Raw genomic sequence first — 144,179 nt, 5'->3', positions numbered from 1 at the left:
TATTCTGGCTTATCTTGGTTTTACTCTTGATATTGTAGATGTCGACGCCTCTCCAAACATACATTGGATTTGCTGATGGTGCTTGTCGTAGTACACGGAATATCTCTTCCGCAGCTTGGGTTATCTATTCACCCTCTGACGAGTTAGTTTCTATGCATGGGGTAAGCCTCGGTCAAACAACGAATAACATTGCAGAATACAGTGCAGTGGTTGAATTATTATCCGAATCTATTTCATTTGGAATTCGACGTTTGATAGTGAGGTTAGATTCTGAACTTGTTGTATTACAGCTTAATAGAGTTTATGCCATTAGAAATCCTGTGTTATTAAGGTTGTTTTTGAGAGTGCGTCTCTTGGAACGTGAATTTGATTACATTGAATATCAGCATATTCCAAGGTCTTTAAATACATTAGCAGATGCAATTGCTTCTCGAGTGTTGGACAGACATTTACGATAATCATGCAAGTAAATTTAAAAACATTTCATCATACATGTTAAACAAGATAAGCCGGTAATAGTGATATATATATAGATAGGAGTGTGTCAAAAAATATACATCGTCTTCGATCATAGGTTGAAAAACACCTTATGATCGGCAAAATGATAAGTACAAAAAGTCAAAAATGTCACATGTGTCTACAAAGTGACTAGCCAATCACTGGTGGTGCTCCCTGTACGACACCACTGCACGGGCTACCTTACGCAAAAATCTCCTAAACGGTCCAGGGACCGCGACTACATAGCGCTGAAGTCTGATAGGAATATCATCCATAGTAGTCTCAGGTATATCTGCCGTCAGACGCTCTAGATCATGCTCCAACTCAGCTAGTACCTCTGCAGCCGCCGCGTCCTGTGGGGCCGGTACCGGTGCAACTGGATGTCTCCTCTCAAAAGGCCGGAGGTTGGCTGGACGCTGTGGACCAACATCTGCATTTTGAAAATTTTACTGTCAGTTTTGAGACGATATATATAAAAAACAAAAAAAAATACATAATTTGAAAACTTGTGAAAAATAAAGTACCTCTGTCATCCCATTGTTCTCCCTGTGGAAGAACCATGTCCGGATCACCTCGAAAATCTATTCCGGCATACGGAAAGTCCTGGATCGCAAAAACCTGGTCCTCTAACCAGTGAAAATAACTATCAGAGAATCGAACAACTGCCGCACCCTCGTCAGGATGCCGGGCCATCACCGCAACCCATCGTACCAGCTTTGGCTCCTGAGGACCCAAATATCAACAGTGAGTTGCTGAGGGATCAGCATTGGAATCTCTCTAAGGCAAAGCTCACGACTATAGGCCCATATCCAAAGGTCTTTAGTCGTCCGTTCTTTGCCTTGGTCAGTTGGCTTTCAATTAGCCGACACAGCATCACACCAGTTGAAAATGGTGCCTTGGAACAGTCAATTGCCATCCGCATTTGGGACCCAGTAGCAATATGTAAAGCGGCTGCGCCACAAATTCTGGTAACCGTGAAAGCTAAGACCATGAGTTCACGCAGAGAGATGTGTTTGATCTCTATGCCTTTCTTGTGGTGTCGATCAGGTGGCACCAATCTGCTCGGAGACTATCAAGGGATTGGCCACCCGGCCTAGTCCCAGCCAGATTGAGTTGCTCACCTCTGTTCGGCAAGCCAGTGAGAAAGTAAATGTCAGAGGCTCTATCTCGAGCTGGTGCCCTCCGATGTAAAAGCATTGTTCTTGAACGTTCCATCTCTCAACCAGCCATTCCAAGAATCTTACCTGAGCCCTCATGCCGGTATGGCCCAGTATTTGTATAATCCACATGCTCTTAGGGCATCGAGGGAAGGTTGATGATTGATTGCAGCTTCATCAACCTCCTCATGCTCTCTTTCTCTCCAATCCAACATGATAAGTGCCCTACACATGAAAAACAGGCATTAAAATTAATTTTGGGAAATTTCAATGGTTTTTTGGGAGTTTGGGGTTTCAAAATCCGCGTTTTGCGGAGGACGCACCCCGCGTTTGGCACACAGTGCGCCGGGACGCAGCTGGCCTGAAGGTGGGCTGCGTCCCCCGACCTTTTCCCTGTGTAGGAAAAAGTCGGGGGACGCAGGTCACCTTTAGGGCACCTGCGTCCCCCGCAGGGCGGTTTCCAAAACCCAAAACCCCCCAAAAATCAAAAATGAAACCTAAAACAAAATTCTAAACGGATGAAATTGACAAGGAGGATGTTGTGAAATACCTGGAAGAGACGGCGTTCGATTCTAACGGTCGGATTTTCCGCAGCGACCACGGGAAGTTTCTTGTCAAAAGCTCCTTTTTCAACCTCAACAGTCAAACGGTAAAAATGACATGGTAAAAAGTCTTTTTATAGGTTTTTTGGATGAATTTGTTCATTTTTCACCATGGAAAGATGTTTTTCGATGTATTTTTGCCTATCTTAAACAGGTATGAGTAATGTGTCGCTTTTGTGCAGGACAAAGGGACTTAGAGGGAAAATTGTCATTTTTCACAAACAAAATATCAGAGTCATCTTTTAAGCCCTTTTCTGACTCCTAAAACATGAAAAGATTGCCGAGCGTTTCTTTTACACTCGTTAAAACGGAATTAAAAGACGGTCCCCTTATAGCTCTTTTCTGACCGTAAAATCAGGAAAAGATTGCCGGGTTTTTGTCGTTTCAAACTCGATACGGAAATAAAACGACGTGTCCTTGATCGCTTTTTACTTTTCAGGTCAGTGACACTAATTATGAAAGTACTCCTTGGTCGCAAGATCAAGCGGTTCCCCCAGGTATTATTTTATACTTTTTCGGGCTTGAGGGACACAAATTTACGAAAAAGTTCAACTTGGAGTTTCCTTAAGTTTTTCAGACTCTCTAAAATTGAAAAACGCCGAGTTTCTCCTATACTGGGCTCGTTAAACATTTCACAGTAAAGGACCTGTTCAATTACAAACAGGAACGAACCACTCCTTCCTAGGGTTCGAATCAAAACTAGGTTGGACTCATCCGAAGGATGAGCTTATAATCAAGCATATGTTATCCTCCTCAAGCTTGTTAAAAATAAAGAGGTACTTGCCAGAAATGGTGGGGGAAAAGAGAGAAGAATGAGCCTATTTGTTACCTTTTGTCTCAAAAGAAACTTTATTACCACTCTTGAACACGACACTTTTCATTCACCTGGGTTGGGAAATCTTTTACCTCACAGTTGATCAAACCACTTTGAAAGTCTTTAACCGGGTTCCGGGGATTAACTTTGAGTTATTTAGCACCAAACCATCTGTCGTGTCGTTATGTGTTCAAGAGGTCTGCAAACAAAACTTTCATCTGCAAAATACTTGTCATCCATTTGACCATCCCTGAGTCAGTCCTTACAGCAACATTTCTTCAACTTGAACAATGATTTCGTGTTGTGGGCTTGCCTGCAACGGGTCGCTTTCTATCGACATCAGCACATTATCTAGAGAGATGACTTAGAAATCGTCAGTACCTTGAAGTCTGCATGCATCAATGGCAGGTTTCTCGCCTTTGACGTCAGTTTACATCATTGACTTTCGATCGAAGGATTCCGTGAAATGTTCGACATCAACTCATTCATTCACATCTCATGGATTGTACTGGGTACTTTGAGAACCATTGACATTACTGGTGGTCTCTCTCACGCTTGTTAACAGTTTACATCATCGACTGGTAATCAAGTGGTTTCTACCATGTTCGACATCGACTCATTTATTCGCATGGCTAGAATCGTACCAATTCGAGAAGTAGGAATGAAGACCCTGGATCTAGTCTTTACCATCCAGGCTGCGAGGAGTTTTGTATTCATTATCTAAGTAGACTAATCATAAACAGATGGCTGCGCCCATACTGTGTCTACAAAAGTCTATGATTATGATGTACTGCAAGATCATTCCTGTATCAGAGTAGTTAGTCTGTTAGTTAAAGTTTTTATCTGAGTATGGGAATGCCTACCTCAGTGATGATATAATCTTATACATGTATTTTGTGTTGAAAATTGCAGGTTCCAACCAGGTTCTCCACGAGATAATCCTTGAAATGATAAAGCGCTTCACCCTTCCTAGATAATACAAAACCCTAATCTATTCCAGGCTTCGCACTTTAGGGGGCAATCTGTTACACTAAAAAATGTCACCATGGCTATTTACAGTTAGTATGGCTCAATCAACAGTCATACTACCCTCTTGAGCAAGTCTTATGCCTCTGCTATTCATGTCAAACTCCAAGAAAGAGAGAAAGTCTTTAAAAAATATGTTTATCTCTGGGTACGCAGGTTCTCTCAAGCCTTGCCTGCGGGTACGCACCTTTTGTTCACAAGGTCTGCGTCCAAGGACGCTCTGTATCTAAAGGGGCAGGTGCGTCCCTCTGAAAAGGTTAAAATGCGCAAGTTTTATCTTCAAAAACTTACTTGTGGTCATTTCTAGAGCATTCTAGAAGGTTGTTTGATGTGTATTGAGCGCCTCCAGATGGTTCATGCACTCCTATCAAAGAGGAACTTATCCCATCAATAAGGGAGTGATCCCATCCAAAGAGGGGACTATCCCATTGATGGTGGACCTGATTAACTTCCTCTTGAGCACTATAAAAAGAGGCATTGGGCCAGAAGGAAGAAGGTTGAAAGCTATAGATTTCTAAGGGTAAATGCTGCAGGAATTAGGACTCCCATTTAGAAGCTTGTGAGGAGAGATTGTCATCTTTACTTGTTCTATTTGGAAGTGGGTGAGCTTTGTCAAAGTAGAGGAAGACTCTTGTGGACCCTGGAAGGAGCTTGCACAACACCAAGGCTCAGGTTGTAATGGTTCCTTTTGATTACCTTTAATGCAAATTGGTCCATTCTTCTCAATAACTTGTTGTTAATGGGTTATTTCATGTACTCCTTGGTCTATGTGTTGAATATGCTTTGTTTTATGTTATAATCAGGTGCTATTTAATTGTTTGACTGTTGGTGATTGCAGGTTTTGGAGAAAAGGAGGAGCTCATCCAGATCAACAAAGCTTGGACTTCTACAACAGCGTTTGGACAAAGGTAAGAACGAAACACTTGATTTCTCATATCATAATGTATGTTTAGAGAAGGATAGCTCCAGTTTGTTTTGTTTGTCATTAGAATGTCTGAGACTTCTAGGAAGGTCAGCTGTGTCTGCACCCTTGACTGATTCCGTGTGACACATGTTAGTAATCATATAGATAAGCATTTTTTCTTTTTCTTTTTCTTTTATATAGCACTTTTCCTATTTATACACAGAGGGTGGCTCAACACTCCTTAAGAGTAGGGATGGTGGAAGAAGTATGAACATCTCAATAGAGAAAATATGCCCTTATTCTTATTCAATAATAATGATCAAAGAGAATTATGGGGATTTATAAAGAACCATCATGATAAAAATAATCAATCATATTGGTATTCGTAAAATAATGACAGCAAGGTGATAAATAGTTGTGCCCTTTCCTCTTTTCTCTTATCAATTCAAAGCAATTTCTTCTAAAGATGATGATTTTTCTTTGATTTTCTGATTTTAGTATCCTCTAGTTTTTGTATTCTAAATGTATAGTTGTGCCTTAAATGACCATCGCTCACAAAAATCCTCTAAATGGTAAAACACACATACACAAAAGAGAATAAAAATGCACTCGAAAAGTGTTGTTCTCAAGATGGAACAGCTACTGTTTCTTTAAAGGGATGGCAAAAGAATATTTGCACACAAAAAACGCAAGCAAAAAAAAGGAAAAAAAACAAGCTCGAAGCTGCTGTTCTTTGAGAGGAACAACAGTTGTTCGTTAATCAGAACAACAAATAAAGAAAGTGCAAACAAAAGATGAGAAAATGTTGTTCCTTCGGAAAGGAACAACAGAAAAATGAAAGTGTTGTTCCTTCGGAAAGGAACAACAGAAAAACAAAAGTGTTGTTCCTTCGGAAAGGAACAATAGAAAATTCAAGTGTTGTTCCTTCGGAAAGGAACAGCAGAAAATGAAAGTGCTATTCCTTCGGAAATGAACAACAGAAAATGAAAGTGTTGTTCCTTCGGAAAGGAACAACAGAAAATGCAAGTGCTGTTCCTTTGGAAAGGAACAACACTAAAACGAAAAGGAACAGTAGAAAATGAAAGTGTTGTTCCTTTGAAAAGGGACAGCAGAAAACACAAGTGTTGTTCCTTCGGAAAGGGACAACAGAAAAACGAAAGTGTTGTTCCTTTGGAAAGGAACAAAAAGAAAACGAAAGTGTTGTTCCTTCGAAAAGGAACAACGAAAATGCGGATGTGCTGTTCCTTCGGAAAGGAACAGCAAACGTAAAAAATGCTATTCCTTCAAAAAGGAACAACAAAGTGCAGAAGTGTTGTTCCTTCGAAAAGGAATAGCAAAGCGGTGAGAATGTTGTTCCTTTGAAAAGGAATAGCAATATGCAGAAATTGCAGAAATGCAGAAATCTATACAGAAAGTCATTTACACAATCAAAACAAAAAGAATTATGTACAAAAATTTAAAAGCAATCAAATCAATTAATGAACCAAATGTGAGGAAGAGTTCTCTTCCTCAACCAAAATCTGCATGTCGGAGTCTTCCGGAGTTGCTGCTAGAAGGATTCTCAAGTAAGTGGTTTGCGATACAATCAAACTCGGTGGCCATTTGCTTTGAAGGTGTGTTCAGATCTGTCAATGGTAGTTAAAGTAATGGTTCCATTATCATGCACCTTCTGGATTTCATATGGTCCCAGCCAACGAGTTTGAAGTTTCCCCGAAAAATCTTGAAACTCGAATCATATAGGAGTAGCCAATCTCCTTTGTGGAAGATTTTCTTTTTGATGAGGGTGTTGTGCCATTTTTCTCTCTGTTGTTGGATTAATGTGGTATGTTGAAGAGCGGAGAGCCTGATTTCATCCATCTCGTTAATTTGTTATAGTCTATTAATCTGGGACTCGTTTAAATCTAGACCGACTTCTTGTGCTGTTCTCAAGGTTTGTATTTCGAATTGTATTAGAAGGATCGGTTCCTTTCCAAATACTAGCTGATATGGTGAATAACCGATGGTGTTTCTCCATGTTGTTCTGCATGCCCACAAGCCTTCCGGCAATCTTGTAGCCCAATCGTGTCTATGTGATGCAATGGTTTTTGCTAGTATTGCTTCTATTACTTTATTCATGCTCTCTACTTGGACATTTACCTATGGGTGATATGGAGCAGTAATTTTACGTTGAATATGATAGTTTTTTAATGTTGCAGCAATTTTATTACCAACAAATTGTGGTCCCCCACTCATGATTATGTCTCTTGGGAGGCCATATCGCACAAATATCTGGAATAGGAAATGAGTGATGGAATCCTTTGTAGCTCTTGGCAGTGCCTCTGCTTCAACCCATTTGGTGACATGTTTCGTTGCCACCAAAATATATGTTTTCTAGTTTGATAATGGGTTAATCGGGCCAACAAAATCGAGCACCCAATGCTCAAACGGTTCAGTGAGTAGCTGTGGGTTCAAAGGCATTTCGTCGGACTATCCAAGGCATCCTGCACTTTGGCAACTTTCACAAGCTTGAACAAATTTCTTTGCATCTTTGAAGATTGTGGGCCAGTAATACCCTGTTTGTAGAACTTTGTGACCAGTTCTTCGATCTGCGAAATGTACGCCACATGGTCCATCGTGACAGGCTTTCAGAATGTCAAATATTTCATCTTCACGGACGCATCTTCTGATGTGCATATCCACCCCTGTATGGAATAGGTAGCCCCCAATCCAAGAAAATTAGGTACTACGCTGCACAATCTGTTTTTGTTCATTCGGGGTCAGATGTTTTGGTAATTTGCCTATTGCTAAATAATTCACAGCATCAGCTTATTAGGGTGTTTTAACAGTAACAGTGAATAAATGTTCATCTGGAAATTGATCTTCAACTGCTGTTGCATCCACTGGCTTCGACATTCGTGAGAGAAAGTCAGCTACAGGATTTTCTTTCCCAGGTTGATCTTTTATTGTGATGTCGAATTCCTGCAATAAAATCAACCATCTTGTTACTCTATTGTTTGCAATTGGTTTATTTGCTAAATATTTTATGGCAGAGTGATATGTATATAAGACAACAAGATATCCAGTAATATAATGCCTAAATTTATTTATAGCATGTATTACAGCTAAAAATTATTTTTCCGTAACAGTATAGTTTAGCTCAACAGGAGACAAATTCTTGCTAATATAATAGATTGCATATGGCTTTTTGTCTTCTTCCTACCCAAAGACTGCTCCAATAGCTATGTCTGAAGCATCTGATGAAATTTGAAATGGCAGGTCCCAATTTGGACCTCTGAGCACTGGGGTTGTTGACACAAGCTTTTTCAGGTCCTCAAAAGCATGGTCACATCTATCTGTCCAAACAAAATCAACATTTCTTGTTAGTGCGTATAGAGGTGCAGCTATTTGAGAAAAATGTTCTATAAATCTCCTATAATAACCAGAAAATCAAAGAAAACTTTGTACCTCTGTCTGTGTAGTAGGAGTAGGTATTAACAAAATTATTTGAATTTTGGCTAGGTCTACCTCTATTCTAGCTGCCGAGATATAATGACCTAGGATGAGCCCTTTGGTCATCATCATATAGCACTTTTCATGGCTCAAGCAGAGCCTAGTGGCGATACATCGTTGAAGCACCTTTTCCAATGTGTCTAATGCTGGGTCGAAATCATCTCTGTATGGCGTGAAATCATCCATGTATACTTCAAGCCCTTCATTTATTAAATCTGAAAAGATGTTGAGGATAGCCCTTTGAAATGTGGTAGGGGCATTGCATAGGCCAAAGGGTAGGAGTCTGTAGGCAAATGTTCCCTAAGGACAGGTAAAAGTGGTTTTGTCTTGGTCTTCAGGGGCAATCTGAATCTGATTGTATCCACTGAAGCCATCCAAGAAAGAAAAGAATTTCTTTCCTGCTAATGTGTCTAATACCTGATCAATGAATGGAAGGGGAAAGTGGTCTCTCTGGGTGGCTTTGTTTAATTCCCTATAATCTACACAAATCCTCCACTTTCCATTCTTCTTTGGCACCACAACTAGTGGAGAGACCCACTTGCTATCAGAGATCGGATAAATAAAGTTTACATCCAAAACTTTTTGTAATTCAGTTTTCACAATGTCTTTCAGGTGAGGGTTGAGTCTCCATTGGGGTTGGCGAATAGGGCTCGCATCCTTTTCTGTACAAATGTGGTGTGTACATAGCTGGTGATTGATTCCCTTCATGTCCGGATAATCCCATGCAAAAGCTTCCTTATATTTTCTCAGTAGTTGGACCAGCTTCTCTTCTTGTTCACGAGTCAGGTTATTATTGATTTTCAAGGTTTTTCCTGGCTCAATCACTATAGTTTTGCTATTTGAAACATAGGTAGTGGGTATTGTTTGATCATGAGTGTCTTTGAGAGGATCTTCTTTTATTTCATTGTCAAATGCTGCCTCTATCATGTCACATTGTACACGGGATCTAGTTTCAGCTTGGTTAATGAAATTGTTAATGACATCATCCTCTGTTTGATATTTAAAATTGAGGGCATCTTTTATGGTTAATGGGGATCTAATTTTTTCGGTGACGTATGATACAGGATGTTTGTTAGTTTTTATTATTGTTACACTTGGCTGGGCTAGAGGGTATAGGGCTAGATTTTTGATGTTACTCCCTCTAGTTATGGTCATACTGCCTTGTCGGCAGCCAATGTAAGCATCAGCGGTCGCAAGCCAAGGTCTGCCTAAAATCAACGGGTGTCCATAAAGTCGGTTTTTGGGGTTTATTATCAGAAATTCGGCAGGATATTCCCAAGAATCAACAGATACCATGACATCATGTAGTGTACCTTCTGGCCTAACCACTGATCGGTCAGCTAGTTCTAATAAGGTGGAGGTTGGTTCTACTGATGTAATGCCCAGTTTTTGACAAGTGGTGGTTGTTAAAATATTAATTGTAGCCCCTAAATCAACTAAGGCATTTGAAAAGGTTTGTCCATTGATTTGCACTGTCACTATTGGATTTCTTGGGTCTTCATATTTGACAGGTGCTTCTCTCCCTGATAATAGATCAGATAGGGTGCCGACTACTTGGAATGTTGGGTTATTTGTTATTCTCCTCCTTGGTTTCTTTATACAAAGTTCTTTAATGGCTTTTGCATATATTGGGATATCTTGGATAGCTTGGAGGAGTGGGATTTTTACGTACAAATTTTTTAGTTCTCCCAGAATATCAAAGTTAGGATGTTCTATAGGGCACGGTATGATTAATCGTTCTGGGAATGGGGGAGAGGATGTCGTTGCTTGGTCATGGGTCTGTTGACTGACCACATCTTCTTCCTGTAATGGTTGTTCTATAGGTAACTGAGTTTCAACTTGGGCCTATTTGTTTCCCTCGGTTTCTACAATACGCCCAGACCTTAATTGAAGGTCATTGCACTCCCTTAGATCGGTTTCTAGTTCTGGTGTTTCAATTATTTGAATAGATTGAACCGATCTATTATTTGGGTTCGGGTTGGGTTGGGCTGGGAGTTGCGGTCTTAAGTTGGACTGGGGGTTTTGTTGTAGTGCTGGCAGTGTAGGTTGAGGGAGTGGAATGGTTCCTACTAGCTGATTCATCGGTCTTTGCTAGTTTGTCTGCTAGGCTTGACTCTGCAAAGTGGGAGGGGACCATTGTGTCGGATACGCATTGTTTTGCCAATATGGTGGAGCGTAGGGAAAGTTAGCCAATTAGATTGGCTTGTTTGATTTGGCCATGGAGATGATGAAGGAAATGGTTGTTGTGACCAATTTGAGAAGGGAGGTTGATTTTGCCACATTGTATTATATTGTTGAGCATGATATTGCGGAGGCTGGAAAGAAGAAGATGGATCGGGGAACATACCTGATTGTCGCGGCTACCATTGACGGCGCCGATTAAGTAGGTACACTGGTTTTGGTTCTTCTTCTATTCCTTTGTATACTACTTTTAGACCAAGAAGTGAGGGACAGCTCTCTGTAGCGTGGTCTTTTGTACAAATAGCGCAGACTTGAACTGCATCTAGTGGGCACTCCTTGTGGTTGTGTTTCTTTCTGCATCTAGGACAGAATATTGCCAGATGTTGCTTTGCCTCTGCTTCTTTCTATTTCGCTTGCATAATATCGAGCTGCGTTGTCAGAGTCCCCAATATATTAGTTTTGAAATTCTCCAATAAATTTCCAATTTCTGCACAAGTTACTCCTTCTGCAGAGATCTTGTTGTCCCTTGTGAACCTGTCATGTTTCGCTAGTTTTAGCCTTGTGCTGCCTTGTGAGCTCCTAATACATAAATCAATAATGTCAGCAAAATTTTCTTGATAAATATCTCCTTTTCCCATAATATTTAGTGTTTCAACCCATTGTTCCTTCATGCCTTTAATTAATGTTGTTTTTAATACATTGTCAGGTAAGGGTAATGATGCATAAGGAGATATTTGAAGATTATACTGAAAACGTTCAACATATTCTTCTAATGTCTCATTAGGTCTAGCTATCATATGAAATATTTCATCTTTTAACTCTCTAGACCTATAATAATCTTGATATTTTTTTAAGAATTCACCTTTCATCTGATCCCAGTCATTTATGACACCTCCACCTAATCCCATAAACCATCATAAAGCAGCTCCTTTCAATGTAGAGGGAAATAATTTCATCTTTTGGGGATCAGTGGTATAGTCGTATCCTTTGCACAACACATTGAATTCGAACAAAAATGCATTTGGATCTTCCGATGTTAGGCCATGAAATGTAGGGATATGCTGGAGAGGAATTGCCTTCATAGGTGCATTGACTACAGTATCTACAATGGGATATTGCAGTGTGGAGGTTTGGGGGATTTTTTGGTTCTGGGCCATTTGGTCAAATATGTGCCAATAACCTTCCGAGATTTCTAGGAGGGTATTCCTAGGTTGGTTAGACGGAGCAGGAATGGTCTTAACAGGAATGGCCTTAACAACACTTCCTTTGTCTGGGATGATGAGAGTTCCTAATGTCTGGGGGGATTTTATCTCTTCAGGTTCTTCAGCTCCGTTTTCAATGATCTTTAAAGAACTTCCCTTACCTGGGCTACTTAATGGCTGAACTATTCCAAAAGGAGATTTTGGTTCTTCAGTTTCCCCTGTTTCTCCCCTTCCCTCGCAGAGATTACTAAGGTTCCCTTCTTGCAATGATTTTGTGCTAGAATTCTCAATTTCTTGAAAATCTTGCTCGTTTGCTTGGCTGTGCACCTCAGCGAAGGCTACAGATGGTGATCCTGTGGCCTGAAGGGAACTAGTAGGCTGTCTAGAAGCAACTTTTCTAGGTCCTACTAAGGGCTGAGATTCTGCTTTTTTAAGGATTTCGTCTATAAAGGTCGATCGGCCAAGGGTCACCAGCCCCTTAGCTTTATCAGGCTTGGGTAATGGTTTAGGATTCTTTTCAGGTTTTTTCTACTTAGTCATGCACACAAATCAAATGTTGATTTCTACCCAAAACAACAACAAATCTATAGGAACGCGGGCAGGGGAGCAAGGTTGTTACATGCTCCGTACACAGGTTCTTACCTTCCATTTTTAGAACCCAACTCTCTCCTAGCAGGTACTTACACTACTCTCAAAAGAAACAAATGGCTACAATCTTCCCCGGCAACGGCGCCAAAATGTTGAGTAGTAAAAAGGGTCTTTTAAACCTCTATTTACCCTACATTAATTATCAATCCAGGTATGATTTGTTATCTCAAAGAGTGTACTCAGTCTGAGGCAGTCACTTGTCAAGAGCAATGCTAGTAGTATAGTGCTTTTGCAAAAGTAAATAAATGCTGGAAACAAACTCTAAATGTAATCACAAGAAATGGAAATGCTTTGTAACCAAATCATTCATTTAAGAGACTACAACACTGATTAGTCAAGGGTGCAGTAATGATAACTCTTCCCTTTGTAAACTAATGCAAATGAAAAGCAATCAAAGAGAAGATCTCCAATCTGGGAACCAGACAACAATAGTCAATGTTCACTACAGTTACGGACCATTCTGTTCACACCAGAGCAATTACTTGAAATGATAATTCAATTAACAGAAACAACAACTAATTTGTTTGAAAATATTGAACAACAAGCTTTAATTTATGGAAATGAATTAAACAGCAATCGTAATCTAAAGGAATTAAGCAGCAATTTTTAACTCAGAAATGAATTGAATAGAAAACCAACAATGAAGCAACAAACTAAAGTAAGTCTATTGAACAGCAACTGAATCAAATGTAAGCGCACAAAAAACTAAATCGAATATTAACACACAATGAATCTACAATGATGAAATCAGTAATCTGAGTTGTATCATAATAAATATTAACCATTGTGATAAAGAAACAACAATTGCGGTTACAATGGAATGCCAGTCCAAATGAACAACAATCACACTTAGAGGTAAATGGTAGTTAAATAGACAATAATACCAATCTGTAAATGCACAACACCGTTACTCTGTAAACGAATAGTAGTGTTAATCTGTAAAGGAACAGCGATGTTACATAGTAATGCCAATTTGTAAGGGAAAAACATTGCAATACATTTTCAGAATGGACAACATAACATTTCAGTTGTAGAAGATAACCTTACCATTCAAATACGAATGACATATGATGGAGCCAGTACATGAAATGATAACAAACAACAGATTACTGAATGAAGCAAGTAAAAGAAATCAAACCACACACGACTTGGAATTGGAAAATAATAGTACAAGAAGCGAGTGATCCACTAGGGTCGGGCCCTTAACCTCTAGTGACACACTGTTGGTATTACTCCAGAATCAACAATGGAATAGCAATAAAGTTTATGTATTAATCATGGAACAGAGTTACAGTAATCGCTCTTTAAAGAGAGTCGATGATCAAAGTTTAAGTTTCAACAATGAATTTCATAAAACAACAATAATCCACCCTTTGGGCTAGCAACACTGTCCCTTTTTATAGCAGTCGAGTGGAAATACCAAAGATACAGATATTCTTTAAGGTAGCGATCCTTCAGGATCAAAGGATCCTAAGGGATTCGCCATATCGTTATTTCGCAGTTATCTCTTCATTCTCTTGTGCCGATTTGGTATATCCTCTTCCTTTTCCTAGCCTATGTGCTCTAATCTGGATTGCCTCGTTTGGATGCAGTTCCCTATCAAAGGGACAATAGTTGATTTCATTTTGTCTTTTCCTTTGGAATGGCGATTTTCCAATTTCTTCCTTTTCTGCATAGGAAAAGGTAATAATTAGTCATTTTACGTTACTCACAAATCTTCTAAATTTTATCATAATCTTTCGCCACATGCCCATTTCGTAATGTAAAGAAGTTATGAATTAAAGGAAAAGATAACAAAATAAGTGGCAATTACATATCTTTTCTAATGCTCAACAGTAGCACTATTGTTGATGGGTGCAATAGTTCTGTGGTTCCTGAAAGTGGAGCAGAAAATCTAGTGGTCTTTGGAGAGAAGACTTTGTTGTGGCATCAAAGGCTTGGACATATTGGAGATAAGGGCCTTCGAATACTTCATGGTAAAGGTATGGTAGAAGGTATGAGTAATAGCTCTTTGGATTTTGATTTCTGTGAAAATTATGTATATGGGAAGCAGAATTGGGTGAGTTTTCCCTGTGTTGGTAAGAGGGTGAAACATATATTAGAGATTGTGCATAGTGATGTGTTTGGACCTATGAAGGTTCCATCACTGGGTAAGTTTGTGTACTATGTATCATTTATAGATGACTTGTCAAGGAATACATGGATATATTTCCTTAAGAAGAAATCTGAAGTCTTTGACAGGTTTAAAGAATTCAAGGCTCTGGTTGAAAACCAGACAGAGAAGAAGATAAAGGTGTTGAGGACAGATAACAGTGGAGAGTTTTGCAGTAAGGAATTTGAAGAATTCTGTAAGAATTGTGGTATAGCACGTCAGAAGACTACTCCATATACACCTCAGCAAAATGGAGTTGCAGAAACAATGAACAAGATGTTGATGGAAAGGGAAAAAAGCATGCTCAGTGGTGATGGGTTAGGATAGGAATTCTGGGTAGAGGTGGTGGAGACAGCACGTTACCTGGTCAAGAGATCACCTTCATCAGCGTTGGAAGATAAAACTCCACAAGAGGTATGGACTAGTAAGAAACCCTCTCTTTCACATTTGAGGGTATTTGGATGTGATGCATATGTACATGTTCCAAAGGAAAAATGAACCAAGTTGGATAGTAAATCTGAAAAGTGAATCATTATTAGGTATAAGGATGGTTTAAAGGGTTATAAACTTTGGAACCCAGTAACAAGGAAGGTTGTGTACAGCCGAGATGTGGTGTTCAGAGAGGTAAAAGATGTTATTAAACATGAAATCCAACCAAAGGAACTTGAGAAGATAGAGTTTGAGCTAAAGTAGGAAGAATTGGACTCTACAGCAGAGGAGGAATCAAAAGATGAAGAGCCACAAACTCTGGGTGTGGGAAGATCAGTTCGAGAAAGAAGGCAGCCAGAAAGGTATAGTCCATTTGCTTTATGTTTAAATTTTTATTTATCTATTACTGATGATGATCCTAGAACTGTGAAGGAAGCAGTAGATTTAGAGGATGGAAAACTCTGGAAAGAGGCCATGGTTGATGAAATGACATCTTTGCACAAAAATGAGGCTTGGGATCTGGTGGAGTTGCCAGCTGGAAGGAAACCCATTGGTAGCAAATGGGTGTTCAAGAAGAAGACAAATGCATAAGGTAAGGTGGAGAAATATAAAGCTCGGTTGGTAGCAAAAGGTTATTCCCAGGTGCCAGGAATTGATTTTGTTGATATTTTTTCTCCTGTTGCCAAGGTAACTTCTATTAGATTATTTTTATATGTTGTTGCTGCTTTTGATTTTGAGGTAGATCAGATGGATGTGAAGACAAAATTTCTTCGCGGGGATCTAGAAGAGGATATCTACATGAAGCAACCTGAAGGCTTTGTGGTGAAGGGTAAGAAAGAATTGGTATGCAAGTTAAAGAAGTCTCTGTATGGGTTAAAATAGTCACCAAGGATGTGGTATCAGAAATTTGATACATTTATACGGGGACTTGGCTTCACCAGAAGCAAAGCAAATCACTGTGTTTATTTTAAATTAATTGGTGACCATGTTATTTATTTGGTCTTGAATGTGGATGATATGTTGTTGGTTGGAAATGAAAAAGAAATTATCCAGGATTTGAAGACCCAATTGTCCTCCAAATTCGACATGAAAGATCTTGGTGCTATAAACTATATTTTGGGAATGGAAATTAAAAGAGATCGGGCAAAGAGAAAGCTCTGATTAAACCAGAGGAAGTATGTCGAGACAATATTGCAGAGATTTAATATGCAGGATAGTAAATCGGTGAAGGTTCCTATTCTTATAAATGTAAAGTTATCTGTTGAACAGTGTCCCAAGACATAAGAAGAGGAAGAGGACATGTCCTGTGTTCCATATGCAATTGCAGTTGGTAGCCTGATGTATGCAATGGTCTGTACTATACCAGACATTGCACATGCAGTGGGAGTATTGAGTAGGTTTATGTCAAAACTAGGAAAGGGGCATTAGACAGCAGTGAAGCGGGTTTCCACGTATTTGTGTGGCACTAGTGATTATGGTTTATGCTACCAAGGAAGACCAGTATTGGATAGAGTTTTGGATATTCATGGCTTTGTTGATGCAGACTGGGCTGGAGATTTGGGTTAGAGAAGATCTACAAGTGGGTATGTGTTTAACCTATTTGCAGGTGAATTCAGTTGGATGAGTAAGAAACAATCTGTAATGGCACTATCAACTACGGAGGCAGAATACATGGCAGCCACTCATGCAAGAAAGGAAGCAATTTGGTTGTAGAGATTGTGTTCAAGTATGGGGTTAGTATAGGGAGCTATAAGGATAGACTGTGACAGCAAAAGTGAAATTTTCTTGGCAAAGAACCCTACATATCATTCAAAGACGAATCACATTGATGTTCAGTATCAGTTTGTGAGGGATATGATAGAAGACAAAAGGGTGCTATTGGTAAAGGTGGACACTTTGAAGAATAATACAAATGCATTGACAAAATCTATGAGCTCTGAGAAGTTCTCTTGATGTAGAGAAAGAATGGGTGTTGCAGGGTTGGATAAATGACTAAGCTTTCTTGTGGCCCCCTGTGGAAAGAAAAAAAACAAGTGGGAGAATGTTGGGTTGTGTTATATTCTTTCCATGACTAGACCACATAGTTAACCGGGGGGTTAGAGTGGGGGCAGAGCCCCCCCTTCATTGCACCGATTACATAGTGGGGGGGTCACAGAGGGTTTGAGGGGTGCAGGTAACCCCACTCTATGGGGTCCGGGGCAGCACCCTGGAAAATTTTGGTTTTGGAACGTATGTTAGGTTGGGCGGACCCACCTATGATTTTGTGCATGATTTTCACACATGTTTTTGGATGCGATGGTTTTCGGTCCATGGTTTTGGATGTGATGGTTTTCGGTCCATGGTTTTGGATGCTTCGGCATGTATAAATATGTATTATAACATTGAAAGGAACATAATGAAAAAATCAAGTTGGTAGTCCCAGTTTTGGGATCCAGGGAAAAATCTCTGTGTATATGTGTTTTATGTGTTATGCTCTCGCATTGTTTATTTTTTGTGTTTTAGAATTCGTATGCAGGTAATTTTTGTATGGGGTTAAAATCTACAATCATCGAAGGTTACATCCATGGGGAATTTTTTTAGACTGTGGGTAACACATTGATTGAAATCTTTCACCTTCTCCTCCTTATGGCATTTTAGCTTGTTGAGCTCGGTGAGGAGCATGGAAGGTGTCTTATCTTCTGATAATTTGTCCAGAAACGATTTCTGGAACCCATCCCACGTTCGGATGGAGGCGACAGGCAGTGCCCAATACCAAGTGGTCGCTTTATTTTCAAGGGTGTGTGGGAATAAGAGACATGCTACATCGTCAAATTGGACCTTCATCATTTGCAAAGCCAAGTAGAAATTGCTAATGTGATCATCTGGTAAGGTCCCTTTCTCTGGATTGAACTTCGGGAGGAGCTTCTCAGAATGGCGAGGCATATCATGAAGTAGGCCTCTAAGGTTTAACGGGGATTGAGCCATCCAAGCTAGTGGCAAGGGATGACTATTTTCTCTAGGGTTGAAAAGGAGGCATCAATCATTATCTTTTGATTCACTATCTGTGCCTGACCCCCCGCTGGTGCGAGGGGGGCGCCTGCCTTTTCTTCGAGGCACTCTGAGGTGTCCTAGATCTCTAGTGTTTCTCACATGCTGGGTGTCTCTCACATTTCTCAGGAAACGTTTATTGTTATAGAATTTTATACGGTCTCTAAGGTAGTGCTCGGCTCCTTGTCCCAAGATCCCATGAGTGCCCCAAGTGAGAGGTTGATTTTTAACGAAGGTTTACACAGTGATTCATAGATTGTTCCTGTGCATTTCCTCTCAATGTATTTGATTATTTTTGCTAGTAAAGGTATTCTTACGCTCACCTTCTTCATCTTTGCGTTGGCTTTCCAATCCTTCGATAGATAGTCTCTCAACAGTGTCCTTGTAGTCATACAAGGCTAGGCTGGTTAACTGCGATATAGGGTTAACCAGGATGCCTTGACACATATGTTGAAGGTTGGAGGTGAGAGAATTGTCGGGTGATAGGGCGCAGAGCCCTGACTTGTTAATTAGTGACTTCATACTAGGGAGTTCCTCTCCTCTAGGGGCTTTGTCACATGGAATAAGTCGATCTTGCGGACAAGATAGACCTTCCTAGAATCTAAAGAAGACCTAATGACAAGCAAACCAATCACAAACTATCTTTCTCTAAATATGCATTTATAAACAAAGGCAAACAGGTGTTTTTAGGCCTACCTTAGGTCCAACGCAAGTTTGTGGAAGCCTTCGCTCCTTCGATCCAATTGAGCTCCCTTGTTGTGAATCTGCAAACACAAACAAGAAAACAAAGTAAATAGCACCTAAAAAGCCAATATCATAAAACATATTTAACATGAAAGTCAAGGAATTCATGAAACAAATGACATGAGACAATTTGTTGAGAAGAATGAATCTGATTGTATTAATTCAAATCAAAGAAGAACTTTACAACCTGTGCCTTGACGTTGTACAAGCTCCTCCCAGGGTCCAGCAAGAAGTCTCCTCTACTTTGACAAGTTTCACTCTCTTCCCAATGAAGCCAAAAAGGTATGTGATCTCTCCTCTCAAGCTCAACTAGGAAGTATTAATTTCACCAGCATTTACCCTCAAAAATGTTCAACCTCTAACCTCCCTAGCAACCAACCCAATGCCTGAATTTATAGTGCAATGGAGGGAAGTTACTAGGTCCTCCTTCAAAGGGATAAAGCCCTCCTTCAAAGGGATAGCTCCTCTCATCAAGGGATTAGCTCCTTCTCTTTTGGGATGCATGAACCACCTAAGAGCGGCCAATCCACGTCAAAATTCCTTCTAGAATCATCTAGAATTAACCCAAAGTGAGTTTTTTAGAATAAACTTGCACCTTTTTTACTTTCACAGGGGTCCGCACCCACACCTTTAGGGACAGAGTGGGCAGGTCCGCATTTTTTGTAAATAGAAGGTGCGAGACCGCAGGCAATAGTGAGAGAAAGTGCGGAACCAAAGCTTTATTGATTTTCAATGTCTTTCTCTCATTTTCAAAGCTTGACTTGAAGAGCTAAGGTCTGAGACTCGCTTAGGAGGACAGTACAAGTGGTGATAGACCCATACTGACTACAAATAATCATGGTGACGATATTTTTGTGTAACAGATTGCCCCCTAAAGTTCGAAGTCTATAGTAGATGAGGATTTCATTTACCATTTAGGAAGAGTGAAGTACTTTATCATTTCGAGGACCATCTTGTGGAGAGCCTGGTTGGAACCTGTAAAAACATTCAATGCAAGATATATATATGAGATCATATCATCGCTGAGGTAGGCATTCCCATACTCAGATCAAAACTGACTTAGACAACTAACTACTGCTCTGATGCAGGAATGATCTTGTAATACATCACAAGTATAGACTCATGTGGACACAGTATGGACGCAGCCATCTGTTTATGAATAGTCCATTATATAATGAATACAAAATTCCTCGAATCTTGGATTGTGGAAACTAGATCCAGGGTCTTCATTTCTACTTCCCAAAACAGTACGATTCTATCCATGTGAATGAATGTGTTGATGTCGAACATGGTAGAAACCACTTGATTACCAGTCAATGATGTAAACTGTTAACAAGTGTGAGAGAAACCACCAGTGATGTCAATGGCTCTCAAAGTACCCAGTACAATCCATGAGATGTGAATAAATGTGTTGATGTCGAACATGTCACGGAATCCTTTGATCGAAGTTCAATGGTGCAACCTGTCGTCAAAGGCGAGAAACCTGCCATTGAGGCATGCAGATCCCAAGGTACTGACGATTTCTAGATCATCTTTCTAGATAATGAGCTGAAGTCGATAGAAAGTGATCTGTCACAGGCAAGCCCACAATACGAAATCATAGATCAAGTTGAAGAGATTTAGTTGCAAGGATTGACTCAGGGATGGTCAAGATGGATGACAGATATTTTGCAGATGAATGGCTTATTGGCAGTGACCTCTTGAACACATAACGACACGACAGATGGCTTGGTGACAATTGACCCAAAGTTAATACCCAGAAACCGGCTGAAGACTTGTGGTTTGATCAACTGTTAGGCAAAGGATTTCCCAACCCAGGTGAATAAAAGTGTCATGTTCAAGAGTGGTTACAAAGTATGATAAACAGGCTCATTTTTCTCTCTTTTCCCCCACCATTTCTGGCAAGTACCTCTTTATTTTTGACAAGCTTGAGGAGGATATCATTTGCTTGATTATAAGCTCATCCTTCGGATGAGTCCAACTTAGTTTAAATTTGAACCCTAAGAAGGAGTGGTTCGTTCCTGTTTGTAATTGAACAGGTCCTTTATTGTGAAATTTTAACGAGTCCAGTATAGGAGAAACTCGATGTTTTTCAATTTTAGAGAGTCTGAAAAAACTTAAGAAGACTCTAGGGTTGACTTTTTTCGTAAATTTGTGTCTCCCAAGCCCGAAGAAGTATAAAATAATACTTGAGAGAACCGCTTGATCTTTACGACCAAGGAGTACTTTTCGTAATTAGTGCCCTTGATCCGAAAAAGTAAAAAAGCGATCAATGACACGTCGTTTTATAACCAATATCGAATTTGAAATGACAAAAGTCCGGCAATCTTTTTATGTTTTTACGGTCAGAAAAGAGCTGTAAGTGGACCGTCTTTTAGTTCTGTTTTAATGAGTTTAAAAGAAAAACTCGGCAATCTTTTCATGTTTCGGGAGTCAGAAAAGAGCTTAAAGGTGACTCTAAATGTCTTTTCGTCGAAAATGATAGATTTCGCCTGAATAATCCGTTATCCTGAACAAAACGCAAACATTACTCATACCTATTTGAAATGGATAAAAATGTTGCAAAAATACCTTTTCAAAGTGAAACATAAACAAATTTGCAATTTATTTACTCAAAAAACTTATAAAAAGGGCTTTCGTCAATTCATTTTTACCGTTTGAGTTTTGGGTGAGAAAATAGTGTTTTTGTTTAGAAAACTTCCTGTGAAGATTGCGGAAAATCCAACCGTCGGAATCGAACGCCGTCTTCTCCAGGTAATCCACATCATCCCACTCTTCATTTTTAACCATTTCATCTTTTGTTTTAGGCTTTTATTTCAATTTTTGGAGGGTTTTTAGGCTTAAAACCCGCGCGCGGGGGCCCGTAGGCGTAACATTGACAGCCCGCGGACCCCAACTTTTTCTCAATGGGGAAGAAGTCAAGGGTCCGCACCTTCCATGTATGCAAGGTGTAGACCCACGCACTGTGTCTAACCCAGAGGGTGCGGTCCTCGCCGCAAGGGTTTTTAACCCAAAAATTCTCAAATTTGGCCCAAACAAATTAATTTCTAGCATTCTAATTTATCTTTTTACTTGATGCAGAGAATACATAATGCTAGATTGGCATGAACGAGAGCATGAGGACGTGGATCTAGCCACGTTGAATCACCAACCTTCAATCGATGCATTGGAGGCCTGCGGCTTGTACAAATTCTGGGCCATACCTGGCATGAGGGCCCAGGTGGATTTCTTACAGTGGCTGGTTGACAGATGGAGCATACAGGACCAGTGCTTCTTCAATGGTGGCCACCAGCTCGAAATCAAGCCGGGAGACATATATTTCCTGATCGGTTTGCCTAAGAGAGGCGAAGACTTGACTCTATTTGGGGCTAGGCCAGGTGGCCAGTCTGTCGATAGCCTCTAGCTAGAGTTCTGCAACAGCCAGGCTAGAGACAAAGGGATAGACATAAAAACCATATCCCTTCCTGAACTCATGGTGATCACATTTACTGTCACCAGACTTTGCGGGAGTGCTGCATTACATATTGCCACCGGATTCCAGATGCGTATGGCAGTTGACTGCTTTCGAGGCACCATTTTCAACTGGTGCGATGCTGTGTTGGCCAATGTGAAAGGCCAACTGACCAGAGCCAAGAACGGACAACTAAAGACCTTTGGTTATGGGGCTTTGGTTGTGAGTTTTGGTCTGGAGAGGGTTCCCACGTTGATCCCGCAGCACCTTACTGTTGGAGCTGGGCTTCCTCAAGAGCCCAAACTGATGCAATGGGTCACAGTTATGGCCCGTCATCCGGACGAGGGGACAGCGGTTGTTCGATTCAAACCTGAGTATTTCCAATGGTTGGAAAACCAGGTTTTTTCTATTTAGGACTTCCCTTATGCTGGAGTAGATTTTCATGGTGACCCAGACATGGCTCTTCCACCAGGAGAGCAATGGGATGACTCAGGTAAAATCATTTTCAACATTTTTCCTATTTTAAATTTTTATTATTTTTCTATCGTCCCAAAACTAATAGTAAAAGTTTCAAATGCAGATGTGGGTCCACAGCGACCAGCCGCTCTCCGGCCTTACGAGAGGAAACAACCAGTTGCAGCCGCGCCAGCCCCACAGGATGAATCAGCAGAGGTTTTGGCTGAGTTGGAGGGTCATCTAGAGCACTTGACAAGAGATATTCCGGAGACCACCGTAGATGACATTCCTCGTCGACTTCAGCGCTATGTGATTGGGGTCCCAGGACCTTTTAGGAGGTTCCTTTGCAAGGTGGCCCGTGCAGTGGTTTCGTATCGAGATCATCACCAGTGATAGGATGATTTCCTATTGTGGGCACATATGACATTTTTATTTTCTGTACTTATCATTTTTGCCGATCATAAGGTGTTTTTCAACCTATGATCAAGGACGATGTATTTTTTGACACACTCCTATATATATATATCACTATTACTGGCTTATCTTGTAAATCATGTTATGGAATGCTTTTAAATTTACATGTATGATTATTGCAAATGTCTACTTAACATTCGAGAATCAATTGCATCTGCTAATGTATTTAAAGATCTTGGAATATGTTGATATTCAATATAATCAAATTCACGTTCCAAGAGATGCACTCTCAAAAATAATCTCAATAACACTGGATTTCTAATGGCATACACTCTATTAAGCTGTAATACAACGAGTTCAGAATCTAACCTCACTATCAAACTCCGAATCCCAAATGAAATAGATTCAGATAATAACTCAATCACTGCACTATACTCGGCAATGTTGTTCGTTGTTTGACCGAGGCTTACCCCATGCATAGATACCAACTCGTCAGAGGGTGAATAGATAACCCAAGCTGCGGAAGAAATGTTCCGTGTATTACGACAAGCACCATCAGCGAAACCAATGTATGTTTGGAGAGGCATCAACATCTGCAATATCAAGAGTAAAACCAAGATAAGCAGGAATAATGACGAAAAACACTCTCTAAGCTAAGCACACTTTTTAAACTAAAACACACCAGCTAGAAAGAAAAAACTATCCTAAATAAAAATCTTGATACCCATTCTTTAAGCATAATACCTCTTCAAGTAAAGACCATTTCTGGGTTTACCTAAAGAGTCCCCGTCAAAGTCTACCAATTCATAGGCCCCTTTTGCTAGCTTTCGCTTGACAACATAGGGACCATTCCACATAGGAATGAACTTTCCAGCGCCTAATTTATCATTAGCTTGATTGTACACTAAGACTAGATCTCCTTCCAAAAAATTTCGAGGGGTCACATTTCGATCATACTGAGCTTTCATACGTTTTGTGTGAGTCTCGATCGCCAATGCAGCATCACGTCGATTCTCATCTAATTGAGCCAAGTATAACAAAAAAATTTCCTCTTCAGAAGTAGCTGGAAGTAACTCGATGGCCATTTGCAATGATGAGATTTCACATTCAATGGGTAACACAGCTTCCAGACCATAAACTAGTTTGAAAGGAGTGAACCCTGCTGATGTTTTTATTGAGGTTCGATACGCCCAAAGCGCTAAAAATAGCATGTTATGCCAATTCGACCAATGAATCCCAATGATTCGTCGGATCATGATGACTAAAACTTTGTTGATGGATTCAACCAGACCATTAGCTTGTGGATAATGTGGATAATAAGGAGTTGAACTATCGTGACGCAAACCAAGCTGGCCTGTAAGTTCGGTCATCATAACGTTTCAAAAATGACGCCCATGATCAGTGATAATCGCTTGTGGGACACCAAACCTAGCAATTATATGATTGAACATGAAAATTGCAGCTGTCTTGCCGTCTGCCTCAAATGTAGGCATCGCCTCGGCCCACTTGGTAAAATAATCTACCACAAGGATGATATACACATGCCCCCCGGCCGAGTGAGGGTTACATGTAATAAAATCGATACCCCATTTGGCAAAAGGACCAACGGAAATTATAGGGTGGAGAGGAGCAGGTGGAGCGTGCATCTTTCGATAAAAAATTTGGCAGTTGTGGCATTTTCGGACTGCGTTAATACAATCTTTAAACAAAGACGGCCAGAAGTAGCCAGCGCGCAATATCTTTTGGGTTGTGGCATACCCAGACATATGACCGCCACACGCTCCAGAGTGACAGTCATTTAGAACCCTTTCAGCTTCCTCGTGAGTTAAACAACGTCGAAAAACAGAGTCTGCCCCACGGCAATAAAGAGTATCTCCAATAATCCTGAATTGTTGGGACTGGAATCGTATTTTCCGACGTTCTGACCTTGAAATTTCTAGCCGAAAGGATTGGGTCTGGAGATAAACGATGATATCCCCATACCATGGATCTAAAGTGCTGATTAGAAACAAGGATTCGTCCGCAATGGACTCCTCCGCCACAGTCTCCGTGTCAGCACGCGGGAAGTCACACATTAACTCCGTAAAAACTAAAGATTTCTTAGACTTAGATTTTTCAAATTCTAAGTCGAACTCGCAGGATAACAATCCATTTAGAGTACTTTCCCCCTAGCAATTTCTTGGTCAAAATGTAGATCATAGGGTTGCAATCCGAAATTACTGTAGTTTTACGTAGTAAAATGTAGTGACGAAAACGTTGGACAACTTGAACAGCTGCCAATGCCAATTTCTCCACATGTGAGTATTTTAGCTCAGTTGGATTTAAAGTTCGACTAAGGTAATATATCACATGTTCAGTTCCGAATTCATCTTCCTGAACTAAGACCATTCCAATGGTGGAATGAGAGGCGGCGAGATACAAGAAGTAATCCTTGTTGTAGTTGGGAGGATGCAATAACGGTGCATGGGTCAACGCGTGTTTTAGTGCATCAAAAGATTTCTGAGCTATCTCATCCCAATAGAATGGAGTATTCTGTTTCAACAACCGGGTAAAACCCTTTGTAACCTCGGTGTAGTTAGGAATGAATCGTCGTAAAAAGTTTGCTTTCCCTTGCAAACTTTGGAGTTGGCGAAGACTTGAAGGAGGAGGCAATTTGACAATAGCTTCGACCTTCGAGGGATCGACGCGAATGTCGGCTTTCGAAACAACAAACCCCAGCAATCGACCCATTTCTATACAGAAAACACATTTGTGTGGATTCAACCAAATCCAATAATGCCTACACCTCATAAAGATTGCTCGTAAATGGACGAGGTGATCAGCTCGATGTAATGAATGAGCAGGCAAATCATCGAGACAGGGTTGCACAATGTGCTTGATGTCATGAAACGCATAAGACATGGCCCTCTGAAAATTTGCTCCGGCATTCTTGAGCCCAAAAGGTAATTTGCAATAAGCAAATGTCCCCCATGGACAAATGAAAGCCATTTTTGGTTGATCGGCAGGTAGAATATTGATTTGATTATATCCGGAAAAACCATCCATGAAGGAGAATATTTCGCTGTCGGCACAATCATCAATGATTTGATTGATATAGGGAGTTGGGTAATTGTCCTTTGGACAGGCTCGATTAATGTCCCTATAATCGATGCATATTCTTATTTTTCCTTGCTTTTTGTTAACCAGAACAATATTCGATACCCAATCCGTTAACGGGATCGGATAAATGAAACCTGCTTTGAGTAATTTTTCAACTTCTGCTTTAATTGCAACAGCTTTTCTTGGGTGAATCTGACGCAAACGTTGCCGGACGGGTTTAGCATCCGGGTAAGTCTTTATTTCATGAACAACAATCGCGGGATCAATTCCTGGCATTTCCTCATAGGACCAGGCAAACACGTCGCGGAATTCTTGAAATAGGGCCTTATATATTTGAATTTCGTTTTCTGTACATGAGGCACCTATATGAATGTTCTCAACAATTCCAGGCTTAACCGAAATGTCAATAGGAATAGTTCGAGAGATGTTTCCCAAATTTAACTCTGAATCAGGATGTTTCATTGGATTCTGAGGTTCCTTGACATATTCAGTCGTAAAAATTGATGAAAAATCATTTTCAAAACGATCATTCTCGGGTAAAAACAAAGATCTGTGATGGAGATATTCCCAAGGTAAATCATCTACACATAGGATTTCACAAATTTGCTCATCAGAGTGAACAAGTTCAGAAAACGTGATTGAATCCGAGCTTGATGTGAAAAGTGATTCTTCATGGACCACATTCATTAAGTCAATTTCGGTTGAAGATGGGTCGGTAAACGATTGCACGACCTCATACGCAATTTCATATGGACTCAAAGGCATGACATCACCAAATGAGTCTATCTCAGATTCGGAAGGAACGATCCAAGGATCATCATAAACAATGGTGTCTGACGTAATCATATGAATGGTTGCAAATGAAGACGATGCGTTGATCGGAGGAAAAGGAAAAGTTCCCAGTAAACCGGCATCTTTAACTAGTCCTACTCCAACATCCTTATACGGGATAGTCGTTTTACCGACATGCTGAATACTTTCAGAAGAGGCTGGGTCGGATGAAAAGTAAGCCAGCTGGTCTATTGTTACGATCTTTCCATTATGTGGAAACTTTATAACCCGAAAGATCGATGAACCGACAGCTGTCATAGCGTAAGACCAACTTCGACCCAAAAGAAGGTTGTAATCTAGAGGGGCATCAACCACCTCCACATCTAGATTAACGGTTTTTCCTTCAACCCCTATAGGCAAATCCTGTAGAATGCCAAAAGGATGAAACCCACGGCCATCAAGGGCCTTTAGAATCATCGGATATTGATTTAGCGAAGGAGAACCAAGCGATCTCCAACACTGTATCGACATAATACACGTTGAGGCTCCCTCATCAATCACGGTCCGATGAATAGGCCTGTTTTCGACTATCACTGGAATCTGGAAAGCCATTTGATGAGGTAAGCGCAGTGTACTATTTTCTAGATCGAAAATTATCAGGTTCGAGTCCTGAACATCAACAGCTCCTATAGCTGACAAAAGTAATTTACGTTGTGCTGGACATGATTTCAGCACTTCCAAAGCCGACATTGCTGAGGGTGAAATAGCTAAATCCTCAACAATGTTATAGTTCTTAGCCGCTCTCGCATGTGGATTGAAAGCTGAATTTCGAAGTATACCCTTGGTGGGCGGTTTGATTACCAAGTCTGGATTAGGTTTCTCGATCTGTAGTGGATCGGAACCGGGAGCTGAGGTTGATGGGTTAGAATGAGAAGATTCTACTTCTTTACCATCAATAGGACTTTTACTACCATAATCATGCGATCGAGTCGCAATCCTAACATGGGACATCATCAATATGGGTTCTTCATTGGCACTCGAGGAAGAACCTATCATTTTACTGTCTTGACTTGGAAAAGGATCCTTCAAAACAACAGGAGTTTGGGAACCTTTGACAATCTTCACAACCTCTGCACGATGAGGGCAGTCTCTTGTAAAATGTTCATCGTCACAAATGAGACAAGGATAACGAGGTTTGCGTTTTTCATCATTGGATTCCAATTTTTCAGGTTTCTCCTTTGAATTTTTGTCCGTTTTATTCTTCTTCTTCCCTTTCTTCTTCCCACCGGATTTTGATTTGGCTGTAGATGAATCTACAACGTGAATATCGGCGGAAATCTCGGCTGAAGACACTCCTGTTGGGGAATCAGACAAAGTTATGATAGGAGAAGAATTCTTGGAAGACTTCTTCCTACTTTTAGTATTAACCGTACCAATCATACCATTAGTGGCATGAGATCCCGAAGGAGCTGCAGCGATTTGATTTTGCTTGGGAAGATCGGGGATTTTCTCGTGTAACGTACCTGACTGAGTATAAACCAAGTCAAGGTACTGTGCTTGAGAAATTACTTGCTCCTCAGTAACAACTCCGGCTTTAGCTACATCTTCAGTGATCTTTGGCAACAAAGACTTTACAAACCATTCAGCCAAGATCTGATCCGGAATAAAAACCTTCACTAAGCACCGTCGACGTCTCCATTCATGAATATGATCTAAAATGTAAGTGGACGTCGATTGCTTTAATGAAGTTAGTAATTCTGTGCCATTGTCATATCTGACTGGCAACTGAAAATGAGTTAAAAACGAGGTAGCTAACTGACTAAAATTATAAAAAGTGCCTCACGGTAACTCAATGTACCACTTGGCCACAAGACCAATTAGAGTGCGCTGGAAAAGTCTTAGATGGATTGAATCATCTGAAATGGAGTTAGACGCACACCAGAGGTGATAAGTCATCACATGGTTCGACGGGTCATCTCCTGATTTTCCTTCGAACTTAAGAATATCACTAGGCAACTTATTCGGCATTGGCGGCCAAAATAGAAGATAATTAATGGGATCGTTCGTTAGGCGCGACAAGTCAGGCAAGTCCAAAGTTGTGATAAACGGTAATTAACGATTAGGGTCCCTAAAACTCTCGGTCATGAGACCAGCCCCAGGAGGAGGATATCCAGGATAACTAGGAATAGGAATTGCATTTGGGATATTGTATCCTCCTGTAAAACCAGGATTAACCGAACCGTACTGGGGTTGTTGAGGTTGTTGATATGTGTACCCAGGGTACGGTTGATACTGATAGACTGGCTGCTGCACAGCAAGACCGAATTGGTACTGTCCCTGGTACAGTTGATAAGTAAATTGTGGTTGACTTGTGACAACCGTACTTGAACCAGGTTGTCCTACAGGCATCTGAACCGAAGTTTGAATCGTAGATCCAGACGGAGGTAAAGATGTCTGAGGAGTAGATACAGGAACAGTAGAAACCGGAGCTGTCGATACTCTGGAAGTAGGTGGGGTAGATTGAACAGATGTTGCGGCAGTTGCAGCAGTCGTTTGAGGCGGAGTACGAGGCGTACTAGGCCCAGGCTGAGAAACTACCGAAGGTACAGAAGTTTGAATATTAGACTGGACAGGTTGCTGGGGTGTACCAGAAACTAAGGGTTGTCCAGTTTGAGATGACAACTGTACATTTGGCTGCAACATCTGTTGAGTTTGCAATGGATCCCACACTAAATTCATTCCGGGGTACGGACCCATAACAGGTTGAGAATATTGAGGACCATAACCAGGTTGAGGGTAGGATTGATAATTCAAAGGTACATTTCCTGTTCCTTGAACATATGATTGACCGGAGGGTGGTTGGAAACCTTGGTTTGAGTACTGACCTTGGGGTTGATACCCTTGAGGCACGTACTGATACTGGGGTTGACCTTGAGGTATAAATTGATACTGGGGTTGACCTTGGGGTACATATTGAGTCTGGGGTTGACCTTGAGGAACGTACTGTCCCGTAGGTATGTACTGTCCTTGAGGTTGCCCCCCAGGCACAAATTGGGTACCTTGAGGTTGTCCCCCAGGCGATAATTGAGAATTTTGAGGCTGCCCCCCAGGCGGTAACTGGCCACCTTGAGGTTGAGGATTGGGAATAGAACCCCACATCATGAGAATATCTTCTACACTCAATGACTTAGTACCATTGCTTTCAGTTAATAACCCTTGTTCAATGGGTTGAGGAGATGCTCCCGAAAAAGTACCAGAAAGTGACTGATACCCAGAGGGAATAGAAGGACCGCCGTACAAAAAGGATTCGGGCGATTGAGTAAACATGGACGACTGTCTTGACATTTTTAACAGAGGATAATAACCTCTAGGTGTTGGGTGATAAGGAACACGAGGTGGTGAAAAACTTAACCCTGGGTTTTCTAAGAAATTAGTCAAAGAAAGATACCAAGCACTGCTCCTAGGTGGACTGTAAAAAATTGATTCACGCTCCCTTAGCTCAATAACAGGTTGATTTTCAGGGATAGGGATGCCTACTTCTTCTTCCGGAGTAGCAAGTTCTTCGATAGCTATAAGTCCAGAAGGAAGATCTTGGGTGATTACTCTTTCTACCCTAGGTGAACCATGACCACTAGAAGCTGGAGAAGCAAACCCCGATGTCGAAGTAGCAGCAAATTCACTTTCAGGTTTGGATATTTCAGGTTCCTCACCTATATCACTAGTAGACGAAAAGCTACCAGTAACTTCGGAAACAGACACTGACTGTGGATTATAATCTACTACTAAAGCTTGAAAATCAGGATGTACCACCAAAGAAGACTCTCCTTCTTCAGGCGACCCAACTCTACTATCTCTAGGAGTTACGAGGACTTTCAACCCTTCAGGCTTGCTCGGTGAAAACTCAGGAGGTTGGCCCCGAAGTCTATGGGACTTCCTCAGTAATTCAGCCACGGTTAAAAACTTTTAACTACTTCACATGCAAACAAAGTAAAATCTCAATGAAAACCACCTAAAGTCTCTAAAGAACCAAACAAATTTGAATCACATGCCTAAAGAATCTAGGAGATCAAACACACACAAACAGTAACTTTCTGTACTGAAAAAACTAGTTGGTGATGAAATCCAACGTCGCAGAGTTCAATACAGAAATGGAGGTTGTAACAGTTACCCTAGCAACCTGCTTAATGAATAGACTGGCACAAGTTCCTCCACTTAACCGTCTTGAGTGAAGAGAACCCCCCAGAAAATCCAAGTGAGTCTAGCCGACGTCTGCTCCAGGTATAGTGGGATCTTCCCACCACTGTCACCTTAGGAAGAATCCTAAAGGATATGGCCACTAAGGTTACCAACTGAAACAAATATACCTGGGGGAACATTCTACGATCCGATACGCATGCAAGGGTAGAGTAGCAAGCTCAATCCCCTTGAAGGCTCCTTGACATAATCCAAGGTTTACCAACAAGTGACCCCAGGCTCCTCGACAATGGTTAATTCGAGGTTTACTGTTTTTAATATGTGAATATCTAGCGTCGTTCCCAATGAGGAAGGATTGATTCCCACACTGGTTCGGACACGATCTCGTGCTTCTCCTTTAAGAGGAGCTTTCCCAGAGCATAAATGCAACAATTGGATTTCTTCCCTACCATAAGATACAGCTACTTGTTTGTTTTTACTGTCTTGGAGAGTTAATTACTCTCCTACTCCAAGACACTAACCTAAGCTAAGTTGGTGTATCAGAGCCCTAGAAATAAAATGTTACTAGATGAATTTTACTTTAAGTTTTATTTTTATTGGTTTTTGTTTAAGTCAAAAGGTGCGGAGATGAAACTTGTGGTATGAAGACTCGACTCAAAATCACAAAAAATTCACTTAAGATGATTTAAACAATCTTTTCCCTTCGATGAACTTCTAGCTAAGAAAGAGTTCGAGAATGCAAATACTTTGTAAACACAAATCTTTCTTAACAAACAAATTAAAAGAAGAGCTTTTGTCCTTTCCAATGCACTCAAAATGAGACAACTAGTTATTTTCACAAAAATTTCCCTTTTCTTTTTCAAAGCACTCAACCACTACAAAAACAAACTTTTTCCAAAAGAGATTTTTTATTTTTTATAAAACACTCAAAACTATGGAAATGACTAACTTTGAGATCTATAAATTATAAAAACCTATTTGAAGTCAAAGCCTACAAGATGTCTTTTTTAAGGATGTTTTACTTAGCTAGATGTAAACTAAGGACCAATTTATGCAGAATCACAAATCAGTCAAAAACAACCAATTTTGTTTTCTTTTTAAAAATGAAAATCCAAACTTTTAAACACAAGCTTTTCGAAGTTTTGTAAAGAGAAAACACAAAGCGGATTCCTCAACAAGGGTAGATTTCATAAATGGTCAGACTCATAAGAAGGCTGGCAGAAACCAAGGTGATCTAAGGTCCCTACAGCTTCTAAGCTCAGAGCTACTACAAGACCAAAATGAAAAACAAACCCAACAAGCAAAACTCCTAGGAATTTCACCTAAAACCCTAACACCAATGAAATCAACCTAAGGAAAGCTTCTGACAGGTTATATGCAGGTCTGGGCAGTGGATAATAACTTCTAAACAAAAACTAAGCTGACTAACAGAGAAAATCTTAGTTTTTCAAAATTTTGACAGGGTCCGCAGGCCCACAGTTAACACAGGTGCGGTATCGCTCTGTGCTAAAAGCAAAAGTGCAGATAAGTATGCACTGTGTCAAAAGGCTAGGGTGCGGTCCTCTCCTAAAACTATGAAAAATGAAAAATAACCCTGGATCTACAAACTCTACCCAATTCCACACACAACAAGCCAAAAATAGAAACAAAAACACAGTTTCTCAGGTCAAAGTGAAAACAAGGAAAAAATCAAGTCCCCAGTATGGTCGCCATTTTGTCACACGAAATGAGTCGATCTTGCGGACAAGATAGACCTTCCTAGAATCTAAAGAAGACCTAATGACAAGCAAACCAATCGCAAACTATCTTTCTCTAAATATGCATTTATAAACAAAGGAAAATAGGTGTTTTTAGGCCTACCTTAGGTCCAACGCAACTTTGTGGAAGCCTTCGCTCCTTCGATCCAATTGAGCTCCCTTGTTGCGAATCTGCAAACGCAAACAAGCAAACAAAATAAATAGCACCTGAAAAGCCAATATCATAAAACATATTTAACATGAAAGTCAAGGAATTCATGAAACAAATGACATGAGACAATTTGTTGAGAAAAATGAATCTGATTGTATTAATTCAAATCAAAGAAGAACTTTACAACCTGTGCCTTGACGTTGTACAAGCTCCTCCCAGGGTCTAGCAAGAAGTCTCCTCTACTTTGACAAGTTTCACTCTCTTCCCAATGAAGCCAAAAATGTATGTGATCTCTCCTCTCAAGCTCAACTAGGAAGTATTAATTTCACCAGCATTTACCCTCAAAAATGTTCAGCTTCTAACCTCCCTAGCAACCAGCCCAATGCCTGAATTTATAGTGCAATGGAGGGAAGTTACTAGGTCCTCCTTCAAAGGGATAAATCCCTCCTTCAAAGGGATAGCTCCTCTCATCAAGGGATTAGCTCCTTCTCTTTTGGGATGCATGAACCACCGAAGAGCGGCCAATCCACGTCAAAATTCCTTCTAGAATCATCTAGAATTAACCCAAAGTGAGTTTTTTAGAATAAACTTGCGCCTTTTTGACTTTCACAGGGGTCCGCACCCACACCTTTAGGGACAGAGCGGGTAGGTCTGTAGTTTTTGTAAATAGAAGGTGAGGGACCGCAAGCAATAGTGAGAGAAAGTGCGGAACCAGAGCTTTATTGATTTTCAATGTCTTTCTCTCATTTTCAAAGCTTGACTTGAAGAGCTGAGGTCTGAGACTCACTTAGGAGGATAGTACAAGTGGTGATAGATCCATACTGACTATAAATAATCATGGTGACGATATTTTTGTGTAACAGGCGTCTTCAAGGAGGGGAATATGGGATTCTTCCCAGAGTGGTTTTGTGAAGGGTGGTCTGAAAAGAGGATTGTATGGTATCTCTAGAGGCATGGGAGGCTGAGGTTTGTTACTTCCTTGATGGGAAGTCTCAGTGTGAGGAGGGGTTTTAGTGCTTTCCATGGCCCTCCTTCTAGTGCCAAAGTTGTTCATGGGCTGGAATCTTACACCAACAATCAAGGGGATCTCCCCGGTGCAAGTTCCCAACTAGAGCCTGCACCGTGTGTGCTAGGGATCCCTTCCGGTATGTAGGCCCAACTGCCATTTAGTTTTGTAGAGCTAGCTTCGGACGGAGGTGGGATATGACCTTAATCGAATGAATGAACTTTATTAAACACAAGAGAATAATTGACAAATATCCTGTACCATATATACCATGAATAGCCAAAATGTAAACAATGCAACCTTATATAAAGTTACTGTTAGTAGGAAATTAGGTAAGACTTATGTATACTAGATAAATAATGATTAACGATTGCAAATCAGTTCACAACAATCAACCATTTATAAGCGTACATAACTGTGAAGTCAAGACATATTATACTAATACCAAAAGATATAGTTCTCCAGCATGAGTATAGAGTTAGTAAGCCAAATACCATTCATACATAGCAAAAATAGATTTGAAGTATGAAATAGCATGTGAGGAGACCGCACATCAAATAAATTTAAGGAACATTTGATCCATTAAGTGAAGAAAATACTCATGGCATAAGCATATAGAAATTTGAAGAATCCAATAGTGAAGACGTACAATTAACCCTTGTATTAATTAGAAGGACATCAATTCTCTCAAGTTATATATATATATGTGTGTGTGTGTGTGTGTGTGTGTGTGTGTCCAAAATAGTCCTCCACAAAAAAATCCCTTACAAATAAGGCACGAGGTTATATTTATAGGATTAAAGTGACCCTTGGTTTACCCTTGACTCTTGGACTACCTAATGACCTCTTATCTACTAGATGACTCTTGGCATTCTACATGACCTTCCACATTCACAGGGAATACAGTCCTACTGTAATGCATAATGTCACAAAAATGGCTATCAATCTAATTGACTAATATATTGATGGAAAGTTCTGGCATGTTGAGCCGAGCTGTTTTGTTAGATAAGTGCACCATAGGCTGTATTTTGCCGCAATAGGAGATATATGTGGTTGGTCTTCATCATGTCGGTGTAAGCACTCAAGTGCATTTGGGATGAGGATGTTCTGTTTAGCATGCACATGATTATTCAAGGTCCCCAACATGTTGTAGAGCCTCACTGGTTCTACTACATAACGCTTGATATTTTCTCTAGTGATCGACATATCTCCTGTATGGGATACTTTTCTATATGTCTCTATATATGCCTGTACTTCATTATTGATCTCCTCATGATTTTGTACCTGACCAACCTCCCCTATAGAGGGGACCCCATGTAGTTGGATCAGTGATTCCAAGCTGCTGAACAACTATCCATAGGAGGCCAGTACCCTCTCTAGATCTTTGGCTAATTTATCTTTGGACTGAACTTTGATACGAAGTTGGACCCTAGTATTTTGGATAGTGACCCAATATTTCCTAGGGACCACTGCCGGGGGGCTTCTTGGTACTTTTCAAGCCATTCATGTATTCTATCCAAAGCGATCATAGCGTCTTTGAGCATGGCGACCCTCTCTTTTGTGTGAGTTTGAATGGCCACGATGGGTTCTATAGTGTGGTGAAGTTTTTCAATTTCCCCATAAATGACTGCCATGGTCTCCCTGAGGGTCTCTGTTTCTGATGCGATTACCGATTGGAATTCTCTTGAGCTTGTGTGTAATAAGAGGAGTATCACATTCTCTTCCTCCATCCTTTTCTTCTCCTATTCCGCCACAGTGGCCCTTTGCTCGGATGCGTACAACCTGCTTTGCAAGTCTACAATTTGTTTACTCATTCGGGCTACATTGTGTTCTATGGCAGCCATGAAAATTGTTCTGGCAGAGGCGATCATTTGAGGATTTATCATGATATTGGGCATGATCTCTGTTGCTATAATTACTGACAATGAGTCGGTTGGGTTCCTTCTTCAATAGTGCTTCCTCTCCTGTATAATTTTGAGGTTTATTTCATCAAATGTGATTTTAGTAAGATCTAAGACCTCCTCATTTTGATCTTTTGAGATGCCCAACTCTTGGAGGGGAAGGTGGACACTAATGAGGGGAGTAGTGGGAGGTACATCTAAGGGAGGAAGCTCACCTTGTCCTAAGCTGGAGTCGACTACTTTGCTTTTCTCCCCTTGTTCACTTTTCTCTACTTCCTTTTCCTTTTCCATCCTATGCTCTTCTTCCTGCTGCCTCTTTTCTCCCTCTACTGGCGCTCGTTGCCTCTCTAGTTCCTCCTCCATGTTCTTCAGGTCTTGTTCTAATCTTTTTTTCTCTTATTATTTTCTCCTTTCAGCTTCCTCTATTTTTTTTTATTATTTTCAGCTTCTTCTTACTTTTTTCTCTCTATCTCGTCTTGTCCTTTCTTTTCCTCCTCCTATCGCCTTTTCTCCTCTTCTTGTTTTCTCCTTTTCTCATTCTGGCTCTAGTCACTAGAGTCCTGAGATTGTTTGCTTTATAGTTCTCTTTGCCTCTTGATCTCTCGCTTCTTCCTTTCCAATTTGGAATTTCTTTGTACGAGCGTAACTTCTTCTTCCTCACTATCACTTATGGGGTCTTCAACCTCTTTTCCTTTACGTTTCCTTGATTCCTCGATTCCCTTCAGTGTTTCGTGTCATTGTTTCTTCATGGTTGAAACTCTTTATCTAAGGCTTACACCCTTCTGGGAATTATCGAGGATCTCGTCCTCTATGGCCCATTGTTCACTTGGGTTGATTTCCCTTGTGGAGTTATACCAATTCCTAATCCCATCCTCGAGGTCCTTCTTGGGGTGGGCATAAGACCAATTGAATTTTTCCTTCTTGCAATGGGCTGCCATGACTTTCTCGGGGTCATATGTTTGGTAATTTAAGGCCATGAAATGGCTCCCATTCAAAGGTTCGGCTTATGCTTCTACCTATTTGAAGTTTTCTACCATGTATGCCCCAATAGTGAGAGGAAAAGGTGGCCATGGTTTCTTCTTGCCTTTGTTCAATATCTTCGAGAAATCCTATGTCATTTGGTAATAGACCTCTTGCAGAAGCATCTTATCCATGACGAACTTCGGAAGAGCGTGAGGAGATTTATGAGTATCGAACACTCTAACGACTGTTCCTTCATCAATGGGGAACCAATGAGCTACTTTGACCATGGTCTTCATGGCCCTTTGTCACATGCAAGGTGATTCTTCCCCGAACAATGGTTGGTATAATGGGTTAATATATGTTTCGGATATTACATCTAACATGCCTTTGTAAGTTGTGTGCTAGAAGACTTTGTAGTGGCAGTGGACAGGTTGGGCCATTGATGAGTCCCAATTATAGCTCCAGTGCTCGAATTAGTACCTCGAACAGACAACGTCAAGGAGGTATGATGACATATGAAATTCTAGAGGCTGCTTGGGGGTGTGATTTTTGCAGCAATTATGTTTGTCTTCAAAGATGATGAGAGGATGCTTGCCCAGTTACAAATAGTTCCTCGAGTGCTGATAGCATACATGGGAGGGACCCATGTGTTGAAAAAGACATCACAATATGCCTTGCCATATAACCAGCACATCATCGCAATGATTAACTGATATACTTTGTGTAACCCCTCTGTCTTGTACGCCTAGTATATCTTAGCTGGGAATTTGGTCGAGTCTTGCCACCATTCCCTTAAGATGTCATTCATTTGGGTTGTGAACCCAGCGAACCACTTGGTGTTAAAAGTCTATTGCCTCTTAGGCAATCTGTAGTAGGTGCTGATATTTGTTGGAGATATGGTGGCTATGGGTGACCCGTCATGACCCCTGATCATCCAGCCATCTGTATCTATACACTGCAAGATCCATTCAGTGGTTTTCGTGCGTGGGAACATTGGGGGATGTGTCGCTACTTTATGTAAAGTTAACTTCTTGACATTGATATATACCTAGAAGTCTACCTATGTTTTTGGAATATCTTTTTTAGCAAATTCCTCGTAGATAGTATACCAGGAGAGCTTGGTGGTTTTACTTATGTTACAAACAGTGTCTCTAAAGATAGGTGGCTCTTCTTCTAGATCGACCTCCCATGCCCCACTTCCTGAGGTACCTTGAGCAGCTTTAGTAGTCAGGTGACCCATTTCATCTTCGAATGAAGAAATGCATATGCACTCGAGATCGATGTCACCTGGCATGTCAAAATCACACTCCCACGATGAGAGAGATGGCATAAAAAATCAATTGAGACCGCAAAATAGAGAAGAGTCTTAGCCGGTGATAGGAAGGTCACAGGGAAGGCAAGTCACACGATCGCAGATTTCAAGAATGTGACTGAGTGACTACGATCATAGGTCATGGTGTAAATGAGGTCACAAGGTTGCGGTTTACGAAATCTTGTTGCAAGTCGCACAACAGGATGGTGGTCGCAAGTCGCAACCAGATGGAGGTCATGAAATCGCGTGGGGAATGGTATCACGACCATGAGATGCACGACTAAGGCTCAAAGAAGCTCAGAGAAGGCAATAAATGACCTTGGGAGGCCATTGTCACCCTTAGAGGAGAGGATTTTAGGCTTACTGATAAAAGTGAGGGGATCAAGGTTAAGACAAAACACACTTTCTGGGTGCAAGCACGGGGTGAAGAGGCTAGGGAAAACTGTCAAGCACGAAATGAAAGAAACGCTAAGTAAAAAGGATAAACCCTAGTGCAAGGGTAAGACAGAGGTCGGGAGAGGCATACAGTGACACTTGGAAGGAAATAATGATTGCAGGAGGGAGGACCATTACTTACCAGAGCTGGATGCACGCGCGAACTTGAGTCGAGGGGACTTTTAGCTTCCCGTGCGACCAATAGAGCCTTAACAAATGCGACTTGGTGACTTATTATTTATAATAAAGTTGCATGTGTGGGGTCACGAGGGTCGGGAGTGTGTCTATTCTGACCAATGTGACCATGCGACATAGGAGGTCGCATAGTTGCATGGGTCGCGTGGTCGCGTTGGAGGATGGAAGGATGCAGAGCGACCTTGCGATCTTGTGACCTTGCGAGTCACAGAGTTGCATAGTCGCACAGTCACACGTATGACTAATAGGGAAGCGAGGTGTATTGCAACCTTGCGACTTATGTGACTCGGAAGGTCGCGAAGTCACAAGGACTTTATGAGGGTGGAGGCGTGACTACGCGACTTTGCGACCTACGAGTCATCATGGTACAAATAGTTGCCATGGTCGCAGTTATTAGCTATTGTCGCATTTTGACCCTGCGACCGACCTACCAAGGCAGGAACTGGTGACTTGGTTTAACTTAGCCAAAACTTAGATTCCTCCATAGGCTTGTTGAGAATGATGCACTTTTCAGGCAGAACCTGGTGGGGCCAAAGGCTTGACCTGGTGTACGGGCTCCAAAAATTTAAGGGTCCCTGATTTTTGGAGGGGTTGTTGCAGCAGCTACAACAAGTTCCATGATCACAAATGAGTTTATCTTTCACCAAACCCTATAAGGATATCAAATGGTAACTTCAATAATTTCTTACTAATACCATACATGACACTAATGGTCTTCCAATCAGAGATTGACATATATAGTTGAACAATTTCACCAATCGTTGTCATTCCACAACCCCTCTAGAAGGTCAATCATACAAATATGCATCTCAACTATAGACGCGTGATTACAAGCCACATACATAGTAATATGAGAATGTCCTTAATTTAATGTCAACATGCCATAGATATGGATATATTCCATATATCTTATGAACCAGATGGTACTATCCATTTTCCTTCACACTTTGAGATTTTGAATGTACTAACATCATTTTCAATCCACACCATTTGTATGTGTAAAATCTATTTCAATATAGAGAGAAATGACAAATAAATTACAATGAACATTTTGAGGACTTAAACCCTAGTACTGAGAATAAGACAAAAGGACTAAAAATCGATACAAACTATCTGATAAAAAGACCAAAAACTAATCATTTGAACCAACCCTGTCATGATGTAGGGAAGGCATGTAAGTGATTGATGGATCCATCCCAATATAATGATTCTTAAAAAAATTTAGCAAAGAAATGTTCCACTTAGGTTGCATACCACATAGATATAATTAAAGTTAATATAACAAGAAGTTTTGTTGCAAAAGATGTTCATCCTAAGAGCAGTATAATTTCAATAAATACATAAAATATGATATTTGGCTCAACAAAAAATACATGGTAAATATATTTATATCTCTTATAATTGGCCACACATATGAGAGGGCGTGAATGTTTTTGACATTAGAGGTATCCATAGTCCATAATTCCAACTCTAGAATTAATTCACCAATGATGTAAATATTGAAAATTTTGAAAAATTCATACAACTTTCCTTACACAATGGGAAATTACTTTTTCTAAGGGACTCCCCAACAATGTAATTCTAACAAATATGACATATATACATCTATATACTACCTTTGATGCAGATAACATACCAAAATAACACATGTATTTATAGACTAAGAATACAATAGGGCAGAGAATAAGACATATAAGTGAAAACAATATGAAAACAATAAGTCATTGCTTTGGCTGCATAAGTAGTTCATAATTAACAAACCTTCCTTAGAAATCCTACACCAAATGCACGAGGGACTTTCAAGAAGCCTTTGACTTGGTCATTCAAAATAGATTGGTTTTCATCATGATGTTCTGCTTTAATTCTCATCACTTCCTGTAAAAACCAAATACAAAATACACAATTCAAATCCAACGATAATCACCTATTCCTAAATTTAATTAGAAGCAATTTATTAGAATTACAAGTGGATATTTCTCATAAGGGATGTATACCCATTTATTCTCTCTATGCTATAACAGGAACAAGCAATTCAAATTTACCAAAACACTCTCACCCTCTCAAACACCCATAACTATGACATCCAACAAAAATAATAACATGTCAATGAAATTTACTTCAATGAGGTGAACCCTCCTAATATCAACGTAATTTTAATTTTTTTGTTTTACTAAATCCAAGAACCAATATAAAAGTAATGATCATCAACTATTACTAAATTAAATCTATTGATTCAAATCTCACTAGAAATCACTTAACACATCCACCTAGAAGAAAGATAACAATAAAAGGAAACTCTTCAAATAGAGAAAGCCCATTAAAAAACTAAATATTACAAAAAATTTAGTAGACAATCAGAAACATTTTACTAGATATCAAGATACTCACAAGGTGATTAGCAAGAATAAATTGGTACCAAGGTGACTAGTACAAATAACTTTAGCTCGATTTCCAAAAAAATACTTCATGGTAGGAATGACAACCCTAATATGCATTTCATTGATGATGTTCTTATTTTCGTCGAGGTGACATTAAAGTTAGCTCGAATTCCTTCAAATTCGATACACTCTTATTAGACATTAAGACAACTACATGGAAACCCTTGCCATGGTTAGTGTCAACAAGCTATGATGTAGCAACAGAGGCAATATCACTCTTAGAGGCCAACATGTTGGAATTAGAGTTGACTCATCTAGTACTAATAGTGGAGGACCCTCATCTAGCTATTTGGTCCTCATTACTAACTTCATAAGAAAATAAAAATACTATACAACAGAGAGAGGTTATTTGGTCATCTTGTGCCTTGCAACAGAGAGGGGCATCTGAAGCTTTATGTTGATATCTTTAGCAAAACAAATCTGCACCAGATTCTTATAGATCACTCCATATCTCAAACTAACCAACAATGGACTTGTGCGATCTTCATCAAGGGTGGTGATGGTGTATATTTTCCCTCCTTTTCCTCCATAGGTAGCGCTTCCAAAACCCACAACAAAATCTACCAACTTCATTCGATTATGTGCCCAATTTGCATCTCTTATCTAGTAGTTTCCCATGGTGTTGCAACTACTTCTTATAGAAGAAGACAAGGAGGCCAATAACAAAAACAAATCCAAAGATGCATGGTTTTGCACATGGTTTAATCCTATAAAGACCAATCTAAAGCATCTTCCAGTTGTAAACCCTAAGAGATATACCCAAAATAAACCTTAGTAGAACCCTTACCATCTATCCACGTCGAGAATAAATTCAATGCTTGGAGGCTAGATAAATGTTTCTGCACAAAATTTGAGCATTGACCTCATTGGCTTTCCAAATTATCTCTTGCAAAACTATATTCTTAACATCCTTTTCAGCCTCAACATTTCTATATTCCTCAAGGCATTGGAAATTTCCATATATGTACTCTAGACAAAAACATTGTTTTTCACCATGAAGCATCATATGGCCATGTCATTTCCATATGTAGTAGTTGGATTCCAGCTTCTCCATAGCAGAAACATAGATGTGATGGCCCCCAACCTCAACTAAATTGTAGGAATTGTGTTAGGTCCCTATAATACTATTAATTCCCCCATTACTATTGTCATTGTAGCCCTAATTGTTATTGTTGTGCACCTATTGTCCCCATATTGTTATTATTGTGCCCCATAGAAACCCACTATTGTTATTGTTGTGCCCTTATATTATTATTGTTATGTTGACTTTGATTATATTGTGACCCATTAGACTCCTATATATATAAAGGATGTTTTTCATTTGTATCATCCAAGAATTGTTCATTTGTGTAATGTAAATGAGGTTTCCCCCTCGAAGAGGCTGATTTTCAAGGTGTTGATCTATCTTTTCTTCTATTTTGTGAGCTGGTTGTAGAATATTTGTTATGAGAGCTTTGGATTCTAGGGTTTTGCTGCTCCAAATAGGTCATCGTGGAATTTTTCTTATAAGTTTTTTTTCTGTGATGTTTCAGAAGCTAAACAAAAAACCCATTTGATCCGAAATCACTCTGAAGCTTGGATCCGAATTTAAGATCTTTTCTCACTATATTTCCGAATATATGATCCAATGAAATTAGGGTTTTTGCAAGATGCTGAATTATATCTCAAACAGTTGACCTGGGGAAAATCGTCATAACTTTTTGCTAAGTATTAGATTGAAATTTTGTTAGAATTTATAGAAATATCACAATCTTTAGCTTTCTGTGTATCGGTTTCAGGTCCTAAGGTCGAATCAGTGACACGTGGCACTTCGTACAAGTTAGCTCTACTGAACCAACCTATAATTAGGTCATCGTGGGAGATTGGGCATAACTATTTCTTAGAGAATCCAATCTTGTTTTGACTTGTTGAGTTATAAAGAGGACTCAGAGGGCTACTGCAAGACACTATTTCCAACCTTGGAGATCCGAAATTATAGAGATACAACAGATTCAATATTGAGCTCCTACAAAGTGAAAAAAATGTGTGTAGTTTCTTTTAAATTTTGCATAAGTTTGGTTTGAAAAATTATTTTGAAGGAATTCAAAGGGAATAATGAATCATTGTTATCATTAATTGATTCCCCGAAGAAATAAAATAGAAACACCTAGTAAGAAACATGAAGGCTCTAGCATGACTCATGAAGAAGAGGAAGAAATGCAACATGATATATCTAAATTACGAGACCAAGTGCAACAAATTTCATTCTCACAAAAAGTAACAGAAGCAAAGATGGATGGTTTAAAGAAACACATGGAAGATAATATGAATGGAATGGAAGCTAAGATGGATGGTATGAAAGACAACATTCAAGATTGGAAGAAAGACATGGAAGGTTGGAAGGAAGGTTTGACAAAGTTGGTACCAGAAAGGCTGCCTAATGGAAAAAGGGAAGTAGAGGAAATTCATAATGAGGACAAAATAAATGTTAATCATGATTCTAAGAATGAAGCCATTGAATATTTGAAGAAATACATGGAAGGTTTGAAAGAACGTTTGACAAAGTTTCCACAAGAAAGGCTTATTAATGGCGAAAAGATAGTAGAGGAAACTCATGATGAGAACAAAATAAATGTTAATCATGGTTTCGTTGGCTGTAACATTGGAATAAAGACCCACCACATTCCAAATATCGATATGAGGAATTTTTATGGCAAGGATCCCATAACATGGATGTTACAGATGGAACAATATTTCGATCTCCATAATGTGCAAAACAGACAAAAGGTATGCATTGCAACTTTATATTTGGAACCAAATCAGTTTGTTTGGTATTGATGGCTTTTCTCTCATAAACAAATTGTCACTAGGGAAATTTTTAAGGAAGAAATGATAGCACATTATGAGGATACAAAAAGCAACACCTTTTTTAGCCAATTGATAAATCTCAAACAAAAGGGTTCAATGATGGAGCACATTGAGGACTTCCAAAAATTGAATATAAGGGTAAAAGATATTCTAGATGAGCATAGGATTGATGTGTTCATAGGGCCTTTAAAGGATAACATCCAACATGATGTTTGCCTTTGGGAACTTGATTCATTGGAGAAGGCATTTAGGTTGGCAAGAAAAATGGAAAGAAAAATTATGGCAACAAGGAAGCCTACCATTCACAACTATAAAGATGGAAGTGTTGTTTCTCCTAGCCTTCCACAACCTACAAGGATGACACCACAACAATTGGAAACAAAAGAGAAAAAGGGCTTTGTTACAGTTGCAATAGCGAATACACTAAAGGTCATAAGTGTGTTGAGAAGAAACTATTTTACATAGAATGTGAACAGGAGGAAGAAAAGGATTAGGAAACATCAAAAGAAGAGGATATACACAAGGAGAAAACCCTAGAGAAAGAAGAAATGAATCCGACCATATCTTGCAATGCATTGGCCGGAATTACCACTCCTCAAACTATCAATATAGAAGGACATGTCAAGAAGAAAAAACTAATAGTGTTGATTTTTTATTCGGGCAGTACCCATAATTTCGTTCATTGTAAGATAGCCAAGGAATTGAATTTTTTCCTATATCCAACACCAGAGTGTCAACTAACGGTTGGAAGTGAAGGAACCATAAATTTCTCTAGAAAGTGCCATAATAGTTATAAGTAGAACTTCGACGTAAATCACATAAAGAGAGACATTTGTCGACGTGTTTCGAACCAACCAGTGTGGCTCATCGTCAGGACAAGTTGAAGAAACAGATCCAGCTTTGCATGCTAAATAGTCCGAGCAGAGCCTCCAACGGCTACCTTGATCAACAGCTAATTTTGACTTAGGGACAGTAGTCAAAAAGTCAAAATGATAATTTAATGGGAGTTAGTTATCATACCATAGATTATATAAAAGAAATAATTATAGAAGTTGATTACGTTAATAGTTTATTAAAAAACGTGACTTATATGGGAATTAGTTAGATCAAGGACCTGACATCTATATATATATATATATATATATATATATATATATATATATAAATGTAAGGCAATTTCATTATGATAGTTAGTTATAATAATTATATATTACTAGAAAGTTAAAATTAAATATATATATATATATATATATATATATATATATATATATATATATATATATATATATATATATATATATATATATATATATATAAGTTAGTGGAAAGGTATAATTTAAAAATTCAATTAAGTGGGAATTAGTTATATTAAGGACCAATAAATATATATAAAATATATAAAGTAGGTTAGTTAGTTATAATTCCTAGAAACTTAAAAATGAACTAATTTTATATGGTGATTACTTATAAAATTATAAATTCAAAGGACATTAGTTATATAAAAGATAAATATATTTATGTATATAAGGTAGCTTTAGGGTTATAGTAATTAAATATTACTAATCTGTTAGAATAAGATGGATAGATAGCTTAAAAAATAATAATAATAATAATAATAATAATAATAGTTACGATTATATTCATTAATAACCATGAGGAAGAAATAAATGGAAAGAACGCCTAACAAAAAAGAAGGAGAAGGACCGGAAAGAGGGAGGAAGAGAAAGACTAAGATGAAAGGGCAGGGATCCAACATCTACTGATCTTCCAACCATCATCTCTATTGAGATTGTTTGGCCTTCTTTCAATATCAATAGCTTCCTTGAATTTACGATGATGGAACTGAGCAACTTTGGCGACAACCTTAGCCTCCTCTATACACACCTGATGCTTGGTCTTTTCTACATGCTCCGCCAATGTTGAAGACTTGGATCTCCCATGTCTTAGGTCAGCTGCATGTTCACTGATCCTCTGATGGATGGAGCGCCATGTTTCCCCAATATAGGGGGTCCCACAAGAAGAAGGGATCAAGTAGACACCCTTCATGTCCTTAGGGTTAATGGGATCTTTCACCGATCGGAGGGAATTGCGAATGGTGTTGAGGGGCCTAAAGTTTGACGGAATCTCATACCTCTTAAGGATCCGAGCAATCTTGTCCGTGGTTCCTTGGACATAGGGAAGATGGACTCCTAGACGACGCTCTTTAGGCTCTTTCTTAATTAACGCATTTTTAGAGGCTTTATGGAAAGCTTTCTGACCAAGGCACCTACTATATCCATTTTCCACAAAGACATCAAGGAGATGGGATCTCTCCTTATCAAAGCTCTCACTATCAGAAATCCTAAGGGCATGAGTAGCGAGGGTGTTAAGAACACCCATCTTCTGAGCAGGGAAATCATGGGAATCAGCATGAAGATACTGCTTAGTGTGCATTTTCTTTCGGAACACAGAGCAGTATATTCATGCTGATTCCCATCATTTCCCTACTTAGAAGATGGGTGTTCTTAACACCCTCGCTACTCGTGCCCTTAGGATTTCTGATAGTGAGAGCTTTGATAAGGAGAGATCCCATCTCCTTGATGTCTTTGTGGAAAATGGATATAGTAGGCGCCTAGGTCAGAAGGCTTTCCATAAATCCTCTAAAAATGCGTTAATTAAGAAAGAGCCTAAAGAGCACCATCTAGGAGTCCATCTTCCCTATGTCCAAGGAACCATGAACAAGATTGCTCGGATCCTTAAGAGGTATGGATTCCCTCAACCTTTAGGCCCCTCAACGCCATTCACAATTTCCTCCGATCGGTGAAAGATCCCATTAACCCTAAGGACATGAAGGGTGTCTACTTGATCCCTTGTTCTTGTGGGACCCCCTATATTGGGGAAACAGGGCGCTCCATCCACCAGAGGATCAGCGAACATGCAGTCGACCTAAGGCATGGGAGATCCAAGTCTTCAGCATTGGCGGAGCATGGAGAAAAGACCAAGAATCAGGTGTGTATAGAGGAGGCCAAGGTTGTCGCCAAAGTTACTCAGTTCCATCATCGTAAATTCAGGGAAACTATTGAGATTGAAAGAAGGCCAAACAATCTCAATAGAGATGACGGCTGGAAGATTAGTAGATGTTGGATCCCTGCCCTTTCATCTTAGTCTTTCTCTTCCTCCCTCTTTCCAGTCCTTCTCCTTCTTTTTTGTTAGGCGTTCTTTCCATTTATTTCTTCCTGATGGTTATTAATGAATATAATTGTAACTATTATTATTATTATTATTCTTATTATTCTTATTATTATTATTATTATTATTATTATTATTATTATTATTATTATGATTATTTTTATTTTTATTTTTATTTTATTTATTTATTTATTTATTTATTATTATTATTATTATTTTTTATTTTTTTTTAAGCTATCTATCCATCTTATTCTAACAGATTAGTAATATTTAATTACTATAACCCTAAAGCTACCTTATATACATAAATATATTTATATATGTAAGTAAGGTCTTTTATATAACTAATGTCCTTTGAATTTAAGTAATCACCATATAAAATTAGTTCATTTTTAAGTTTCTAGGAATTATAACTAACTAACCTATTTTATATATTTTTTATATATTTATTGGTCCTTAATATAACTAATTCCCACTTAATTGAATTTTTAAATTATACCTTTCCACTAACTTTTATTTTATATATATATATATATATATATATATATATATATATATATATATATATATATATATAAATGTAAGGCAATTTCAGGATGATAGTTAGTTATAATAACTATATATTACTAGAAAGTTAAAATTAAATATATATATATATATATATATATATATATATATATATATATATATATATATATATATATATATATATCAGGTCCTTGATCTAACTAATTCCCATATAAGTCACGTTTTTTAATAAACTATTAACGTAATCAACTTCTATAATTATTTCTTTTATATAATCTATGGTATGATAACTAACTCCCATTAAATTATCTTTTTGACTTTTTGACTACTATCCCTAAGTCAAAATTAGCCGTTGATAAAGATAGCCGTTGGAGGCTCTGCTTGGACTATTTAGCATGCAACGCTGGATCTGTTTCTTCAACTTGTCTTGACGATGAGCCACACTGGTTGGTTCGAAATGCGTCGACAAATGTCTCTCTTTATGTGATTTACATCGAAGTTCTACTTATAACTATTATGGATCACAGAAGCCTCAATTCAACAAGTGCCATAATATCAAGCTATCCATGGGAGAACATGTATTGAATATCCCAATGATTTCCATTCCAATGGGTGTTGCTGATCTTGTATGAGGAGTCCAATGGCTATAATCATTAGGTACTATAGCTTTTAATTTTCAAGAACTTTTCATGAAATTTTCTTCTGAAGGAAACTAATTTCAATTAAGTGGTATCGCAGGGAAGCCAGGAAATATAATCAGCTCTAATGGAATGACAAAGATTCTAAAAAAGAAACAATGAGGCGTAATTGCACAATTATATTTGCTAGAGGTTCCCACATTGAAATCATATATTTCTCTAGATCTCCAAAAAGTCTTGGACAATCATTCCAAGGTATTTGAGACTCCTAAAGAGCTCTCACCTATTCTTGATCATGGTCATGCTATTCATTTGATTCCAATAAGTGTTCCTCCAAACATCAGGCCTTAGAGATATCCCTATGCCCAAAAGGGTGAAATTGAACGTATGGTTGCAGAAATGCTAGAGGCTCATATAATTCAACCTAATCAAAGTTCTTTCTCTACTCCAATAGTATTGGTGCACAAGAAGGATGGGTCATGGCACATGTGTCCGGATTATAAGGAGCTCAAAAAGCTCACTATTAAAGATAAATTTACCATTCCTGTCATTGATGAATTATTGGATGAATTGCATGGATCAATTTACTTCACCAAGATGGATCTTCATTGAGGATATCATCAAATAAGAATGAAAACTGAAGACATTCCGAAAACAACATTTAGAACTCATGAGGGTCATTATGATTTTTTGGTCATGCCTTTTAGCCTTGCCAATGCACCTTCTACATTTCAAAGTTTTATGAATTCCATTTTCAAACCCTTCCTTAGAAAATTTGTGTTAGTATTTTTTGATGATATACTAATCTACAACAAGTCTTGGAAGGATCATGTTGAACATGTTTAGAGGGTTTTCAAACTATTGGAGGAGAAACAATTATATGAAAAAATATCCAATTTTTTATTTAGAGTACAAGAGGTGGAATATCTGGGTCATATTGTATCTCATGAAGGTGTTAACGTAGACCCTAGAAAATTTAAAGCCATTAAAGAATGGAAAATCCCCACATCCATAAAGCATCTACTAGGATTCTCGGGTTGACAGGGTATTATCGCAAGTTTGTTAAGAATTATGGGAGAATAGCAGCACCTCTAACAATATTATTGAAGAAAGATGCATTTTCATGGACTCCAGAAGCAACGAAAGCCTTTTAACATCTTAAAGAGGAAATGTGCCAAGCATCGGTCTTAGCTACACCGTACTTCACAAAAACATTTATTGTGGAATTTGATGCCTCAGGAAATGGAATTAGTTTTGTTTTAATGCAAGAAGAAAGACCCATTTCTTTTGAAATTCATCCAATCAAAGGAAAGTATTTACACAAAGCTATTTATAAGAAGGAAATGTTGGCAATATTACATGCACTTAAGAAATGGTGACCCTACCTAATGGGAAGACACTTCAAGGTAAAAATGGGTCATGATAGTCTTAAATACTTTTTAGAACAAATATTATCTTCAGAAGAGCAACGAAAATGGGTCACAAAGATGTTGGGTTATGACTTTGAAATCATCTACAAAAAGGGGAAGAAAAATTTTGTGGTAGATGCACTCTCAAGAAAGGATGAGGATGTGGAAGCATTGCTTTGCATCATTTCTATTATCCAATCGGATTAGATAAGTGAAGCAAGGGATGAATGGAAGAATGACGAAGAAGTGTGGGCACTGATTCAAAAGTTACAACAAGATCCCAGTACATATTATACATTTAGCTGGAAAAATGATTCATTATGGTACAAAGTTTGCTTATACCTATGTAAGAATTCTCAACTCAAACAAAAGATTCTTATGGAAATGCACACCTCTCCCTTAGGAGGGCACTAAGGATTTTTAAAAACTTACCACAGGGTTAAGAAGGATTTTTTTTGGGATGGAATCAACTCATATATTCAAAAGTTTGTGGCGGAATGTTTCGTTTTCCAACAAAATAATGTTGAAACAATTAAGACCCCATGTCTATTACAACCTTTATTCATTCCAAGACAACGTTGGGAGGAGGTTTCAATAGATTTTATCATAGGTTTACCCAAATCTGAAGGAAAGAGTGTCCTCATGGTGGTAGTTGACAGAGTTACCAAGTATGCACACTTTTGTTCATTATCGCATCCATTTAAAGCAAGTACATTTTCTACTGCATTTATGGAAACAATTCAAAAGCTACATGGAAACCCAAAGATTATTGTAAGCAACAGAGATCCCATTTTCACTGGATATTTTTTAACAGAATTATTTTCTTGTCTTGGTACTCAGTTATCTCATAGCTCATCATATCATCCTCAATCTTATGGCCAAACTGAGATACTAAACAAATGTTTGGAAGGATATCTTTGTTGCTTTGTATCTAATAAATAGACACAGTGGGTCAAATGGTTACCTCTGGCTGAATGGTGGTATAACACTTCCTTCCATATTGCAACAAAAATGACCCCATTTATCGCACTTTATGGACATCATCCACCGTCCATCACATCATATTTAAGAGAAAATTCTAAAGTTCAAGCAGTGGAATATCACATCGAGCATCAACAAGAGGTTCTCAAACTCTTAGAGGATAACTTAACTTTGGCGCAGAATAGAATGAAACAACAGGCAGATCAACATTACAGTGAAAGAAGTTTTGATGTAGGTGACTGGGTATTGCTACAGCTACAACCATATAAACAAATGTCCTTCAAGAAAGCTAAGAAGGATAATAAATTATCACCAAAGTATTATGGTATGTATAAATTGTTGCAAAAGATTGGTACTATGGCATACAAATTGGAGCTTCCTACAGCTTCCCTAGTGCACCCAATTTTCCATGTTTCATGCTTAAAGAAGGTTATAGGTGACAAAATCCCAGTTCAAAAAATATTCCCAGAACTTGACGAGGAAGGAAAATTCATATTGGAACCTGAAGCAGTCACAGAAACAAGAAATCAACGAAATGAAATCAATCAATTTCAGAGTATCTCATCAAGTGGAAGAACTTACCTGCTGAAGATTCCACATGGGAGGGTGATAATTTTATACATAAGCATCCAGAACTACTCAAGCACTGAGTACATCACTTTTTTGAAGGAGAGGAGCATGATAGGTCCCTATAACAATAGTGATTCCCCCATTACTAATGTCATTGTCGCCCTTATTATTATTTTTGTGCCCCTATTGTCCCCATATTGTTATTATTGCACCCCATAGAAGCCCACTATTGTTATTGTTGTGTCATTATATTATTATTGTTATGTAAAATTTGATTATATTGTGACCCATTAGATTCCTATATATATAAAGGAGGTTTTTTCATTTGTATCTTCCAATAATTATTCATTTGTGTAATTTAAAGGAGCTTTCCCCCTCGAAGAAGCTGATTTTGAAGGTGATGATCTATCTTTTCTTCTATTTTTTGAGTTGGTTGCATTAAAAATTGGGCTTCAATTCATCCCCTTTGTTGCGATATAGAGGGAAGATCCCCATTCTCTTCGTCATGTTTCTCATCTCGATCCCCAAAATTGAGTGTGGATCCCTAATCTCTCCATCGTGATTCTCAGCTGAATCCCTAAAATCGAAGGTGGATCCTTAATCTCTTCATCATGCTGCTTACTTGGGTCCCTAAAATCTCCATCATGTTGCTCAGCCAAATCCCCAAACTCTCCATCATGTTGCTAAAACTACCTACCTAATTGAGATACCTTGCAATATATTTACCACCTCATATGGATACTTTGTTACAGCCAACCAGTAAGTCTCCCATGGAAATCAAGAGGAGACCTGCAACAATTCACCTTCACTTTAGGAAATCTAGAGTTTAGGAAGGTCAATAGTCACCAGTTCCTCACCCATTACTGGAACATTAGTGGTTCGATCGACTGATTCTTGGAAAAACATGTATGTGAATTGACGATCTTACTAGAAACCACGGATCTGAAAGCAACTAGGTCTCATCTTCTCATCGAGTGACTCAACAAAGGAATTTGAGGGGAAGAAATCATTAATAACTTCAGTGTTGGGTTAAAGTGAAAATGTTGAAGCTAACATGAATGGTTTTACTTCTATCATTAATATGGTGTTGAATGGCTTACATGGATGCTATAGATAACTAGGAAGATGTCTAGTAGTAGGCGTAATAGGATGTTCAATTAACTCCCACCCCTAGCAAGGGTAGGTGCAATCTTAGTTACCGACATGATAACAGATCTATCATATCGATGGGGGAGTCTAGCCCATTCTATGTACCCTCGAATCTTGAGTTACTATTCACCCAACTTTCTCATTCTTTCCATCTTGTAGACAACATCAAAAGGCTATATGGATCAACAAGCGACCAATAGAAGATCATTGGATTTAAAGCATTGGGAATTACAAAACCTTGTTAACGAGTGAAGAGGAGGAGAATCAGGACTCAATTCCAACATATTTTCTTTTGCAAATGCAAAATCCACTCAAAACCCTTGTAGAAGAAAAAGAATAATAAACAAAAAGCCTACAAGCTACATCAAAGTTTTTCTGAGCACCAAAAATTTTAACACCATTTATTGAGGGTTTATTTAAGCGTCAACATTTTTTTTAAATATAGATAGTGTAGATGAAATCCTTAAGAAAAAATGGAAATATTAAGAGGAAATTATCATTTCATCTTAAATTAATGTCTTAAAATGTCCTTTCATGCAGTAGTGAGAGAGAGGGTAGGATATAGTGATAGAGTTTAAGGTAGAGAGAGATGGAGTTTGAGGGGGAGAGAGAGGGAGAAAAGAACAAATTCATAGAGAGATAGATGTGGAGAGAGAGGGAGACACAGAGAGATAGGGAGAGTGGGGCATAAATAAGGAGAGAGGGAGGGAGATAGTGATAAATATGGAGAGAGAGAGAGAGAGAGAGAGAGAGAGAGAGGAAGAGACAGAGAGAAGAAGGAAGAGAGAGAGGAGTGGAGAAATAGAAGGAGAGAGGAAGGGAAGAAAAAAAACATAGAAATATAGAGGTGGAGAGAGAGATTTTGAGTGATAAGGAAGAGATGGAGAGAGAGAGTAAGGGAGAGAGGAGAGAAGGAGTGAATAGAGAGAGAATGAGAGGAGAGAGAGAGAGGAAGAGAAGGGGAAGAGAGAGAGAGAGGGAGGAACAAATACGGAAGGGGGGGGAGAGAGATAAAGAGAGAGGGAGGAATATAGTGATAGTGTTGAGAGAGAGAGAGAGATGAGGGGAGAGACCAATGGGATTGGGAGAGAAAGGGAGAGAGAATACTTGAGAGAGAGAGAAGGAGAGAGAGAAAGGGAGAGAGATGTGGGGAGAGACTAATGGAGTTTGGAGAGAAAGGGAGAGAGAAGACTTCAGAGAGAGAAAGAGGGAGGGAGGGAAGGAGAGATGGAATTGGAGGGGGAGAGAGAGTGAGTGAAAAGGGAGAGAGAGAGAGAGGAAGGAAGAGAGAGAGGAGTGGAGAAATGGAAGGAGAGAGGGAGAGAGAGAGATGGATTTAGAGGGGGGGAGAGGAAGGGAGGAAAAAAGACATAGAAAGATAGAGGTGGAGAGAGGGAGTTTGAGTGATAAGGAAGAGATGGAGAGAGAGAGAGAGTGAGCGAGAGAGGAGAGAAGGAGTGAAGAGAGAGATAATGAGAGGAGAGAGAGAGCAAGAGAAGGGGAAGAGAGAGAGAAGGAGGAACAAATATGGAAGGGGGAGAGAGAGAGAGGGAGGAACAAATATGGAAGCAGGAGAGAGGGGGAGATAGGTAAAGAGAGAGGGAGGGATATGGTGATAGCGTGGAGAGAGAGAGAGAGAGAGAGATGGGGGGAGAGACCGATGGGATTGGGAGAGAAAGGGAGAGAGAATACTTGAGAGAGAGAGAGAAGGAGAGAGAGAAAGGGAGAGATATGTGGGGAGAGACTAATGGAGTTGGGAGAGAAAGGGAGAGAGAAGAATTTAGAGATAGAAAGGTGGATATAGAGAGAGGCGAGTGAAAAGGGGGAGAGAGAGAGAGAGAGAGAGAGAGAGAGAGAGAGAGAGGAGTGGAGAAATAGAAGGAGAGAGGGGGAGAGAGAGAGAGAGAGGAGTGGAGAAATAGAAGGAGAGAGGGAGAGAGAGAGAGAGATGGATTTAGAGGGGGAGAGAGGAAGGGAAGAAAAAATACATAGAAAGATAGAGGTGGAGAGAGAGAGTTTGAGTGATAAGGAAGAGAAGGGGAGAGAGAGAGTGAGGGAGAGAGGAGAGAAGGCGTTAATAGAGAGAGAATGAGAGGAGAGAGAGAGGAAGAGAAGGGGAAGAGAGAGAGGGGGAGGAACAAATATGGAAGGGGGAGAGAGGGGGAGAGAGATAAAGAGAGACGGAGGGATATACTGACAATGTTGAGAGAGAGAGAGACGAGGGGAGAGACTGATGGGATTGGGAGAAAAAGGGAGAGAGAGAAAGGGAGAGAGATGGTGGGAGAGACTAATGGAGTTGGGAGAGAAAGGGAGAGAGAAGACTTGAGAGAGAGAGAGATATGGAATTGGAGGGGGAGAGAGGGAGGTTAGAATAAATACATGGAGAGAGAAAGGTGGATATAGAGAGAGAGTGAGTGAAAAGAGAGAGAGAGAGAGAGAGAGAGAGAGAGAGAGAGAGGAAGGAAGAGAGAGAGGAGTGGAGAAATAGAAGGAGAGAGGGAGAGAGAGAGAGAGATGGATTTAGAGGGGGGGAGAGGAAGGGAAGAAAAAAGACATATAAATATAGAGGTGGAGAGAGAGAGTTAAAGTGATAAGGAAGAGATGGAGAGAGAGAGAGTGAGGGAGAGAGGAGAGGAGTGAAAAAAGAGAGAATGAGAGGAGAGAGAGAGGAAGAGAAGGGGAAGAGAGAGAGAGGGAGGAAAAAATATGTAAGGGGTGTTTTTGGAGAATTTAGCATCTACGAATAAATACTAATTCACTAGACAAGTAGTTGTGCCTAGAACAACAATTTAAAGTGTTTTAAACTTTTCCTATAAACAATAGATAAGAAGAGAGGATAGAATGCGTACCTGTAGTTCCACTTTCCTCTTGTCTCCCTTGCATCGATTTCATCGCTTCTTCCTGTACTTAATCCACTAGAGAAGTACCATGTAAACAAAACAGAAGACAAAAACCAATCAAAACATACGATCCATTGAATATAAATGAAAGAAATCATAAGAAATTAATACATATAAGCATTACGAAAGAACACAACATATTGAAAAAGGTTCAAACACTTTATTAGATAGAAGATTTACAACCATCAGTGTCTGATTCAAAGTCATTCCTCCAGCTTGGATCCCATCCACATCACATCAAAAGAAATACAAGCTTGTGGCATCACATCATGTTGGGTAGCAGAGGACCCGCGTAATGGTTTTGTGTCTCAAATCCCACAATTTTGGGTAAAGGTATGGTAAAGGCTCCACGAGATGTGTGGAGTGCGAAGTGTAATGAGTCAAGTCAGAGGGTTGTCCACCTAAAAATAATGTAAATTGAGTCAGCCGTGGACCATGGAAATGTATAAATAGAGCAAGGTTCTAGAGATAGGAGTTAGTTTTTGATATGCATTGTTGATCTGAGATGTAATGGGTTTATGAGGCTAGAAGTTTTGGAGCATCTGTAAGTTCAAGTCAAGGGTGTTGGTGGGTAGATAGAGGCTCTGTAGCTATGTGTGCAGAGGCCTGGTAGAGTCTGCAGCTATGTGCACAGACCCCTGTAGCTGAGTGCACAGGGCAGATCTGGATGTATTGGCAAAAGAGTTGAATAAAGATAAGTTGGTTCTGAAATACTGGGTTGAATCTAAAATATTGTGGATCTGGTTAATTTATGGTTGATATATCTATTTGATCTATACGCTTATGCTTATGTTATGAGTTTATGCAAATCTATAGCTTTTTTGGATACGCGCACTGGTTATCTCTATTAAATGTTTTCTTAAAGATCGTAAAAAGTAGATCTGATCTATAACAACTCATTAATAATAAGTATTAAGGAAGTGCCTTGTTTCGAATCTATGTGGAAGTAGAGTGGTGTGAGGCCACAGAATGGCACGCGTACCCTCCAGACCACATCAAGACATCCCAAGGGTGCAGAAACTTGGTTCCAGCACCCTCCCCTGCTACCTCGGGTGAGACCTCAATCCGCGATCTGTGGGCTGTTGCTGAAAGGTCCGGTAGTTGCGGGATTTTTTTGGCTAAATAACTCTTCTGAACTTGGGTCAGGCACCTATAAGCCAACAAATGGTTCTGTTGCTGGGACCAGGATCTGCCTAAGGGATGTTTGATGTCAGAACACTGGAACCCTACAAAGAAAGAGCTTGAAGATTGGTTGGATCAGAAGCTTCACGAGTTCATGGTTCAGGAAAATAGAAACCCGTGGATATTGGAGGAAGAGTGGTTGGATCATTACATATACACAGATATCCACGAGATCTTCTTCGTGACATTCTCGATAGAGTTGTATGAGTGGATCGTGAGGTTAGCTAATAACGTGGGGAGGTGCAGACTAGATCAACCTATTGTGTGGACTCCAGAATTGGTGCACAGGCTAGAAGCATCGGAAGATAAAATTGCACGCACCGTAGATCACTAGTTGGATCAGATAATATGAGAGTTTATCATTGAGTTCGCGATAGACACAACTGTGAGTTATAGTGAAGCAAAAAGGCGCTTTCTCCAAGGACCGCGGGGTAAGTATATCAAATCATTGAATACTTGGATTAAAATGTTGTTGTGTGAAAAATAGATTATGCACATTTATTAATGTCTGGCATAACGTGGAGCAGAAGAGGTTACCGAGGAACCGAAGGATTAGGGAATAGTCCTCTAATTTCTATTTCACGAGAAAGCGAGGAGGAGCTCGTGGGGTTCTCTCCAAGAAGTGCAGTTTGGTTGATTAAGGGGTGCTTTCCACTGATACCACCTCCGTCCACGCCATCACCTACTTCACCTACATCAAACCCATCTTCACCGACCCCACCTTCGCCACTATTGAATGTAGGGATGGCGAGCACAGTCAAGTTGCCGGTATTTAGGGGCATAGGAAATGAGGAACTAGGTCAGTTCTGGTTTGTGGTAAGGGTTTTATGGGAAGCCCAAGGCATAACGGATGATAACATAAAAAAGGCTACTCTAGTTAGCACGCTGCAGGACCGTGTATTGATGTGGTATATAAAGTACTCAAGCGATCATCTGAATGCGGGAATAGCGACGATCCAGGACGCATTGAACAAAGAATTTGGTCAGCCAAAATCAGAGACACAGTTGATCATTGCGTTCAAGGAGATTGTGATGTTACCTGGAGAAACCCCATGGGACTGGATTAGAGATTGAAAAGCACAATCCACGAGGCTAACATGACACTGACGGATGCACAGCACTGCACGTTGTTTTTGGCGTCTTTGACACCACATCTGAGGATGGCACTATCACAGCAAAAGATCTCAACCCAAGCCGAAGCATTAGAAATGGCAATGAGGTTGCACGAAACCCCAATACTAAATCTGGGGTTGGGAGTCCAGCAAATCCATGTGCAGCTACAAAACTTGAGCTTAGAAATGCAAAGCTTGAAGCAAGAAAGGGCGACTCAACCTGAGGTGCATACAGAGGTAGGATGCATTAAATGCAAAAGTCAAGGACATGACAAGCACCACTGCCCTATCTTCACGAACTATCTGGCGGGGGGTACCCGATGCCATTAAAGATGGAGGTACAATCAGTGCCAAGTGTGGCACCCCCGCTCTGGTGCGCGATTTTTCAAGTGGGTGGAAAGCACATAATGGACAACTACCACCTGTTGCAGAAGTATACCCAGATGTTGTAGCAGCTGTATTGCAACTTTTGTAGATTAGTGGGTCACGATGAGAGAACTTGTCAAAGTTACAACTTAATGATGGAAAGGACCCTAGCCTACCACGTATAGATTGAAGCATGAGGTTTCGACCCAACCGTAGGGCCACGCAGGGGATTCGAAGTACGTGGCCGAGGAAGAGGAATGGGGCCTGGGCAAGGGCGCAGACTACTAATCTGTTATAACTACAGAGGGCCAGGACACTATGCTCACTACTGCACTAACCCGACGAGGATATCTTGTCCATACTGTGAGTAGTTTGACCATGAAATGGTAGATTGTCCAACGTTAATTGCCTAGATGCGTGAAAAGGGAGTGTTATAGCCCACTCCAACTCAAAATGTCCAAATGATGAGGTCGGAACCATGCGAAGAAGACCCCAGCATAAACATGGTATTGAGGAGCAGTGCAACCACAGGAGGAGATGTGCGGAAAGAGTTTGTAGAAGATGCGAAGGGTCGCGATGCCCCTACAAGGGAACCTGACTTTGAGGTGGAACAAGGGAAGAAGACACCTAAGGAAGCTCATAAGAGCTTCACGCAAGTCTCTACTCCAGGTAGAAGGGACCTAATTGAGTTGGGGATGGATCCCTCTATGCTTACTACCTTTTTAGAGACATGTATGAAGTTGTTGCATGACAATAAAGTCGTTCAAGGACTACAAGAGCTGATCACTAATTGTGCAGGATCGGGTGAGCCGTGTGTAGTCCAGAAACTGGGAAGACATGCTCTGCGCACCGGACGGGAGATGCGAATGACAACACAAATTGGTGAATACGAGATGGACCAGGTCATTCTAGATTTAGATTTGGATGCGAATGTGTTACCTATGCAAATGTGGGAACGCATGGGTAGGCCCGCACTACAGTGGTCTCCTATTCAACTACGGATGGCCAACCAACAAAAAATCTTACTGATGGGCCGACAGCAAGGGGTGACAATGGACTTTGAAGGTGTAAGTACGCAGACCGACTTCGTGGTAATAGAAATTGTTGATGACGGTAAACTCTACTGCATTGCTAGGAATCAACTGGGCCACGGAAATGAATGGGATCATAAAATTAAAAAAATGGAAAATGATGTTCGAAAAGAAGTCACTACTGGTAATAGTTCTGCTAGATCTAGCTAAAGGAGAGCGCTACACCGAACCAGTGCGCAACGAGGACAGTGACGATGAACTGGACTGCATCTACTAGATAACAGTGCAAGATCAGGATCAGGTGAATCCCACAGAGGATGGAAGAATCTCATGGGAGCGCGATAGTTCCTACACATCGGATTCAAATGAGGAGATTGAACGATGGCATAACCAATTGCATGAAGTCACAACACTCAACTGTAATATGATGATTAGATCATTGCAACGCGTGACCACTGAAGTAAGACAACGGCCAGCAGATAACGGTGCAATAAATGAGCGGCAGCTTCTCAACACTGGCACCTCAATTGTAGCCCAGAAGTAGCATGGTGTGTCAGACAAAGCGCTGCACGCACCAAGGTGGTGTGCCCAGAGGAAGCTGAGAGGTAGAAGGTAGTTCCAGGTACGGATTGGAGGACGTGCGCTGTTACATAGTAATTTGTCACTATCCTCATCTCAGTCCCTCTGCTATGTCATGTGTCAAATAAACATGATCATATTAAGCAAAAGCTCTCTAATGTTGCCAATTGGCCATCATTTCCTAAGTTTTCTGCCTCGTCGTGAGAATACACTTAATACACGTGACGAATTCCTGACGTAAACAATCTTGTCGTGACCCCGTCATGGGAGTACACCTGTTTCCCGTGACGGTCGGATTTCAAGCCTCGGAGCGAGGCTATTAACTATATTTAGCAACAGTCTGTCTGCATACATTGCTTCCTAGCGATGTCGGCACTAAAGCGTAGTTAACGACCAACGATGATCCAAATTGGGCGAATTTGTTCCAACAATCGGCCTTCTAGATGTCTCTAGACCTGGTTTTTGGATCAGTTTGGGTCACCCTTCCCCCTCTAGGATGGTACTTCCGTCTTTTGTGCTTCTTGCCCCGAGGATAAGCTCCCTCTCCTTCATTTCATGGAGACTCCTTCTCCTATTGCTATGATCTGCTAGTTCTTTTGGTTGTACAGTGCTGCTGCTGCTTTTGAGTTTGGTAGATAGTTTTGGTGTGGGTGTGACAAGTGTGGGATTGCTACATAGTTTGAAAGAAGGTGTGGAGTGCCCTTAACCTTGTGTTAAAGCTTGTGAGTGAGAGAGAGATATATTATATGTTGGGAGACCCATCTTTGAGAGTGAATTCTTGAAGAAACATACTGGCTGGACCCTCCGAGAAGGCTTGCAACATCAAGACTTGGTTGTAAGCTTTGCTCTTGATTTATCATTAATACAATCAATGATGATTTCCTATGTCTTTTATGTAATTTACTTGATAGCTCATGACTTCTTGACTTTATGAGTAAATAGATCATTGTTGTTTTTCGGTTACGTGCTCTGTTTTTTTCTTGTGGTGTTTCAGGTTAATTGCTCATTAAGGAGGAGGAAACGGAAGCTGGAGCAGTGCAATGAAACTTCATGAACCACCGGTTTGAGCTAGGCCTTGAACAATGAATATTTAAGGGGATTAATTTTTGTTTTGTCCTTACTGTGACTAGACCCACTCTAGGGCTAGAGGGGTTGCCTCTGTCCGTAGAGGGAACACTTTCCTACTTCACAAGTTGGCGACTCTGCTGGGGAGTCCTTTGTATGTTTCTTCTCTTGTTTGCTCTTGTTTTGGTTTTGATTTAATGTCTCTTGAATTTTGGGGGTAAACTATCAGTCTTTTGGGTCACCTGGGTCAATCTGGGAAATCCCTTTATTATCTGTGGAATAGATTGGTCTTTGTTTGGGAGTTTTTTTTTCATCTTTCATTGTTTTTAAGATTGTCGTTGAGAAAAGCTTAACAGTCGCGCCAATGTCGCCTTGTCTCTGTTGTAAAGTTTTGTGCGTCAGTGAATCCTGTTGTACAGTCACGACAATTCCTGAAATTGGCCCATCGCGGAAGAGACGTGTACTCTCGCGATGACATTGCTCTATTGCCATAGCTAGTGGCTGATCATCCCTAGTTGCTAGTGTTATGCGCGTGACGATTCCTGTAGAGTTGCTTTTTCAATTCTACCTCCTAAATTCACCAGTCCTATTGATCCCCTGTTATCTTTCTCTTGCCCATTAGCTTTTTTTTTATTGCTTATGGTTAAGGTACTCTCTCTTTGGTTTTATTGAATGGATCTTGCATTTTTGGATTTGTGACCTAGTTTTTTTCAAATTCTTGAATTACTTGACTTGGTTGCTTGATTTCCCAAGGTTCATCTGCAACCTTCTTGTCGATTTATTTGAGGCTTCTTCATTGCTTGATTCTTGCTGGTTGATTTTTAGTGGAAATTATTGAACCAATATTTGGTATTAATTTTTTTTCTTTTCACTACCAAACATAGATCACAATTGTTTGGATCGACCAGTTTTCACACTTCCTTGTTTGTTTCTTTTAAATTCAAAACAATCAAAATCAAAAAATTGCATTCATTTAGTATACAAAAGTGAAAGTGTATTTTCATTTCGAGTTTGCATATTGGAAAGCAAATAATAAAATCTATCATTAGTAGTATCCATGCACTATAGGGTTGGTGTGTTTATGCATTGTGTCTCTTAGCTTATCTTGGTTTTTCTTGGTTTGGGAATGATCTCTCTACCCTCCTATAGGTAGGTGTTCATTGAAGTAAAAGATGCTTTACTCATTCTAGCTGCATCCTAGGTTTTTTGGTATACATACAGTAAGGCCTGGAAACAGAAACATAATTCAAGATCAACTCTAAAATGAACTAAAGGAACTTGACAACACATTGGAACATAATGCACATTATTTAGAGGTCTAGGCTAGAGATGTGCTCTGGCGTCGTTAAACCTAGTCACTATTGTTTTCACTTAAGGTTGGGTGATTCTTCCTTCTGTGACTTAATAGCGGTCTAGTACGGAATTGTGCTCCTAGTACCGTCGAGTATATGTTGGGAGACCCCACTAGTTTATCATCCTATATCCCTAGGAAGCCATGTCTTCTGCCTTGCAAACCGTAACACACCGAACACAGCATTTGGGAAGATTGACTACCATACGAGAAGTCCTTGGTTTTCATATGATCGCCAAGGTGTATATGCAGTTTTACGGGTTGTTTGGTAAACCTTTTGCCTAGTTTCTCCAGAGAAATCACTTTCATTCCTTTTAGGACTCCTTAAAAGAAAAGGTCCATCTGAGCACTTGTCCTTTTAGGCTCATTAAATATTCGAAGGTGACTAGAGTAATATTTTCGTCCTTTTCTCAACTCTTTAAAGATGAAAAGGTCAATTTCTGTTCCTGTGTCTTAAAATTTATTTAGCCACGTTCACACTTACCCTGTTAGTTCTTGTTGCGTTTCAGTTTGCATAGGGTTGTTTTTTCCTTACTCGATTAGTTTTCCCTAGGGCTTTTGAGTTAAAGTATCCTAGCAGAATCACCGATCTCGTCTTCCATTCCAAGCGACCAAGGATCTCCATCTTCTATCGCTCCTGAGGTACTAGTTGCTAGTGATAATCTTCTTGTCATTCCGAGTATCCAACTGCTTAACTCTCTCACTCCAGAAGACGAGTCTTACGATATTCATTGGAATCCTGTTTGGGATCCTTCCGAAGAAGACTTTCCCCTTACTCCTCTCGGTGTTTCGGTCCCAATGTCTTCTTTTGACATGGATGAAATAAACCCCATCACGAGTGAAGAGACCTTTATGGCGAGTGGTGAAATTCCTATACCTATGGAAACTTCACCCTTCCGTGTCACTCCTCTTGGTATCACATTACCTCTACGCTATAATTCTTTGGCTGATATCATAGGTTCTAGGTCTCCCCTTACAAGTTCCATGTGGTCTCGTACTGTCACTCTGACTTCGGGACCTTTTACTCCCCAGATTCATAATGTAACTGTCACGTCTGTCCCGACTATTCCAACTGTTTGTGTGGCTTCCTTAGCCCCCGTTGTTAGTGTCGTCACTGCATCTTCAGTTGTGACCACTGTTGCTGGACCTTCAACAGGTCCTTCAAATAGTGGCCCTTTGGCATCCACATTTGGGGTTGTTGATCCTAGCCTTAGTGCCCCACCTTCTTCTGGTTCCATTCCAGCAGGGGGGCATATGATCAATATCTCCAAGCTCTTCAGAATCTGGATCCACAAAATCCGTTTCATTATTATGATTCTCGAGGAGCCCATATTTACCACCCTGGACCCATAGCATCTCAGCCTGCGATTGAGGTTTCGGTTCCATTATCTATCGCTTGGGGTACCACTACTTATCACGGTGGACAAGCAAAGTCTTCAAGTTTCCAAGGTCCACCCTATCAAGGTCAACCCTCTTACGGATAGCCGTACTACGAGCAACCTTATCCAGGGCAACCTGTTGACCCACAAGGACAACCCATTCAGGGACAACCTTTGGCCTTTAGTGGGCCTTCTTTCACATACTTCAGGCAACCTTCTACTAACCCAGGACAACCTTACATTCAACAAGGCCAACTTGGTTCCTAACAAGGCAACCCTTCTGGACAAGTTGGACAACCTTACATTCAACAAGGCCAACCAATTGTTCAGCCTACTCAACCATCTGGTCAATTTGGACAACCTTCGGTTGCGCAAGGTCAACCCAATACCCAGCAAGTTCAAACCTCTGGGAAAATGGGCCAACCTCAATCTCAACCGGGTCAACCTTCTAGCTAGTTGGCTCAACCTTAGTTTTTACAAGGACATCTGGCTCAACTGGGCACTCAAACGCTTGTTGCTTCTCAAGCTCTACCCGGTTTTCAGCCCCAGTCTGGGCTCTAGACCCAATCCGGTCTCCAAACTCAGGTTGGATACCAAACCCAACCTGCTTATCAAATGCACCCTGGTCCCCAGGCTTAGCTCGGAGGCCAGCCGCCTTATGGTTTTCAGCAGTCCCACGGGCAAACTCAATTTGCCCATACCAAAATTATCAACATCCGCAGGTCAATCCTTATCAGAATTTCGAACAACCATATGTTGCTCCTGTAGGCCAAGTTGGTAATCAGTGGAATGCTAGGGGTCAAATCCAGGGTCAACTGTCCAGTTACACTTATAATCCCTATGGACAAAATCCCTACGGACAAAACCCTTATTGGCCAAATCCGTCCAGACAAAATCAATGGGGGCAACAAGCAACTGGATGGAACTCTGGTGCTACTTCTTATCTGTGGCCTCAGATGTCCTTTAACCCTCAATTACCTTTTCTAGCAACGTTGGAATTAACGGATGTCTCCAAACTAACAAATGATCCCATTCTCCATAATCTGTATTGGCCACTGGTTCCAACTAAAATTCCAGGTGATTGTCCCAAATTTGATGGTAAAGCTGGAGAAGATCCCCAAGCTCATGCCATCACTTATCATCTATGGTGTTCATCAAATTCATGGATTGATGATTCAATTTGGCTTCGCCTTTTTCAACAGACTCTCACTGGCTCTGCCGCAAAATGGTATATTAAGCTAGCTCGCGGATCTTTTCAGGACTTGAACTTGCTGGCTGTGGCATTTTTAACTCATTTTCAGTTTCCGATTCGATATGAAATAGACACACATCTCCTGACATCCTTGAAGTAGAACACATCCATGCATATCTCTGATCGTATCTATGAATGGAGGAGACGTCGTCGTTTGATTAAGTTCTGGATCCCCGATCAGCTTCTGATTGACTGGTTCACAACCTCATTTATCGGTCCGATAGCCCGGGACATTGCTATGGGGGCATGTGTAACTGAAGAGCAAGCTATTGCATGTGCTTAGTACCTTGACTTGGTTTACTCCCAGTTCGGTACACTATATGATTATTTTCCTGATGCTCCAAGACCCGGAACTTCTAAAGCCCCGTCAACACCATCTGTTGACAGTGTCATCAGTTATGTTAATGTGTCCTCTAAAAAATCTTTTGCGAACCCTGGGAAGCAAAAGTCGAATGATCTGAATTAAAATTATTCTCAGGCCGTATCCAATTCTGGTAACACTTCCAAGGTTAACACCATTCAGTCCACCATGGCAGACAAAACCTCGAAAGGAAAGAAGAAGGGAAAAGGAAAGAATAAAGCCGATCAACCGAAGCAATATTCCCCTAAACCTCCACCCAAGGAAGGTGCCAAGCGCAAGCCTAAGTATCCTTGCCTTATTTGTGATGAGGATCACTATACTAAAGACTGCCCGAGGTGGTCTAAAGTTAGTCGTTTGTTAAAATGTGCCCCTGGGACTCCTGCTGTGCTCAAAGAGCCTTTTCCCTCGCAACAAACTCAAATGGTGGCTGATCCATCTCAATCCTCCTCTCCTTTTGGTTCTCAGGTATTTATGGCTGGGATGATTCCCATCCATATCAGTACTCAGTCAAAAGAATATCCTTCGCCTGCCGGGAAGGAAACTGAGGTCCCCTCTAGTGCTCCTTCATCCAGCTCTGGTCCGCTCCATATCAAGCGACCTAGTACTGAGGCAGTCATCCGACCTCCTCCTAAAGGGGTACTCCGGAAGTCTTCTTACAACCCTAATGCTCATGCTGCATAACACTATAGCATCGTTGAGGACTTAGCCCAGGCTCCATCAGCTATGTCCGCATTAGAGGTCCTCCAGAGCTACCCCTCTCAGAGGAAGTCATTGCTATCAGCCATTGGTGGCATTGACCTGGCCGACTCAGACTTGATCACTTTTGACCTAGATAGTCATGTACCGAGACTACCTCACCAAATTGCCTTCCTTATTCAAGTCATCATCAATTCTAAAACTATTCACCGCACAGTCATTGATGAAGGCGCTTCTACGTGCATTATGTCCGTTGCTTGTTGTAAGGCTATCGGTTCTCCAACTCCGAGCCAGTCTCCCACTACCATGGAAGCCTTCTATGGGAGAGAATCTCATCCTTACGGTATACTCTCATGTCTACCTTTTACCTTGGAAGGGAAGATGGTCCAAGTGGAGGTCGAAGTTGCCGATGCCAATTTAACTTACAACCTCCTTTTAGGACGAAGCTGGACATATGCCATGCGAGCCGTGGCTTCATCTCTATTTCATTTCCTTCATTTTCCTCATCAATGGAAGATTGTCATGGTAGACTAGTTGTCCTTCTTTGCCTCTTCCTCCTCCGATGGCAACGTGCCTTTCGTGGAGCATACCTCCGTTCCATATGAGAGTGTGGGTGTTGGAATCTTTAAAGATCCTACCCTTATGGGTGTTTTTTCACTCCCACCTCCCAACATCACTCTTGTTAATATGATTTCTATTCGCTCTAATCCTTCGGTTCTTCCTCCTGTTGATCAGATAGAATCCTGGGGCAATGAGATGTCGTTGATTCCTGCCGAGCTCAACTATGTAGAAATTGTTTCTGTATCAGCTTCATCTCCTGAACCTGCTCTTTCGAGCAGGGATCTCGATTCATACATTCAATCCCCTTGGCTCAGAGATGGCACTTCTTCAGACCCTTTATAGGAAATTTTTCCTTCTGATGAAGCGATTATTGAGACTATGTCTTTTGAGAAACCCCCTTGGTCTGATCATCACCATCATTCCTCATTTCTCCCTACCCATCAGATGCTTACTTGTCTTGAGCAGTTTGCTCCTTCTCTCCCCTCCCAACCTTTTCAGACACCCATCCAAATTCATCAAGTTTTTTCTGAAGGGAATATGGGGAACATTACGCAAACTCAGCCAATCAACATCTCTATTAAACCAGGGACTGTCGAGCACATTCATGTTGGAGTAACTTGTACTCTAGAGGAGATTCAACTTTATACTAATCTTTTCACGAATTTCATGATGTTTTCGCTTGGTCTTATGAAGAGATGCCCAGCATCGATCCTAGCATCGTGGTGCATGAAATACCTACGTATCCAGGTGCCAAACCTATTCGACAGCGTCTACACCTCGTGCATGCCTAGAAGGCTGTAGCTATTAAAGCGAAAGTCGAAAAGCTTCTTAAGGTTGGCTTTATTTACCCTATCCTGCTCACAGATTGGGTTTCTAATATTGCCCTTGTAACTAAAAAACAAAGCACTATTAGGGTATGTATTGATTATCACGACATTAATCGTGCCTGTCCCAAAGACAACTACCCTACACCTTTCATTGACCAGCTCATTGATGAATGTGCCAGGAGTGAGATATATTCATTCATGGATGGATTTTCTGGTTATAACTAGATTAATATCTCACCTGCAGATCAACACAAGACCACTTTTATCTATCCGTGGGGCACTTTTGCTTATAAAAAGCTCCCATTTGATCTAAAAAATGTTGGTGCTATCTTCTAGTGTGCAATGTCTTACGTGTTTCATGATATTCGACACATTGTGCAGCCTTACCTGGATGAACTTCCGGCTCATTCAGCGAAACGCCAAGACCATCCAAACCACCTTCGTGAAATTTTTCTTCACTGTTGACACTATCATATCCATCTTAATCCGCATAAGTGTGTTTTCTGCATGGAATCTGGCAGACTTCTTGGGTTTATCGTCTCCTGGGAGGGTATCTGTCTAGATCCCCTTAAATTTGAAGCCATATTGAATCTCCCTCCCCCTACTTCTTTGCAGCAATTGCAGAGTCTGCAGGGTAAAGAAAAGTTTCTACGCCATTTCATTCTGAATTATGCTGAGGTGGCCAAAGGCTATACATAGTTATTAAAGTGGGACATCCCTTTTCTTTGGGATACTACTGCACAAGAGTCATTTGAGCACCTCAAGGCCCTCCTTGTCTTTTCTCCATTGTTACATCTGCCTGATTATCATCGTGACTACACTCTTTATTTAGCCAGCGCCGATAGCACCATCGGCATGGTTCTAGTCCAAGACGATGATGATGGTACTGAGCATGTCGTTTACTACCTCAGTCGCAATTTACTAGATATGGAAACTCGATATGCCTATGTCGAGAAGTTTGCATTGGCCGCCATTTGCGCCGTCCAACATTTCCTCCACTATATATTATTGTGCACCACAACGGTGATTTCTGATTGCAACCCAATGATGTACATCTTGTCACGTCAGTTACTGGGGGGAAAATACTCAAAATGGATTGTCATCCTTCAAGAGTTCGACTTGGAGTTTACTACAGCCAAGTCCAAGAAGTCCCTCGTCTTCGTTGAGCTGATTTGCTCCCTACCATCTGTTACCGTGCCCTCTCGGTTAGAGGACCATATTCCAGATAAATCTCTGTTCTTAATTAGCACCCTCAATCCTTAGTACGGGGATATTATTGTCTACCTTCAGACATCCTCTTTTTATCCAGATTTGTCCAAGGATGCTCGACGATGGATTTTCCATCATTTTCAACCTTATCGCATTATTCGGGACACCCTGTACCCTCTCGGGGCTGACTCTGTTCTCCACCATATTTGACGTTCAAGGAAGCCGAACGAGTTCTAAATGACTGCCACTCTGGTGCCTGTGGTGGTCATATGTCCGGATATGCTACTGCTAAGAAGATCCTCCGTGGTGGTTATTTTTGGCCGTCTGTTTTTAAGGACTGCATTCTTGCCATTCACTCTTGTCATGAGTGCCAAATCTACCAACGGAAGATGCGCGTGCCTCCTGCTCCTTTGCACCCTGTCATTACCGTTGGCCCTTTTGCCAAATGGGGCATTGATTATATGACCTGTAACCCTCGCTCGACCGAGGGGCATGGGTATATCATCGTTGCCATTAATTATTTCATGAAATGGGCCGAGGTGATGCCTACACTATCTAATGACGGTCAGACAACAATGCAATTTTTATTCAATCATGTCATTTCACGATTCGGAGTCCCTCAGGCTATCGTCACTGATCACAGCAAGCATTTTCATAATCATATGATGACTGAGTTAACAACCCAGCTGGGCTTGCGGCATGATAGCTCAACACTGTACTATCCTCAGGCCAATGGCCAAGTGGAAGCTGTCAACAAAGTTTTGGTCACGATGCTTCAATGCACCATTGGCATGCACAAGTCCAACTGGCATTTGATGTTGTTTTTCGCCTTATGGGCCTACTGAACTTCAATGAAGGATGCCACCAGGTTCACCCCATTCCAATTGGTTTATGGTCTTGAGGCTACCCTTCCGATTGAGTGTGAGATCCCTTCTCTTAAATTAGCTGTCGAATTGCTCCCAAACACTACTTCGGTAGAAGAACGTCTTCTTTACCTAGAGCGGTTAGACGAGACCCGTCGACTAGCCTCTCTAGCCATTGAAGCGCAGAAGAAGAGAGTGAAAACTCACTTCGACCAAGCTGTCCATCCCTGTTCTTTCGTTGAAGGAGATTTAGTCCTACTCTATGATCAAGCAAATGATAAGCTGGGAGCAGGAAAATTCGATCCTATGTGGCATGGGCCTTACATTGTAAAACGTGTTTTGCAAAAAGGGACCTATGAGCTGATTGATTACGAAGGGAATCCTCTAGATAAGCCCTGAAATGGACTTTATCTGAAAAAATATTATGCATGAATCTCATGCATCTGATTTGTACATATGTGTGTTTTCAGCAGGTGTGTTGTTAGTGTTTGTTTTCATGTTTGGCTTGGTGTGTAGGCATAATTGCTGCTTATTGTGTATTTTGATTCTTATGTAGATGTTTGGTACACCTTACGTTGGTTTCACTGATGGTTATTGCCGTAGTACCCGGAACCTTTCTTCTGTGGCGTGGGTGATCTATGATCCTCACGGTGAGTTAGTAGACCTTTAAGGCATTTGTCTAGGTTGCACCACAAACAATGTCACTGAATATAGTGCTGTCATTGAATTACTGACTAAGGCTGTCAACCTAAATATTCATGCATTGGTTGCGAATTTGGATTCTCAATTTGTTGTCCACCAGCTTAACGGGCATTATTCCGTCAGAGATCATTGGATTTTAAGGTTTTATTTACGTGTTAGATTATTGGAAAGGAATTTTGATTTTATTACATATCAACACATTCCAAGAAGATTAAACACATTAACTGATGCATTAGCAAATCATGTATTAGACAGACATTTACGCAACATGTAATCAAAACATTGTATAGAAGCATTCAAAACACAATAATGAACCATAGAAATATGTATATATATATATATATATATATATATATATATATATATATATATATATATATATATATATATATATATATATATATATATATATATATATATATATATATATATATATATCTCATGTGGCACACCGAGGTGCTCAAAAAATAAGTGTATATGTCAAAAATAGAGTATGTGCTCTCCATACATCCGAGACACATGTCTCTCAAAAAATCAACAGAAAGTAAAACCTAGGTATCTACTGCGGTGGGTTCTACTCCCTATAGTAGACCACTGCTCGTGCGACTCGTCTCAAGAGCCTATGCACCCTAGGTGGCACTCCGACAGTATGTCTCTGGTACTCTACAGGGACCTCCTCGATCCCCCTGTAATCCGGGATCCCGTCCGTCAAGCCCTCAAGGTTACGGGCTATCTCCTCCACCGCATTGCCACCAGGGCGAACTAGGGCCAGCTCCATGTTGCCCTGTGGGTCCCTTTGTGCCTCGGGAGCTAGTCCTACCGGCCTCTCCTGTCCCACATCTGCAAGTAACATAAGAGACATTATTAAGACATATGCATGATAAAATCCAAAAACATCATAAAAATCAAAACAGAAATAGTGTGGTGTTTCAATCAAATGTTTACCTCCCTCATCCCACTTCTCACCCGCAGGAAGTAGCATGTAAGGGTCTCCACAGAAATCTGTGCCTGCATACAGCCAGTCCTCGACTAAGACCTTTTGTCGGTCTAGCCAATCTCAGAATAGCATCCCCCATGATACCGGTCGGCCACTAACCCCTCGCAGCATGACATGTGTCCAGCGAGTGATGCGGGTCTCTCATGGCCTATGCATGTATAAGTCCATGTCCTGTAGCCAAAGAACCAGTACCTGCTCCAGCATGAGAGGGATCAGGATAGATCCATACTCGAACTCTTTTTCCTCCCCGCACCGACACCTCATCAGCTGTCTCTTCATGTTAACAGCCACTGCCTCGGCCCAGTTATACATGGTTGGGTTAAGGCACTCGAGAGCTAGCTGGAGGTGGGTCTTTGTTGCCTCATGTTGGGCTTGGGAGCCTATCGTCCTCGTCACCATGAATAGTACGGAGCGAAGAGTCAAGTCTTCCACTATCGGGATTTGTAATTTCCCGCTAGTGGATGATTTGCGTGCCCCTAGGCACACCCGTGCTATCAGCATGTCTAAAGTCTCACCTTGCACTCGTTGGCCCTCTAAGATCGGCCTCTCGCCACGGTGAGACAATCTAGTCAGAAAATATATGTCCATGGCATCAAATTCAATGTCTTTGCCCCGGATGATGAACTTCCCATCTGTTGGGTTCCAGGAGCGGATTATTAGCTCTAGTAAGTCAAGTTGTGCTCGGAGATGAGGAGTGAGGAAGAATTTTAGCAATCTGCACTCGAGAAGGGCTCTTCGGCACCCAACATCATTAAAAGCTTGTTCGTCATTGTCATCATGAGTTCTCTCTTGCCACACAAAAGCCATTTTGTCTTGCATTAGAGAAAAAATTGATTAGGACACTTTTCATAAGCTTAAACATATAAATTATAAAAAAAAAAGACTTTACGGCGTCGTCGCTACTATTTTAAAAACAATAGCGACGGCTCGAGGTCAGTCGTTTTTTTGGCAACCATTGCGGGAGTACATCTATATCCCATGACGATCCCGATGGTAGCCAATGTTAACAATCTCGGTCGTCACTAACCCAAGCGGATCTTCCGCGACAACCGAGAGGCGAATTTGGGTTTCAAAATTCGCCCAAAAACCACCTATCTACCACCAAATTGCATGAAAAAAGCTTTGAAATGGAGCATAGGGGAGAGATTACTTACTTGGTGAAGACCTTGGGCAAAATTGTTGACTGTCGGTGCCGGAATCAAGCTCGGGAATCCGCTCAATTTTGCACACCAAAATGCCAAGCTAAAACTCACAGTGGTAAATGGTAAAAATAAACTTACCATACCTCCTTTTATAGTGTTTCTTTCAAAAAATTAAAAAATGCACTATATGGTTTGGGCTTTTTCCTTTTCTTTTAGCATTTTGGTTAGGGTTTTTTAGTTTTCACCCTTGTATCCATGCATATACTATTTTTTATGTCGAATGGGTCTTATGATTGAAGTGTTTTGTGCAGAACTACAGGTGGCGGGATCATGTCATGCTTTGTATACACTTGGTCCATATTTTGTAAAAAGTCTTCTTTAATGCTCTTTCCCAACTTAAAAGACGAAAAGATTGCCGAGTCTTCCCTTTTGACTTGTTAAATGGAATAAAAGGCGGTTCACTTTGAGCTATTTTCCGATCATATAAATGTGAAAAGATCACCAGACCTTTGTCGTTTCAGGTTCGATACTGGTTACAAAACGATGTGTCTTCGATCGCTTTTCTACTTTTTCAGATCGAGGCCACTAATTACGAAAAGTACTCCTTGATCATAATGGTCAAGCGGTTCTCTCAAGTATTATTTTATACTTTTTCAAGCTCAAGAGACACAAATTTATGAAAAAGGACTCCCCTGGAGTTTTCTTTTCCGTGTCTTTTTCAAACTCTCTAAACATGAAAAATACTCCGAGTTTTTCCTGTGTCGGACTCGTTAAACCCTAACGACATTAGACTCGTCACCATGACGAGACTTGAGCTTCTCCTCCCTAGGGCTCATTAAATCATCACTAGGTTGGATTTGTCCAAAGGACGAACTTATATTACAAGCATATGCTATCCCCTTCAAGCTTGTTTTCAAAAATAATTGGGGTACTCGCCAGCAATGGTGGGGGAAAATTTGGAAGTCATCATTGGTTACCTGCGACAGCTAGTCACTCTTGAACATCGACACTTTTGCTTCTTGTCGGGTTTGGATATCCATGCATAATCATTTGGCCTTCAGGGGTTTTGGGTTGCCATTTAGTCTCATTCCATCTGATCCATGCCGTCTCCATCGAGCCTCCGATCCCTTGGTACCTGAATGCTGCCACCTCCCAAAGTCATGTCACCGACATGTTCAATAGTATAATCCTTCTGCAGTTCACACCTTACCTCCTCCTCTGATACTTTGCTTCACCATCTACCACTTGTTCCTTATCTTGTGTCGTTGATGAGGGAAACATTATGGCCCTCCTACAATGGATCATCTCTTGTTGATGCCAGCTCATTATCTAGGAGATTGATATAGAGATCCCTTTTGGTACCTTGGAGCTTACATGCATCAATGGTAAGTTCTTTGCGCTTGATGACAGACTCTCATCATTGGTCTTCGATTGGGTGATTCCACAAGTGATTTGACTTCAGCTCATTTTTCACACTTGGTGGATTGTACTGGGCAGTGCCTTGAGAGCCATTGACATTATTGGTGGTTTCTCTCGCGCTTGTTAATGGTTTTCATCATTGACCAGTAATCAAGTGACTTTCTATCATGCTCAACCTCAGCACATTTGTTCGCATGCTAGAATTTGTACTATGATTGGTTGGGTTTCAAGACCCTGAACTAAGATCACACACATTCGGGTTGCGTGGATTGCTTCGTGATTACATACATGACTCTTTGATGGATGGCTGCGACCATACCTGAGTCTTCATGGATGGCTGCGACCATACCTTCATCATTATCATGGTCTTATTAGCTGGGTGGCTGTGTCCATACCATAGCCCAAGTTCATATGTCTTTTGTATGGCTGCTCTCATGCCTAGACTACATGTATTTCACTATCAAAGATATCAATTGTACTTGCACCTGTAAGTTCTTCCAGGTGGTGTTCTAGTTCAGACAGTTTTGTAAAGCATTTCACCCCTCCCACTCTCTCAAGCTTCATGCTTTAGGGGGCATCTGTTAAATAGTAATTTGTCACTGTCCTCATCTCAGTCCCTCTGCTATTTCATGTGTCAAATAAACATGCTCATATTAAGAAAATGCTCTCTAATGTTGCCAATTGTCTCTCATTTCCTAATTTTTCTGCCTCGTCGCGAGAATAAACTTAATACACATGATGGACCCCTATCGTAAACAATCTTGTCATGACCCCATCATGGGAGTACACCTGTTTCTCACGACGGTCAGATTTCAAGCCCCGGTGCGAGGCTATTAACTATCTATAGCGACGGTTAGTCTACATACGTTGCTTCCTAGCGGTGTCGGTGCTAAAGCGTAGTTAACGACCAGCGACAATCCAGATTGGGCGAATTTGTTCCAATAGTCAGCCTTTTGGATGTCTCTAGACTTGGTTGTTGGGTCAGTTTGGGTTGCCCTTCCCCCTTTGGGATGGTAGTTCTGTCTTTTGTGCTGCTTGCCCTGAGGATAAGCTCCCTCTCCCTCATTTCATGGAGACTTCTTCTCCTATAAAATCAATCACCATTGCTATGATCTGCTAGTTCTTTTGGTTGTACAGTGCTACTGCTGCTTTTGAGTTTGGTAGATAGTTTTGGTGTGAGTGTGTCAAGTGTGGGATTGCTACATAGTTTGCAAGAAGGTGTGGAGCACCCTTAACCTTGTGTTAAAGCTTGTGAATGAGAGAGAGATATATTATATGTTGGTAGACCCATCTTTGAGAGTGAAGGCTTGAAGAAACATACTGGCTAGACCCTTCGAGAAGACTTGCAATGTCAAGACTTGGTTGTAAGCTTTGCTCTTGATTTATCATTAATACAATCAAGGATGATTTCCTATGTCTTGTATGTAATTTACTTGATAGCTCAAGACTTCTTGACTTTATGAGTAAATAGATCATTGTTGTTTCTCGGTTAGGTGCTCTGTTGTTTTCTTGTAGTGTTTTAGGTTAATTGCTCATTAAGGAGGAGGACACGGAAGCTGGAGCAGCGCAACGGAACTTAATCAACCACCGGTTTGAGGTAGGCCTCCAACGATGACTATTTAAGGGGATTAATTGTTGTTTTGTCCTTGCTGTGACTAGACCCACTCTAGGGCTAGAGGGTTTGCCTTTGTCCGCAGAGGGAACACTTTCCTACTTCACATGCGTGGAAGCCACATTGTAGCAGGGCAGTCATCCATCCACAACAAAGGGTATGGTGGTATGTTGTGCAACCATCGACCCAACTGAATCTGCGCATAACAAGGGTTCGTTGGGCCAATAAGACCATACACAGAGAAGGGTATGCCAAGAGAACTCTATCCATGGTCGGACGAGCCACTACCCCTACAATCTGACCTGAACATGAAGACCTAAACGAAGAGATTTGGTAGTTATGGGAAGTCATTTGGCGTGGCAAAATGAAACTTCGTGAGTTAGAGGAAATAGGGGCCAGAATACTAAAGGAATGTGCAAGGCTGGATGAATAAATTGATAAAATAAAGTTATAAGTTACCCACATGGGCCGCACGAAAGAACCCTTGAGGGGACCGGACCTGGATGGCTCTCCTACACTACTAGGACAAGCCACGACCCTACTAGCATGGTTGCGACTGCACCCTAGGGCACAAAAGAGCACAAACTACCATACGATGTTAGACTCAAAGGAGCGCGAAGGGTGCCCACAGCCCGGGCTAGTACGGAAGCGGAAGGCTCGCACGACTGGTGCGCCCACCTGACTATCTGTAGGAGGCCTAGTCACAACACTCCACGCAATTGGAAGAGGACGCAGGACTATAAAATAGGTTGCAGGAAAGCTGTGCGATTTGACTGCAATGCGCAAGGCTAGTCAAATGCATAGGATGCATTCGCGTACCAAGGGCTGCACTGCTATGGGGGAAGGATGGCAGGCGACCATTGCAGTTACTGTTCATGACAAGATGTCCTATTTGAGACACGAAGGAGTGGGCAGTGGGCAATTGAAGCATAAGGGTAACTGCCAAGATCGCATTAATGAGCCACGAATAGGGAGAAAGGATGAATTTGAATTTGAATTCGTATATAATAAACAAGTGAATGGGTACACCATAAAGATTGATCATTCGACGAATTGGCCACCTTGGGTCCCAATCAAGAGAAACAAGATGAATGAAGATCTGCTGAGAGAATGCTCATGGTTTCAAGAAATGCCAAAAGAATTGCGAGAGTCATTACTCAGGACAATAGAAACCACCAAGGAGGTTCCACAGAATCCTACACCACAGACAGCAGAAATCCCTAAATCACCTAGGATGTTGCGGGCCAATAAGGACCCCCAGATACTAAGATCAGTAAGGAGGTCGCCGCGACATCTGCTATTTATCAAGCTCACAATGGAAGAAAAGGGAAAAGCTGTTACAATTAAAAGCGATGAAGAGGAAGAAGGATCTCCGACCTATATCAAAGAAATAAACCTAGACAAGGAAGGCGAAGCAAATATCCAGCTAGTCCGACGACCCAAGTATATTCCTCCAAGCAAAGGGAAGGCTAAGGTCCCTACCAATCTAGATGACATTGACAATATATTCATCACCCCATCTCTTCTAAAAGGAGTTCTAGTTGAAAGCACGCTGACTGGCCGTATTTCGATGATGAAATTTGAAGACTGGGACCTTGCAAATATAGAAAAATTTCCCCATTTGGTGACTAGCGAACTGATGGAGTAGAGCGCGGAAGGGACAGTTACGACACTTCAGCCAAAGGAATGGCTGCAAAAGGTGGAGAAAGTTGGGTTGCTCTATCTCCTATCCATTCCCCACTTTCTCCGATCCCCTATTACAATATTGGTCATCAGACAGTTGCTCTATCTGGTACATGATGGATACTTGTGGATCGGCAAACCTGTCCCCATCGTGGCAGAACTCATTCATAGGATCTCACAACTTCCCTATGAAGGAAGAGACCCCAGGAAAATTATTGATAAGAGTGGTGATGTGATGATGACAGAAACCATGAAAAAGAAATATAAGCTGGAGAAAGAGCAGTGAGGGTATGCTATTGATAGTATTTTGGACAAAGCAGTCCACATTGCTACCCAGTTTCTGGCAGGGAAAGTGATGTGTAAATGCCGCGGCAACGAGGTTCCAATGATAGTCATTGTGCTAGCTAAGGAATGCATAGCTGGAGAACGGTTCAATTGGGCACAGTTCCTTTGTGAAGAGTTCCTGACCAACTATAGGGAGGTGCAAGAGGAGGGAAAGACCTTCCACTATGCGTCACTGCTATTGTCCATTGTGCTGGTTACCACTAAATTACCCGAAGATAGCCAGTTTCCATCCTTGGATCAAGATTGGCCAGAAGCCGCCAAATATGCATCACTCTGGGCAACAAGGGATGATGCAAGAATCCAGGGCATCAATATTTTCTAGATACGGATGGACACAAACATTCGACAATGGGTCACCCAGCAACCTCGTCTGTCCAATGAAATATATGACAGTGTGAAGCACATCGCCGAGTTTAAAGTGGACATGCACTTTGTCTACATCCAGGCACACAAGGACCCCAACCAGATGTGGACCACACTCCCTTTCCCTACCATTGACAAAGTTATCGATGCGGTATTGGATACCTGGCCACCGAAATGGCACGGACCAGATGCGATGGGGCGCAATGAGGCCACTATCCAAAAACAGAAGGCTGAAGCTAAGCGTGCACCATAGCAAAAGCAAAACAAACAGCATACTGTGGAGGTTTGGGTAGCCCAGGAGGTGGTGCAAACTTCGACAGACAAGGCACCAGTAGGAGGGGCTACAATGACAAAGGACGAAAGCGGTCAGAAGGTGCCCCCAGAGATGGCCACAGAGATAGGGATTGAAGGAACATGTCAACCACCACGGGTTTGCCCTTAAAACGGCCACCGCCAATAGAATGGATGAAGCCATAGAAGAAGGCCAAGGCATCTAAATGGGATGAAGAATTGACCACCTTGACCGAGGGTGACCTAGGTGACATAGGGGACACAGTTCGCGAAGTCACTCAGGAAGTAATCGACGAGGCCATGTCGGAGTAATAGATTGTGTTGGGGGAGCTCCGTGCACAGCTACAGGAACTTGGGACACGGGCAGCACAGATGGGAACCATCACTACTCATGGGGTTACGGGTATGTCAGCCACTGAGCAGCTACTGAAGGCCCAAATGGCTCATACTATCACGATTCCAGCAGGAGCATTGATAACAAAAAATGTGGAGGACAGAGCTGTGGTAGGATGGCTTACGAGGCTGGGACTAAATTTGGCTGCCCTCCTGCGTGAAAGCTTGTACCAGCTCCAGGACAGCGCCACGATGGAGCTCCATGCCAGGGAAGGATGCACGGAACAGGTACTCAACGAACAGAGAATTAATATAGAATAGTTGAGCCTCCAATGGGATGAAGCTATCGCACAAAATCAGCAATTGGAGCAACTTGTAGGGGAAGCATATTTACATGCCCCTAAGATGGAGATTGCGGCTGAGTTGCCTGTTTGCATACGAATCCACAAGCTGGCTAGTGGGTTCTGTGAAACAAAGGAGGAGGCCGCAAGGATTCAGTTGGATCTTAGCTTGCAGATCAGAGAGCTGAAACTACAGGTACAACCTTTGATGCCACCAGAGGTCACCAAGCAGTGCAAAAGCATCATTAACTCTGGGTAGGAAACAATCACACGTTCGATGAAGGAATGCACCGACTTGTTGGCTCAGTCGCTTATTACGCTCACTTCACTTCAGGAAGATCCAACCCTACAACGACTGGAAACAGAGGCAAGGGAGCTCTAGCAAGCCTATGATAATGTTAGAGGGACCGTGCAAACAGTTGCTATTACATAATGCTTGGCCAAGATGAGGGAGGCCCGCGCGCTGAAAATACGAGTTGATGCTGCCCGACAGAAGGAAGCAGTGATTAAAGAATGACTCCATCTATTTATTGATGAGGCATTTGTAGTTTCCACCGCCATCGAGCGCAAGGTGGCACACATGCAGGCAGAATATGCACCCAGGGAAGTAGCTGAGATAGAGACTGATGTGTCGGCGACACACGTTGAACAAGTACAGTGGTTGGTGGAAGCATTTGCTGCAAGAAAAAGCAAAGCACAGAAGCTGCTAATTTATCTCTTAACAAAGATTGTCACACCAACCGAGTGACTCAGGATGAGTCACGATGATTGTGTTGGGGGATTGTTGGGTAGCAGAGGCCCTACGTAATGGTTTTGGGGCTCAAAGACTGCAATTTTGGGTAAAGGTATGGTAAAGGCTCCACGAGATGCACAGAGCACGAAGTGTAATGAGTCAAGTCAGAGGGTTGTTCGCCCAAAAATAATGTAAATTGAGTTGGCCTGCCCATGGTTCGCGGACCATGGAAATGTATAAATAGAGCAAGGTTCTAGAGTTAGGAGTTAGTTTTTGATATGCATTGTTGATCTGAAATGTAATGGGTTTATGAGGCCAGAAGTTTTGGAGCGTTTGTAAGTTCGAGTCAAGGGTGTTGGTGGGTAGATAGAGGCTTTGCAGCTATTTGCATAGAGGCCTGGTAGAGTTCGTAGCTATGTTTGCGGACCCCTACAGCTAAGTGCGTAGGGTAGATTTGGATGTATTGGAAAAAGAGTTGAATAAAGATAAGTTGGTTCTGAAATACTGTGTTGAATCTGAAATATTGTGGATCTGGTTAATTTATGGTTGATATATCTGTTTGATCTATATGCTTATGCTTATGTTATGAGTTTATGCAAATCTATAACTTTTCTGGATGCGTGCACTGGTTATCTCTATTAAATGTTTGCTTAAAGACTGTAAAAAGTAGATCTGATCTATAACAACTCATTAATATTAAGTATTAAGGAAGTGCCTTGTTTCGAATCAAAATGGAAGCAGAGTGGCGCGAGGCCATAGAACAGTGCGTGAACCCTCCAGACCAAATCAAGACATCCCAAGGGTGCGGAAACCTAGTTCTAGCACCCTCCCCTGCTACCTCGGGTGAGACCTCAGTCCGCGCTCTGCGGGTTGTGGCCGAGAGTGACAGTAGCTACAGGATTTTTTTGGCTAAGTAACTCTTTTGAACCTGGGTTAGGCCCTTATAAGCCAACACATCATTTTCTCAAAAGTCAAGTCTCATAGCAACATTATCTCCATACAATTCAACATAATCCAGCTCCTGATCACTTATATGAGTGGTCAATTTATAGGAAGATGAAGGAGGTTTTTCATTAATGGTGGAATTGAATGGACTTACATACCTAGAATTAGTTCCATGGAGGAAGGGATGAGAGGATAGGATTCACCTTAACCCATTCCTCATCCATTTTCGAGCTCATAAGAGTTGATAAGTCAAGGAACCTTCTAGATGACTCCAAAAGATAAGAATATTCCCCAAACCCTAAGTGAATTTCGCTCATTCTTGCCTAGCGCAGGTGAAAGGAAGCCTAAGTGCTCTGCAAATTACCTTGGTAGTGGACCTAACTGCTCTGCAGTGCACCTTCATAAGGGCTTACCTATGCTGGTCCCTCTAGAGGCAATTTCTGGATGTCTTCAAGTCATGAAACTGTCTGGGAAGGAGGCGTTCAAAGGGGTGACTTGTTTAGGGCATGAAGCAACTGAAATTAGGGTTCGATAAGCCCTAAAATAATGATATGGATGTTGGGATTTGATGTGCCCAAATGGATCTGTAACAACTGCCCCCTAAAGCATGAAGTCGGAAAAATTCCAATGTTGAATGAAATGCTTTACGATGTGATAAGGAGGTATCAAAGTGGAAGGTGACCTGCATCAATTACAATACATATATCATGATATTTGATTTTACATGAATTGCTGAGGGAAGGCATGCCCATGCTCAGCTTATAAACTTTCATTACACGTACATAAACAATCGTCTACAGATATAGACCCATGATCATAATGAATATCAATGTAAAGCCATTATAAATATGATTTAGTACTCCTGATATCGCAGCCCGGATGGATGAAATTAGATCCAGGGCCTTCAATATCATTCAAACGTTTGCTCAAGTATGAGTCTAACCATGTGAATATGTGATTTGATAGTCGAACATGGGAAGACACCATCTGATTACCAGCCGATGATGTAAGTTGTTAACAGATGCGACAGAAATCACCGATAATGATAATGATCATCAAGGTACTACAGTACATTTTGCGTGGTGTGAATGGATGATTTTATGTAGAACACCATACAAAGTCTTTCAATCGAAGGCCATTGATGTATGCCTATCGCCAGAAGTGAGAAACCTACGATTGATGCATGCGAGGCTCAAGGTACTGAATGGGTGTTTCTAAGTCAACTTCTTGGATAATGAGCTTATGTAGACAAGAAGCGACTCGTTGTAGGGGGGCCTTGATGTATCCCACATCAACGACATGAAACGAGTGTAGTGATTTTAGAGATGGAATTTGACAGACAACACAAGGTTCAGGAATGGTGGTCATGAAAATGAAGGTTTATGGTATTGCAAAAGATGGATTTCGAAAGGATGACTTCTCTTGAACATGTCAGTGACACTAAAGTGAATTGGTAGCATTGACCCAAAAAAAAGTGATGGATGGTATGACAGACCAATGGTGTGATAACCATCAAGCTAATAACCCAACCCACATAGTCATGATGATGGAGTGAGAGTGTCATGTTCAAGAGCGACCTACTACCATAAAGTGGTTTTCCCCTTTTTCCATTTTCCCCAGTCATTGTTGACCAGTACCTCTTTATTTTTATCAAGCTTGAGGAGGATAACATATTCTTTTTGTATAATTTCACCCTTCGAGCAAATCCATCGCTATTTGATTTTTTAATGAGTCTAGCGAAGGTAAAACTCGGTCTTGTCTAGATGGACAAGTTTGTCACTATTTGATGTTTTAACGAGTTTAACAACAAAGATAACTCGGTCCTTTTCATGTTTAGAGAGTTTTAAAGGGACACAAAGAAAACTCCACCAGTTCATTTTTGTAAATTAATCTCTCAATCCTGAAAAAGCGTAAAATAATACAAGAGAGATATCATTTCCAATCCATTAACGAGCTAGAAAGGAAAAGCGCTTAGTAATATTTTCATGTTTAGAGAGTCTGAAAAGAGCTTAAATAGGACTCCACTTTGAGGAATGAGTGGTGTCTAGGGTAGTAACTAGTTCTGATGAAGTTGTAACTTCTCATAACATGATGATTTCTGTGAAGAGGTTGGCTAATAAGACCACTCATTGCAACTGTTCCTCAAAAAGTGTAAAACAACCAAGTGAAAGCATATGATTGGCCAAAGGGATGGTGGTAGTGGGATTAAAACAACCAAGGCCCATCTGATGAAAGAGGCTGATGGAATGGCAATCACGAGGACTAAAAATGTTAATGGGTTCATTTTTACACAAGCTTGAACCATAGGGAACTATGCTTGGGTTCAGTTTCATGTTTACACAAGCTTGAAATGAAAAACTATGCTTGAGTTCAGTTTCATTTTTACAAAAGCTTAAAACAAAGAACTGTGCTTGAATTCAGTTTCATTTTTACACAAGCTTGAAATGAAGAACTATGCTTGAGATTGGCTTACATGCCTCCAGCATGATGAAAGGGAGAGTCTCCTATAACCAGATGGTAGTTTCTGCTGTGAAGCAGGATGGTTATCCAACACCTTTTTGGCTTCTTCCAGATAGGGACAAAGGTGAATGGGGTGATTCCCTTCACAACACCTATAGGGAAACTTAAGCTTTACCATTAGATGCATGCCCCCTAAGCTTCATTACATTCACCTAATTAGATTCCTTGCAGCTATCAGGTGGATGGAATGAAGGTTCACTTACGAGATCAAGGGAAAGACTTGACTAGGATTTTACGAGATCTACTCAAATACTCGACTTGGAACTTGGGACCTTGTTTCATTTTTTAATGAGATTGATACAAGACAAGGAACTCTACTCAGATTCCTTTTTCATTTTTTAACAAGGTTGACATAAGACCAGGAACGATCCTCATACCTTGGTTTCATTTTTTAACGAGGTTGATACAAGACAAGGAATCATCCTCATATTCCTTGATTCATTTTTTAACAAGGTTGACACATGACTAGGAATTATCCTCATTATTTCTGATTACAACACATAAGAGGTCATGAAGGAGAGATTTTCTTCCAATTCCTCTAGTATATGATGTACAACATCACTGAATTGATCATCATTTGATGTAGGTATGGAATGGGTTGCCACATAATTGACCCATGGTGGGGATGATACCATTGGTACAAAAGGACCACTTAGGGAAGATGGTTGACTAGAATCCATATTTGGACCAGGAAATGAAAGTTGGTCAATGGTGACAATTCTGCCTTCATGCAGGAAACAAATCACTTGAAAGAGTGTTGAAACAATAGCTCCCATGTCATAAACATAGTCGCGCCCAAGAAGTAAATTGTAATCTAAAGGGCCTGGGACTACCATCACATTCAAATAAATGATTTTTCCTCCCAAAGTAATAGGCAACTAAGGAAGGATCCCTAATGGTTGACTGGTTCCTTTGTTAAAAGCCAACAGATTCTGGGTAACAGGCACAAGTGGCGGCGAACCAAGCGCTTGCCAAGAAGTTAAGGAAAGGATACTCACTAATGCACCCTCATCTATAATAGTGCCAGTTACAATCATATTACAAACCTATACTATGATTTGGAAAGGCACATAAGAAGGAAGACGACATCCTACCAATCGATTCCAATCAAAGGAAGTGACCAGACTACTTACAGGGGGTACTATAAGAATGGGAGAATTATCCCCTTGAGTTACAAGAGCGAGAGGATTTTCCTCCTGTCTTGATGGAACTAGAGGGTTGCCTCCAAGCTCATTGGAATCTGAAGAAAAAAAAAGAACCTGAGTGGTATCATACTCACTCTCTTTGGGAAGGGTACGATTAACTGAAGGTGAAATCGGGTCAACTGTTACCTCGACCTGTTGATTTGGGTCGGGTATAGACTCATAGGATTCACTTTCAGAGAGAGTGGGTTTGACCGATGATTGATTTGATTCAGTCAATTCATCAACTAGTGAAGGATTAAGGGAGCGTCTCCTATAACCAGATGGAAGTCACTGCGGAGAAGTAGGACGTTTATCCAACACTTTTTTGGCTTCATCCAGATAGGGACAAAGGTGAATGGGGTGATTCCCTTCACATAACCTACAAGGAAACTTAACTTTACCCTCCTTTCCATGAACTTTACTACCACTAGTTGATGGTGTGTCACCAACATGATCTCTAGAAGCTGATGAAATAGGATGATGTGAACGGGAAGACCATTCTTCTAAGATTTGAGGAATATTAGCACAATTTCAAAGAAGATGGTCTCCCACACAAAGTTTTCATGGATATCAAACTTTGTGAGTCTTGACGGATGGTCTCTCATCAAATGTTTCATTCAAAGCAATGGTTGCTTGGTTGCTTCTCTACTGAATTTTCTTCTTCTTCTTCTTCTTCCCTTTCTTCTTCTTCTTAGCCACCTGGTTACTAGTACCAATACTTTCACCAGGCAAAGAGGAAGAAGGGGAGGAAGAAACAATCGAGGAAGAAGGAAAAGGATCAACTTTAAGATCAATTGGAGGTTGATTTTGTCCATTTGGAGGTGTACTTGATTGTGGAGAAATCACATCATTTTGAACCAAGGAGGTTGAAAACAACCATACTGGCAAGTCAATGGTAAATCCCAGTACGGATAATGTAGCCATATAAGGAGAACCAACATTTTTGAAAGGAGGAAAAGGACTATGATTCCCATCAAAAGGAATTCCTTGATCAGTGGAATCTGGATTTGTCACCATATGTTTCAACATAATATCAACTAAGGAGTGAGTATGGAGGATGTTATCTGTAGTCAATTAATTTTATTTTAATCAAAGTTCCATAACAAAACAAAAAAGGGATAATCTAGGCAAAAGGTTTACCAAGCCAATGTGAACTGCAAAATACCTCTTGGCGAACCAATAAGTACATGCAGGCAATCTCCCTAAATGTTGTGCTCGGTGTATCACAGTGTACAAGGTGGCCGACTCAGTTATCGAAGGATGGATAACAACCTAGTGTTTTCCTCCCATATATACCCAAAAGTACGTGGAGGCCCAATTTGTATAAGCGCTGTCTAATGCAAAACTGCACAGTGAGAGCATTCCCATATAATTTATGTACTGTAACACCGCCCTATATACTTGAAGGTACGTTGACGAGCTACGATATACTCACATACCTAGAATGAGGTATCACACTCGGGATGTATTGTAGACAAGTTAGCGACAATTGCTTTGTTTTACAACATCGGAACACGTCTCTAGCCTAGAACTACTAAATGTTCTCGTTAATGACAATGCTCCATTAGGTAAATTGATGTTAATTTGAAGTTGATCTTGCTTAGGAATTTGCCTTCCAAGTTCACCACATGATGTATTCTAAAATTCCTAGGAATGCAACTGTTATGATAATCATTCTTTCCATTCAATTTAACGATGAAAATTCTAGCTACTTAGGGATAGAGCAATCAGATTTCTTTTGATCAAAGAGCAAAGAGCACAATATGAATGCAATTTCCCTACACTATTCCTATCAGCACACACAAACTTTTTCAATTCAACATGCAAGTATTTCTTTTCAATTCCCTTAATGTGAATATGAACAAAAAGGAAATATGCACATACAATCAATCAATATTACCTAAGAATGAAGACTTTTACGACAATTCTAATTCGAAGGAAGAGAAGACTGTACAACACTTTGTTTCGAATGAAGATTAATCAATTATATTCTAACTTTGACCATTGATCAATAATGACATAGAAAACATGAAGAAACATTAATCTGTCCAATCAAAGTTGGGCTAGACCAAGAGATACTGTTGAGAATGCAACAAGATGATGGAGTTTAGTGGAAAGAAGTCACCTTCACTAAGTGGGCCCGCAGGCTATTTTTGGCGCAAAGTCTCTTTTTAGACTATGTCCATTTTTAGACATATGGATCATGGTCTATGAGTTGCAGGATGCTATTTGTGGATGATTGGTCATGTTAGTAAAAATAGATGGAATTCTATTTTTAGACATATGGGCGGTTTCTATTTTTAGATTGCTAGGCTAAAAATAGAACAGTCGAATATTATTGTCTCATAATAATATTTAAACTATAAACATTATCTTATCCTCTTGGAGCACTTCAGTTTGAGCTAGAGATGTGGCACATGCAGCTGTCAGAAGGAAATATGCTTTCTTTGTGGGTTAGTTGAGCTATTGCATGCAGGACTTCAGTTAGAACTCATGTGGTTGAGTTTGGTGGAGTTGATTGTGGAGTTGATGGAGTTGTGTTCAGTTTGACTTGGTTGAACTAGTTGTATTTTAGTCTAACTAAAGAATACACTAGTGATGAGTTGTGTGAATTAAATATTAATTAATTGACTAATTATTAACTCATAAAGCAACTGAAGAATACATCAGTTCACTCAGTGCATGTACAGTTCAGTGGAGACAGGTGTTAGAGGTTGAGATTGCTAGCAGTTGTGACTATAGTAGTGCATGAGATTTGCACACGCATGGATGGAGATTTCCCAGGAGGCTTGCATAGTATAACCAAAGGAATTCCATTTCACAGAGTGATTGATTCTTTTGCAGGATTGCGCAGTGGAGGCAGGAAAACAGTGGAGAAGGTTTGAGGCATCAGATTTGAGCTAGTTTTTGTGTAACAGGTGGAGATAGTATTGAGTACTTGTGAGGAGTATTGTACTATGTATTGTTACATGTTCTCTATCATTATAATATACTGATAGCGTGGGATTTTCAGCTGTATGCTTTCCCTGGGTTACATACTGTGTTAATGTGTGCATGCAATTGATGTTTCATGGTTTTTAATGCTGCTAAATTGATGATCAACGTAGAGGAGATTATGTATTGTGCATGTATTCTGCAATAGTGTATAATCGGGATAATATCTGTGAATAAGTGTCATATTATTCAAAATTTCTACATGGTATCAGAGCTGTTGATCATCAGATCTATTATTCAGAAAGTGTTTACATTTTATTTCTTCAGGCAGAGTCTGTAATCGGGCCAGGTAACCTCTGGATTCTTCCTTCCTTTGGAAGGTGAGATATCCGGTAAAAGCCCATACAGTCAATCTCTGTATGAGAAATACTTTGTTCTTACGAATTCTAGATCAGAGGCGGTTGAGTTTGGAGCTGGTGGAATTCGAATTTGCAGCAGTGTTTTCTTGGTGTCAACGTGGCAATGTCTTTCAACAGATTATGATTGGAGTATGCTCTTGAGGGCAACTCGAACTATATTGCATGGAAGAACAGGATGGAGGTGGTGTTAGATGATAATGGGCTGAAGGAGTTCATAGAGGCTGATGTCCCAAAGCCTACTGATACTGCGCAAGTTGATGCTTGGCAAAAGAAGACAGCAAAGTGTTGAAGGATTCTGTCAGAGGGCGTGAAGGATCACATTGTGTCCAGCCTGCATGGAAAGGCTTCTCCATACTTGATGTGGAAAGAGTTGACAAATCTATTCTAAAGATAGAACGATCAGAGGAAGCTAGCACTCAAGGATAAACTCAAAAACATTACATGCGAGAAGGGAGACAGTATGCCCAAGTACCTCATGAAGTTCACTTAGTGCAGGGATGAGCTGGGAAGTGTGGGGGTGACTGTTGATGATGAGGACTTGGTGAGCTTGGCTCTCCTTGGTCTTCCGAGGAGTTGGCATTCCTATCAGGACTCTGTCAATGGTCGAGAGCAATTTCCAGGATGGGAGAGACTTTGGTCAGATCTTGTGCAGGAGGAGATCAGGCAGAATACCAGGGACAGATCTTCATCAAAGGGACTTGATGAAGAAAAGGGGAAGAACAAGAAAGCTTCTCATTCCGGTGTGAAAGGCAAGAAGCGGGACATGTCCAAGGTGAAGTGCTTTCACTGTCACCAGCACGGACACTATGCCACTAATTGTCCGCAGAAGAAGAAGAACAAGCAAGCTGCTGGATCTGCAGCAGGAGAGGCTCTAGCCTCGCAGTTTGAGCTTGATTTTTCTTTGATCGCATGCTTGGTTTCAAGTGTGATGGGATCAGTGTGGTTCTTGGACAGTGGTGCATCTTTTCACATGACAGGAGATCGAGATTTGTTTTCTGATCTTGAGGAGAAAGAACTTGGAGTGCACATCGAGATGGGAGATGATGGTAGATACAGTGCGACCGATATCAGTACCATTTCCTTTGATAAGGAGTCTGGTAAACCCTTCGTATTGAAGGAAGTGATGCATGTTCTAGGATTGAAGAAGAATCTTATCTCTGTGGCGATGTTAGAAGACAAGGGATATGATGTTGTTTTCAGCGAGGGAAAGGCTTTCCTGTGCAGTAAGACAACTGGAGAAACCCGGAAGATAGGGGTTCGAGTGAGGAACCTTTATTAGTTGCATGTAGATGGCTGGGCAGCAATGGCATGCAAGGCAGAAGGATTGGTGAGCGGGGATGATGGCGAGCTATGGCACAGGAGATTGGGTCACCTTCACCATGGAGCCTTGAAGATACTACAACAGATCATTACTGGGCTTCCTAAAGGCACTCTTGTGGAGTCAGATTAGTTCAAGGGGTGTACTTTGGGAAAGTTTGTGAAAGCCACCTTTCATGAGAATGATAGTCGCACCACTAAGATCCTTGAGAGAATTCACACAGATGTGTGTGGACCTTTCTCAGTAGCTTCGACAGCAAAGCACAGGTATTATGTGATTTTTGTTGATGATTTCTCTTGAAAGTGCTGGATCTTCTTCATGCAGAAGAAGAGCGAGACATACTCAAAGTTCTGTGAGTTCAAAGCACTGGTCGAGAAGGAGTCGGGGAAGAAAGTGAAGGCTCTTAGGAGCGACAATGGTGGTGAATACATATCTGGTGAGTTCAAGGATTTCTGTAGTGCAAAAGGGATTCGAAGAGAGCTCATAGCTCCCCATAACCCACAGCAGAACGAGGTTGCTGAGCGGAAGAATAGAACGATCGTGGGTGCTGCATGGGTGATGTTTCATTCTCAGGGCCTATCCCTTCACTAATGGGCGGAAGCATGCAATATTGCAGTATATGTGCAGAACCATTGTCCTCACAGGATACTTGGCGTGAGTACACACGAGGAGGCTTATTCTAGTAAGAGACCTAATATTTCTCATTTGAGGATTTTTGGTTCCAACGTTTACATGCATGTGACAAAGGATGCCAGGAAGAAGCTGGAGCCGACCACAGAGGTTGGGATATTTGTGGGGTACACTGATACGCCCCACAACTATCGTGTGTATTTTCCAGATAGTGGCAAAACTGTTGTGCGACGGGATATAAAATTTCAGGAGGAGAAATCCATGAAGTGTTCGCTTGAGAGGGAGCCACACTTGCATGCAGATGAGGAGCTATTAGTTCGTAAGGATGAGCTTTAGGACATGGATCAGCCACGGGACAAATTTCATGGAGTGGAAGAGACCACTCATGCAGCGCCAACCATCAGAGGGCGAAAGCGCTTGACAGAAGCTGAGCAACTAGCTCAAGATGCAGAGAAGGTTGTAGGACCACCTACAGCTCAACATAGACAGAGATAGTCACCCGATCGGTACATTGGATACATGGCTCTTGTGAGAAAATGTGTTGTGACTGAGCCATCCTCTTTCAAGGAAACTGTGGAGGATCCCGCATGGGTAGACGCCATGGTGGAAGAGTATGATTCGATTGTTAGAAATAGTGCATGGGAGATTGTCCCAAGACCGGAAGGGAAATCAGTGGTGGGTTCGAGATGGATCTACAAAGTTAAGCAGGCAGCTGACGGGAGTGTGGAGAAGTACAAGGCAAGATTTGTTGCCCGAGGCTTTTCACAGATAGAGGGGATCGATTATGAGGAGACCTTTGCACCTGTCGCAAGGTATTCTTCCATACAGACGATTCTTGCTCTATCAGCGTAGATGGGGTGGCACATTCATCATATGGATGTGAAGACTGCGTTCCTCAATTGAGTCATTGAGGAGGAGGTGTACATAGAGCAGCCCGAAGGTTTCGAGATCTTCAACAGTGAGTCACATGTGTGCAGGCTCAAGAGAGCGCTGTATGGGTTGAAACAAGCACCAAATGCTTGGTACACATGGATAGACAGTTATTTCACCGGACTTGGATTCTCCAAGAGTGAGGCGGATCCTAACCTATACCAGATTGTGGTGGAAGGTAAGTTGCTTATCATTGTACTTTATGTAGATGATTTGATTCTAACGGGTGATGAGCTGTTGATACTTTCATGCAAGGATGATCTTGCTAAGGAGTTTGAGATGAAGGACTTGGGCCTCCTTCATTATTTCCTGGGATTGGAAATCTGGCAGTGCAGTGATGGACTATTTGTTTCTCAGGGTAAGTATGCTCGGGAGATACTGGGGAAGTTCAAAATGCATGGCTGCAAGCCTGTTGATACTCCTCTTCCTGGAGGTTGGAGGAAGGAGGATGCCACTTCAGCAGAAGAAGTGGATGCCACTGTTTATCGACAGTTGGTGGGGTCGCTTATGTATCTGGTCAATACACGACCCAATATATGCTATGCTGTTAACCCGCTTTCACAAGCTATGGTTAAGCCAACCAAGCTCTTCTGGAAGGCAGGCAAGCATGTATTGTGTTATCTCAGAGGCACATCGGGATATGGATTGTGGTATAGACAGAGAATGAGGTGAAGCTATGTGGCTTCATGGATGCAGATTGGGCAGGGAGCCCAATGGACAGAAAGAGCACATCAGGAGGGGTCTTCAGTATTGGGTCGACAACAGTTTCTTGGTACAACAGGGAGCAGAGATCTGTGGCACTCAGTTCAGCAGAGGCTGAGTATATGGCAGTAAGTTTGGCTGCATGCGAGGCTATATGGATGAGGAAGATTCTGGTCAGGTTGTTCGGTTCTTACTTGGAGCCTACTGTAATTTACTGTGATAACCAGAGTTGCATTAAAATCTCTGCTAATCCAGTATTTCATGATAGATCTAAGCACATTGACATCAGGTACCATCATATAAGAGATTGTGTGTAGCAGAGAATCATGTTACTTTCATACATTCCAACGGAGGATCAGGATGTTGATATCTTGACGAAGGCACTCACCAGGAGAAAATTCGAATACCACTGAGGCAGGATAGGGGTTTCTGATAATCCATATATTGTTGAGAGGGAGTGTTGAGAATGCAACAAGATGATGGAGCTTAGTGGAAAGAAGTCACCTTCACTAAGTGGGCCCGCAGGCTATTTTTGGCGCAAAGTCTATTTTTAGGCTATGTCTATTTTTAGACATATGGATCACGGTCTATGAGTTGCAGGATGCTATTTGTGGATGATTGTTCATGTCGGTAAAAATAGATGGACTTCTATTTTTAGACATATGGGCAGTTTCTATTTTTAGACTACCAGGCTAAAAATAGAACAGTCGAATATTATTGTCTCATAATAATATTTAGACTATAAACATTATCTTATCCTCTTGGAGCACTTCAGTTTGAGCTACATATGTGGCACATGCAGCTATCAGAAGGAAATACGCTTTCTTTGTGGGTCGGTTGAGCTATTGCATGCAGGACTTCAGTTAGAACTTGTGGTTGAGTTTGGTGGAGTTGATTGTGGAGTTGATGGAGTTGTGTTCAGTTTGACTTGGTTGAACTAGTTGTATTTTAGTCTAACTAAAGAATACACTAGTGATGAGTTGTGTGAATTAAATATTAATTAATTCACTAATTATTAACTCATAAAACAACTGAAGAATACATCAGTTAACTTATTGCATGTACAGTTCAGTAGAGACAGGTGTTAGAGGTTGAGATTGCTATCAGTTGTGACTATAGTTTTGCATGAGATTTGCACATGCATGGATGGATATTTCCCATGAGGCTTGCGTAGTATAACCAAAGGAATTTGATTTCACAGAGTGATTGATTCTCTTGCAGGATTACGCAGTGGAGGCAGGCAAATAGTCGAGAAGATTTGAGGCATCAGATCTCAGCTAGTTTGTGTGTAACAGGTGGAGATAGTACTGAGTATTTGTGAGGAGTATTGTACTATGTATTGTTACATGTTCTCTATCATTATAATATACAGATAGTGTGGGGTTTTCAGTTGTATGCTTTCCCCAGGTTACATACTGTGTTAATGTGTGCATGCGATTGATGTTTCATGGTTTTTAATGCTGCTAAATTGATGATCAACGTAGAAGAGATTATGTATTGTGCATGCATTCCGCAATAGTGTATAATCGGGATAATCTCTGTGAATAAGTGTCATATTATTCAAAATTTCTACAGATACAAACTCATTTTCTGAGACATAACATTCATTGATTAATCAACAAACAATCAAATGGAGAAAATTTGGCAAATAACTCTTTCCAAAGGTGGGAAACTGATCCTAGGAGGATCAGCACAGCCCACAGTGGGAGACAATGTACTTTAGAGCACTGTGGCTAAGACAGGGATGCTCTGCAGTGCATTGTGTCCCTCACAAGCCTGCGCTGGTGACAGTAAGCCATTTTAAAAGGAAATTTGACACAGTTTTGACCAACTTTTCAATGTAAACAACTGAATTAAAATCTATGAACACAAATAAGGTCTACAACGATGTCTTAGGAGGTGGATAAGCTACTAGGATTAGGGATTCTTCCCTACTATGGTCGCCAATTTGTTTTTGGAGAATTTAGCATCTACAGATAAATACTAATTCACTAGACAAGTAGTTGTGCCTAGAGCAACAATTTAAAGTGTTTTAAACTTTTCCTATAAACAATAGATAAGAAGAGAGGATAGAAGGCCTACCTATAGTTCCGCTTTTGTCTCGTCTCCCTTCTATCAATTCCATCACTCCTTCCCATACTTAATCCGCTTGAGAAGTACCTTGTAAACACAACAGAAGACAAAAACCGATCAAAGCATACGATCCATTGAATATAAATGAAAGGAACCAGAAGCAATTCATACATATAAGCATTACGAAATAACACAACATATGGAAAAGGGTTCAAACACTTTATCAGATAGGAGAAGGAATTACAACTATTAGTGTCTGATTCAAAATCATTCCTCTAACTTGGATCCCATCCACATCACATCAAAAGAAAGACAAGCTTGTGGCATCACATCATTTGCTCCAAAGTCAAGTCTCAATGTAGCATTATCTCCTTACAATTCAACATAATCCAGCCCCTGATCACTTAGATGAGTGGTCAATTTATAGGAAGATGAAGGAGGTTTTGTCATTAGTGGTGGCATTGAATGGCCTTCCATACTTAGAATTAGTTCCATGGAGGAAGGGAAGAGAGGATAGGATGCACCTTAACTCATTCCTAATCCATTTTCGAGCTCATAGGAGTTAATAAGTGAAGGAACCTTCTAGATGACTCCAAAAGATAAGAATATTCCCCAATCCCTATGTGAATTTCACTCATTCTCGCCCAGTACAGGTGAAAGGAAGCCTAAGTGCTCCGTAGAGCACCCTGGTAGTGGACTAAACTGCTCTACAACGCACCTTCATAAGGGCTTACCTGCGTTGGTCCCTCTAGAGGAAGTTTCTGGATGTCTTCAAGTCATGAAACTGTCTGGGAAGGAGGCATTCAAAGGGGTGACTTGTTTAGGGAATGGAGCAACTAAATTTAGGGTTTGATGAGCCCTTAAATACTGATCTAGATGTTGGGATTTGATGTGCCCAAATGGATCTGTAACAGGGGGAGAGAGGGTGAGAGAGATCAAGAGAGAGGGAGGGATATAGTGAGAGTGTTGAGAAATAGAGAGAGATGGGGGGAGAGACCGATGGGATTGGGAGAGAAAGGGAGAGAGAAGACTTGAGAGAGAGAAAGAGGGAGGGAGGGAGGGAGAGATGGAATTCGATGGGGAGAGAGAGGGAGGGAAGAAGAAATACATAGAGATAGAAAGGTGGATATAGAGAGAGAGCGAGTGAAAAGGGAGAGATGGAGAGAGAGAGAGAGAGAGAGAGAGAGAGAGGAGACTGGGAGGGAAGAGAGAGACAAGGGTAATATATAGTGAGAGAGGGAAGAAAGAGAGAAGGAGAGGAAGAGAGAGGGAGAGATAAATAGATATGGAGAGAGAGTGTGTATGTTTGGGGAGTGAAATAGAGAGACAAAGAAGGTGAGACGGAGGGTGTTAGGTCCCTATAATACTAGTGATTACCCCATTACTATTGTAGTTGAATCCCTTATTAATATTGTTGTGCCTCTATTGTCCCCATATTGTTATTACTGTGCCCCATAGAATCCCTCTATTGTTATTTTTGTGGCTTTATATTATTATTGTTAGGTCGGCTGGGTTATATTGTGACTCCTTAGACTCCTATATATAGAAAGGAGGTTTTGTCATTTGAATCATCAAGGAATCATTCATTTTTGTAATCTAAAGGAGGCTACCCCTCAAAGAGGCTGAATTCTAGCACGTTGATCTATCTTTTCTATCTTTTTGTGAGCTGGTTTCATAACATTTGGTATCAAAGCATTGGATTCTAGGGTTTCGTTGCTCCAAACAGGTCAGCGTTGAATTTTCGCTATAAATTTTTTTCTACGATGTTTCAAAAGCTAAAAACAAAACCCATTTGGGACGAGATCTCACTAAAGCTTGAGTCCGAATTTCAGAGCTTTTCGCGCTATATTTACGGAGATATGAACTGTGGAAGTTGGTCTTTTTGCAGACTCCTGAATTACATTCCAAACAGGTGACTTGGGGAAAATCGTCATAACTTTCTCTCTAGGCATCGGATTGAAAATTCGTAAGAAGCTACAGAAAGAAGACTGACTTTAGTTTCTCGTATATATTTTTTAGAGCCAAAGGTCGAATCAGGGACACGTGGCACGTCGTACTAGTTCGCTCTACTGAACTAGTCTATAATTAGGTCACGGTGGGAGATTTGGCATAACTCTTCTTTGTAGAATCCAATTGGGATCAGACTGGTGGCATTGGAAAGAGGACACAGAGGGCTACTGTAGGTTACAATTTTAGAACTGGATGATCTGAAATTATAGAGATACATCAGAGGTAATATTGAACTCCTACAAAGTGAAAAAAGGTGTAGATTTTTTTTAAATTTTTGCTTAAGCTTGGTTTGAAAAATTATTTTGAAGGAATTCGAAGGGCATAGTAGAGCATTCTTATTGGTAACTGATGCCCCAAGGAAAGAAAATGCAAACACCTAGTAAGAAACCTGAAAGCTCTAGCATGACTCATGAAGAAGAGGAAGAAATATATCAAAATTACAAGACCGAGTGCAACAAATTTCACTCTCACAAAAGCTAACAGAAGCTAAGAAAAATGTCGTGGAATCTAAGATAAACGGCATGGAAGCTAAGATTGACGATTTGAAGATACATTTGAAGGCAGATTTGACAAATTTTCTACAAGAAATACTTACTAATGGTGAAAGGGTAGTAAAGGAAACTCATGATGCGAACAAAAGAAATGTTAATCATGATTTCATAGACTCTAATGTTGGATCGAAGACCCACCATATTCCAAAAATCGATATGAGGAAGTTTGATGGCAAGGATCCCGCAACATGGATATTACAGATGGAGCAATTTTTCGATCTCAATAATGTGCAAAACACACAAAAGGTACGTATTGCAACTTTATATTTGGAACCAAATCAGTTTGTATGGTATCAATGGCTTTTCTCTCGTAAACAAATTATCACTTGGGAAATTTTTATGGAAGAATTGACAGCACATTATGAGGATACAAAAAGCAACACTTTTTTTAGCCAATTGATAAGTCTCAAACAAAAGGGTTCAATAATGGAGCACATTGAGGAGTTCCAAAAATTGAACATAAGGGTAAAAAATATTCCAGAGGAGCATAGGATTGATGTGTTCATAGGGACTTTAAAGGATAATATCCAACATGATGTTCGCCTTTGGGAACCTGATTCATTAGAGAAGGCATTCAGGTTAGCAAGAAAAATGGAAAGCAAAATTATGGCAACCAGGAAGCATACCACTCACAACTATAAAGATGGAAGTGTTGTTGCCCCTAGTCTTCCACAACCTATAAGGTTGACACCACAACAATTGGAAGAAAAAAGAGCAAAAGGGCTTTGTTACAGTTGTGATAGCAAATACACTAAAGGTCATAAGTGTGCTGAGAAGAAATTATTCTACATAGATTGTGAAGAGGAAGAAGAAAAGGAGCAAGAAAGGTCAAAAGAAGAGGATATACTCCAGGAACAAAGCCTAGACAAAGAAGAAATGAATCCGACCATATCTTGTAATGCATTGGCTAGAATTACCACTCCTCAAACCATCAAGATAGAAGGACAAATCAAGAAGAAAAAGGTAATAGTGTTGATTGATTCAGGGATTACCCACAATTTTATTCATTGTAAGGTAGCAAAAGAATTGAATTGCTTCCTATATCCAGCACCAGAGTGTCAAGTGATGGTTGCAAATGGAGGAACAATAAATTTCTCTGGAAAGTGCCATAATATCAAGCTATCCATGGGAGAATATGTATTGACTAGCCCAATGCTTTCCATTCCAATGGGAGGTGCTGATGTTGTACTAGGAGTCCAATGGCTACAATCCTTGGGTACAATAGCTTTTAATTTTCAAGAACTTTTCATGAAATTTTCTGCGGAAGGAAAGGAAGTTGAATTAAGGGGTATTGCAGGGAAACCAGGAAAGATAATCAGCTCTAATGGTATGACAAAGCTTCTAAAAAAGGAACAAAGAGGTGTAATTGCACAATTATGTTCGCTAGATGTTTCCACATCGAAATCATCTATTTCTCCAGATCTCCAAAAAGTCTTGGACAATCATTCCAAGGTATTTGAGACTCCCAAAGGTCTCCCACCTATTCGTGATCATGATCATGCTATTCATCTGATTCCAGGAAGTGTTCCTCCAAACATCAGGCCGTACAGATATCCCTATGCCCAAAAGAGTGAAATTGAACGTATGGTTGCAGAAATGCTAGAGGCTGGTATAATTCAACCTAGTCAAAGTTCTTTCTCTGCTCCAGTAGTATTGGTGCACAAGAAGGATGGATCATGGCGCATGTGTCCAGATTATAGGGAGCTCAACAAGCTCACTATTAAAGATAAGTTTCCCATTCCTGTCATTGATGAATTACTGGATGAATTGCATGGATCAATTTACTTCACCAAGTTGGATCTTCATTCAGGATATCATCAAATCAGAATGAAGACTGAAGACATTCTAAAAACAGCATTTAGAACTCATGAGGGTCATTATGAATTTTTGGTCATGCCTTTTGGCCTTACCAATGCACCTTCAACATTTCAAGGTTTGATGAATTCATTTTCAAACCCTTCCTTAGAAAATTTGTGTTAGTATTTTTGATGATATACTAATCTACAGCAAGTCTTGGAAGGATCATGTTGAACATGTTGACAGGGTGCTACAACTATTGGAGGAGAAACAATTATATGCAAAAAGATCCAAATGTTTCTTTGGAGTACAAGAGGTGGAATATCTGGGTCATATTGTATCTCATGAAGGAGTTAAGGTAGACCCTAGCAAAATTAAAGCCATTAAGGAATGGAAAATCCCCACATCCATAAAGCATCTGCGAGGATTTCTTGGGTTGACAGGGTATTATCGCAAGTTTGTTAAGAATTATGGGAGAATAGCAGCACCTCTAACAACATTATTGAAGAAAGATGCATTTTCATGGACTCCAGAAGCAACAAAGGCCTTCAAACATCTTAAAGAGGCAATGTGCCAAGCACCAGTCTTAGCTTTATTGTGGAATGTGATGCTTCAGGAAATGGAATTGGTGATGTTTAATGCAAGATGAAAGACCCATTGCTTTTGAAAGTCGTCCAATCAAGGGAAAGTTTTTACAGAAAGCTATTTATGAGAAGGAAATGTTGGCAATACTCCATGCACTTAAGAAATGGCGACCCTACCTAATGGGAAGACACTTCAAGGTAAAAACAGATCATGATAGCCTTAAATACTTTTTAGAACAAAGATTATCCTCTGAAGAGCAACAAAAGTGGGTCACAAAGATGTTGGGTTATGACTTTGAAATCATCTACAAAAAAGGGAAGCAAAATGTGGTGGCAGATGCACTCTCAAGAAAGGATGAGGATGTGGAAGCATTGTTGTGCGCCATTTCTATTATCCAACCAGATTGGATAAACGAAGCAAGGGAGGAATGGAAGAATGATGAAGAAGTGTGGGCACTTATTCGAAAGTTACAACAAGATTCCAGTACATTTGATACATTTAGCTGGCAAAATGATTCGTTATGGTACAAAGATCGCTTATACCTCTGTAAGAATTCCCAACTCAAACAAAAGATTCTTATGGAATTGCACACTTCTCCCTTAGGAGGGCACTCAGGATTTTTAAAAACTTACCACAGGGTTAAGAAGGATTTTTTTTGGATGGCCTTAAATCAGATATTCAAAAGTTTGTGGCAGAATGTTTGGTTTGCCAACAAAATAAAGTTGAAACAATTAAGACCCCGGGTCTATTACAACCTTTATCCATTCCAAGCCAACGTTGGGAGGAGGTTTCAATGGATTTTATCACAGGTTTACCCAAGTCTGAGGGAAAGAGTGTCATCATGGTGGTAGTTGACAGACTTACCAAGTATGCACACTTTTGTGCATTATCACATCCATTTAAAGCCAGTACAGTTTCTACTGCATTTATGGAAACAATTCAAAAGCTACATGGAAACCCAAAGATTATTGTAAGTGACAGAGATCCCATTTTCACTGGAAATTTTTGGACAGAATTATTTTCTTGTCTTGGTACTCAGTTAGCTCATAGCTCATCTTATCATCCTCAATCTGATGGGAAAACTGAGATAGTAAACAAATGTTTGGAAGGATATCTTCGTTGCTTTGTATCTGATAAACAGACACAATGGGTCAAATGGTTGCCTCTGGCTGAATGGTGGTATAACACTTCCTTCCATACAGCAAAAAAATGACCCCATTTATGGCACTTTATGGATATCAGCCACCATCCATCACATCATATTTAAGAGAAAATTCTAAGGTTCAAGCAGTGGAACATCACATCGAACATCAACAACAAGTCCTCCAACTCTTAAAGGATAACCTCGTGTTGGCGTAGAATAGAATGAAACAACAGGCAGATCAACATCGCAGTGAAAGAAGTTTTGATGTAGGTGATTGGGTATTCCTACGGCTACAACCATATAAACAAATGTCCCTCAAGCAAGCTAAGAAGGATAATAAATTATCACCAAAGTATTATGGTTCGTACAAGGTGTTGCAAAATATTGGTACTATGGCATACAAATTGGAGCTTCCTGCAGCTTCTCGAGTGCACCCATTTTTCCATGTTTCATGTTTAAAGAAGGTTATAGGCGACAAGCTCCCAGTTCAAACAATATTTCCAGAACTTGATGAGGAAGGAAAAATTATATTGGAACCGGAAGCAGTCACAGAAATAAAAACTCGACAGCTACGAAATCGATCAATTTCGGAGTATCTCATCAAGTGGAAGAACTTATCAACTGAAGATTCCACATGGGAGGATGAGAATTTTATACAGAAGCATCCAGAACTACTCAAGCGTTGAGGACAACACTTTTTTGAAGGAGAGGGGCATGTTAGGTCCCTATAATACTAGTGATTACCCCATTACTATTGTAGTCGTATCCCTTATTAATATTGTTGTGCCCCTATTGTCCCCATATTGTTATTATTGTGCCCCATAGAATCCTTCTATTGTTATTTTTGTGGCTTTATATTATTATTGTTAGGTCGGCTAGGTTATATTGTGACTCCTTAGACTCCTATATATAGAAAGGAGGTTTTGTCATTTGAATAATCAAGGAATAATTCATTTGTGTAATGTAAAGGAGGTTGCCTCCTCGAAGAGGCTGAATTCTAAGGCATTGATCTATCTTTTCTATCCTTTTGTGAGCTGGTTTCATAACAGAGGGATATAGAGATATTTATTGAGGGGGAAGACAGGGAATATGAGAGTGAGAAATAAGGGGAAGGAGGGAGAGAGATATATATATGGAGAGAGAGAGTGTGTGTGTCTTTGGGGGGGTCAAATAGAGAGATAAATAAGGAGATATTGAGGGAGATATCAATATAGATGATGGGTGCTGGGGGGGGGGGCAAAGAGACGAGGGAGAGGGAGGGCAGAGAGGAAAGGTGTTGGGACAGGGTCCCCTAGGGTCAAGTTTGGCGGAAAAGCCCAAGTTTTATTGCATAAAATGTAAAGTCTCCACAAGTTGTGGTCACGGAGTGTGTAGATAGTAAAGTGTCATAAAGGTTTTTACCCTTCTTTTATGTAAGTTGTGTTGACTTTTATAGATCTGCCCATGTTCCATGGACCATGGGATTGTATAAGTAGGAGAGTCTTAGAGAGTCTAAGAAAGGATAATCGATGATGAAGACGAATGTAATGGGTTAGTAAGAGCGAGAGTGAAGAAGTATTAGACTAGAAGAGAGGCTTTGCAGCTATGTGCATAGAGGCCTAGAGTAGAGTCTACAACTGAGTGCGTGGACCCCCGCAGTTGAGTGCGCAGGGAAGTCTAGAGTCTGTAAGTAGAACTGAAGTATTAATAAAGAGATTATTCCAGAAAATCCTGTGTGTTTGTATATTTATTTCTGTTATGAATGAATGCACTTTTATGTTGTGATGAATGATGAGTTTGTGAAATAATACTATATTTATGCGCAACTTTACATGTTTTATATTGTTATAGGAATGTAAGTAATAGTAATTGTTTACAAGAAGAATATCTTGTTACATGTTAAAGTTATCGACACTTAAGCCAATATGGGTAAATATGGAATTCAGAGTAATCATAGAAGTGCGTATGTGATTGATTCACCTGTTTAGGGTCCGTGAAAGACAGTCGTGAACATTTGTGGAGGTATAGAAGTTGATTAAGGGTCATTATATTGATAAGCCCTAAAGGCTTATTGATCTGCAAGAAGGTAGGTTTAGGGCATAAAATGGCATTACACTAATCTCTAGGGGTGGAAGCATGGCTCCAACATGCCCCCATACTGCTTCAAGTGAGACTTCAGTTCGTGCTCCGCGGATTGATGTCGAAAGGGCCAGTAGTGTAGGGATTTGTTTGGCAAAAGTAACTTCGAACCTAGATTAGGAACCACTAAGCAAACAAATGGTTCCATTGCTAGGACTGGCATCTGCATAAAGAGAATTGTGATGTCACATCACTGGAATCCAACTAAGAAGAAGATTGAGGAGTGGTTGGATAGAAAGATCCACGAATTTGCGGTGCAAGAAAACAAAAATTCGCGCTTGACAAAAGAACAATGGTTGGATAGGTACCTGTACACAGAGATACATGAAATTTTCTTATGTTCCTTCCCGATTGAGGTATATGAGTGGATTGCTAAATTGGTAGATGTCCAGGGAAGGTGGAGTCTTGATGGTCCAATAGTGTGGACCCTAGAGCTAGTGTAGGGATTGGAAGCCTCTGAAGATAAGATCACGTGCACTGTCAATCTGTTGTGGCCACAACCACCACCCTATTAAATCCTGATTTGGTGGCAAATTTGAATGGGTCCCCTAGAAGTTTGATCTTTCATTTCTCCGAATGATAACTCTCTGAATGCTCTATTTTTATCCCAGGGATAAAAACTCTCTGCTGAGTCAAATCTTCAACTCTTAATGGTTAAGATCCCCCCTGAATAAATCTCTGAGGCATGATTCATACTTTGCAAGCATATTTAACTTACCTTGTCCACTCTTTTTTGGTCTTTATACATTTCTCGATCCCTATCTTCATCGCTTATCGCAATCACTTGACCACTCGGATTTATTAACCGTAATATCGCTTATCGGAATAAAAGGAAATATGTGAAAAAGTGTCGAGCGTAATGCTTAAGGCCAGACCTGAAATAAAACATACCTGCATTCTGAAATTTTTTGGATCCGCTCTTCTGCCATAGATCAAACCTCCATCTGATCCGACGACCAATAGCGATTTCGGGCGTGCAAACTGCACGACCCTTAATCAAAATCCGGACTCGATGGATATTATAAATCACCAATCTAAAAAAGTTCAGGTGCGATATCGCACTTATCACTCGTTCACTTTCTTAACCTGAAATCCTTTAGATGATGAAGCCCGAGTGTTCTACAGTTTGCAATGATTTCACTAGTGTGCAGGTTAGCCAATTAAATCAACGGTTGCAATCAATTGTGATCTGATGGTCGTGATTAAATTGCTCATCTGCCGTCACAATAGCAGAGTTTGGAAGTCCAATAAGCCTGGTTCCTCTCCACTGAAACGATGTGATGCGATAGTGTTTCGTGGACCCGATAGGGTATGGGTTCCCGTCTATAATATTTCAAGTCCGGATTTCAGATCCGGTTCTGTGTTATGCGCCGATTTTCAATGTAAATCAGATTTATGCTTGCGGGACTTAATCAATGCATGAATTAAAAACCCAGGGCTGACCCACTGTTAACACAACTTAAGAAATAAAAGGAAACACGCCAGATCTATTAAAACTCAGAGATTTCAAAGGAAAACTGATATTCCTCTAATACACAGCGTGATGCGATATGGTGGACCCGCCAAGATTATTAAATGCCACACATATATTTTTGGGTCCGGCCAATCACAAATCGCAATCGGCGGGACCAGGGGTGATGTTGCATGTGACTACCCACTACGATGTGTGATTGCAACTTGATTGCATCATAACCTTGGCTGAACCAGGGGTCGATTCTTTCACACTTGTCCCTTTTTGATTTTATAAAAGCTTTATTGAGGGCAAGATGTCTTTTTTAGGCATGTTTTTCATATTTCTCATAATCATAGCTAATATGAACTATTTCTGCAGGCGAGGACCAAGAGAAGAAAGGTAAAGTTCGAGTGGACCTAGTAATAGATAAATGTGATTTATATCAAGACGACACCTCTGCACCATTGATGTCGATATTGCAAAGACATACTCTGCAAGAAAGGGATACGAACCGCCATAGTGCATAATGGAGGCACACTCTATGTCAAGAGGAAGCACTCATGACAGTGCTGATCCATCAAGATGTTATTACCTCCAAGCACACCTTCAATCATGCCAGATGTGGGATGATGAGCGCAGTGTCTTCAGTTTCCTTCAGGAAATAATAGGGAATAACGTCCACTCAATACAGGTGTGAAGAGATGACACACAGTCATTCTCTTTTGATCAACATCTATTCATTTCCCCAGGAAATGAAGCGCCCCAGCAGATATGCCCTCTATGTGTTAGCCGTTTCACCGATTGATTCTATGTCTGTATATTTTAATGTGCATATGGAAAAGAGCAAGGAGGTGGAAAGTTGGGGGGGAAGATGGAGGGTCAATTTTTTCTGCGTAAGTATTACATCCAGAGATGGGGAGAGGACTTTTTTTTGGGCAGAACAACTTTTGATTTATTGTGCTAATAAAGAAGACTGTTTGGGTCAAGAAGGAGCCTTTTTTAAGATTTATTTTCCTCTTCTTTCATGTGTTTATAATCAGGATGTTGTTGCTGGCATAAATATATATGTGTTTTGTTTGTGCATATTGATAATGATACAACTTATGACTATTCTTGGCTGTTTGAATGTAATTCTTCATCATGGTTAACTCATGAGTAGTCCCTGATTCGAAACTATATTAAACATCAGTTGCAAGTTTATTTGTAGGAACAGGAATGTGCATTCTTGTATGAATAATTAGATTGCAATTAAGCTTTAATACAACCTTGTTCATCTGTGAACTCAGTAATTGATTCATTTGGACTTGGAATCTATATATGATGTTTAATCTCTTTTATTATGCTCCTGCAGGATAGATTAGAATAGTTAAGATTAGTATAAGTAGGTAGAATTAGTATAGATATGACTTAGTATATATAGGTTAGCTGTTTCTTTTGTTGATTTAATTAAAGTCTTCCTTCGGGGAGCAATATTTCAACACCTATAACAGTTTACGGGATCCTTTAAAACCCGTTGGAACTAGCCACTCCAAATGAAAGCAGATCTAATTGGGGCCTGCGATCGGGTTAGTTCCCCTTGTTGGCATAGCGAAAATTCGCCACATCAACAAATTGGTGCTAGAAGGAGGGCCTGAATCTCCATCCACATATTTTTATGATTTCATCTATAAATGTCGCACATGGATTCAAAAAGATTATTGCATGGATCATAAAGGTAAAAAAGATCCTTCCTCCCATTTGGAAAATCCTCATTTCGAAGAAACAAAGATCCCTCTAAGTCCCGTGTTTGGGTCACCCAAGGAAGAGAGACTGTGGGAGTACCCTATCACTCAGGAACAACTAGTCAGAGTACTTAGTTGTGCTTACACTCATTTCCTATCACAGTTCCCCATATTTTAGTCTTTACCTCTGACAGCTAAAAGAGAGCCAAGGATCTATCACATAAGCGAAGAGACATCCGCAGCCCCTTATCTTGAAGATATTGTGCTAGAGCCTTTGCAAAGTATCGATACTCCTTAGGAAGAAATTCCTTAGGATCCCCCTTCTAAAGGTAAACCCTGGCCTGATTCAGGAAATCCTAACAAAGAACACCCAGAGGAAACCTTCAACCAAAACCTCCCTATCCATAATATGGCTAACGTTCCCCCTCCAGGTGGGAATCTGCCTCTACCGCCTCCTCCGGGTGGGAATCAACCCCCACCTCCTCCGAGAGCACTCCCTCCCTGGCTTGCATAGGATGTCGTAGCAGTACTTGGGTAGCAGCATGCCTTACCCAAGAATGTAGAAAGAGTATTGCCTAAATTCGACCCTGAGCGGGGAGACACTGTTGATAACCATATTCACTCTTTCTTCCTAGCCATGCGCATGTTGGGGGTAGCCGATGAGGATGTGGTATGTCGCTTGTTCCCTTTTACTCTGATTGGTAGGCTTCCAGATGGTACTTTAGCTTGAGAATAGGATCGATCACCTCATGCAGTGCCTTTCAGCAGGCCTTCTTAGACAAGTTTGGTGATGACAAAACACCTGCGGCCTTAGTTTTAGAACTATCCCGTTTAAGAATGGAAACCAAAGAAAATGTCAAGGACATTAACATCTGGTTCAACACTTTGTTCAAAAAAATCCCGGCTAACGTTAGACCTACTAATGAGGTGCTCATGGAATTATACATCACTTCTCTCCTTGTCCCTACCGTGATGTCGGTTAAATGGAGTAATGCACAAACCTTACAAGGTGTTATCGATGAAGCAATAAAAGTCAAGAATGAAATGATCAGTCTCACAACATGTCATCATACGAATGAAGGAAAGAAAGCCTCTCATTCATCCAAGAAGAATAATGGGAGTGATAACAAAGTGGTTGAGATCCAAGAAAAGGACACCACAGATGTGGAAGGTTTGCATCAGATCATTAAGAAATTGAAAAACACAGTCATCGATATGAAAAGGAATTTTGGAGAGAGTACAAATGGGAATGGAGGAGATTATAACAACAAAAAATCCTTCAAACCTTTCTATCATAAGAAGAAAAAAGGTGGTCATGGTCAACTTACATTTCCTGCTCCACCCAATGAAGGGAATTTAAATATGGAAGAGCTGGCTCTTATCGGATCGCTCCTTAACAATGAAGAACCTATAGTGGAGCTGGAGTGAGAATAGGAAAATGAGGAAGAATACCAAGTAGAAGAGCCCTTGGACAAAGAATCTCAAATCAATGTACTGTGGGATTTATATACAAATGAGAACGATGATGACAAAGGAGATAGTGCGGCAGAAATCCACACTAATGAAATCTGCACACAAAGTAAAGGGCCACTTGCGAGCATGATGAAGCTTGTAGACGAGATAAAGAAAGATGTTCGCCCTTTGAAGGCATCTGCTCCTAAAGTTCCTGTTGAGAAGGGTAGACCTAGTGGTGATTCCAAGAGTACTCCAGTTGTGAACTATCCAGAGAAAGATAATACATCTCCGACTGCAACAAAGGCAACTCAAAATGGTAAACTCCCACCTAAGAATGGCAAAACCAGTATGTTTACTCTGCCCTACCCTATTTATAACATTGATTACAATATTGTGGATGATCTTAAGAAATATCGAGCTAATATCACATACCTCAATTTGTTAAAGTTAACGCAGCAAAGAGAATTGCTATTGAAAGCTATGAATGAACGAAATTGAAAATCTCCCACCATTCTGAGCAGCCAAACCAAGAAGTCGGCATCCAGACCCATTAGTACCTCCAGTACATCCCAAATGCCACCAGCCATGGAAGCCACTCTGTCAAAAATAAATCGAACACCCCAAGATGTCAATGCAGCCATGATAGGAAGGAAATCAAAATCTATGACTCCACCTTTCCTTATCACATTTGAAATCTTCAACATGAACGTATAAAATTGCCTGGTAGATTCTAATGCCTCGTCCACTATTATGCCTTACACTATTGCTAAAAGACTTCATGTAATGCCTGAGAAAACTCGAACTCGAATTATGCAATTGGACAAAATGACTGTAAAAGTAATTGGAGAATTGAAATATGTGCTGATTCGGATGGCCGCTAAACCACAGAACACACAAGTCATTGACATAGTGGTAGTCGACATACCCGAGGCTTATGGAATGCTACTTAGTAGGGACTGGTCAGCAAAACTGAATGGATATTTCTCAAATAATTGGTCCCATCTCTTGCTATCTCAGAAGGGAAAAGGTGATATGTTGAGATTTGATCAAGAAAGATACATGAAGTATGTGGTGACAGAATTAAATGGCCCAAATGAACCTATAATGTTTACCAACTCTATCCTTCGGAATTATAGTTTCAACGTTTGTGCCATTGAAACTTGTTTCAGAGAGTTCCATGCAGAGATAATTGAAGAAGTTGCAATAAACACACGGTTGGAAGCTCTTCCCCATAGTCCAACTAATGAACCACCCTATAATATAGTAGATGATAGAACTAATTTCATAGGAAGTAGGCCATTTGATGTAACATTAAACTTTATATTTTGGACACTCTACTTTGATGGCTCTAACTGCCTTGAAGGTGCAGGTGCTAGGAGCATTCTCATTGATCGACAAGGGAACCAACATCTGATGGCGAGCCGGTTGGAGTTTGTGTGCACCAAAAACATGGCAGAATATGAAGGCTTGCTACAGGTCCTGAAAAAAGCCATTGGTATGAAGGTGAAAAGTCTTAAAGTTTTTGTTGGCTTATGGATAATTGTGGACCAGGTAAGGAAAGGGATACATTACAAGTCACCACACCTCTTAAGATACCAACATGAGGTATGGAGCTTAATTGAGAATTTTGATTCTTTCAATATCACATACATACCTCAAGGGAAAAACCGAGATGTCGATCTGATGGCTGGTATGGCTGCAAAACTTTTGCCTGATCTTAGATTAAACAAGAATAAATATTATGTTGAATTGATTTTCAGACAATTCATGCCTGATAACATCTCGAATTGGTAGGTGTTCGAAGGTGATGAGCAAGTCCTTGAGTTCTTGCATTGTGAAAAACATTCAAAAATGCAGTCATTAATGAAAAAGAGCATGACAAACTTATGAACGGGAGTGAAGATGAGGAAAATGATCAGCCCAATATAATCCCCAAGTCAGTTGTCAAGATGGAACACTTTTATGACCTGCATGATAAATTTAAGAAGCCAAAAGGTAAGCACACGAAATTCCAACACTTATGGCTAGGCCCGTTCCAAGTTGAGGAAAAAATTGGTTAGGGAACCTACAGATTGAAAAATTTACAGGGAGAAACTGAAAAACTCCCTGTTAATGGCCAACATCTTAAGAGGTACTTCCAGTAGCCACCACGTGGTGGCTACCTCCTGAGTAGGTTAGGATTCATTTTATTTTTCGCCGTTAGCTTAGTTATATTTTCATCCTGTCTGTTCTTGTTTTATACAAAGTTTATTTTCCTGCTGTTTTAAATTTCGGTCCTTTTTAGTCAATTGATTTTTGTCTTTCAAGTCTTGTTTTCACCTTTTATAAACCTCTTCTGATTGCCCTCATTCACTACCTTCAGCTTTTGTTTCCCTCATTAACTTGCTGATGAGTCTACATATCCTAAATTCATTATCACCTTGCAAAATCAGCAGTGAAATTCAAGTCAAAGCCACTCATTGGCACATGTTGGGAACTAGGAAGGCTCTGTTGATAACCTGGACACCCGAAGCATGTAGGGAAATCTTTATAAAATGGAAAATGTGTAACTACAGATTGGATTGGCATGGAGGAACGCTACATTTTAAAAGACCCACCTAGACCTAGCCTATACTTGCCTATGAGGTTTGCAGTTATTCTCCATTGGTTCCATCCACCACACTAAAATTTCCAATATCTGTCATCCACAAGTAAACCTCCTTTCATGGGCTAAGCTCGCTATCATATATCCTGTGGCAAATCCAATTGTGCTCGAGTGCTTGTGCCTGAAACTGGAAGGACTTATTTAAAAGAAAGTGAAATGTCGAGTCCTTTTGTAAATCTGGAAGGACAGGTTGTTTGGGAGGCCGGTTGGAGAAGGGACTGTTGCTAGGCTCAGAGTACCAGTTGACACAGCAATCCCAACCTTGCTTAAGCAGTTTAAAATATGGCATGATCCATGACTGCACCCCATTCGATCATACGAAAGTATAGCACTAAAATTTCTTACATAAAGTGCAGATAAGCATATCTACATATATTCATCAAGCTTGATGCACGATAAAGAGCTGAGGTACACACCTAAACAAGTATTGACAAACCAGTGATGGCCCCAAAAGGATTTTGAAAGTAGAAAACAGGTAAAGGAGGGTCAATGAATCCCATAATACGACCATTAGAGAATGCCTGTAAAAACCCTATTAGTAAGTAGAAGCCATTTGTCTGTATCCCGCCTAAAGAAATTAATGCTGAAGTGGAACCCATTCCTATTCATCTATATATTTTACATTTCAAGTTTATCTTAACACCCTGATGTTCTACAGATCAAAGTTTATTTGGTAACAGAGATAACTGGTTCGCCCAACAGTTTGCCATTTGTTGTGGCCACAACCACCACCCTATTAAAACCTGCTCTGGTGGCAAATTTGAATGGGTCCCATAGAAGTTTTATCTTTCATTTCTCCAAATGATAACTCTCTAAATGATCTATTTTTATCCCAGGGATAAAAATAAAAACTCTTTTCCGAGTCAAATCTTCAACTCTTAATGGTTAAGACCCCCCCTGAATAAATCTCTGCAACATGATTCATACTTTGCAAGCATATTTAACTTACCTTCTCCACTCTTTTTCAGTCTTTATATATTTCTCGACGCCTGCCTTCATCACTTATTGCAATCACTTGACCACTCAGAATTATTAACCGCAAATCGCTTATCGGAATACAAAGGAAATATGTGAAAAAGACCCGAGCATAAATGCTTAAGGCCGAACCTCAAATAAAACAGACCCGCATTCTGAAACATTTTGGATACAATCTTATGTCATAGATCAAACCTCCATTTGATCCGATGACCAATAGCGATTTCGGGCTACAAACTGCATGATCCTTAATCAAAATCCAGACCCGATGGATATTATAAATCACCAATCTAAAAAAGTTCAGGTCCGATCTCACGCTTAACACTCGTTCACTTTCTCAACCTGAAATTTGTCAGATGATGAAGCCCGAGTGTTCTATGGTTTGCGATGATTTCACTAGTGCGCAGGTTAGCCAATGAAATCAATGGTTGCGGTTAATCGCGATCCGATGGTCGCGATTAAATCGCTCATCCACCATCGCAATATCGGAGTTTGGCAGTTCAATAAGCCTGGTTCCTCTCCACTGAAATGATGCGATGCGATAGTGTTTCGTGGACCTGATAGGGTATGGGTTCTTGTCTATAATATTTCAAGTCTGGATTTCAGATCCGGTTCTATGTTATGCACCAATTTTCAATGTAAATCAGATTTATGCTTACGGGACTTAATCAATGCATGAATTAAAAACCCAGGGCTGACCCGTTGTTAACACGACTTAAGAAATAAAAGGAAACACACCAGATCTATTAAAACTCAAAGATTTCAAAGGAAAAATGGTGTTCCTCCAATACACAGTGCGATGCGATATGGCAGACCCACCAGGATTATTAAATGGCACACATATATTTTCTGGTCCAGCCCAATCGCAAATTGCAATTGGCGGGACTAGGGGTGATGTTGCATGTGACTACCCGCTGCGATGTGCAATTGTGACTTGATCGCATCACAACCTTAGCTGAACCAGGGGCCGATTCTTTCACACTTGTTCCTTTTGATTTTATAAAAGCTTTATTGAGGGAAAGATGTGTTTTTTAGGCATGTTTGTCATATTTCTCATAATCATAGCTAATATGAACTATTTTTGTAGTCGAGGACCAAGAGAAGAAAGGCGAAGTTCGAGTGGACCCGGTAATGGATAAATGTGATTTATATCAAGACGACACCTCTGCACCACCGATGTCGATATTGCAAATACATACTCTACAAGAAAGGGATACGAACCACCATAGTGCATAATGGAGGCACACTCTATGTCAAGAGGAAGCACTCATGATAGCACTGATCCATCAAGGTGTTACTACCTCCAAGCACACCTTCAATCATGCCAGATGTGGGATGATGAGCGCAGTGTCTTCAGTTTCCTTGAGGAAATAATAGGGAATAATGTCTGCTCAATACAGGTGCGAAGAGATGACACACAGTCATTCTCTTTTGATCAACATCTATTCATTTCCCCAGGAAATGAAGCACTCCAATAGATATTCCCTCTATGTGTTAGCCATTTCACCAATGGATTCTACGTCTGTATATTTTAATGTGTATGTGGAAAAGAACAGGGAGGTGGAAAGTTAGGGGGGGAAGGTAGAGGGTCAGTTTTTCTGCATAAGTATTACCTCTGGAGATAGGGAGAGGAATTTTTTTTAGCAGAACAACTTTTGATTTATTATGCTAATAAAGAAGACTGTTTGGGTCAAGGAGGAGCCTTTTTTCATATTTATTTTCCTCTTCTTTCATGTATTTAGAATCAGGGTGTTTTTGTTAGCATAAATATAAATGTGTTTTGTTTGTGCATATTGATAACGATACAGCTTATGACTAGTCTTGGTGTTTTGAATGGAATTCTTCATCATGGTTAACTCATGAGCGGTCCCCGATTCGAAACTATATTAAACATCAGTTGAAAGTTTATTTGTAGCAACAGGAATGCGCATTCTTATATGAATAATTAGATTGCAATTAAGCTTTAATACAACCTTGTTCATTTGTGAACTCAGTAATTGATTCATCTGGACTTGGAATCTATATATGATGATTAATCTCTTTTATTATGCTCCTGCAAGATAGATTAAAATAGTTAATATTAGTCTAAGTAGGTAGAATTAGTATAGATAGGATGTAATATATATAGGTTAGCTATTTCTTTTGTTGATTTAATTAAAGTCTTCCTCCGAGGAGCAATATTTCAACACCTATAACAATTTATGGGATCCTTTAAAATCCGTTGGAACTAGCCACTCCAAATGAAAGTAGATCTAATTGGCGCTTGCAATCGAGTTAGTTCCCCTTGTTGGCATAGCGAAAATTCACCACGTCAACATGAACACTGGCTTGATTGCATCATAGGGGGATTTGTGATAGAATTTGCGGTTAATACATTGGTCAGTTACAGCAAAGCATAGTGACTCTTCTTCAATGGGCAACGAGGTAAGCATTTAAGATCTCTAAATACTTGGATTAATATTCTCTTGTGTGAAAAGCAGGTTATTCCATTACCTTGATGTTTCGATCTACGCGAAGTGGAAAGTTCTTTAGGGATAGAGGGAGAATAGGTCTTGAATATAGCACGCTGATTGAACCTCCTTTGAGTGACAATGAAGGAGAAGCCCAGGCTTCACTGCAGAGCGTTGTCCAGTTAATAAGGAAAGGGTTCCCGTGAATAGCCCATCCATCCACACCAACTCCACCTTCACCTCCACATCATACACCTTCACCCACACTACCACCATTCAATATGTCGAATATGATGAAGTTGCCCATTTTCAAGGGCCTGGGAAATGAGGACCCAAATCAATTTTGGTTCGTTGCAAAGGCTGTATGGATGGCACAGAATATTACAGATGATCATATGAACAAAGTGCAGCTGGCTATAGCTCTACATGATCATTTGCTAACATGGTACATCAAGTACTCCACTAACAACCTGATGGCATCGTTGGCGGACATTCAGACCGCATTGAATAAGGAATTGAGTAGGCCCAAGTCTGAATCACAATTAGTTGTTGGGTTCAAGGAAATCATGATGAGGTTGGGCGAAACACCCTTGGAGCTGGATCAGAGATTGAAATGTCATATCCTCGAAGCTAACATAAACCTTACGGATGGGCATCACCACGAATGATTTGTAGCTTCACTCTTGCCTCACCTAAGGGTTGCTTTATCACAACAAAAGCTTGGGACCTAGGTGGAAGCCCTAGAAATTGCGATGAGATTGCATGAGACACCGATTCAAAACGCTACTTTGGGAGTTCATCATATTCACGTGGAGTTGTAGAATCTTTGCTTAGAGTTTCAAAGCTTGAAGAAGGATAGAGCAGCTCGGCCAGAGGTGCGCGAAGAAGTTTGGTGCCTGAAGTGTAAAAGCCAGGGGCATGATAAATATCACTTCCCTGTCTTCGCGAATTATGTTGTAGGAGGAGGGCCAATGCCTTTGAGGCTGGAATCTCAAGCAGGGACAAGTACAGGGTTCGTGTTGTGCTGCGATATCTATCAGGTAGCTGGAAAATAGTAACAAACAATTGTCACTTGCTGCAAAAATTTGAGCAAACACCGCAACATCTCTTCTGCAACTTTTGTAAATCGGCAAGTCACGATGAGTGTAACTGTCATGGCTATGATTTAATGATGGAGAGAACACCCACGTATCAAATGAAAACAGAAACTCGACCTTCAGATCAAGGTGTTGGGGGAGCGCAAGGAGGATATCAGGGCCATGGATGAGGCCAAGGAGGAGGAGGACTTGCAAGAGGTCGGGGACAAGTTATTTGCTACAACTGTAGAGTGCCAAGGCACTATGAACAAGAATTTACAATCCATATGCGCCTGTTGTGCTGATATTGTACTCAGTTTGATCACGCTATAGAAGACTTCCATGTGTTGATAGTGAAGATGCAGGAGAAGAGGGCACAACCTCAGTAGCCTACCTAGAACCTGTAGATGATGAGGGCTAAACCCCACAAACAGGATCCTAATGTGAATATCGTGCTACGAAGTGGAATGAAAACTAGAAAGGATAAATGAAAGCATCCTGAACAAAGTGGGTTGGTCCGCAATGCTCTAGAAAAAGAGGTTTTGTTTGACTTGGAGCACGCGAGAGAAACATTCATGCAGGCGAAGAAAGACTCTGCTGAGGCTTCTACCTCAGGAAGTAAGGACAAGTTGTCTGAAGAAGTTGACCCCTCCATGCTTACTACCCTCTTGGAGACCTGTATGAAGCTGCTACACGATAGAAAGGCCATGAAAGGGTTACAGGAGTTGATAAATAAATGTGTTGGAAGAAAAAATGCTCCTGAAGGATCCTGCATAGTCAGAAAAATTGGTAAACATAAGGAAAGAATAGAGCGTGAGATAAGCCTCACTGTGCAAATAAGAGAGTATGAAATGGATCAAGTTATTCTGGACTTGGGGTCGGATGCAAATGTATTGCCTAAATAGACAAGGAAAAGAATGGGGAGACCTACACTGCAGTGGCCCCTGATTCAATTGAGGATGGAAAATCAACAAAAGATTATCCCCATGGGAAGACTGTAGGGAGTGATAGTAGATATTGAAGGCGCAAGTGTGTTGGCTGATTTTGAAGTGATAGAGATTATTGATGGAAACAATCCATATCTGGCACTCCTTGGGATCTATTGGGAAATTGACATGAATGGGGTAATCAATTTAAAGAAGAGGACAATGTCATTTGACAGGAAATCACTTTGCGTAGTAGTACCTTTGGACCTTGCAGAAGGACCACGCTACACTAAACTGGTTTGCAATTATGAAAGTGATGATGATTTGGACTAGATCTACAAAATAATAGCGCGAGATCAATATTATTTTAATCCGACAACCGATGGCCGCATTGCATGGGATCGCGAAAGTTACTGTACATCAGATTTAGATGAGGAATTGGAACACTAGCAAAATCGATTGCACAAAGTATCTATGTTTCACTGTAACATGATGACTAAATTGTTGCACTATGTATCATCTGAGGTAAGAAGTTTGCATTATTATGATGGCCTAACTGATGTAGATAAATTTTTGGATGCATTTGAAAGGGAAGTGTCAGAGAAGCATCGCTTTCAGGAACTGGATTTGGTGTAGCGCGCTATGCCCACAAGATGGTGGGGTACGTAGAATGGAATTTTTGATGGGTGGCCTGAGTATATAAAAATGATCGATTGCGGTTTGGTTGACCAAAAGTCTGGTTAATAAAGAAATATGATGGAAGGAATGATCTGCATGATCATTTAGCAAAATAGACTGACATTTATGGGATGGAGCCACAACCTCAGTGGGTACATTTATTCTGTCACACTTTGGATGTAATACCCATGCTATGCCCACAAGATGTTGGGGTACGTAGAATGGAATTTTTGATGGGTGGCGTGAGTATAGAAAAATGATCGATTACGGTTTGGTTGACCAAAAGTCTGGTTAATAAGATATATGATGGAAGGAATGATCTTCATGATCATTTAGCAAAATAGACTGACGTTTATGGGATGGAGCCACAACCTGAGTGGATACATTTATTCTGTCACACTTTGGATGTAATACCCATGAATTGGTACCTGGAAACAGAGCTCCTCCACGGCACTGAAGCGTGGGAAATTTTGAGACAGGTATTGTTAACTACATTCAAATTTGAATATGGGTTCAAATATATTGACAAGGCATTGTAGGAGGCCAAGGTAGCAATCTTCATAATACCGCAGGATCCTTTGGATTTGGTTCAACGAGATTGGATCACCGAGCTGTGCCATGCATTGGAGTGCTATAATGTGACTGCTGATGAAGAATATGAGGATCCAAGGAACATTAATATCCTAGAGGTATAAGGCCACCGCTGAGTTAAGGGACCACAGATAGAGAATCCAGATATCACCATGCCACTGAAAACTAGACAAGTGAACATTAGCACAGAGGTGAAGCCGAAGTTTGCGAAGATAGGGGACTACTGGGATGATGCTATGGTGGACAAGGTCGCTGAGTTGCTCCGCGAATATCAAGATTTGTTTCCCACAAAGTTTTCAGACTTAAAAGGCATCATAGGTGATTTGGGAGTGATGAAAATAACTTTGAAACCAGATGCGAAGCCTGTTAAGAAGAGGCCATATCGCCTTAATCCCAAGTACAAGGAAAAGGTCCACTTGGAGTTGGACAAGATGCTTGCAGTAGGTATTATTGAACCAGTGGAGGAATCTGATTGGGTGAGTCCAATGGTAGTTCAGGAAAAGAAGAAGAAGGATGAAATAAGGATTTTCGTAGATCTCAGGAAGCTGAATGATGCTTGTGTTCATGATCCTTTTCCAACTCCATTCACAGATGAAGTATTGGATAATGTTGGCGGGTAGGAGGCCTATTCATTCACTAATGGGTTCTCTAGATACCATCAGATAAAGATCATGCCAGAAGATAGGAGTAAGACTACCTTTGCGACTAAGTGGGGATGCTTTTAGTATACGGTAATGCCTTTTGGACTTAAGAATACACCGAAAAGCTTCTTGTGCGTAGTCATTACATCATTCAAAGACTTCATTCACAAGTTTTTGGAGGTATATATTGATGATTGGACAGTGTTTGGACTGGTAAAACGCCATGTAGCTAGTTTGCCCTTGAGGCTGAATACATGCCGGAGGTATCAGATTGTGCTAAACTTGAAGAAGTGATTATTTTGCGTCCCTTTCAAAATATTCCTAGGTCATGTAGTGTGCAAACAAGGATTAATTTAAAGGCACCAAGGAGTGTTAAACTTTTGCGTGCAACACTCGGCCATATAGAATACTATCAAAAGTTCAACAAGAGTTATGCTTAGATTACTGCGTTGATGGAAAATCTACTAAAGCAGGACACTACATTTGATTGGGATGAAGAATGTCAGTGGAGTTTGGATGTATTGAAGGAAAAAATAATTATCACACTGATCCTAGTCTTCCCTGATTGGAAGAAGGAATTTCATGTGCATGTGGATGCATCATGCATTGCGCTAGGAGCAGTGCTGATAGAGGCTGGTGAAGGAGAATTGGATCACGCTATAGCGTTTTCAAGCAAGAATTTATCTAAGGCTGAAAATAATTACTCGACAACAAATCGTGAAGGGTTGACTATGGTGTACGCGCTCTAGAAGTTCAGACATTACCTGATAGGCGACACTTTAAGATGTATACAGACCACTATGCATTAAAGTACTTAGTCAATAAGCCTGTGCTGGGGGGGAATATGAATATGGCTGTTGTTGTTTCAAGAGTATGATTTTGAAGTAATTTTGAAGCTAGGACAATTGAATGCAGGGCTATACCATCTATTGCGCATTGAAATAGGAGAGGATCCTACCAATTTGGAGGGAGGACTACCTGATGTGTAACTCTTTGCAGTGCGTGTAGCAGATAATCGCTTTGTAGACATTATCCACTTCCTGACTATAGGAATGGATCCACAGGGATACACTAGTCAATAGAAGAAGGAATTAGTGGTGCACATGGAAAACTTTTCTGTTATTGCAGGCCATATGTATAATATGTGATCGGACGAAATACTGCAATGTTATGTTCCTTATTTTGAACGAAATAGTATCCTTGCTGAAGCTCATGGAGGAGTTGTGGGAGGCCACTATGGAGGGAAAGAAACAACACAGAAGTTTTTACGCATTGGGCTGTGGTGGCCGACGCTATATAAGGATTCCAAATCATTTTGTAGGGCGTGCGATGCATGTCAGAGAATGGGCAGACCATCACAAAGGGATGAGCTGCCTCTAAATCAACAAGTGTCGTGTAGCCATTTGAGAGGTGGGAAATTGATTTTGTAGGGCCAATTCAGCTTCCAAGTAAGAAGACAAGTGCGCAGCATATCATCACCGCGACCAAGTATTTGACAAGATCGATGGAGGCACAACCTATAAAGGACTGTACAGGGGCAACGACAATTTTTTTTTTGTTTGAGTATGTGTTGACTAGGTTTGGTTTCCCGAACATTTTAATGAGTGATCGCGGTATGCACTTCCTCAGTGAAATAATCAGTGCACTGATAGAGGAGTTCCAAGTTTATCACCAGAAGAGTATGCCATATCATCCTCAGGCCAATGGGATGGTTGAGGCGTTTAATAAGATACTGGAGAAAGCACTGACAAAGGTTTGCAACGCACAAAGGAATCATTGGGATATGCGCGTACTAGTCATGTTATGGGCTTATAAAACTACTTGTAAGAAGCTTACTGGTTAGACACCTCTTAGGTTGGTCTATGGCGTAGAGGATTTGATGCCTATGGAGTATATCGTGCCTAGTCTATGCATAGCAGCTTTCACAGGAATGGAAAACCGTAGAGATTTAGAAGAGAGGCTCATGAAGCTGACAGATCTCGAGGAAGATGGGTTTTTGGATAGATTCCATCAGCAAGTTAAGAAGGAACACAAAAAATCTTGGCACAATCGGCACATGAAACTGCACACCTTCAAGGTAAACAATTTAGTTTTATTATATGATAGTAAGTTTGATATGTTTCTAGGAATATTTCAGATGCACTAGCTGGGGCTAGACATTATCAAAGAGATTACAGATGGTGGAGTAGTTCAACTTGTGAAATTGAATGGAGATCCATTTCTGGGAAAGGTAAATGGAAGCCGATTGAATCCATACATAGGGGATTCAGCCCAATGACTACATGATAGTAGCACATTCTTAGCACTCCAGGAAGCTACAAGGAGGTGAGAGACTCTAAACTACATTACCCAGTTTGTAGAGCTACGCGAGAAGGGGTCTGCACGAAACAGGAGGGTGTCACAATACCTGAAGAAGCACAAAGGGAGTTGTGCTATAGGGTTGGAGACCGCGCATCGTGGCCAGAAAGTGACTGTTAGTTTCACTGTTCATGATTTGACAATGAGGAGACGGTTAAGAGGAGTGTGGGGGGGGGGAGGAATTTAAGGCTGAATTTAAGAATGAAATCCCTGGAAATCTATCGCCAATCTAGAATTTATACATGGATTTTGGGGGGATCAGTCGAATTTGAATTTGAATTCGCCTACAAAATAGGCGTGGCCATCCAACAAAAAACACTTTTCATTTTTAGAATTATTGCGTTGTGCTGTCGATTGCATATGAATTACTCGTATTGAGAGGATTTAGTCTCAAGCCCTGCATTTTCCAAGTTATCAGTCGTAAATCAGACATTCATCCTAGAAAAGATGCTAGGACTAAGCCTCGCGGAAACTGTGAGCAACTGGTGGAGCAATTCAAATAGGCAGCCAAGTAAAGTCTGGCTGAGGTAGCAGTGGCGCAAGTAGAGTTGGGAGGTCTCTGTAGTAAGATCTTCGCACCAATAGAGTAACTCTAGGGTGAGTCATGGTATTTGTGTTGGGGGCTTATTGGGAAAGTGTCCCTAGGGTCAATTTTTGGGAAAAAAGCCCAAGTTTTGGGGAAAAAATCCCAAGTTTTATTGTATAAAATGTAAAGTCTTCGCAAGTTGTAGTTACAGAGCGTGTAGATAGTAAAGTGTCATAAAGAGCCGATTTACCCTTCTTTTATGTAAGTTGTGTCATCTTTTATAGATCTACCCATGGTCTGTGGACCATGGGATTGTATAAGTAGGAGAGTCTTAGAGAGTCTAAGAAAGGATAATCGATGATGAAGATGAATGTAATCTGTTAGTAAGAGTGAGAGCGAAGAAGTCTTATAGTAGAAGAGAGGCTCTACAATTGTGTGCGCAGATTCCTAGAGTAGAGTCCGTAGTTGGGTGCGCGGACCCCTATAGCTAAGTGCATAGGGAAGTCTAGAGTATGTCAGTAGAATTGAAGTATTAATAAAGAGATTATTCTGGAAAATCTTGTGTTTTGTCTATTTATTCCTGTTATGAATGAATGTGCTTTTATGTTGTGATGAATGATGGGTTTATGAAATAATAATGTATTTATCTGTGACTTTACATGTTTTATATTGTTATATGAATGCATGTAATAGTAACCGTTTACGGAAAGAATATCCTGTTACATGTTAAAGTTACTTAAGCCGATCTGGGTAAATATGGAATTGGGAGTAATCACAGAGGCACATAAGTGATTGATTCACCTATTTAGGGTCTGCGAAAGACAGTTGTGAATGTTCACAAAGGTATAGAAGTTGATTAAGGGTTGTCATATCAATAAGCTCTAAAGGCTTATCGATCTATGCAAAGATAGGTTTAGGACATAAAATGACATTACACTAATGTTTGTGTGCGGAAACTTGGTTCCAACATCCCCCCATACTGCTTCGGGTGAGACTTCAGTCCGTGCTCCACAGATTGATGCCAAAAGGGCCAGTAGTGTAGCGATTTGTTTGGAAAAACTAAATCTGAACTTGGGTTAGGACCCACCAAGCCAATAGAAGGAGAGGAGTGAGATGTAAACAAAGATGGAGGGTGGAAGGAAAGGGAAGAAGAAAGAGACACACAATGAAAAATAAAAATATTATATAGTATTATATAATTAAACATTGTAACCCTAGATTAAGAGGAAGTAATGATTTTATAAAAGGTCAAAGAAGTTGGATTTCAAAAGCCATGAATATTTTGCATTTTTACTAAAATAAATTCATTGATTTTAGTGTAGATGTTGATTCCTACTCCTATTTAATTGATTGCAATGTATGCATTAATTTTAGTGTAGTTTTTTATTTCTAATATTATTTGATTGCTTGCGCTAATGCATTGATTTCATTCTGGATGTTGATTTCTAATCCTATTTGATTTCTTACACTAGATGCATTGATTTTAGTCTAGATGTTGGTTTCTAATCCTATTTGATTTCTTACACTAGGTGCATTGATTTTAATCTAGATGTTGATTTCTAATCCTATTTTATTCCTTGCACTAGATGAAAAACACAAGCATATAGGGTCATAGGTATTGAGGATTATGTAAAATTATTTGTGAAAGAGAAGGAAGAAAAGTTGTTAAAATTGGAAAACCCATGTATTAAAAACATAGTCAAATACAAGATAAGACCTATATTTCTAAGTATCACTAAAAATAATGACGTTGTCAGCTCAATTTCATTCAATTGGCCATTGGCCATTGGGCTTGTAGAGCTTCAAGTAACATCTATTACAAAATGGTACTTGACATCTCCCTACCCTAATCATTCAATTGTTGTGTTCTCATAATCCATTGGAATGTTTTCAATCATGCAAGAGATGTTATGCTCAACACAAAATTCCAACATCCCTTGAGTTTTCTTGAATCCTCTAGTGGCACTCCCACTGATCAATCGTTGACCTATAAACACCAATCCTATAAATTTTTTAATATAAAAAGCATCTTATCCTTTAATGAATAAATCTTATTTTATCCCTATGTTGCACAAGTACTTCAAAAATAATCCCACAAAAGTTTATGTCTAAAAGTTGTAATTGTTGGTATCTAATCGGCCCATATGTAATGTCGTACATTTTTTTAAAATTTCAATTGATTGACCATCTCCAGTTCCTCAATTTTGTGAAATTTTATGCTTCAAAAATGTGTATGCCACTATCCATAAAGAAGATAATGTTACAAACTCATATGATGTAAACTTCCACGCTCTCAATAAATTTTTCCAGGGAAGGAAAAAAAATAAGATTTCTATTTTAGAAGAACTGATTACATATGAAAAAATAAATCCAAAGGGTGATGTTCTAGAAATTTCTAAAAAATCAACATTTGTTACATAAAAATCCCTCTATCATCTGAGAATAAATCTGTAACATCTATAGTATATAATAAAAACAAACACAAAAATGTGAATGTTGGGTAGTGGAGGCCCCACATAATAGATTTGGGGTTTAAAGCCCATAAGTTAGGGTAAAGATATTGTAAAAATTCCACGAAGTGCATGGAGCGTGAAATGTAATAAATCAAGTCAAATGGTTGTCTACCCAAAAATAATATAAAATAATAGGAAGTGAGTCAGCCTGCCTATGGTCTGCGGACCATGGGAAGGTATAAATAGAGCAAGGTAGATTTTTGAAAGATCTGATGTATTATGGGTTTATAAAAGCAATCGTCGATCTGAGTCTGTAAGTCTGAGTCGTGGTTGTTAGTGGTTAGATAAGGGCTCCGCAGCTGTGTGCGCGGAGGCTTGATAGAGTCCGCAGCTATGTGCGTGGACCCCTGCAGCTGAGTGCGTAGGCCAGGAAGTGGGTTGTATTGAATGAAGATATTAATAAAGATAAGTTGGTTCTGAAATATTCCGATGATTCTGGACTATTGTAGATCTGTTTATATTCTGGTTTATGCATCGATTTTATGAGTTTACGACTGCCTCTGAGAATTATGATGTTGCGCATAGGTTATTACTGTTAAATGTTTGCTTAAATACTATAAGAAAGAGATCAGATATGTAATAAAATCATTAATAATAAAGCACAACAGCGCAGATCTACGCAGAAGCCTGCCAACAGTGCAGAGTGGTGCAAGGGCGCAGATTGGTTCGTGACCCCTCCAGACAACATCAAGAAATCCCAAGGGTGCGAAAGCCTAGTTCCAGCACCCTCCCCTACTACCTCGGGTGAGACTTCAGTCCGCACTCCGTGGACTATTGCCGAAAGGGTCAGTAGTGTAGGATTTGTTTGGCTAAAACATTTCCGAACTTGGGTCAAGCCCCAATAAGCCAACAAATGGTTCTGTTGCCAGGACCGGGATTTGCCTAAGGGATGCTTGATGTCACAATTTTGGAACCCTACAAAGAAAGAGATTGATGATTGGCTGGATTAGAAGTAATACGAGGTCGTAGTTAGCCTTAGCACACCGCGTGAAAACTAGAAGTTTAACATGGCAAGTGTGATCAAGTTGCCTGTATTCAAAGGGGTAGGAAGCGAAGATCCAGAATAGTTTTGGTTTGTAGTAAGGGCAGTGTGGGAAGTGCACAGAGTTACGGATGATAATATTAAAAAGGCTACCTTGGTGAGTGTGCTATAGGTCTGCACGCTGAATTGGTATATCAAGCACTCTAGCAATCATCCAAATGCTGGAATAGCGGAGATCCGGGATGCATTGAACAAAGAGTTTAGCTGGCCGAAATCAGAGACGCAATCAATCATCAGGTTCAAGGAGATCGTGATGCTGCCAGGTGAAACCCCTTGGGATCTAGATCAGAGACTGAAAAGTATGATCTGAGAGGCTAACATGACACTAACGGATGGGCAGCACTGCGCGTGGTTTGTGGCGTCTTTGGCGCCACATCTGCGGATGGTGCTATCACAGCAGAAGATCTTGACCCAAGCTGAAGCATTAGAGATAGCGATGAGGTTGCATGAGACTCCAATATAGGATCCTGGGTTGGGAGTTTAGCAGATCCACGCGCAACTACAAAACCTATGCTTAGAAATGTAGAGTTTGAAACAGGAGAAGGCACCCCGGCCAGAAGTGCGAGAGGAAGTGTGGTGCATAAAATGTAGAAGCCAAGGCCATGATAAGGATCACTATTTAGTATTTGCAAACTATTTGGCAGTGGGGGGACCAATGTTGTTGCGACCAGAGGCATAGGCAGGGCCAAGCGCAGTGCCCTCGCTCTGGTGCACAATCTGTTAGGTGGGAGGAAAGCACAACACAGACAACTGCAATCTACTACAAAAGTTTACATAGAACCCCCAACAACTATTTTGCAATTTTTGTAGATTGGTGGGCCACGATGAACAAGATTGCTGTAGTTATGAATTGTTGATGGATCGGACACCTGCCTACACAGTGCAGACTGAGGCGCAGGGTCAAGATCTAGCCGCAGCAATAGCACGCGGTGGGTTCCAGGGGCGAGGACGAGGACGGGGAGGAATGGGGCCAGGAAGGGGCCGCAGGCAGCTAATCTATTACAACTGCGAAGGACCAGGGCACTATGCGCGTGATTGTACCAACCCGACCAGAATATCGTGCCCCTACTGTGAGCAGTTCGATCATGAAATGATAGATTTCCCCACACTGATAGCGCAGATATGTGAGAAAAGGGTAGCACAACCTACGACGATGCAGAACATCCAAATGATGAGGTCCGAACCGCGCGAGGAAGACCCCAACGTGAACATGATGCTCAGAAGTGGTACAGCTACAGGGGAAGATAAGGGGAAATTAACCGAGGTAGGCCCAGGGGTTCACAAAACCCCTACAAAGTAGCACGAGTTCGACTTGGAAAGCATGAAGAAGACATTTATGGAAGCTAAGAAGAGCTTCGCAGAGGTCTCTACTTCAGGTAGTAAGGATCAACCTGAGCTGGAAATGGATCCTTCGATGCTAACTACCTTTTTAGAGACATGTATGAGATTGCTACATGACAATAAGGCAATTAAAGGATTACAAGAGCTGATAACTAGATGCGCAGGGCCAGGTGAACCTTGCATGGTTCAGAAATTGGGAAAACATGCTTTGTGCACTGGATGGGAAATGCGATTAACGGCGCAGATCAGTGACTATGAGATGGATCAGATCATTTTGGTCTTAGGCGTGGATGCAAACGTGCTACCTAAGTAGACATGGGAATGCATGGGCAAGCCCACATTACAATGGTCTCCTATTCAATTACGGATGGCAAACCAACAAAATATCTTGCCCATGGGGAGATTGCAAGGAGTCACAGTGGATATAGAAGGCGCGAGCACACAAACAGACTTTGAGGTAATAGAAATTGTGGATGACAGTAACCCTTACCCCACATTATTAGGGATAGATTGGGCCATAGATATGAATGGAGTCATTAATTTAAAGAAAAGGAAGATGATATTTGAGAAAAAGTCCCTACGCGTAGTAATTTTGCTAGATTCGGCTGAAGGAGCGCGCTACACTGAACCTGTACATGATGATGAAAGTGATGATGACTTGGATCATATCTACAAGATAATTGCGTGAGATAAGGATTGGGTAAATCCGACAGCAGAAAGAAGAATATTGTGGGAGCGCGCAGAATCCTGCATTTCAGATTTAGATGAAGAAGACGAATGATGGCATAATCGGTTGACCGGAGTAACAACATTGACTGCAACATGATGACGAGGTCGTTGTGTTGCGTAAAAGCTCAGGATCGAGAACTGCCGACATATGATGGGTTGATAGTGGTGGAAGAATTCCTGACCGATTTTGAGCATGCGATACCAGAACACCAGAGGTTTGATTCCTTAAAGTGTGCATTGCACACAATGCTTACGCGTTGGTGGGGAACACATGAAGGAACCTATGAAGAATGGTGCGACTGTAGACAGATGATGCAAATAAGGTTTGGGTAGCCAGAACTACGACTAACCGAGAAATACGACAGACGTGAGGACCCGCGCATGCACCTCACCAAATGGACCAAAGCCTATGGGGAAGAGCCCCAGCCGAAGTGGGTACACTTATTTTATCATACCCTAGATGTCATCCCAAGGAACTGGTATACTGAGACAGAGCTTTGACATGGCACAGGCGAATGGGATATCTTGCGTGAAGGATTTTTGTTAATGTTCCTATTTGAAGACCAATGGATGGATATTGTTGACGATGCATTGCAAGTTGTGAAGGCTGCTATTTTCAAAATACCACTGGAACCAGAAGAAATAGTGCAGCCAGAATGGTCGCGACAGTTGAGCCAGGCCCTGGAATGTTACAACGTACAGGTAGAAGATGATGAGGATGACCCCAGAAACATCAATATTCCAGAAACAGAGGGGAGTCGCGAGGTTCACGGACCAGCAATCAAGGATCCTGACATCACCGCACCGCTGAAAACAAAACAAGTGAACATTGGTATGGAGGAGGATCCGAAGTACGCAATGCTTGGGAACTATTGGGACGATGCCACGGTGGAGAAGGTCGTCGAGTTACTTCGAAAATATCAAGATTTATTCCCCACCAAAATCACAAAGTTAAAAGGGATCCTCGGCGACCTAAGAATGATGAAGATAACCCTGAACCCTAATGCGAAGCTAGTCAAGAAGTGACCTTATCGGTTGAATCCAAAATACAAAGCAAAGGTCCACGAAGAGTTGGACAAAATTCTTGCAGCAGGAATAATTGAACCAATGGAAGAATTTGACTGGGTAAGTCCTATGGTTGTACAGGAGAAAAAATAGAAGGGTGAAATTCACATCTGCATGGATCTGAGGAAGCTCAAAAATGCATGTGTTAACAATCCATTCCTGACGCCATTTACAGATGAGGTACTGGAAAATTTGGGCGGACAGGAAGCCTACTCCTTCACGGACGGTTTCTCGGGGTACCACTAGATCAAGATCACGCCGGAGGACAGGAGTAAAACAACTTTCACCACCAAATGGGGCTATTTTCAGTACACTGTGATGCCCTTTGAACTGAAGAATGCGCCAATGATCTTCTCGCGCGTCGTGGTAGCTACATTCAAGGAATTTGTACATAAGTTTTTGGAAGTATATCTTGATGATTGGATTGTATTTGGGCTAGTGAAGAAACATATCACGAGCTTACGATTAATGTTGGATACTTGTCGACGGCACCCGATTGTGATAAATCTAAAGAAGTGTACATTCCTCATCCCCTTGGGGAACTTGCTCGGCCATGTGGTCTGCAAGAAAGGCTTGATGGTGGACCTAGCAAAGATTTCTATCATACTCAATCTGCAAGTGCCGCGAAGTGTCAAACAACTGTGCACCACGCTAGGACACACCGGTTTCTATCGAAAGTTCATTAAGAGCTACGCAAGATCACACACCAATGGAACAGTTGTTGAAAAAGGATGCTACTTATTTTTGGAATGAGGAATGTAATAAAATTCGGGAGACTCTCAAGGAAAAGATGGCATCAGCCTCTATTCTGGTCTTCCCAAAATGGGATTTCAAATTTCATGTGCATGTTGACGCACCGTGTATCGCACTGGGTGCGGTACTCACACAGGAAGGAGCGGAAGGAATTGATCAGTAGATCGCGTTCACAAATCGAAGATTGTCCAAAGCTGGAAAGAACTACTCCACTACCGAGCCTGAGGGGTTGGCGATGGTATACGCGCTCCAAAAATATCACCACTATCTACTCAGAGGACACTTTAAAATGTATATTGATCACTCCGCATTAAAATACTTAGTGAAAAAGATTGTGTTGGCGGGGTGCATTTGTAGGTGGCTACTATTATTTCAAGAATATGATTTCAAAGTCATCGTAAAGCTGGGATGTCTAAATGCAGGCCCAGATCACCTATCCCGAATTAAGAACGGTGAAGAGCCTACAAACTTAGAAGAAGGACACCTGATGCACAACTATATGCAATGTGCGTCGTAGATGGCCACCTTGAATATATAATCCATTTCTTAACCACAGGAACCACGCCGCAAGGGTATTCATTTCAGCAGAAGAAAGAATTGGTGATATGCGCAACAGACTTTACTGTTATTGCAGGGCACCTCTACAAAATGGGCAACGATGAAATATTATGAAGGTATGTACCTAAATTCGAGCAAGGATAGATCCTTGCCAAAGCACACGGGGGGTGGGGGGGGTTGAAGGAGGACATTATGCAGGACGCGCCACAACATAGAAGATTCTTTGTGCTGGACTACGGTGGCCTACTCTGCATCAAGACTCAAAAGCATACTGTCGGGCCTGCGACGTATGTCAATGGACTAGGAAACCATCGCAAAGGGACAAAATTATGCTTAAGCCACAGATGACTCTACAACCATTCGAAAAATGGGTGATCGACTTTGTCGGGCCTATCACACCTCAAGGGAAGACAGGAGTGCGTTATATCATCACTGTGACAGAATACTTGACTAGATGGGTGGAAGCACAGCCGGTTAAGGATTGCACGGCCGCTACAGCTACGAAATTTTTGTTCGAAAATGTGTTGACACAGTTTGGATGCCCAAAAATTTCGATGAGCGACCACAGAATGCACTTCCTGAATGAGACTATCAGCGCGCTCACAGAGGAATTCCAAATATATCATCAATAGAGTACACCGTACCATCCACAAGGGAATGGGACCGTCGAAGCATTCAACAAGATTTTGGAGGCTGCATTGACTAAGGTATGCAATATGCAGAGAAACGATTGGGATTTGTGCATACCTGTTGTGCTATGGGCATACAGAACCACATGAAAGAAGTTGATGGGTCAGACGCCTTTTTGGTTAGTCTATGGCACGAAAGCCGTCATGCCAATGGAATACATTATACCTAGTTTGTGAATAACGACGATGATAGGCATGGAAAACTGCGGGGCTTTGGAAGAGAGGCTCGTGCAACTGGAAGAACTTGAGGAGGAACGATTTTTGGTAGGATTCCATTAACAGGTACAGAAGCAGTGAGAAAAAGCTTGGCATGATCACCATATCAAGTTACGCAAGTTCAAAGAAAATGATCTAGTATTACTATATGATAGCAAGTTTGAGAAATTCCATGGAAAGCTCCGAATGCATTGGTTGGGACCCTATGTAGTCAAAGAAGTCACTGATGGAGGCGCAGTCCAGCTTGGCAAGCTTAATGGAGAACCCTTCTCGGGCAGAGTAAATGGCAGTTGCTTGAAGCTCTACACGGGTGGGCCGACCACCTGAATAATCGACCAAAGGATAGTCCCACCTCTCCAGACAGTTGAAAGAGAGTGTGGGATGATAAATCAGTTTGTGGGGGCACTGTGTGACAACAAGGGTGTGCATAGAATGGGTATGTCATGAGGGTTGCGGTTGCGCAAAAGGGTCTGCGCTACTACATGGATAAACATGGGGGTGACTGTTGTTGTCACTATTCATGACAAGATGTCTGAGGTAAGGTGAAAAGGAGCGGGCTGTGGGCAATTAGGAGACGAGGCATGAACCAGATCTGGAATGATCTACCACAGGCTTAATGTTACGGTGCCAGAAAAGGAGGGAACAGCTGAATTTGAATTTCAAAACACTTATAAATCACTGGGGGGCATCCACTGAATGATCTGTCGTTTCGACAGAAGTAAGATATTGTGCCTTTCCACCGATATGGAACTGTTCATCATTGACGCTAAAGGAGTAAGCCCGGGGGTTGTAATATGGCCAATGGAGATATAGGACTTTCTGGATAGTGTGGTGTCGACGGCCGTGGATTTTAGCACCAATGGTAAGGGATGTACTAGAAATTCTTAGACACGAAGCAAAACTGGTTCGGATGCCACTGCCTAACCCAAGGGCTGGCTAGCGACCCATAAAAGATAGGGGAAAGACTGTGAATATGGAGACAAATGATAGAATTGTAGTTAACAGTTCATCTATGATGTACCTTGAAGATCGGGATCTCGTGGACAGCAACATCAGAATTGCAAATATGCAACACAAGCGGCAGCAGATAGTGCATATAGTAGACCAAAAATTGGATATTTGCTGCTTTGGCATGAATAATTCCCACATATGGCACCCTAACTTGAGCTAAAATCCTATGAGCGGGTGCTCTGTGTTAACCGATTAGAGCAAAATGAGCATCATCGGTTGAGCAAATTAGTAGAGGAAATGGAGCAAGAGCTTGAAGAAGAGTTGCAGGAGACAAAGAGGGAGCAGTAGAACGTAGTGCATCACTCAAAGGGATGGTGGACCGCAAAGCCTTGGCAGCGCGTATTGCTGCACCGACAAGTGACTCGGGATGAGTCACGATGATTGTGTTGGGGGCCTGTTGGGTAGTGGAGGCCCCACGTAATAGTTTTGGGGTTTAAAGCCCATAAGTTAGTGTAAAGATATTGTAAAAGTTCCACGAAGTGCACGAAACACAAAATGTAATAAATCGAGTCAAAGGGTTGTCCGCCCAAAAATAATATAAAATAATAGCAAGTGAGTTGGCCTGCCCATGGTCCACGAACCATGGGAAGGTATAAATAGAGCGAGGCTCTAAGGGTAGAGGTAGCTTTTTGAAAGATCTGATGTATTATGGGTTTGTAAAAGCAATAGTCAATCTGAGTCTGTAAGTCTGAGTCGTTGGTGTTAGTGGTTAGATAGAGGCTCTATAGCTGTGCGCAGAGGCTTGATAGAGTCTGCAGCTGTGTGCGTGGACCCCTGCAGCTGAGTGCGCAGGACAGGAAGTGGATTGTACTGAACGAAGATATTAATAAAGATAAGTTGGTTCTGAAATATTGTGTTGATTTTGGACTATTGTAGATCTGTTTATATTCTGGTTTATGCATCGGTTTTATGAGTTTACGACTGTCTTTGAGAATTATGATGGTGCGCATGGGTTATTACTATTAAATGTTTGCTTAAAGACTATAATAAAGAGATCAGATATGTAAGAAACTCATTAATAATAAAGCACAATAACACAGATCTACGCAGAAGCCCGCCAGTAGTGCAGAGTGGCGTGATGGCGCAGATTGGTTAGCGACCCCTCCAGACCACATCAAGAAATCCCAAGGGTGCGCAAGCCTGGTTCCAACACCCTCCCCTACTACCTCGGGTGAGACTTTAGTCCGTGCTCTGCGGACTATTGTCAAAAGGGACAGTAGTGCGGGATTTGTTTGGCTAAAACATTTCCGAACTTGGGTCAAGCCCTAATAAGCCAATAGTGAAATACACTTAACATTTTTTCAACATATTCACAAGTGGTCCACAATTGTTTTGGAGAATGGCGCATGTGATTCATAAAAATGAAAAAGTTCCAGATCTTTGCATTAAATCCCGAAAAAAACTTGAAAATGGATTATACCCACATTCCTGAGTAGACCCTTTTTAGAAAGATTATCTTCCACTGAATATTTTACCTACAAATGAGAGAAAAATGTATTTCTTGTTGGAAACTAGATCACTACTGAGGTGGGGGGGTGAATCAATAGTGAAGGAACTTATAATTTTTTTCTCCAAATTATTAATTGTTTAACCATGCATAAATTGAAACACAAAAAATAGATATTAGTGCATCAAACATAAACCATAAAGCATGAAGTCATTCAACAAAGGGGCACAATTATTTTTGGTGGAAAACCCTCTCCAGGGAAAAAAAATCACCCCTACTATTGCGCTACTCAAATATTATATTATGTTAAGGAAATTAATTACATAGAGATATACATCACTACCATCAAATGGAGACTCTTTCTCATGTGGATCTATGGACTACCATCCACTGAAGGCCACCACGATAAATGATCCTCACCTGGTTACTCCTAAACTATCAATCGAATCTACAAACTCCAATATCCTAGAAGCGACCACGAACAACGATCCTCTCTTAGCTTCTACCAAACTATTCAACCACCATTGGATTGAGAAAACTACTCACTTATATTGATTTCACCTGAGTCACCAAACTCCACTCCTCTATGTGGTTCTCGTTTCAAAATATTTCATACTGGAATTGAGAACTTTTCAACATGAGCACTTCAGCAACATATCATCGAATCACATAATGAACAGCCATATCTCCAACCTCAAAATACACCATAATTCGCAAAACAATATCCAAATACTGTTGCAATCAAACTCTAATCTTCTCCTCAATAGTTGCACAAAATACTGGTTGAAACATACTTCAGCTAACTGTTGCAACACCTGCAAAATGCTTCAGAAATTCAACAATACAACTCACACAGCTTGCATGCTATCCTCCAAACTCACACTTAATCAACACATAATTCATCCAACCAAAATATCATTGACTTATCTCCAATATATAGATGAACTGAGGTTCTCAACTCAATAATTACAAATAATTACTGAGCTCTAAAACTTTTTTAATATGCTTGATTTGTTCCAAATCTAATTCATTGACTCAATCAAGCCACTATCTCAACTTTCCTTTTGATATTTTCAACTTTTATTAGCTTCTAGAGGCCCCACAAATGTTTCCTACCATATGCCGAATTATTTTTATTAACAATGTGGCCATAATACGAAAATTAGTTGTGTTGCACGAGGAATGCAGAGAAATTATCATGAAAAACCTCAATCAGATGAAAAACATAGGCCATATTTGACTAGAGCTCCACAGGCACTCCCATAGTCCTGTTTGACATCAACTAGAGCTTTTCAGTTTCTCCCATGACTCACCATCCATGCAATTGGGAAGAGAATGAAAGAAAAACTCAATCAAACCATCTCAAGTCTCTACCAAACTTCAAGGACACCTTCATCAGATCTAAAACACACCTCCAAGCCTGTATGACAAGTTTGAAATTGATGAAATAGGACAAGGACTCCTGCAGCAAGTCAGCAACAAGAAGTCCCAAGTCTTCCAACCTCATCACCAAGACCAACAACTCCATCTCCTCAAGCAACAACCACAACTTGTCCAAGAAACTTTTTCACATGTAACAATATCTCTAACTCCTATAGCAACATCCCCAACACATGTAGTAGTAGCATCAAGTCATCCAATTTCCTCCAACACTGGTAGAGGCACATCCAACACATGCAACAACATCTCAACACATGTAGTAGAACTCCAATGCTTCCAGCAAATCTAGAAGAATGTGGAATCCCTATAGAAACAATCCAACCTCCTGTAGTTGAAGCATCTTCAACCTACACAACATGTCTAGAATCCATCTCTATTCAGCCTCCAAATCACATCCACTAAGTCATACCACAACCAATTTGACATCAATGCCAACCAATAGGACCATCAAGCCAAATACTCATCACACATCATGTGAAGGACTAATCATCATCACTAATCATCATCAGGTAGACATAAGGCATATGTTGAACAACACCATGACCCTTTTGATATCAATTCCAACACTAAAATTCCAACAAACTCCACCTTTGGAATTGATGTCAACCTAAATCCAACATCTAAGGTTGATCTCCATACACTCTCCAAAACTGAAGTTGTAACTATGAAGCTAATATTTATCCATCCAAATTCTCTCCCCCTTTGACATCAATGGAAAAAGGCCATACCAACACTAAAGACAATGCCAATAATGTGTCAGATGATAGAATTTCTCCCCCTGTCATACTCAACACCATACTGATGCAACCCAAAGAAGTATCTCCTGCGTGAAGCAACAAACTCAGCTTCCAAAAATATATCTATCCACTACCATGCAATCTCTGAAACTAAACATGCTCCCCCTAAGCATGTACTAAAGCTACAATCACACTCTCACATCTTCCTATTGCAATACACCTCCTTTCCAAGTGAAAGAGACTACTCCTCATGAGCCATGAATCCAACTGAATTTGGACAATATATACAATGAATTACAATACATATGCAATGCTTCATGGATCAAATACATGGTTGCGACAAATACATAGGATTGACATATGAATCCACCATAAGCATGCCTATTACCAACCATGACTCTATGAACCCAAGGTTACATCATGCACCCTATGTAAATGGGCTACATCAATGGTATACAAAGCAATACATGACTTGGACTTCCATTGACCCATACATAGCTAAGACAAGACATACTAGACAACATGCGTCTCTCCATGAGAAATAGGACAACAAGATCAAACAATAAAAGTACATGGATTTTACATCTGCACATAATTGTGCTCTCCTCTATGTTCCACGCCCAATATAATAATATAGCACGAGTACATGGCATCGATGCAAAGATGTATTCTCCATATAGAAGCAACAACAATAATATAATCCATGGAATATGCATCATGTACAAGGCTCCCATGAGCAATGTTGTAATCTCTCAATATGTAGTAGCAACAATAGAAGAACTAGAAACATCATATGCTAGTGGATGTCCATTCAATATCTTGGCCATCACCAACACAACAATTAAGGTCCTGTAGCAAGATCGTAAAATACACTAGAAACCACCATGGTCCACATGGGTACAAAAATAAATTCTTCTCATGGTAGCAACATCACAATATGTCATAGAAGCAACAACAAATACATATCCTCATCATGAGCAAGAATATTCTCTCCATGTTGGGCATGGAATCCCCCCACAGCATGTTTTGGGGCTCAAAGCCCAAGTTTTGGATAGATAATGTTGTGAGACTCCTGAAATGTGGGCGCGGAGTACGAAATGTATGTTGAGTCATAGGGTTTTCCGCCCTAAGTTTTGTAATGTAATCTTGGCCTACCCATGGTCCATGGACCATGGGATTATATAAATAGAGCAAGGCTCTAAGTTGTAAAGAAAATGGGAGATAGATGAAAACAAATGGAGTCTAGAAGAGAGAGAGCATAGAGAAAAGGTCTAAGTGTCTTGGGTCATAGTAGTAGGAAGAGGCTCTGCAGTTGAGTGTGCAGAGGCCTAGTAGAGTTCATAGCTGAGTGTGCGGACCCCTATAGCTAAGTGTGCAGAGTGGAGTTGAGTCTGTAACCGAAGAAGAAGAATAATAAAGAGAAATTTGATTCCAGATACTGTCTATCTGTTTTTGTATTCCTTTCTATGCATTTATAATATTTTGTTTATCGCACACACTTATATGAATACTAAACATAGTTAAGTATAATTGGGCTCATACAGATAAGCTAAGTAATTGAATCATATCGGGTTAATAGTAAGGAACTTGTGTAATAACATGGATCGCGCCTCAAGAAGGGCTACGTGAAGGCATCATTGGAGGCTACGAGGTACTGATAGGTGCGCGTAGTGACGTGCACAGGGAAAATCTGCGGACCACTGCAAATCATCAGACATCTCTAGGGTGTGGAAACCTGGTTCTAGCACCCTCCCATACTACTTCGGGTGAGACCTCTGTTAGCGCTCCACAAATTGTAGCCGAAAGGGCCAGTAGTACCGGGATTTGTTTGGCTAATCACCTCTGAACCTCGGTCAGGCCCTTATAAGCCAACAAATGGTTCTGTTGCCGAGACCAGGATCTGCATAAGGGATGTCTGATTTCGTGTCACTAGAATCCAACAAAGAAAGAGATTGAAGGGTGGTTGGACAAAAATATTCACGAGTTTGCGGCACAAGAAAACAGGAATCCTCGAGTATCTAGGGAACAGTGGTTGGAGCGCTACTTATATACAGAAATCCATGAAATTTTCTTTGCATCCTTTCCTTCTGAGATGTATGAGTGGATCGCGACGCTAGAAGATAGTCAAGGAAGGTGTATGCTCGACAAACCAATCCTATGGACTCCATAATTAGTGCGCAGACTAGAACCGTTAGGAGATAATATTGCGTGAGCTATGGACCATTGGCTCAATCAAATTATAGGAGGATTTATCACTGAGTTCGCGATAGATATGATTGTCAACTACAGTGAGGCGGAACGATGCTTCCTCAAGGGACCGTGACGTAAATATATTAAACCTTTGAACACATGGATTAAGATGATATTGTGTGAAAAGCTGGTTATGAAAATAAATTAATGTTTGGGACTACAAAAAGTGGGAAGGTCTACAGAAGCCGAGGTAGTGAAGAATTAGAAACTAGTCCCTCAATTTCACCCTTGTGGGAAAGCGAGGAAGATCTTGTGAAAGTTTCTCCGAGAAGCCCAGTTAGTCTGATAAGGCAGCAAATTTTGCGCTTACCACCTCCACCTACACCACCACCCATCTCACCCTCCTCACCTCCATCTCCACCTAGCCCACCTCCACCACCACCACAGTTCAGTATGGCAAGTGCGATTAAACTACCAGTATTCAGAGGAGTAGGGAATGAAGATTCAGACCAATTCTGGTTCATGGTAAGGGCGATATGGGAAGCACAAGGAGTTGTGGATGACAATATAAAAAAGGCTACACTGGTAAGCACATTGCAAGATCGCTCATTAACATGGTACATCAAGCATTCTAATGACCATCCAAAAGCAAGAATCGCAGAAATGCAAACTGTGCTAAATAGGGAATTTAGCATGCCAAAGTCGAGGACACAATCAATTATCGGGTTTAAGGAGATTGCGATGCTCCCGGGTGAGACCCCCTGGGATTTGGACCAAATACTGAAGAGTATGATTTGCAAGGCCAACATGACTTTGACAGATGGACAACACCACACATGGTTTCTAGCGTCACTAGCACTGCATTTAGGGATGACGCTGTCACAACAAAAGCTTTCCACCCAGGCCAAAGCTTTGGAGATGGCAATGAGATTGCACGAGACCCCTACACAAGACCATGATCTAGGAGTCCAACAAATCCACGCGGAACTGCAAATTTTTTGTGTGGAGATGCAGAGTTTGAAACAGGACAGGACACCTCAGCCAAATGCGCGCGAGGAGGTATGGTGCATAAAATGCAAAGGCCATGGGCATGACAAGGACCACTATCTAGTGTTCACGAATTTCTTGGCAGGAGGAGGGCCAATGTTGTTAGGACCTGAGGCATAAGCAGGAACAAGCACGGCGCCTGCACTATGGTTCGTGATCTGTCAGATAGAAGGAAAACACACTACGAATAATTGTCATCTATTGTAGAAGTATACGCAGACGTCCTAGCAATTGTTTTGTAATTTCTACAGGTCGGTAGGCCATGATGAACGCACCTGCAGAAGCTACAAACTAAGGATGGATCGGAATCTTGCCTACAAGGTGCAGACTGAAACGCAAGCCATTGACCCAAATACAAGAATGGTGTGCGCTAGATTTCAGGGACGCAGATGAGGTCGAGGCGGAATGGGACTACGAAGGGGTCACAGACAACTAATTTGTTACAATTGCGGAGGGCTAGGGCACTATGCCTACGATTGTACAAACCCGACAAGGATATCATGTTTGTACTATACTCAGTTTGGTCATGAGGTAGAATACTGCCCTACCTTGATAGCGAGGTTGCATGAAAAAGGGGTACTCCAACCTCCTCTAACTAAGAATTTGCAGATGATGAGGTCTGAGCCACGCGAAGAAGACCCAAATGTAAACATAGTGCTCAAGAGAAGTATGACCATTGGTGATGATAAAGGTAAGCAGTTAGAAGAAATTGCATGGGTTCACAAGGCTCCCACAAAGGAACCCAAATTTTATTTAGAACGTGCGACGAAGATATTCATGGAAGCTAAGAAGAGCTTCATGGAGGCCTTCACTTCAAGTAGTAAAGATCAACTAGAACTAGGGATGGATCCTTCAATGCTCACTACTTTTCTGGAGACATGCATGAAACTTCTACGTGACAGCAAGGCAGTACAAGGACTATAGGAACCTATCACTAGGTGCACAGGGTCAGTAGAACCGCACGTGGTTCGGAAACTTGGAAAGCATGCATTGTGCATAGGAAAGGAAATGAGGTTGACTGCACAAATCGGTGAATATGAAATAGATTAGGCAATCCTGGATCTCGGATCGGACATGAATGTACTGCCAAAACAAATATGGGAACGCATGGGCAGACTCGCGCTACAATGGTCTCCTATTCAGTTGTGAATGGCAAACCAACATAAGATCTTTCCCATGGGAAGATTGCAAGGGGTAACGATGGATATTGAAGGTGCGGGCGCAGACAGATTTTGAAGTGATAGAGATTGTCGATGACAACAATCCCTATCTTACGCTACCAGGAATAGATTGGGCCACCAATATGAATGGAGTCATAAATCTAAAGAAGCGCAAAATGATTTTTGAGAAAAAGTCACTACGCATAGTAGTACCGCTAGATCCAACCGAAGGAGCACGATACAATGAACCGGTGCACGATGATGATAGTGATGATGATCTCGATTACATCTACAAGATAAACGTGTGAGAACAGGATGGGGTAAACCCAACTGTAGATGGTAGGATTTCATGGGATAGCAAAAGCTCCTACATTTCGGATTCAGACGACGAAATAGAGCGCTGGCAGAATAGGATGCATGAAGTAACAACGCTTAATTGCAACATGATGGTTAGATCATTGGTTACGTGACAATAGAGGTAATGGATCTGCCTATGTATGAGGGGTTGATAGCAGTGGATGAATTCCTGAATAAATTTGAAAGCGCAGTACCAGAACAGCAGCGATTCGATGCTCTGAAATGGGCACTGCGCGCAATGCCCGCAAGGTGGTGGGGTACACATTAGAGAAGTTTTGAGGACTTGCGTGGGTGCAGAAGGATGATGCTCCTACGATTTTGGAAACCGTAGATATGGCTAGTAGACAAATATGATGGGCGGGATGATCCACGTACCCACATTGTGAAATGCACTAAGGTTTATGGGGAAGATCCACAGCCTGAATGGTTACGTTTATTCTATCATACCTTGGATGTCATACCCATGAATTGGTATACTAAGATGGAGCTCCGCCATGGTATGAGTGAATGGGATGTCTTACACAAGGGATTTCTGTTAACTTTCACATTTGAAGATCGTTGGTGGGATACTGTTGATGATGCACTACAAGAAGTAAAAGCAGCTATCTTCAAAATACCTCGGGAGCCAATGGAAGTACTTCAGCCAGAATGGGTGACACAGCTGAGCTGCACGCTAGAGTGTTACAATGTAAATGTTGCGGAGGATGATGACGAACCACAAAATATTAGCATTCCAAAAACAGAAGCCTGTTGTGAGATTCGAGGACTATCAATTAAGGATCCTGACATCACCACACCGCTAAAAGCAAAGCAGGTAAACATTGGAACGGAGGTGGAGCCGAAGTACGCAATGCTTGGGGACTATTGGGATGATGCCATGGTGGATAAGGTCACTGAGTTAATCTGTGAATACTAAGACTTGTTCCCGACCAAAATTATGGACTTAAAAGGAATTGTTGGCGACTTAGGGATAATGAAGATCACCCTAAAACCCGACGTGAATCCAGTTAAGCAGCGGCCTTACCGCTCGAATCCGAAATACAAGGAAAAGTTCCACGAAGAATTAGACAAAATGCTCGCAGTCGGAATTATTGAGCCAGCGGAAGAATCTGACTGGGTAAGTCCTATGGTAGTACATGAGAAGAAGCAGAAGGGTGAAATAAGAATATGTGTGGACCTCAGGAAGCTAAACGATGCCTGTGTACATGTTGTGGCCACCAACAACCCCCCTCTTTGTTTGGTATTAGCGATAACACCAAGCAAATGGGGACCCTTAATAAAAATCCAAAAAAAACATTTTATCAAATTTTTTTTTGTATTTTAACTCCCTAAAGCTGTATCGCATCGCGAGAAGAGAGTGAAACGTTTTCCTATGCGCATAATAAGCTGCGAAGAAGCGACGCAAAATTCATCGCATCGCTTATATTATGAAGCACTCTTAAATGAAAAAACTTAAGGAATCTCCGACGGCCGATATGCGACGTTGCATATCGCAACATCGCATAAGCAGCACATAATGATTGGATGACTAAGCGCGATTTGCGATGTTTCGATCTGCGATGTTGCGATCTGTGATATTGCGATCTGTGATTCGCGATCTGCGATGTTGCGATCTGCGATGAATGCGATCATCAATTCCTGCGATGACACATCTTGACGACGGGATCCTCGATACTGTAATGCGAGTCGCAGAAATCACCCATCGCAAAATTTCCTCAGCACAGTATTCAAGGAAAGCTGTCTGTAGACAAAAATTGGGTGCGTGCCTTAAAAGAAATTAATGATTGTATGCCAAAGTATCCAAGAAGGATTGTGTTGTGTTTTTCGAAGAGTCAGTTCATTATGGGTGTCATGATTATGCATTCATTAGAGCTTAAAGCTTTCATGTCAATATTTTCATCATTACTCTTTCCCTTTGCGTAAACTGTAAGACAAAAAATAACATAAAGCAATGTGCAGGAAACATCTAAGGAAAAGGGGAAACCGTCAATGCTCGGAAAACAGAGAAGAGATGCCTTCACAAAAGGATGCCGCATGCAACAGGACCACAGATTCCAGAGTATCACTCAACAGATACTGATGTCAATAGGCCATCCAAAACTCAGAATCAAAGGCGCACAAAAGAAGCATGTTTGCAAAAGATCCTGAAGCTTATGCCCGGTAAAGCAAAAAGAAAGAAGGCGCTAAATAGGGAAAATGCACTAGAAAAGCCCGGAATAAAGAACGGAGGCAGTTTTCAATACAGAAAATTGTTCAGAAAGCAAAGTCCCTAACTTATTCAGTCATTCGCAAGACCGAAAACTGAAATAGCAAAAGCAGAATTAGTTTGAGAGAAATTTGGGTTATTACCAAGTATACACACAGTGAATACACCAAGCCAGAGGAAGATTTTCGAAAATATCTTCTAGTTTACCAAATAGTGGTGCCAGCGCTTGTTATTTCTATTTTCGTAGCTCAAACGAAAGGAGAAGACGACTAGCCGACTCTTCCCAAGCGAATGTTGCATGCTTACAGCACTAAGGAGCAAATACAGAAACGGTTAGGAATTAGATTCAATTTTTAGAAATAATTTTGCTTTAGTAGAAGGGCGGTCATTTAAAACCGTGTCCTAAATTTATGTAATTAAGATTAATTAGTTAGCAGTATTTAAACCCTTCTCAGGCATTTGGAGAAGGGTCCAAAAATTTGTCAAAAAACTTGTCCTCAGAACATGCACTTTTGCACCCTCAGAGGGGGTTTTTGATGAATGGTTGGATCGAGATTTATCAATGTTTGCATTTGATTTCTGCTACTGATGTTGCACTTTTGTACTATTAGTAGATGTTAGAACAAGTAGAGATAAATCGGTTTTGCTTGAAGCTTATGAGTGGAACCAGTCATAAATGGTACTTTTATCTCTTGACCATTTCTGCTTATACTCTTAAAGTGATATACAGTTTTCAGTTGTTTATATGTTAATGCATGAATGTTTGGGTTACCATTTGGCACTTCTGTACGGTGGAGTCATTTATTTGTGTTTGATATATCAATAACTTATTATGCGATATGCTGTTCACAACTGTTTTGCTTAACTTTTTATGCAAAGTGGTTTATCTTAATTGATTTCTATTCTTGTGATAGCTGAATGATCTTTATTACCAGTTATTGTTCGAAATCTCTTTAGATCGCATAATACAAGAAATACACCCCGGGTTAGCGTAGATTAGATGTGTTGTTTCTCATTAGATTATAATAGCATAGAGTTAGTTTAGAAGTTTGAATTAAATTAGCTTTAAAGTACTCCTAGATCAGCATCATCCAACTCTACACACATACACACCCCTAGATTGGGAAACTGGTCCCATTATCCCCAGTCGGACACGCTATACCAAACGGATAAGGAGCTACCAACTAAGGTCTGGACCGGGTGGGTATCCCCCTTGTTGTCGACCCGATTTTCAGGGCTTCAACATATTTGGCTCTAGAAGGAGGGCCCGAACTATGAATGGCACCTAAATCAAAATCTAAATACCATTCTGAGAGTAAATCACCCTCAACAACTCCCCTGACTTCCCCAGTACGTTTAAATCCAGAGTCAGAAGTCACTCGAGTATCAACCGCTGCTACATATCCTAATATTTCAGACCAATTTACCATTGAACCCCCTGAAGTTCAAACTCTGATTCGCAAATTCCAGGGATTTTCTATTTTTACACAGAGGTCTGATAAATCTCAAAGCAGCGTGACTTCGCAGTACAATCCTGCTCATCGCCTGACCAGATTAAAGAGTGAAAAATTTGGCATCCAGCCAACTGAATTCCCTCTCCCCACAAGGAAAAGAGCAAGGAAAACACCACCAGAGTCTGACAGTGAGACTCTTTCATCTACGTCGTCCATTTCAACTCCCTCACCGCGAAGTCAGCCACCCACATCTTCATTCCAAACCACTCATCCATCTTCCACAACCCCTCCTCTTCAATCATCAAAGATCATAATATCTTCATCTTCCCAGCCTCAGGGATCATCCTCTGCACTTTCATTTACTAGCATCTCAACGATGGCCCAGTCTCCATGGAACAATCTTGGGGCAGTTTTAATGCCTCCACCCCTGAGCCAAATACCAGCCCATCCTGAGAAATGGCTACCCAAATTCAATCCAGAAGCAGGCATGCTAGCTGAAGAGCATATTAATAATTTCAGGCTTTCTGTCAATCTCAACGGAGTTACCAACGAGGATGCTGTTGTCCGGATTTTCCCTATACAATGCAAGGAACAGTTGGGTCATGGTACTTTTCATTACCTTCCGGGTCTATCACAAGTTGGGACATTTTTCAAAGTCAATTCCTTACCAAGTTTGGTGATGACAGATCAACGGCGACGTTAATCAATGACCTATCCAATCTTAAAGCCGAGGCTAGAGAACCCATCAAAGATTTCAATTTACGGTTCAATAAAATCCTCAACAAAATTCCCATTGTTTCCCAACCCAGTGAAGAAGTAAGATGTGAATGGTATATTACGGCCTTACCATCAAACTTGGCAATCTTCGTGGATAGGGAAAATAAGACAACCTTAGTTGAAAACTTGACAGAGGCGATAGCAGTAGAGAAACGCGTAGTAGCCCTGGAAAAAAGATCTGCGATAGAGGAACGCAAATCTAAGAAAGTCTCCTTCAAGGAAGACCCCAAGAAGAAACAAACGAAAGACCCTTTCGATTTGGAAGGATTACAAAAAGTGTTAAAAACCATGTCCAATGAGATGATTGACATAAAAAAACAAGTAGCAGAAACTTCTTCAAAAAAGCCTTACAGAGCTTTTAAAAGAAGTCCTTAAATGGATGTGAAACAACCAATGCTATCTCAAACGTCGAATCCGAAGAAGAGGAAGAAGAAGAGAATACCACTGAAGGGCAGACCGATGACGAAGAAGTTGTGGAACTACAAGGAATGTGGGATTTCATCCTCCCGCAAGAAGAAGATCAAGAAGCATTTCCGGTTAGCACATGAAGCAAAAATCAACTTGATCCTCCCCAAACTACCCCTAAGCAGAAGGGCGCAAGCCCTGCAGCAAAAGATAAAGTCGCAACAATGAAAACGACCGCTAAAGCGACTCAATCTAGCCCAGTCCAATCAGATCAAACACCTCCATCAAGAACACTGATTGTGTCAGATGAAATGGAGTACAATATTATTGATGGCATGAAAAAGACTAGGGCTAATATCACTCTTTATGAATTAAGCAAATTGAAACATCAACAGAAGATAATGATGAAAGAATTACATGTCGTGCCTACTACATCTTTGCCTACAGTTGTAGCTTCCCACAACATGGGAAGACCTCCAACCAACACGATCAATAAGGTTGATCCAAATGACATCGCCTTGATTGGAGGAAGATCAAGGTCTCACACTCCCCCTTTTCTTCTCACTTATGAAATTTTCAATAAAAATGTGCACAATTGTTTGGTAGATTCTGGTGCTTCAACGAATATTTTACCCAGATCAATATGTGCCAAGTTGAATGTTGAACCACAAAAATCCATAGTACGCATAGTTCAGCTTGATCGATCTCAAGTCGAAGTGATTGGTGAACTTAATCAAGTGACCATAAGATTGTCGTCTAACCCGAAGGTATGTCAGGTTATTGACATTCTAGTAGCTGATATCCCAGAATTCTATGGCTTGATTCTTAGAAGGGATTGGTCCGAAAAACTCCATGGATACTTCTCAACCGACTGGTCGCACATGTGGTTACCCTACAATGGTAAACCGAATCAAATAAAGGTTGAACGAGAGTTACACCAGAAGTACATAGTAACGGAATTAGAGGGAGAAAATGAAGCAATAGCATACAACAACAGTATCATAGGCAATTACTTGGTAGATTCTTTCCTCGGCAATTTCAATGCTCATACCTCACCTTACTTAGAAAATTCAGTTTTGTCCCAAGTCGAAAATTTTTCCCAAACTGATAATTCAAAGTGTGTTAATTTTTTAGATAAACCTGTAAATACATCTTTGTTTTGGAAATTATATTTTGATGACTCTAAATCTAACGAAGGAGCAGGAGCAGGATGCGTTCTGATTATCCCAGAAGGAAATAAGACCATGCTTATGTGCAGACTTGAATTCGATTGCACAAACAATACATCGGAATACGATGCCTTGGTGCAAGGCCTATACAAAGCAATCGAGTTGAAAGTTAAGTACCTTCAAGTCTTCGGAGACTCTGAGATTGTCGTCAAATAGGTACGTAACACCATACATTGCCTATCAGGTCATTTGAAACACTATCAATATTTAGTACAAGATCTGACTGCACATTTCATAGCATTCAATATTTCGTCAATCCCAAGACTCCAAAATGCGAGCACAGACCTGTTAGCTAACGTAGCCTCTAGACTTATTCCCTCCGAAGATTTTAGTCCAGATAGATTCTCAATAGAATTAATCTTTAGACCGTCCATCCCTAACAACATTACAAACTGGAGAGTATTCAATGATGATCCTGGAATTGTAAATTTCCTCACTTTTTAAGGATCCTACTCCAATCAAATAATTGACGAAGACCATCATGATCGACAAATACAGCAAAATAGCACTGATAATGCTATACCTAAATCGGTGGTTAAGTTAGAAGACTTATATGATTTGAAAAGTCGGTTTAAAAGATCTACCAATTCTAAGCTCTACAGTTCAACTCTGAACTACGAATTAGTAAACCTAGGAATCGATGATAAACCACAAAACGTTAATCTAGGCCACGACCTAGCCCCTGAAGAAAAATTAGCGTATATCCATCTTTTGAGACAATACAAAAATGTTTTTGCCTGTAATTATGATGAGCTGAAGACATACGACACTTCTATCATTCAACATACTATCCCTATGATTGACAATGAAAAACCTGTCCAATAGAAGCTCAGAAAAATCCACCCCAATTTAGAAAATCAGATAAAAACTGAGCTAAATAAGTTATTAAGAGCCAGAATAATTTTCCCCGTCAGACATTCCAAATGGGTCTCCAATATGGTACCCGTTAGAAAGAAAAACGGAGATATTAGAATCTTTATCGATTTTCGGAATCTCAACAAAGCCTGTCAAAAAGGCAATTTTCCCCTCCCACCTATGGAGCAGATATTACAGGCAGT

The sequence above is a fragment of the Pinus tabuliformis genome, chromosome 2_1, assembly GCF_031772625.1.
Source record: "Pinus tabuliformis cultivar Carrire ecotype Pingquan chromosome 2_1, CPIR1, whole genome shotgun sequence".
Classification (NCBI taxonomy): domain Eukaryota; kingdom Viridiplantae; phylum Streptophyta; class Pinopsida; order Pinales; family Pinaceae; genus Pinus; species Pinus tabuliformis.
This window is presented reverse-complemented; position numbering follows the sequence as displayed.